The sequence below is a fragment of the Panthera tigris genome, chromosome E2, assembly GCF_018350195.1.
Source record: "Panthera tigris isolate Pti1 chromosome E2, P.tigris_Pti1_mat1.1, whole genome shotgun sequence".
Classification (NCBI taxonomy): domain Eukaryota; kingdom Metazoa; phylum Chordata; class Mammalia; order Carnivora; family Felidae; genus Panthera; species Panthera tigris.
The window spans coordinates 5,072,379-5,216,557 of NC_056674.1; the positions used below are offsets into that span (position 1 = coordinate 5,072,379).

General features: G+C 39.2%; 5 protein-coding genes and 1 long non-coding RNA gene across 7 annotated transcripts; all 6 read right to left on the reverse strand.

Annotated features, from left to right (window-relative positions):
• Positions 1–6,966: 6,966 nt before the first annotated feature.
• LOC122234086 lies at positions 6,967–13,697 on the reverse strand. The gene is made up of 2 exons (XR_006211811.1): positions 13,658–13,697; positions 6,967–7,076 (listed from the first exon to the last, which is right to left on the reverse strand). It is a non-coding gene; the product is annotated as an uncharacterized LOC122234086 (long non-coding RNA).
• Positions 13,698–13,764: 67 nt separating this feature from the next.
• On the reverse strand, positions 13,765–29,622 carry LOC107179389 (putative protein ZNF720). 2 transcript variants are annotated; one of them, XM_042969144.1, is made up of 7 exons: positions 29,580–29,620; positions 28,141–28,267; positions 21,373–21,500; positions 19,867–19,948; positions 18,596–18,752; positions 15,425–15,560; positions 13,765–13,804 (listed from the first exon to the last, which is right to left on the reverse strand). In XM_042969144.1, the coding sequence occupies exons 1-3, from the start codon at positions 29,592–29,594 to the stop codon at positions 21,394–21,396; spliced, it is 249 nt and encodes an 82-aa protein (XP_042825078.1). In that variant the 5' UTR covers positions 29,595–29,620; the 3' UTR covers positions 13,765–13,804; positions 15,425–15,560; positions 18,596–18,752; positions 19,867–19,948; positions 21,373–21,393. The 2 variants fall into 2 exon arrangements, with proteins under 2 accessions (XP_042825078.1, XP_042825080.1); XM_042969146.1 differs by lacking the exons at positions 18,596–18,752; positions 19,867–19,948 and having other exon boundaries at positions 29,580–29,622.
• A 2,192-nt stretch (positions 29,623–31,814) lies between these two features.
• LOC102951223 (zinc finger protein 429-like) lies at positions 31,815–38,361 on the reverse strand. The gene is made up of 3 exons (XM_042969143.1): positions 38,273–38,361; positions 37,686–37,778; positions 31,815–33,979 (listed from the first exon to the last, which is right to left on the reverse strand). Exons 1-3 carry the CDS (start codon positions 38,304–38,306, stop codon positions 32,460–32,462), a joined length of 1,647 nt encoding a protein of 548 aa, XP_042825077.1. The 5' UTR covers positions 38,307–38,361; the 3' UTR covers positions 31,815–32,459.
• A 9,747-nt stretch (positions 38,362–48,108) lies between these two features.
• Positions 48,109–95,766, reverse strand: LOC122234242 (zinc finger protein 253-like). Its single transcript, XM_042970006.1, is given in 4 exon segments — positions 48,109–48,245; positions 51,012–51,149; positions 92,876–92,888; positions 95,263–95,766. Coding segments are annotated over 4 exon segments (792 nt in total).
• A 4,651-nt stretch (positions 95,767–100,417) lies between these two features.
• Positions 100,418–101,211, reverse strand: LOC122234243 (putative protein ZNF720). Its single transcript, XM_042970007.1, has 2 exons — positions 101,010–101,211; positions 100,418–100,527 (listed from the first exon to the last, which is right to left on the reverse strand). The coding sequence occupies exons 1-2, from the start codon at positions 101,209–101,211 to the stop codon at positions 100,418–100,420; spliced, it is 312 nt and encodes a 103-aa protein (XP_042825941.1).
• Positions 101,212–115,644: 14,433 nt separating this feature from the next.
• LOC122234244 (zinc finger protein 420-like) lies at positions 115,645–117,954 on the reverse strand. The gene is given in 2 exon segments (XM_042970015.1): positions 115,645–117,714; positions 117,883–117,954. Coding segments are annotated over 2 exon segments (2,142 nt in total).
• Positions 117,955–144,179: the final 26,225 nt, after the last annotated feature.

A 144,179-nucleotide genomic window follows, 5' to 3' on the forward strand; every position in this document is an offset into this window, starting at 1 on the left:
CATTGTCCTCCTGTCCTCCCGTTCTCCAAGCAGAGCTGTTAGCTTATAACCTTCCAGATGTCAAGTCCCACTTGCTGTCAGAACACACTCCCTCCAGCCCCTCCACTTTTGCAAGCCAGACTCGGGGGCTCTGCTTGGCCGGTGGACTGCCCCTCTGCCCCGGCTCCCTCCCGCCAGTCCGTGTAGCGCGCACCGCCTTGCTGCCCTTCCCACCCTCTTTTGTTGGCCTCTCTGCGCTTGGCTCTGGAGACTCTGTTCTGCTAGTGTTCTGGCGGTTTTCTGGGTTATTTAGGCACGTGTAGGTGGAATCTAAGTGATCAGCAGGGCGCGGGGTGAGCCCAGCGTCCTCCTACGCCGCCATCTTCCCAGGATCCGTGAAAAAAATCTTTTAAATCAACTATAATATTATAGTCTTAAGGAATTAAAGCTGGGTTAGGAAGAACTAACTGCAATGGCCCCATTGAAATCAAGTGAACATTAACATCCCTGAACTCATGGAGGAGCCTCTATTTACCTGACTTGTTTGGAATGCAAAAATAGTGTTCCAGGAGCAGGTTGAAGGTTCAACATGTCCAAGATTAAGTTGTTCTTTTCTTAATATTTGAATTCGCTTTAATTTTTACCCTTTTAAAGATCATTGCTCCACCCAGACCGGTTCTCCAGCTTTCCAGGACAGTTTGAGGTGGGGGTGGGGGGTGATTTTGCCAACAATGGCCATTAGGGTAAATTTGTATGGACAGGTTTAATTGGGTAAGTAAGTCCGGACCCCATAATGATAGTGGGAGGTCAAGGACAAATGGGGCAATGGTAGTCTGGTATCCCTCCGTGTCAGTACAGACAGGAAATTTATTTCCTAACGGAAATCCTTTTCCCCTTATCCCATTAATTATCTGTGTTGTAGAGACAAGGGGGATTTCAGATGGCCAATCATGTGTCTTAATAACTGTAACATTGGCCCAGTATCAATTAGACCATTAATTGTTTGGTTTGCAATTTTTATTTGTAAAGTAGGTCTTACATGTTGTATGAGCATGGCCCAGAATACTTCATCTTTAGGATTAGTACACTAAAACCTTTAGGGCCACGCTTAGCATTGGCAGTTGCCAGCACCCAAGAAGGTAATGTAAGAAATTATGCTATAGGGATATTTGCAGGAATCTCTGTGTAAACAGAGAAAATAAGCATGATATGAATTTCTGCAGTAAAGTCAGAATCGGTAACTCCAGGTAAAAAAAATACAACCTTTAAAATGGTGCTAGGCCTCCCTAATAGAAGTCCTGTGTAACTGGAAAGCAGGAGGCTGAAAATACCTGTAGGTCCCTTCTTGACTTCCCCCACAATGTTAAGGGTTAAATTAGATGTAAGGGCCAAATCAAGTCCTGCATTGTCAGAGGTGGCAGCCAGGAGATATGAGATTGTCTAGGTTTTGATCAAAGGGGTTGTTTGTTTACTTGAGGATCCATTCCTTGGCATTCACATTCCAAATTTGGGATGCCTGATTTCCATTTGTCTTGGGGCATGGGCACCCCCTTCAAGTTTCCCTGAATTAGGGTTACCTTGGGAATCTATTCTTGATCTGCATTGATTGTCCCAAGGATATCCTGTTTTACATTTCAGGCATTTTTTAATAGAGCATTTTAGGTCTTGTTTTCCATATTTAAAATATTTTGGGGGTTTTAATGCTGAGGCTAATAACACTGCTTTATAGGATTCAGTCCCCACATTTTGACAGGCTTTAATCATTTCAGCAATATTAAGGTTTTGTCCCCTTAAGGAAGCAAGGATCTTCTGGCCATCTTGCTTAGCATTTTCCTATGCCAATTGAAGGGTTAGGACATTTTGAGCATCCACATTATCAACCTGTCTTAAGATAGCTGTTTGTAATCTTTGATTAAAGGACATATAGGGTTCATTTGCACCTTGCTGGATGGTGGCAAAAGAAACCCATGGGTGTCTGAGTGTCAGGGATACAGGATCAAGCTTTAGATGCTGCATCTGAGATCTGGGGAAAAGTTCTGTGGTCCATGTTTATTTGAGGCTATATAGGCATATAGGGACCCTCCCCCAAAAGCATGTCCATTTCAATAGGAATTCCATTCTTTAAATTCCCCTTAGCTGGGGGCACCTGGGTGGCTCAGTCAGTTAAATGTCCCACTTCAGTTCAGGTCATGATCTCTCAGTCTCTGAGTTTGAGCCCTGCATGAGACTCTCTGCTGACAACACAGAGCCTGGAGCCTACTTTGGATTCTGTGTCTCCCTCTCTACCTATGCCCTTCCCCTGATCATGCTTTGTCTCTCTCTGTCTCAAAATAAGCATTAAAAAATATTTTTTAATAAATAAATTCTCAATAGCTGTAATTTATAGGCATCTTTAAATTCTTGCAACCAGAGGGAATATTGAGGAGTACTGAGAATGATTTTAAGTAAAGTTTTCCAATCCCAAGGGGTCATCTCATATCCTCCCCCTTCTTCCTCTATAATTCCCCTGGTAAAGGTGCAGTAGAGTCCATTTTCATGTATGCTTTTATGGAGCTCCTTACACACCTGGAAAGGAAGGTGATCGTGCCAAAGTGCCTGACCTTGAGCCCATAGACTAGGGAAGGCCATAGCAAAATCTTCCTATACTTGTCCTTCCTTTAACATGCGTTCTACTAGAGAAGGTGAAGGGCTTGAGGGCATTAATGCAGGATCCACTGGCAGGACAGAGGAAGACATAGAGGAAAAGGAGCGTCCTGCATATTATTGGAGTTGGGGTTAGACATATTTGTCAATGTGCCTCAGGCTACAGGTTTTGGGGTCTTAGCCCTAACGGGAGATGGAGGCATTGAATTAGGAGGCAGAGGGACTAAGTCTTGGCAACTATTTGTATCCTATTTTTCTTGTAAAGCATGAATAGCAATATGGCATAAGGTGTGTAAACTAGAGATCATTATTGGGCCAAGAGCTTTTCCTTTTTCTTTCTTTCTTTCTTTCTTTCTTTCTTTCTTTCTTTCTTTCTTTCTTTCTAAGTAGTACCCTATGCACTCTCAATCAGCCACTTCAAGGGATCCCTTAGTGGAGTATCATGGGCATTGATGATAAATTATAAAAAAAACAATTGGGTTAAATCTTTGGGACTTTGCATCCTGATGAGTGCAAAAGCATATGGATTGCTCCTTGTGTATATTTTGCTGTTTAGATAGTGAAACTTCCATGACAAGTAAACATAAAAGTAAAAGAGACAAGAAGTTGAGGGGTTCTGCATGCCTGATTGGAAAAGGAAAGACAAGGTATATTTTGCTCATTGTGTCATGGGCACCGAGTGCCGGTAGACCCTACTTAAATGAGGTTTATGGGCACCAAGTGTCAGTAGATCCTACCTGAATGAGGGTTAGGGGCAGTGACTGCCAGTAGTTCCTACCTGAATGAGTGGATGTCCTTTTCCCTTTTTGGGGCTTGAGAGATGAACTGCATAGCTGGGAGCTACTTGATTCTGCTGGTCCCTGTTTGGACACCACTTGTAGCCATGTACTGAAGAAAAAGTTCTCAGATACTTAGACTGGGTGGATGTGCAGGGATGTCTTTGCCAGCAAAATAGCAACAGCAGCAGCCAACTGCACATACTCTCTGTTTCATGTTCACCAGGTATAAACATCCAAGAATGTTAAAGCATGGAAGGAAAACACAAAGAGCCTCAAGACATAGACCAAACACACATCTGGCGTTTACAGAGAAGCATGCAGGAAAGATGTGCAGTTTCAAGAACTGGTAGGTAGTTACAGTGGGTCAGTCTCCTAACTGGCCCCTGGGAGATAATGGGGCTCTGTTCTCATGGTGCTATCACGTCTGACAGCCTTGAGACCAGAACATCACTGATGCTTCAGCAATTACCCCATTCACTTTCCCAGGGCTTACAATATACTTTCCAGAAATTACTTGATGCATTATGTGATCTTTTTTGGGGAATGTCTCACGTACACTTGAGAAGAATGTGTATTCTGCTTTTGGGTGAAAAGTTCTAAATATATGTGTTAAGTCCATCAAATCCAATGTGTCATTCTAAGCTGTTGTTTCCTTATAGTTTTCCTGCCTAGATGATCTGCCCATTGTTGTAACTGGAGGATTAAAGTCCACTACAATCACAGTATTATCATCTATACAGTTATTTATGTTTATGATTGATTTATATATTTTGGTATTTCCACATTAGGGTGTAACACATAGCTCCTCTTCATGGATAGACTCCTTGATGATGATATAATGTCCTTCTTTATCTCTTGTTACATTCTTTGTTTTTTTTTTTTTTTCATTTTTTTAACTTTTATTTATTTTTGAGACAGGGAGAGACAGAGCATGAACAGGGGAGGGTCAGAGAGAGAGGGAGACACAGAATGTGAAACAGGCTCCAGGCTCTGAGCTGTCAGCACAGAGCCCGACGCGGGGCTTGAACTCACAGACTGCGAGATCATGACCTGAGCAGAAGCCGGATGCCCAACTGAGCCACCCAGGTGCCCACATTCTTTGTTTTAAAATCTAATTTGGGGGCACCTGGGTAGCTCAGTCAGTTGAGTGTCCAACTTTAGCTCAGGTCATGATCTCACGGTTTATGACTTCAAGCCCCACGTTTGGCTCTGTGCTGACAGCTCAGAATCTGGAGCCTTCTTCAGATTCTGTGTCTCCCTCTCTCTCTGCCCCTCCCTTGTTTGTGCTTTGTCTCTTGTTCTCTCTCAAAAATAAATATTAAAAAAAATTGTAATCTAGTTTGTCTGATTAGTTATGGCTACTCCAGATTTCTTTTGATGTTCATTAGTAGGATAGATGGTTCTCCATCCCCTCACTTTGAATCTGCAGCTGTCCTTAGGTCTAAAATGAGTCTTTTATAGGCAGCATACAGATGGATTTATTTTTTCTTTTTAATCCATTCTGATACCCTGTGTCTTTTGATTGGAATATTTAGTCCATTTACATTGAGTGATTATTGAAAGATATGGATTTAGTGTTATGTTATCTAAGGTTTCATGTTTGTGATGATATCTCTGGTCCTTTATATTCTTGGCTGCTTTCCACTCAGTCACGCTTTAGATCTCCTGCACAGCTGGTTTAGTGGTCATGAATTTCTGTTTAGTTTTTGTCTGGAAAAGACTTAATCTCCCTTATTCAAATAACACCTTGCTGGATAAAGGATTCTTGGCTGCATATTTTTCCTATTTAGCACATTGAGTATTTCCTGCCACTTCCTTCTGACCTGCCAAGTTTCAGTGGACATGTCTGATACTCCCTCAGGTGTCTACCCTTGTAGGTTAAGGCCTGTTTGTCCCTAGCTGCTTTCAGTATTCTCTTTGCATTTTGCCAGTTTCACTATGATATGTTGTGGTGTTGACCTGTTTTTGTTGATTTTGAAGGGAGTTCTCTGTGCCTCTTGGACTTGGATGCCTGTTTGCTTCCCCAGATTAGGGAAATTCTCAGCAGTTATTTTTTCAGGTAATCTCCTGCCTTTCTCTGACTCTACTTCTTCTGAAACTTCTATGATATGGATATTGTTTCATTTCATGGATTGAAAATGTCGTTTCATGGCCTTACCACATTTTTCACATATATAGTATTCTATTTGAGTATGGATCCTGTGGTGTTGAATGAGACTTGAACATAAATTAAAGGGCTTGCCAAATTCTTTATATTTGTAACACCATCTCCAATATGCATTTTCTGATAAGTAATCAGGGTTTACATTGCCTAAAGACTTAACACAGTTTTTATGTGTATCATTATTCTCCAAAATGAATTTTCTAATCTGGAGTAGGGTTGAGCTGTTCTTACAAATACTGTCAATCTTAAAATTTGTAAGGTTCGCTCCAATATGAATTCTAGGATAATGAGTAAAGATGGAACTGTGATTAAAGGACTTCTCAAGTTCTTCACTTTGCTAAGAATTCTCTTCACTACAAATTTTGTGATAGTTGAGTAAGGCTTGAGTGGTAGGTCAAGGTTTTGGAACATCCTTTACATGTATTTGGTTTCACCTCAGTATGACTTCTGTGATGTCAAGTAAGAGTTCAGTGCCTCTTCAAGACCTTGTCACATTCTTTACCTTTGTAAGGTTTCTCTTGAGTATCAATCCTTTGATTTCTAATAAGGTTTAAATTATGGTAAAAGCCTTGCCATATTCTTTACTTTTATAAGGTTTGGGTTTATTTATTTATTTATTTACTAATTATTTAAAAATTTTAAATTTATTTTAAGGTTTGGGTTTTAAAGGATTTACTACATTATTTACATTTGTAGGGTTTCTCCATAGTAAGAATTCTGTGATGTTGAGTAAGGTGTGAGTGGCTCTTAAAGGTCTTGCCACATTCTTTACATGGGAAAAGTATGAATTCTATGACAGTGAGTAAGGTGTGAGTGGCTCTTAAAGGCCTTGCCATATTCTTTACATTTGTAAGGTTTCTCTTCAATATGAATTCTTTGATGTGAAATATGGTTTGAGTGATTGCTAAAAACCTTACCACATTCAGGGCACCTGGGTAGCTCAGTCAGTTGAGCATCCAACTTCAGCTCAGGTCATGATCTCACTGTCCACCAGTTCGAGCCCCATATCGGGCTCTGTTCTGACAGCTCAGAGCCTGGAGCCTGTTTCAGATTCTGTGTCTCCCTCTCTCTCTGCTCCTCCCTCACTCATGCTCTGTCTCTCTCTCTCTCTCTCTCTCTCTCTCTCTGCAAAAATAAATAAACTTAAAAAAAAAACAAAACTTACCACACTGTACACATTTATAAGGTTTCTCTCCCATATGAATTCTGTGATGTCGATTAAAGTTTGAGTGGTGGACAAAGGCCTTGCCACATTCTTTACATTTATAAGGTTTCTCTTTAGTATGAATTCTTTTATGTTGAATATGGTTTGAGTGACTGTTAAAAGCCTTGCCACATTCTTTAGTTTGGTAAGTTTTTCCCCCAGTATGGATTCTCCTATGTTCGTTTAGTGATAAGCCATAAAGTTTTACCACATTCTTTGAATTTGTAAGGTTTCTCTCCAGTATTCATTCACTGATGATAAGACAGTCTTGAGGGCAGGAAGTTCAGGGTGCCATGTGAAGATACAGCTGAAAGATACCAAATAACAGAAAAGTAAAATCATTCTACTTCTTATTCTCAGAGGATGTGCTGACAACTTCTAATATACAACCTTAAAATCAGAATGTCAGCAAGGTGGCTGAGAAGCAATCATCAGGACATTATTCCTCCATAGACACATAATCTTGCACACAACTTAGTGACCACATAGCCTAATAGATAATGCTGTGGTATTGTTGTGGTATAGCACAAATCATTTTCTTATACCTCAAATACTCAGGAAAATACAACAGGAGCCCAAAACACCACAAGGAAGGAAATTTAAACAAAAAACGAAAATGAACAATATTGGATATAGCAAAACCAGGAAAATATCAACAATAGAGTTCATTTTCAGAACAAATGAACAAAATTGGCAAACCATTAACTAAATAATGAGAGACCAATTACAATCAGAAGTGAAGGCAGACACAGTATAACTGATATCATAGAAATAAATATAATTAGAAGAGGTAACAATAGAGAATTACATACCAAGAAACAGATAGTGAAAAATGGGTATAAATGTCAAAAACATAGAACGTACCTAGACTCTCTCATGAAGAAATATTTTTAAAAATCTCAACTGATCTTTAACTACTAGGTAGATTGAACAAGTAATTATGAGAAAGTACTTCAAATCTCTTCAAACATTTCCAAGAAGGAAAAAGAAGGGAGATTAAGAACACACTGTCTGTGACCCCAGCATTAGTAGGTTATCAAAGCAAAGGAAGACATCACAAGTAAAGAAGAGTACAAACTGCTACCTGTGGGAAATATTCATGGAAAGTCCACAATAGAACAAAGCAAATTAAATTTTAAAAATATTTTAAATCATTAGCAAGTAGGAAATCTTCTTGAAATTCAAGGGTGTTTCAATATATGGAAAACTATGAGTGTAAGCCTGTGCCTTAACAGAATGAAGATCAAAAATGGCATGATCGTATTAATCGATGCACAACAGGAAGTGAGCATATTGGACACAATTTCGTGATTAAAAACATTCAATAAAGCAGGAATAGAAGGAAACAACAGCAACTTAATAAAGGCCATGAATGTTGGAAAGCTGAAATCTCACATATTCAATAGTAAAACACTAGAAGCTTCTCCTGTATGATCAGAAACAAGGTAATGAAGTGACTTCACTACTTCCATTCAACATAGCACTGGATAGCCTATTCAGAACAATTAGGCAAGAAAAAAAATACATTAAAGGCATCAAAAACAGAAGAGAAAAAACAAAATGATTTCTGTTTACAGATGATTGATCTATAGAACTCCTACAGAATCCTTATTGTTATATTTTTTATGTTTTTGCTTTGTTTTGGTCATCACTTGTATTACTATTTCTGCTAATTTTATCTAGTAAACACTCCATTTTCAAATTTTTATTCTATCAATGCTTGAATCAAGTTGTTAATTTCAACATTTTTCTTTTGTTTCAATGTTTGAGAGAGTAAGAGGTGGAGAGAAAGAGCAGAGGAGGGGCAGAGAGAAAGAGAGAGAGAGAGAGCGAGACCGAGAATCCCAGGAAGGCTCTACACTGGCAGCACAGAGCCTGACTTAGGGCTTGAACTCATGAACAATGAGATCATAACCTGAGCTGAAATCAATAGTCAGACACAAAACTGACTGAGCCACCCAGGAGCCCCTCACTTTTGTTTTTGTAACATTACATCACAACGAACTAGAGAAAATAAAAAACTATAGGTAAAATTTAGTAGAGGAAGGAAATAACAAGGAAAATAATAAATAAGTGACAAATAAAATAAACAAATAACATTGAAAGTGATGACCAGTTTTTAAAATAAGCATAATAGGCAATGAGTTAACTAAGAAAACAGGAAAGAAAACTAAAAATCCAAATGAAAAATGGAAGAAAAAATGACACAATACCCCCAACAGTATATCATGTGATAACAGATTACTATAAACTAATCAGATAACTTAGGGAAAAAATAGATAAAATGCTTACGTTACCAAGATTGAAATATGAATCTTAAACCCAAGAAACAGGAACTCTTCTTAGACCACAAGAATGAAAGTTGAATTTGGAATAAAAACCCTCCCAGCACAAAAAAGCCCAAGACCACATGCCTTCATTGGTCAATCCTAACACACGCACATACAAACACACACACACAAAGATAAATAATGATCTTCATCCAAATCTTACAAGTACTGGAATAGAGGGAAGATGTTCAAAATCATTCTATGAGGGCAACATTACCCTGATAGCAAAGCAGTATAAACACAAGAACAAAAATGTCCGGTTTGTCCATCATAATTATTGTTACTCTTTCTTCTGACCTCCATTTGCATGATAAATGTTTCTCTCACCTTTTCAATCTGTAAGTGTCTTCAGGTCTAAATTGAGTCTCTCCTCAGCAGCATATACATGGGTCTGGATTTTTTAAGTCCATTCAGACACCTATGTGTTTTGATGGAAATGTATAGTACTTTTTTCATTCAAAGTAATTATTGATAGATATGGGCTTATTGCCATTTTATTACTTGTGTCAATATTTCTGGAGATTTTTTTCTGATCCTCTCTAGTCTTTGTCACTTTTGGTGTTTTCATTGCACTCAAAAAGTCCCTTTAACAGTTATTGCAGAGCTGTTTCAGTGGGGATGAATTCCTTTAGATTTTGCTTATCTGGGAATCTCTTTATCTCTCCTTCCATTCTGAATGATAGCCTTGTTAGAGTTCGCAGCTGCATATTTTTCCCATTTAGCCCATTGAAAATATTATGCCATTCCTTTCTTGCTTCCCAAGTTTCTATTGAGAAATCTCTAGCTAGCCATATGGTTCTTGTCTTCCCTTGCAAGTAAAGACTGCTTTTCTTTTGCTTTTAAGATTTTTTTCTATGTCACCATATTTTGCAAATTTAATTCAAATATGTCTCCGTGGCAGCCTGCTTTTTGCTTACTCTGTGCCTCCTGTATGTGGATGTCTGTTTACTTCCCCAGAATAAGGATGTTTTCTATTATTTCTTAAATTTCTGTTCCTTTTCTTACTCTGGAGCTCCTATAATAAGAATGTCATTAATTTTGATGGAGTCATTGAGTTCCTAAGTCTATTTTCATGGTACAAAATTTTTCTATTTTGTCTTCTAGGTCACTAATTTATTCCTCTGCTTCCTCCAGCCTGTTCATTGCATCAAGTCAATTTCTAATCTTGTTTATTGCATTTTTCTCCTCACTGCAGACCACTGATCTGCAGATGCTCTCCTTGCCTGCTGTGGACAGTGTTTTGTGCCTGGCCTGAATGTGGTTAGTGTTCACTAAGTGTGCTGAGGTCTCTTTGTGAAATCAGACCTGACACCAACTCCACCAGCACTGAGGCCCTGCAGAACTGTCTGGTCAGGAGACATGGTATGGTCAGGGGCTTATGCAAGTCTCCTGGAGAGGGGCTGACCTTGCTGGGCCTGAGGCAAGCTTCACTGAGAAGGACACTGCAACCACAGCACAGGGTGGTAGGACTTGGTGTAAGCAACTTAGAGAACCAGTCTCCCCATTGAGCTACTTCACTCAGGTAGCTCTGTGTTCATGATGAAGGGTGGGGGAAAAATGGTGCCACTCAGCTCCTTTGTTCTCAGACATCTCAGTGAATGCTGCCATTGAGGGAAGTGCTCATAGAACAGTGAATAATCTCACCCCTGTGTGTCCCCCAGTGATCTTCAGATCACTGTTTCTAACCTATCTGCCCCCCCCCCCCCCCCCCACACACACACAGATTGTATGCCTGCCTTCTCTCCAGGAGCAGTGCAGTGCCCTCCTATCTACAGCTCACCTTTAAAACTCTAGGCATTAAGCCATGCTGGTTCAAAGAACTCACAAAGTTCAACTCCTCTTGTTTCCCAAGCCACTGGCTTTGGGGGAAATAGCCTCCTTGTGCTTCTCTTTCTCTGCAACCTCAGTTCCCTGCCCTCCATAGCAGTACAATCTGTTTCTCTCTAAGCCATGTCTCTGAACTGCCTACAGTCTTTGACGTGCTACTTCTCTCTCATTAGTTGGGTAGTTCCTCTGTCAATCTTCAGGTTTCTTTTTGGGATATTAATGATGATTTGACAGTCACCTAGTTGTGTTTTGGGATGTGATAAGCCTAGGGTCCTCCCATATCACCTCCATCATCCTCTTTTCTGAAGAATCCTTGCTTTAAAAAACCTGTTAAAACTCACACAAATTTTACAAAGTTGGAAATACAAACCCAAGACTTAAAAATTAACTGTTTCTATGCAACAAACAACAATCCCAAAATAAAGATAGATTTACAATAGCATTACAAAGAATAAAGTGTATATGGTTTATCACCTTGATAGAGGTCACAGCTACTGTGATGAAAACTATAAAATATTGTGCAGGATTGAAAGAAAAATAAGTGGAACCATATCCATGTTCCTGCATAGGAACACTTAACACTACTGAGCTATTGGAGTGCCTGCTGGTTTACTTGGTTAAGTGTCTGACTTTGCCTCAGGTCATGATCTCATGGTTTGCGGGTTCAAGTTCTGTTCAGGTTCTTTGTTGAGACTCTGTGTTGACACGTCAGAGCCTGGATCCTGCTTCAGACTGTGTGTCTCTCCCCCCACCTACCCCCCAAAAAAATCACTACTGAGCTGTCAATACTACTCAATGTTATATATTTAATGCAATCTCTATCAAAATCCCAATGACATCTTAGGCAGAAAGATCAATACCCATCCTAACATTCATATTGATTAACGGGATATCACATAATGAGAATATTCATGAAAAAAAAAAAAGAGTACATTGGTAGCACCACACTTCCTGATTTAAAACATACTAGGAAGCCACAGTTATCAAATAATGTATTACAGACGTAAAGACAGGCATAGAACAATGGAAAGTGTTCTTTCCATTGAAAGCTACACATGTATGTCTCTAATGCTAATGTGTATGGCAATGAACTAAAACTCTTGTTAAAATTCATATTTTGATTGGGATTTCTGGGTGAGGTCTGAGTTTTTCACATTTCTCATTAGCTTCAATGGATGTCAACATCTTCAGTTCAGAAGCCATACTTTTGGGGAGCCTGTGTGACTCAGTTAAGTGTCCCTCTCTTGATCTCAGCTCAGGTCATGATCTCATGGTCATGAGATTAAGTCCCAAATCAGGTTCTGGGCTGAGCATGAAGCCTGCTTGAATTCTCTTTCTCCCTCTCTGTCTACCCTCAGCCACTTGCAAACTAAATAAACATTAAAAAGGATCAATACTTTTAAAAAATGGGTGATAAAATGGAGGACTGCCTGGTGGCTCAGTTGGTTAAGGGTCCAACTTCAGCTCAGGTCATGATCCTAGGGTTTGTGGTTTTGAGCCACATATCAGGCTCTGTGCTGACAGCTCAGAGTCTGGAGCCTGCTTCAGATTCTGTGTCTCTTTCTCTCCCCCCCCTTCCCTGCTCATGCTCTCTCTCTCTCTCTCTCACAAATGAATAAACATTAAAAAATTACAACTTCTAACATGAAGAACAGAAACAACAATTCTTACTGAACATTTACTACACACTACAGACCATTCTAACAGTTTTTCATAAATTCACCCATGAGTCTACACTAACCTATGAGAACAGAATTGTTCTTCATCTTTTAATAAAATCTTGGCAAAACTTGAGAAATAGTAGAGCTTAAGTTTTACCCCAGCAAGTCTGACTTTGAATTCATCTAAGAGGAACACACAGACTACTATACAAAGGCAACCCTAAAAGAAGGTTCACAGCAGGCTTCAAACTGACATGGTAATGCAAACACATTTACACCACACAACTGATCAACTAAAAGAAGTGAATATACAATATAAAATATGAAAATTACGTATTGAATAAAAAAGAATAGAGGTAATAGAGTAAAAATTTTTTCATTGGCATGGAAACTAAGAAATGTTTTCAGGGGCATAAAATTTAGAAATCTATTTGTAAAAGAAAGTTATAGTGTCTTGCAAACACACCACAGAGACAAGCACATACCCTATTTAACCAAAATAGCTATTTTTTGTGAGTCTCCTATAACACTTAAAGTTTTTGTCTCATATCTTTTGTACTGAATTATATTTTACAATTTGAAGGCAGTGGAACATATATGGTGCATGTTTTCTTTCTCTGAAACAACAGAGCAGTGATAATGAAGATTGTGTCTGTGATAGGAGTGTGAAATAAAATGGAAACTTGTAGGACTGAGCCCTGACTGAAATACAATCTCCACTTCAAACACCACTATCTTCAACAAAAACAGGAGAGAGCCCTCATTTTCCAAGGCAGACTCAAAACAAAGTGAAAACATGGAAGGGAGTTTCTAGAATGAATATCCTCTTGTAGTAAATCCTCCTAAGGTACTTAATATTAAATGAGAAAAAAACTATTAACCTTATGGTAGAGGGATGTGGCAGAGAGAAAATGAAGTTATTGAACCTACTATAATGGATCACGTTGGTGTCAAGTGCCTAATGATTTTCAAAGGGTATAATAACTGCATTGAAATAAATGTCCAGATTAAGTATGTAAATCATAATCTAAATATAAACGTAGGGGCATCTGGGTGAATCAGTCACTTACGTGTCCAACTCTTGATTTCTGCTCAGGTCTGGATCTCACGGTTCATGTGTTTGAGCCCTGCATCAGGCTCTGCACTGACAGCATGGAACCTGCTTGGGATTCTCTCTCTTCCTCTTTCTGGCCCTCTCCCACTTATCTTCTCTCTTTCTCAAAATAAAATGTAAAATAAAATAATAAAATAAGATAAAATAAATGGATAGCATCTGTTTTATTCAATTACCGAGCCCAATATAGCACCCATATCTTTTAACTATAATAATGTATTTGAGCTTTGTCTTTCATGAGTGATCAGAGACTTTCAGAAGCTCCTCTTTGAATTCTTATCAGCTCAATCACAAAAGCTTGGGCCAGAGATCCTGACATGAGAGATTACCTGATGTACAATGCTTGGAAAACTATGATCTCCTTTTGGTGTCCTTTCCTAATTTAATGATATTCTCCAGCGTTCCTGAAACATTGTGGGATTTCTCCACTGCAAAACAGATGGACTGGGAGTTTTAATAGAAGCCCTAGTCCTCATGCTGATTGATATCCTGTCCCTTTTTTTTTCTCTCAAAGATGATGTTCCTCTTTCTCATAGTGCCTATAGCACAGTATCTTTCTATAAAAACATTATTGATCTAGTAAGTAGAAGAGGAACAGGCAAAACTCATTTAATGCTTCATTCCACTGATTTAACAAGCACAGGTGACCCTGTGTACCCACCTGTATACCCAGGTGTACCCACCTCCCATGCTGTTGAAATCCATGTATAACTTTGACTCCCTAACAATTCATTTTAATAGTCTATTGTTGACAAGAAACCTTATCAAAGAGTCAATTAATATATAATTTATTTTATAGGTGTTAAATATGGTATTCCTGCAATAAAATAAGCTCAACAAAAGAAGATGCTAAGGGGGCGCCTGGGTGGCGCAGTCGGTTAAGCGTCCGACTTCAGCCAGGTCACGATCTCGCGGTCCGTGAGTTCGAGCCCCGCGTCAGGCTCTGGGCTGATGGCTCGGAGCCTGGAACCTGTTTCCGATTCTGTGTCTCCCTCTCTCTCTGACCCTCCCCCGTTCATGCTCTGTCTCTCTCTGTCCCAAAATAAATAAAAAACGTTGAAAAAAAAAAAAAAAAAAAGAAGATGCTAAGAACATCAGAAGGAAGATAAAATATAATACTATACTATAAATACATCTGACTGTAAGTGGACACACAGTTCAAGGCCGTGAGATTCAAGAGTCAAGTGTGTTTTGTGTTACTATGTTTACCTGCAGCCTTGATGAACGTGGGGCCAGCTAAGGTTGGTGTAGGACAATAGTTCATCTATTACAGATCACTGATCACACAGTAAAATCCATTCACTGTTATTTATTAAAATAATAAGTTCAAAAACTCACTAAACAAACCACTGCAAGATCACTGTAGGATCCTTGGTCAAAATACCCATCACCAGCATTCAAGAACCATTCTTATTCCTGATATAATGATCTGTGACTTGTACTTCCCATGTTTTTCACACTGAGGCTAATTATTGAGTAAATGTGGATTTACAATATCTTGTGCTCTTATGGGAAAGTTAGCTGTACTTTCCTCAAGTATCTATGAAAATTTCTTTATGTCAACCCTGTAACAAACGTTCTTCTATGAATGGCTATTATGAAAATACATCCAGATTTTAATGAATTGCTAGTGTCTTCTCAAACAGCAAGTGGCAAAACTATTTAAAATTAGACCGTATCTCTGTCTTACTTTAATGCAAAGAATGATGCCCTGAACACTTACTTCATGCCGACTTACATCACTTTTGTACATCAACAACAAACAGCATCTTCAGGTAGACTTTCTTCATACATTGTACATGACAGCCTCTTGAATCTTCCATCAAAAAGTAGGTATGAATGCCACATCGTATAAGAGCCTATGTGTGAGACAGCAACAATCAAATCACTTTGCATGCACACAAATAAAGCCATAGCATGAGATGATTTAAGAGTAAAATTATTAATATGCCTATTGCAAATACTCTTATAGTAAAAAAAAAAAACAAAAAAATGAGAGACACACTGATAATAACTATCCCTCTCCAGACATCCATCCCCTCCTTAATACTTTCATGCATATTAACAAACACAGTTGCCAGGGCCCCTGGGTGGCTCAGTCATTTAAGGGTCTGACTCTCGGTTTCAGCTCAGGTCATGATCTCAGGTTGTGAAATTGAGCTATGCTTCAGGCTCTGTGCTGACAGTGCAGAGAAGGCTTAGGATTCTCTGCCCATCCCTTCCTCTCAAAATAAACAAACATTAAAAAGATACAGCTGACCATTGAATAACATGGGTTTGAACACTGTGGGTCCACTTATTCACACATATATATATATGTGAATATATATGTATGTGTGTGTGTGTGTATATATATATGTATGTATATATATATATATATATATATATATATATATATATAAAACACAGTACCGAAAACAAGTTTCCTCTTTGGTTTGATTTTCTTAGTATTTTCTATTCTCAACCTTATTTTATTATAAAAATATCATATATAATACAGATAGCATACAAAGAATGTGATAATTGACTTAATATTCTAGGTAAGTCTTCTAGTCAACAATATACTATTTCCATATAAAAGTAGGTATGGTTTTAAGTTTTGCAGACTCAGACATTACACACAGATTTTTAATTGTGAAGGGGTTAGTGCCCCTAACAATTGCATTGTCCAAGGCTAACGTATAATTGATCTGAGTGTTTTAAGTTTTCATTCTTCTATGTAATAAATACTCTGATTTTGAATCATGTCTGAAAACTAGTATTTACTTATGCTTTCTGCTGTGAATTCAGATTTTATATAGATACAGCTTTCTACTACATAGTTTGCTGATTGTTTACATCTTTCTGTTTTTATCCTTTATAAAGACTATTTTAGGGGGTGCCTGAGGTGCTCAGTTAGTTGAGTGTCTGACTCTTGATTTTGGCTTGGTCACGATCCTATGGCCATGGGATTGAACCCCACATGGACCTCTGCATTGAGCATGGAGTCTGCTTAGGATTTTCTCTTTTTCTCCCTCTGCCCCTCTCCCTCTCTCTACAAGAAAAGGCAAGACTGTATTTTGTACTCAAGTGTATTTTAAAAACAAAGGTCTGCCATCATTTTTTTTTTTTTTTTACATTTCTAGGGCTTCTATCCAGTATGCTTTCCATAAAGACTTTGCCAATATTCTTCACTTTTGTAAGGTACCACCCCAGGATTTGCTATCTTCTGTTGAATAGTTTTGATTATGAGTTAAATGATATGCCACATTCATTACATTTCTTTATATTTTATTTTGTAAATGTTTATTTTTGAGAGTGAGAGCAAGAGCAGGAGATGGACAGACAGAGGTGGGTAGGAGGGAGACAGAAGATCTGAAGTAGGCTCTGCACTGACAACACAAAGCCTGATGTGGGACTTGAGCTCACAAATTGTGAGACTGTCACCTGAGCTTATGTGAGAAGTTCAACCAAGTGAGCCACCCAGGTGCACACAGTCCTTACATTTTAAGGTTTTCTCCAGTACTCTCTGATGTTCACAAACTTTATAATTCTGCTTAAAGGCTTTGTCACATTTTATTTTACATTTGTAGCCTTCTCCCAGCTATTTATAAATTTATGTTTGTTAAGTTTTGTGTGGTAGTTAGCATCTTTGCCACATTTTATTTGTAAGAGCATTCTTCCCATTATAAAATCTCTGCTGTTGAGCAAATTTTGAAGACAAGTTAAAAGTTTTGCCACAGTTACTACATTTCTAGGTTTTCTTTCCAACAAGGATACAATGATGTATACTAATATTTGAACTTTCATAAAAGACTTTCCCATCCTTATTATTTAAGACTGATTCTCTGGTGTTGGGATTAACATTTTTTCTCAGATTTGTTGAATTGGTAAACTCTGTTTCCATTATAAAATCTTTGGTAATTATGGAAGATCGACTACTCACTGAAGATTTTCCTAACAACACATGAAAACTTGTTTCAAATTGTTCAATAGTATCACATAATACTCATGTTTAAAATAAATATCTAACCATGTTTGTCAAAATTAAAAGACTTTGGAACAAAAAGTGATGATGTGTTGGTGGAAGGAATCAAGAACCCTTCAAAAAAGACTTGTTAAATCCATCCCATTCAGAATTATCTTCATTGTTAAATATCTAACCTTCAGAAATGTTTCAGTGAATGATTAAACCAGTGTTCTATATGAAGTGGTTTGAATGATTACTTTTAGCATGGACTAGGTGACTTTCCAGAACTTCCAAATGTCCTTTCAGAGAATATAGATGTTTCAAAAATGGATTTGGATCCTTTCATTCAAAGACAGTGTTGTGAAAATATAACTGACTTAATGTTGCCCCCCCCCCCCGCCAAGTTTTTATATTATTGATCTCTCCTGATAGTAAGGATTTCATTGTGGTGATTTGGCCACTTTTGTTATAACCATCATAACATCCTTTCTACCCTTACCACTGTCTAAGTGTAAATACTCAGAGCCACAGCCTCCAGATCTACCCAAATTAGGTGTAAGGAATGAATCTTGTTTTGCCAATCATTGCCAACAAGCATAGGGTGTTATGGAGAGACACAACTACAAAATATAAAAGAAGTTTTCCCACTCACTAAACTCACACAAACATACATTAAAATGCTAATGTAAAAAATTAGTTCCCATCACAGGACATCAGCAGAATGGAGAAATAGGAAATACCAGCACTTTGTTCTTCCATGAAATCAAAGTGGACCAAATTACCTTTGGAATGCCCCAGAAGCTGGTTAGGAGAACACAGCATACCCAGAAAAGTAAAAATGGAGAAGAGCCACATCAAAGAGACAATGAACATTGGTGAAACTTGCCCACAACTGCTGTTCACCCTCTCTGGCACTCCGTGGAAAGACCGTGAGAAAACTCTTACCTCCTCTAAGGAGAGAAACCATAAGTGACCTGAATAATGATCTGGCTTGTTTGCAGCTGTGTGAAGAACTTGTTTATCATGCAGGACATACAAAGCTGAAGGAATGAGAGGACCCACTGGATGCACCATGGTAGCTGCTCAGATAAAATGTGACTATCTGTTCAAACAACAGAAGGTACAGAGGTGAACGCAATCAGAAAAAAGAAGGTGTCATACATTCTCAAGTAACTACATTTTCTCAAACTTGGAAATTTAAAAAACTCAGACATTACAAATGGCCAAAATGTGTGACAGATGCCAGAATTACTATTATTTGTGTTTTCCTCTACAAAGCAACTTCATAAGCCCATGCCCAGAGGATTTTTTTTAACTCCCAAATCGAGAGATCACAAAGTATACAAAGAAAATGTAAAATGCATTGCAATCAGAGTAATAAAGTGCATCTTCAAAACTGACCCTAAATTAATAAGGAACTATTAATTGTCTGACAAAGATGTCAAAAAAATAATCATAAATGAGGCACCTGGCTGGTTAAGTCAGTGCAGGGTGTGATTCTTGATCTCAGGGTTCTGAGTTATATCCCCACATTGCATGTAGAGATGAGTTAAAAATAAAATCTTAAACAAAAAAAAAAAATGTATCCTAAAGATGCTCATGTAGGAAGAAGAAGAAAGAGGTAGGTAATGAAATAATATCAGAAAACTATGCATGACCAAAATGAAAATCCAAAGAGACAAAACAACAACCCAAAATTAGGAGCTGAGGAATACAATTACTGAATTTAAAAATACACTAACGGGACAGCAACAGACTTAATCAAGCAGAAGAAAGAACCAGACAACCTTAAGACCCCTTGTTTTAAATTAACTACTAAGAGAACCAAAGAAAAATGTGGAAAAGAACAGAGTCTAGGGACTCATGGGTCACCAACAAGTCTCATTCCCCATACGGAGAGGAGAGGAGAAAGAAATCATATGAAGAACTAAAGGCTTGTGGTTCCCATGTACGTGGAAAGAAGAGACCAACAAGCTCAGTAAATTCAAAGGATATGTGTCAAGATATGAACACAGTGACACACTTTAATTAACCTATCAAAAGTCATGATGATAAATGATGAATTGTTAAACACCATGACAAAAGCAGCTCATCTTCTACAAGAGAGCTCTTTTAAGATTATGAGTGGGATTCTCAGTAGACCTGATAGGAGGAAGTACATGGGACAATGTATTCAAGTACTGAAAGATCAAAAATATCCACCAAGAATACTCTACCTGGCAAAAGTAATTTTTCATGGATGTAGAAATGAAGTCTTTTCCAAGTGAAACCATGCCCAGGTTTACCAGTAGACCTCTCCTATAGAAATGTTCAAGGAAGTCCTTTTAGTTGAAATCAAAGGATTCTAAACGGTAAATGAAACCATATGACAACATATGCTCTCTGCTAAATGTAAAGAGTTACACAATTACAGATATCTTTAGTGTTGTAATTGGGTAGCACATGTCACTTTCATTTCTGCTAGCATTTTTTTTAATAAAAGCATAAAGATCATTAATCTAGGTAATAAAGTATACAACATAAAGAATAGAATTAGTCATATTTGTCAAGTGGGTACACGGGTGGAGATGATAAGTAGAAGAATTTTGCATGTAATGGACGCTATCAGTTCACACTGGTTTGTTAGTTTAAGATGTTTTAAGTAGTCTCTTGGGTAACCACAATGAAAATATATACAGAGGACACAAAAGCTAATGAGAATGGTATCAAAGCATGCCATGGGTATAATACCAGAATTAAGGATAAAATATAATATCTAAACTTGATACAGTGATATAAAATGTTTAAATATTACTCTCAATTCACAAAAAGGGTTTCTCTCATGCAGAGAAAACATAAATTCACCAATAACTAGATGCAACTCATCTAGACATGATATGATGTAAACTGAACACTAACCAGGAAAGAAATGAAAAACATGTGTCTCAAATTATGCATGGGTGGTATTTATTCAGGCAAATGCATAATTTTATGGGTGAAGGGCATAAAGTTGATTTACATTTGAGTTAAACTCATCCTGTCTTAAAATGTAGTGAGATGAAAATTGTCAGCCTGTAACAAAATTCACAGGCAGAAATTTAATTACAACTAATGTTGTGAAAGTTCCCACCAAAAGGAACCACATTGTTATGGGATTATAAAATCAGAATAACAATTAACCCCAAAATACTACATAAGATGAATTTTTAAAAGGAAACCTTCTATATTACTGTAATTTTAAACTGCGTAACCATGAAAAGCAAGCATTTTGATTTCTTGGCATGCTTCCATTGACAATAAAAGTAAAGAATATTCAGTAAAATCAACTATAAAATGCTCTAATTAAAAATTTTATGAATAGGGGGCCCTGGGTGGCTCGGTCTGTTAAGCGTCCGACTCTGACTTTGGCTCAGGTCATGATCTCACTGTCCGTGAGTTCAAGCCCCGCGTCGGGCTCTGTGCTGACGGCTCAGAGCCTGGAGCCTGTTTTGGATTCTGTGTCTCCCTCTTTCTCTGCCCCTCCCGTGTTCATGCTCTGTCTCTCTCTGTCTCAAAAATAAATAAACATTAAAAAAATTAAAAAAAATTGTATGAATAAACACTGAAAATACATTAAAAATGTATTATGTTACAAATTTGTATTATATTATGTGTTATGTCAGTATTATGTTACTAATTTCCATTCAAGGAGAACTCAAGTGACATTTTAACTTCCATCTTCCTACTTTACATTTGGATCTCACCTCTGTCATCTGCTTCATTCATTACCACCTACCCAGATGAGTGGCTACTCTCTCTTTTTGCTTCACATTCCAAGACTCCTTCTTTTGTTCCAAAATGATGACCAGGTCTAGTTTTGACACAATATGACCTGTTTATTAGAAAAAAAGGAACATTTGAGACAAATGAATGGCTCAGTCGGTTTAGCATCTGACCCTTGATCTAAGCTTGGGTCATGGTCTCCTGGTCTCAGGATCTCAGGATCTCATCAAGACCAAGTTGGGCTCTTTGCTGACAGTGAGGAGCATGTTTGGGATTCTCTTTCTCTCTGCTCCTTTCCTGCTTGTGCTCTCTCTCAAAAGAAATAAATATTTTTGTTTTTAATAAAGGAATATGAGTATTGATGGAGATTCTAACTTTCAATCCATTATTGTGTTCAGGAGAAAATAAAGAACATTGTATAATTCTAGACAGTGATTTCCCAAATGCTGTTGCCCAACAACCCCTTTAGAACATGCAGGAGGGATTTCTGATGTTCAGATCTTGACCTCCACTTCCTAGTACTACCACTACATCAAGGAGTAGAAACTGGTATTTAAAATGTGAGAAATACCACTTGATTCCACTCAGTGTTTAGATTGCCACTAAGTGCAGCGCCTGGGTGGTTTGGTGGGTTATGCATCTGACACATGGTTTCTGTTCAAGTCATGATCTCATGGTTCCTGTGTTTGAGCCCAGCATGGGGCTCTATGCTTACAGCATGGAGCCTGCCTAGGATTCCCTCTACCCCTCTCTCTGCTCTACCTCTGCTCTTTCTCAAAATAAACTTAAAACATTTTTTTTTTAGAATTGCCATTAATCCAAACAGAGCCTCTGAGTCTGGCTGGCAAAAGCGGAGGGGCCGGACGGACTGTGTTCCAACAGCAAGTGCGACTTAGCGTCTGGGAGGTCATAAGTTAACAACTCTGCTCAGAAAGCGGGAAGGCTGGAGGACAAAGGGAGGGAGAGTTGCTGAGCCCCCGGACGACAGAGCTCAGCTTGGCGGGGAACAAAGGCGCTCACCAGCGCCATCTCCCCTGCCCATCCCCCAGCCAAAATCCCAAAGGGAACCAGTTCCTGCCAAGGAACTTGCTTGCTCTGTGCAAACACCCAACTCTGTGCTTCTGCGGAGCCAAACCTCCAGCAGTGGAGCCAAACCTCCGGCAGTGGATCTGTCTCCCTCCCCCTGCCACAGGGCCCCTCCTGAAGTGGATCACCTAAGGAGAAGTGAGCTAAGCCTGCCCCTCCTGCCCCTGTGCACCTTGCCTACCCACCCCAGTTAATATGCCAGATCCCCAGCACCACAAGCCTGGCAGTGTGCAAGTAGCCCAGAGGGCCACGCCACCCCACAGTGAATCCCGCCCCTAGGAGAGGGGAAGAGAAGGCACACACCAGTCTGACTGTGGCCCCAGAGGTGGGCTGGGGGCAGACATCAGGTCTGACTGCGGCCCCGCCCACCAACTCCAGTTATACACCACAGCACAGGGGAAGTGCCCTGCAGGTCCTCACCACTCCAGGGACTATCCAAAATGACCAAACGGAAGAATTCCCCTCAGAAGAATCTCCAGGAAATAACAACAGCTAATGAACTGATCAAAAAGGATTTAAATAATATAACAGAAAGTGAATTTAGAATAATAGTCATTAAATTAATCGCTGGGCTTGAAAACAGTATAGAGGACAGCAGAGAATCTCTTGCTACAGAGATCAAGGGACTAAGGAACAGTCATGAGGAGCTGAAAAGCGCTTTAAACGAAATGCAAAACAAAATGGAAACGACGACGGCTCAGATTGAAGAGGCAGAGGAGAGAATAGGTGAACTAGAAGATAAAGTTATGGAAAAAGAGGAAGCTGAGAGAAAGAGAGATAAAAAAATCCAGGAGTATGAGGGGAAAATTAGAGAACTAAGTGATACACTAAAAAGAAATAATATACGCATAATTGGTATCCCAGAGGAGGAAGAGAGAGGGAAAGGTGCTGAAGGGGTACTTGAAGAAATAATAGCTGAGAACTTCCCTGAACTGGGGAAGGAAAAAGGCATTGAAATCCAAGAGGCACAGAGAACTCCCTTCAGACGTAACTTGAATCGATCTTCTGCACGACATATCATAGTGAAACTGGCAAAATACAAGGATAAAGAGAAAATTCTGAAAGCAGCAAGGGATAAACGTGCCCTCACATATAAAGGGAGACCTATAAGACTCGTGACTGATCTCTCTTTTGAAATTTGGCAGGCCAGAAAGGACTGGCACGATATCTTCAGTGTGCTAAACAGAAAAAATATGCAGCCGAGAATCCTTTATCCAGCAAGTCTGTCATTTAGAATAAAAGCAGAGATAAAGGTCTTCCCAAACAAACAAAAACTGAAGGAATTTGTCACCACTAAACCAGCCCTACAAGAGAGATCCTAAGGGGGATCCTGTGAGACAAAGTACCAGAGACATCACTACAAGCATAAAACATACAGACATCACAATGACTCTAAACCCGTATGTTTCTATAATAACACTGAATGTAAATGGATTAAATGCGCCAACCAAAAGACATAGGGTATCAGAATGGATAAAAAAACAAGACCCATCTATTTGCTGTCTACAAGAGACTCATTTTAGATCGGAGGACACCTTCAGATTGAGAGTGGGGATGGAGAACTATTTATCATGCTACTGGAAGCCACAAGAAAGCTGGAGTAGCCATACTTATATCAGACAAACTAGACTTTAAATTAAAGGCTGTAACAAGAGATGAAGAAGGGCATTACATAATAATCGCAGGGTCTATCCATCAGGAAGAGCTAACAATTATAAATGTCTATGCGCCAAATACCGGAGCCCCCAGATCTATAAAACAATTACTCATAAACATAAGCAACCTTATTGATAAGAATGTGGTAATTGCAGGGGACTTTAACACCCCACTTACAGAAATGGATAGATCATCTAGACACACGGTCAATAAAGAAACAAGGGCCCTGAATGATACATTGGATCAGATGGACTTGACAGATAATTTAGAACTCTGCATCCCAAAGCAACAGAATATACTTTCTTCTCGAGTGCACATGGAACATTCTCCAAGATAGATCATATACTGGGTCACAAAACAGCCCTTCATAAGTTTACAAGAATTGAAATTATACCATGCATACTTTCAGACCACAATTGTATGAAGCTTGAAATCAACCACAGGAAAAAGTCTGGAAAACCTCCAAAAGCATGGAGGTTAAAGAACACCCTACTAATGAATGAGTGGGTCAACCAGAAAATTAGAGAAGAAATTAAAAAATATATGGAAACAAACGAAAATGGAAATACAACAATCCAAACGCTTTGGGACGCAGCAAGGCAGTCCTGAGAGGAAAATACATTGCAATCCAGGCCTATCTCAAGAAACAAGAAAAATCCCAAATACAAAATCTAACAGCACACCTAAAGGAAATAGAAGCAGAACAGCAAAGGCAGCCTAAACCCAGCAGAAGAAGAGAAATAATAAAGATCAGAGCAGATATAAACAATATAGAATCTAAAAAAACTGTAGAGCAGATCAACGAAACCAAGAGTTGGTTTTTTGAAAAAATAAACAAAATTGACAAACCTCTAGCCAGGCTTCTCAAAAAGAAAAGGGAGATGACCCAAATAGATAAAATCATGAATGAAAATGGAATTATTACAACCAATCCCTCAGAGATACAAACAATTATCAGGGAATACTATGAAAAATTATATGCCAACCAATTGGACAACCTGGAAGAAATGGACAAATTCCTAAACACCCATACTCTTCCAGAACTCAATCAGGAGGAAACAGAAAGCTTGAACAGACCCATAACCAGCGAAGAAATTGAATTGGTTATCAAAAATCTCCCAACAAATAAGAGTCCAGGACCAGATGGCTTCCCAGGGGAGTTCTACCAGATGTTTAAAGCAGAGATAATACCTATCCTTCTCAAGCTATTCCAAAATTAGAAAGGGAAGGAAAACTTCCAGACTCATTCTATGAAGCCAGTATTACTTTGATTCCTAAACCAGAGAGAGACCCAGTAAAAAAAGAGAACTACAGGCCAATATCCCTGATGAATATGGATGCAAAAATTCTCAATAAGATACTAGCAAATCGAATTCAACAGCATATAAAAAGAATTATTCACCATGATCAAGTGGGATTCATTCCTGGGATGCAGGGCTGGGTCAACATTCGCAAATCAATCAACGTGATACATCACATTAACAAAAAAAAAAAGAGAAGAACCATATGATCCTGTCAATCGATGCAGAAAAGGCCTTTGACAAAATCCAGCACCTTTTCTTAATAAAAACCCTCGAGAAAGTCGGGATAGAAGGAACATACTTAAAGATCATAAAAGCCATTTATGAAAAGCCCACAGCTAACATCATCCTCAATGGGGAAAAACTGAGAGCTTTTTCCCTGAGATCAGGAACACGACAGGGATGTCCACTCTCACTGCTGTTGTTTAACATAGTGCTGGAAGTTCTAGCATCAGCAATCAGACAACAAAAGGAAATCAAAGGCATCAAAATTGGCAAAGATGAAGCCAAGCTTTCGCTTTTTGCAGATGACATGATATTATACATGAAAAATCCGATAGATTCCACCAAAAGTCTGCTAGAACTGATACATGAATTCAGCAAAGTTGCAGGATACAAAATCAATGTACAGAAATCAGTTGCATTCTTATACACTAACAATGAAGCAACAGAAAGACAAATCAAGAAACTGATCCCGTTCACAATTGCACCAAGAAGCATAAAATACCTAGGAATAAATCTAACCAAAGATGTGAAAGATCTGTATGCTGAAAACTATAGAAAGCTTATGAAGGTAATTGAAGAAGATATAAAGAAATGGAAAGACATTCTGTGCTCATGGATTGGAAGAATAAATATTGTCAAAATGTCAATACTACCCAAAGCTATCTACACATTCAATGCAATCCCAATCAAAATTGCACCAGCATTCTTCTCGAAACTAGAACAAGCAATCCTAAAATTCATATGGAACCACAAAAGGCCCCGAATAGCCAAAGTAATTTTGAAGAAGACCGAAGCAGGAAGCATCACAGTCCCAGACTTTAGCCTCTACTACAAAGCTGTCATCAAGACAGCATGGTATTGGCACAAAAACAGACACATAGACCAATGGAATAGAATGGAAACCCCAGAACTAGACCCACAAACGTATGGCCAACTCATCTTTGACAAAGCAGGAAAGAACATCCCATGGAAAAAAGACAGTCTCTTTAACAAATGGTGCTGGGAGAACTGGACAGCAACATGCAGAAGGTTGAAACTAGACCACTTTCTCACACCATTCACAAAAATAAACTCACAATGGATAAAGAACCTGAATGTGAGACAGGAAACCATCAAAACCCTAGAGGAGAAAGCAGGAAAAGACCTCTCTGACCTCAGCCGTAGCAATCTCTTACTCGACACATCCCCAAAGGCAAGGGAATTAAAAGCAAAAGTGAATTACTGGGACCTTATGAAGATAAAAAGCTTCTGCACAGCAAAGGAAACAACCAACAAAACTAAAAGGCACCCAATGGAATGGGAAAAGATATTTGCAAATGACATATCAGACAAAGGGCTAGTATCCAAAATCTATAAAGAGCTCACCAAACTCCACACCCGAAAAACAAATAACCCAGTGAAGAAATGGGCAGAAAACATGAATAGACTCTTCTTTAAAGAAGACATCCGGATGGCCAACAGGCACATGAAAAGATGTTCAACGTCGCTCCTTATCAGGGAAATACAAATCAAAACCACACTCAGATATCACCTCACGCCAGTCAGAGTGGCCAAAATGAACAAATCAGGAGACTATAGATGCTGGCGAGGATGTGGAGAAACGGGAACCCTCTTGCACTGTTGGTGGGAATGCAAATTGGTGCAGCCGCTCTGGAAAGCAGTGTGGAGGTTCCTCAGAAAATTGAAAATAGACCTACCCTATGACCCAGCAATAGCACTGCTAGGAATTTACCCAAGGGATACAGGAGTACTGATGCATAGGGGCACTTGTGCCCCAATGTTTATAGCAGCACTCTCAACAATAGCCAAATTATAGAAAGAGCCTAAATGTCCATCAACTGATGAATGGATAAAGAAATTGTGGCTTATATACACAATGGAGTACTACGTGGCAATGAGAAAGAATGAAATATGGCCTTTTGTAGCAACGTGGATGGAACTGGAGAGGGTGATGCTAAGTGAAATAAGCCATACAGAGAAAGACAGATACCATATGGTTTCACTCTTATGTGGATCCTGAGAAACTTAACAGAAACCCATGGGGGAGGGGAAGGAAAAAAAAAAAAAAAGAGGTTAGAGTGGGAGAGAGCCAAAGCATAAGAGACTGTTAAAAACTGAGAACAAACTGAGGGTTGATGGGGGTGGGAGGGAGGGGAGGATGGGTGATGGGTATTGAGGGTATCCCTTTTGGTATGAGCACTGGGTATTGTATGGAAACCAATTTGACAATAAATTTCATATAAAAAAAAAAGAATTGCCATTAATCTACAGAAATGATGATGTTACCCTAAGGAAGGGGAAGCTAAAGCTGAAAAGGAAACATGAAGATTTTTCTCTACATCTACAAACCCCTACTTTTTTCTCTGACTGCAGGCATCTGAATCCCACTCATGCAAAGAGGAAGCTTCCAAGAGACAGTCTTCAAAAGAAGGAACAAAACTCCAAGTGTTGTTTGGGAAGTCTGGAAGGAGTTATCCTCACCCAAGAAGAGGAGGTGTCCATAGTTCTTTAACATCACATCCCTGTACAATTCCCGCTGACTATGGTTCAGGCATCCCTGTTCCTCCTGAGAGAATTCTATGGCCACATCCCTGAGTGTCAGCAACCCCTGCAATAAATACCATAGTTACCTAGTGGCCATAGGCTGAGGTCATAATGGTACCTAAGATGCAAGAGGGAGTTAATGTCACTAGCTAGAACCCCAGACCTGACCTTCACTGCTTGCCTGCTTATACCCACTGACCTTAAACCCACACTTTACCTAACCTCTTTTTTCTATCTTATCTTTTACTTAAGACAAAACACTCCATGCCATTGTGTCCTGTGGTGGAAACAAAAAGTATCCCACAAAAGGACATGACTACCCTGAGGAAGAGCTTGGATTGGCCCAATTTGAGCTTAATCCCTGACGTACTTCTAAGCAGCTGAACAAGAGAGTAAACCATGGAGTGAGGACAGTTACCTTTATCTCATATTAAAAAAATAATAAATGTTTATTTCCTTGAGAGAGAGAACACAAGTCGGGGTGGGGCAGGGAGACAGAGAAACAATTCCAACCAGGCTCCATCCTCAACGTGGAGCTGGACTTGGGGCTTGAACTCAGGAGTGAGATACTGACCTGAGCATAAATCAAAAGTCAGATGCTCAGCTGCCTCAGCCACCCAGACGACCCCTTTTACCTCATTATAATACTAAAATCTCCACCCAAGGAGGAGCACAAATCCATTTACTATGTAATGTACAAAGTATGTATAGAACTGTTTTTTTAAGGCTCATGTGCAACCTTATCCTGACCTCTATATAGATGACCTCTCCTTTTTAAATATCCACCCTAACCCGAAATAAAAGGAAACCATTCCCACTTCCTCTGAGTCTCTGCTTTGGATGTTATTCCCTGTGATCTTATTTTTTTTTAATGCCTATTTTTGACAAAGAGAGACACAGAGTGTGAGTGGGGGAGGAGCAGAGAGAGAGGAGACAGAATCCAAAGTAGGCTCCACGCTCTGAGCTGTCAGCACAGAGCCCTACCCCTAGGGCTCGAACCCACAAGGCATGAGATCATGATCTGAGCTGAAGTCAGACGCTTAACCAACTGAGCCACCCAGGCCCCTATCTTCTTATTTCTTGTAAATCAATTTTCCTTGGTCTGACATTCCTCCCCCCCACCCCCCCGCTCCATGTAGTTTATGATTCACCAAGGAGTGAACTCATATTACTTCAGTTATATTAGGATAACTGTTTCTGGCTTAGGTGAATTTCCCGCTTTCTGCAGTAAGAGAATTGGTAACACAGTATTAGGCTCTAGTATATTCTCTAAATTTGAGGTGAGTTGAGCTACCCATGTGCCCTGCAATTTCTACAGGCATGAAATTTCCCAAGGAACAGACAACAGAGCCTCTGGCCTTGGATGCAAGGCTTACCTGAGAACTGGCCATATTTCTTCTTTCACCTTTCACCTTATCCTCTAGATTTCTTTCTCAGAAGATCTTTGTGGAGAAATCACAGCTGAATTAGAAGAAAATGCCTATAAAGCCACCAACACAACCTCTTCACCTGTAAACTGATCACTTGCAGGCAGGACTTTAAAATGCAGGGGCACCTGGGTGGCTCAGTTGGTTAGGCTTCCAACTTCGGCTCAGGTCATGATCTCGCGGTTTGTGGGTTCGAGTCCCACGTCGGGCTCTGTGCTGACAGCTCAGAGCCTGGAGCCTGCTTCGGATTCTGTGCCTCCCTCACCCTTTGCTCCTACCCTGCTTATGCGCTCTCTCTTTCAATAATAAATGAACATTAAAAAAATTTTTTTTCAATGCAGAAAAGGCCCAACTTCCTAGTCCTTTGTGTCAGGAGCTATTCAGAAACCAGGAGCTCCCACCTGGAAACCAATCTCTGAATTTCCCTTCCCTGCTTTCAGGGGGCCTCCCCCCGCCCCCACAGAAGCCCACAAATTCTGCTGGATCATAGCAACAGTGTGCTACATGGACCTGACCCTCCCCAACTCCTGTGGAGGAGACCCTTGTTACCTCTCCTTGAGCCAAAGCCTGCACCCAACTCTCATAAATTAATGGGAAGATTTCCTGCTTAACTCTGGGTCTCACTGAGAATTATGGTAGGAAAAGATAGGATTCTGTATGCAGAGAGGGAAAGATTAAGACCTGAAGACCTTGGGTGAGGAAAAACACATTTTAGAACACTGTGATTGCATTGTCCAACATGCCCTCCTGAACTGCCAGTGATCAAGGTCTGGACAATCACTGGAATCATCGTCATCCAATGGCATCTGGTCCTCAGTAGGATACAGGAATTCAAATTAAATCATGAAGGTGGTCTTCATGACTTAATCTTTTAATCTTCAGGAACCCACCACGTTTGCCAATTTCTTAATTCTGTGACATTTATCAGATGATGCCACCAAAGAGCTGCCTGTGACTTTGAAGTTAGAAAAGGGAGCCACTTTGGGTTCCCTCCCTCCACTGCAAAGAGCTCTTCACATCTTTTTCCTTTCCATACTTTCCCCACCTTTAATAAAATGAGATAGGTTATCACTGGTGGTGGGATAACATTTCAGTCTGTACACAGCCATGTCAACATGTCAAAAACCATTATGTCTTCTTAAAATGTGTTAAGTTCACACACAGACCAAGTCATGCATTTCCAATCCACCCAATTGTCATTGTTCAAAATGCAGACTATACGCCTTCCAAAATTATTTGTTGATAGTATGATGCGAGAATACAGATTTCCATAATTTTCAGGCCTGATATCATTCTTTAAAAATGCGTATGTACAATTTTACCCCATTTGGGGGAAGAGTTGGCTATCCTCTTTCTGATATCTGTGAGGATTTCTTCATTAAAACCACAACAACTGGCATTTTCTCCTTCTAACTATTGCTATGATGAATACACACCAATATGTTTTACTGCACTGCGACCTTTTTCCCTAAAGACCAGTTGGCAAATTATTTTATTGGTAACATTCAAGAATATTTTGTTTTAATACAGGGAGAAGAATGATGTTCAGAACACTTATCATGGTAACTTACATCAATGTTACAACCACAAACAGCATCTGAATTAGATTTTCTTAAATATTGTGTGTAATGTTGTCCTTTGTCTTCCATGGAAAATTACGCATGAGTCCCACCTAAGAAGAACATGTAGGGGCGCCTGGGTGGCTCAGTCGTTAAGCGTCCGACTTCAGCTCAGGTCACGATCTCACAGAGCGTGAGTTCGAGCCCTGCGTCGGGCTCTGGGCTGATGGGTCAGAGTCTGGAGCCTGCTTCCGGTTCTGTGTCTCCCTCTCTTTCTGCCCCTCCCCCGTTCATGCTCTGTCTCTCTCGGTCTCAAAAATAAACGTTAAAAAAAAATAAAAAAAAAAAACATCATATCTTTGCTTCAACAACGAGCCACGTAAGTTTCCAAGGAATGAATAAATTTCAGAAGGAAACTGAGAGTAGAAATGCATTGATACTTGGTAGTCATAAATGTCAGGATAGATTTGAGGGGGGAAAACTCATTTTTTATTTTTTTTACAAATGTTTATTTTTGAGCGCTAGTGGGGAGGGGCAGGGAGAGAAGGAGACAATCTGAAGCAGGCTCCAAGTTATAAGCTGCCAGCACAGAACCTGATGAGGGGATTGAACTCACAAACTGGGAGATCATGACCTGAGCCAAATTCGGATGCTTAACCGACTGAGCCACCCAGGTGCCCCCAAAAAACTGAGAATGAAATTAGCTATATTTATGCAACAATTCATCCAAATAACCTTTTGAAGCATAATAGCACATACATTTTGAACAGGTTTAACTTTGTATTATTCCTTATAATGAATATTTTGATGTAATATATTAATAGTAACAACTGCTTTCTCTGTAAATTCTGGGATATTGACATTTGATGTTCAATTAAATGCTTTTATAAATATTTATAGCTTTCAAGTTACTTTTATGTACTCTCTGGTGTATCCTAATGTGTACATTTAATATGAAGACTTTCCTCATTATGTTTGTAGGGTTTACATCTAGTATGCACATTGAAATACTAAGGAACGAATTCCAGTTAAAGGCACTGCAACTTTCTCTATATTTTATGGTTTCTATTCTGTAAGAAAATAATGATATTGATCAAGTTGTGAGTTCCAGCTACATGCTTGACACATTCTTTCCCTTTGTATGTTTCTCCTGAGTCTAAACTCTGTGATGCTGAGTAAGGGTTGAGCAGTCCTAAAAATTTTACCACATTCTATACATTTTAAGTTTCTTTTCCAATATGAATTCTTTGATGTATAATGAAGCTTAACCTCAAATAAAGGCCTTGCCACATTCTTTACATGGGTAATGTTTCTCTTCAGTGTGAATTCTGCGGTGTGCCATAAGGTTTGAGGTCTGGGTAAAGGCCTTGCCACATTTTTCACATTGGTAAGGTTTCTCTCCTGTATGAATTCTCTGATGTACAAAAAGGGTTGGTTTCTGGGTAAAGGCCTTGCCACATTCTCTACATTGGTAAGGTTTCTCTCCAGTGTGGATTCTGTGATGTCTGATAATGCTTGTCTGGTGGGTAAAGACCTTGCCACATTCTTTACATTGGTAAGGTTTCTCTCCAGTGTGAATTCTGTGATGTACAGTAAGGCTTGAGTACCTTTTAAAGGCCTTGCCACATTCTTTACATTGGTAAGGTTTCTCCTCAGCATGAAGTTTCCGGTGTCCAATAAGGCCTGACTGCCAGTTAAAGGTCTTGCCACATTCTTGACATTTGTAAATTTTCTCTCCAGTATGGATTATCCTATGTTTATTTAGTGATGAGCTGTACTTATAAGTTTTACCACATTCTTCACATTTGTAAGGTCTCTCTCCAGTATGCTTTTGCTGATGTTGAATTAGTGTTGAGTGCCAGTTGAAGGCTTTGCCACATTCCTTACAAATGTAACCTTTCTGTCCAGCATGGATTGTCTTATTGATATTAAGTCTTGATGACTCACTAAACACGTTCCCAGGTTCATTGCATGTGTACGGGTTTTTTCCCACAGGACTCCTCGGATGATCACCAACATTGGAGGACTGGTTAAGAATTTTCCCACACTCAGTATATTCAGAAGGATTCTCTCCCAAATGTATTCTCTTCTGTCTAATAAGGTTTGAGCTTTGATAAAAGACTTCCCTACATGTAGTACAGTCACAACGGTTCCCTGGCAAAGGAGTCCGTAGATATTTATTAACATTTGAATCCTGGTTCAGTATTTTCTCAGATTCACTGCAATGAGCAATTCTGTTTTCATTGAAAATGCTGTGGTTTTGTTGTAAGGTCGACTGCTCAGGGAAGGACCCCTCAAATGGATACCACTTACCATTTTTGTCTTCCTTTTTCAATCTCTGACTTTCAGAAATATTTGACTGAAAGGGTAATGCAATCCTATTGTCAAAATGGTGCAAAGAAGTATTTTCAGCATGGGCTAGGTCACTTTCCAGATTCTCCAAATTTTTGTTCTGCAAATATGTGTGTTTGACCACTTGATTTGAGCCTTTGATTATAGAAACACACTGCCTTGCAGAATTAACAGTGTTAGAGAGGGGGGGTTTCCAAAATGTTTTATATCCTTCACTGTTTTGGGCAGTGAGATTCTTATAATGGGCAGTTGTCTCTATTTGCATATGTGTTTCATGAGATCTTTGATGCCCTTGTCTCTCCCCAACACAGTTCCACTCTATCACCAAGTGTCCATTCTCAAGGGCACTATTTTTATATTTATCCACTGACACCCTTTCGAAAATAGTTCCTATGCACATCTTTGGAAAGAGGCTCTGGGTATCGTGTGAAGATACAGCTGGAAGGTAACAAATGAAAGTAAAATCATTCTACTTTCTACTATCAGATGAATACAGTTAAAATTTCTTACACACAAGACTAAAATTGGACAACTTCGACTTTTGGAAAAATAAATCATTAGTTTTTCTACTTTTCAAGATGTATCTGAATTTAACCCAAGGATTCTTTTTATAAAGTGATTGTTGGACTATTTTACAACTTTGGTGGTGTTTGTTTATTTAGAAATGAAAGGTTTTGGGGCATCTCAGTGGCTCAGAGGGTTGAGTATCAAAGTCTTCACTTCAGCTCACGACGTCACCTTGTGGTTTGTGAGTTCCAGCCCCGCATCCTACTCTGCACTGAGAGCACTGAGCTAGCTTGGAATTCTCTCCCTCTCTCTTACCCTCCTCCACTCTCTCTCTGTCTCTCTCAAAATAAACTTAAAAAAAAAACTAAAAAAAAATAAAGAAAGAAATGAAAAGTTTTTCTTTCCTTAATATTAAAGAATGGATTATACCCTTAAATTCTGTGTAATAGGAGGGATCTATTAACATAATACATTTAGTCATCCATAAAAGTTTTCGTTAGAGCTTCCCATGGTTGATTTTATGAATATTCTTTATAATTTTATGCCCATGAAGACATGCCAATAATTCAAAATGTTCCTTTTTTCATGGGTACACTGTCACAGTTTACAATTACAGCTACAGGGTGCTTGGGTGGCTCAGTTGGTTAAGCGTCAACTTCAGCTCAGGTCATGATATCAGGGTTCCTGAGTTGGAGGGCTCTGTGCTTTGTGACTCAAGCTCTCTGACAGCTCAGAGCCTGGAGGCTGCCCCAGATTCTGTGTGTGTGTGTGTCTCTCTCTGTAATTGTCCCCCGCTTGTGCTATGTCACTGTCTGTCTCAAAAATAAACATTAAAAAAAATTAAAATTATATACATTGCACACACACACACACACACACACACACAGAGGAGCACCTGGGTGGCTCATTCGGTTAAGAGTCTGTCTATTTTGACTCAGGTTATGATCTCACTCTTCTGGAGTTGGAGCCCTGCTTCAGGGTCTGTGCTAACAGTGCAACGCTGCTTGGGATTCTCTCTCTCTCTCCCTCCCCTGTTTATGCTCTCTATCTGACAAAGTAAATAAACTTTAAAGTAAAATTATTGTAGGTTTCCTTTAATTCATTTTTTATATAGAATTTTTGGGGTTATATTTTGTCTTATTCTGGTTTTGCAATTCCATACTGATGTGCTTCATTTTGTATGGGACTTTCCACAGCATTATTTAGGTGTGATTTTGTTTTTACCTGTGTATGTTGTTATAGTGACAATTTTCAACTCATTACGTTTTTGGATGATGTGAATGTAACTCAAATATGAATCCGTTTTATGCCCTGTGCCAAAAAAATCATCCATGTATTTGTAGAAATATTACCTATGCATACTTTGTGACTCATCTTGTGTATTTTTCTCCTTGGTTAGTGGTCAGTGAATGTTGTATCAGGTCTATGTGAATTGTCATAATAATGGAATTAATTTCATCATCTATTTATTGGTGAATATATTGTCTGTATTTTCATTGTGGTTACCTTAAAGATTCCTTAAAACATCTTAAAGGTATAATGAACCATCATAGTGCTGCTAGCACAGAGCTCAACACAGGATTTGAACTCACAAACTATGAGACCATGACTTGACCTGAAATCAAGAGAGGGACACTTAACCAACTAAGCCACCCAGATGCCCCTATGTAGCTATAATTTTAAACTGTGACTGTGTGCCCATGAAAAAAGGAACATTTTGAATTATTGGCATGTCTTCATGGACACTAAAACTGTCAAGTATATTCATTAAAATCAACCATGGAAACCTGTGATGAAAACTTTTATGAATTAAGCACTTAAAAGACATAGATCCCTCTTATTACAATGAATTTAAGTGCATAATCCATTCTTTAAAATCAGGCAAACAAAACCTTTCATTTCTTTTTTTTAAGTTTTTTTTAAGTGTATTTTGAGAGGGGGAGTGCAGAGAGAGAGGGAGAGAATTCCAAGCAGAGTCCACAGTCAGTGAAGTGCAGGACATGGGGCTCAAACTCACAAACATTGAGATCACGACCTGAGCTGAAATGAAAAGTCAGATGCTCAACCCTCTGAGCCACCAAGATGCCCCAAAACCTTTAATTTCTAAATAAACAAACACCACCAAAGTTATAAAATATGGCAACAATTGCTTTAAAAAAATCTTTGGAAAGAGGTTAGAGTGGGAGAGAGCCAAAGCATAGGAGACTGTTAAAAACTAAGAACAAACTGAGGGTTGATGGGGGGTGGGAGGGAGGGGAGGGTGGGTGATGGGTATTGAGGAGGGCACCTTTTGGGATGAGCACTGGGTGTTGTATGGAAACCAATTTGACAATAAATTTCATATATTGAAAAAAAAATAAAAAATAAAAAATAAAAATAAATAAAATAAATAAAATAAAATAAAATAAAATAAAATAAATAAATAAATCTTTGGGATTAAATTCAGATACATTCAGAGGAAAGTAGAAAAACTATTTCATTTCTCTTGAAGTGAAATTACAATTAAAACTCCTTTTTTTTTTTACATGGGAAGTTTACTAATTACCTACTTTACTTTTTATAAAGCACATGCCCATGTCACATCAGAGCGTTCGATCTAATCATAAAGGAATCTCACTCAGAAAGTGAAAACACATATGACAAAGTCACAAGAACTTCATATTATAAGGACAAAAGTATAAAATAATTCAACTATTAGGACATAAGGTAACATTTGAGACTTTCTTATAGGCTGCAAATTTTAAATTCTAAATGTTCTAGCTTCCCCATGCCTTTAGTTTATATAGGAATTCTAGGAAATAACAGGTGTTTTAAATTATTTTACCATTGAATAATGAAATTCATAGAGTGGAAATTTCTTATTTTTGTTAATACAAAGAAAATGAATTAAAAATTTTTTTTTTAAGTTTGTATTTATTTTGAGAGAGAGACAAAGAGCAAATGGGGAGGGGGAGGGGGAGCGAGAGAAAAGCAGACAGAATCCCAAGCTGACTCTGTGTTGTCAGCAAAAAGCTCTCTGTACTGCTGGAACTCACGAACTGTGAGATCATGGCTTCAGCCAACGTCAGACGCTTAACCAGCAAATCCACTCATGTGCCCCGAGAAATGAACTTTTGAAGTGAAATAAAGGATTAGATTTTCTCATTTGAGAGAGGCGCTTTGCTATCTGATGAAATTACTGGGTTTCATATTTGTGCAACTAAGATTAAAGCTTCCATAATACTGGAAAGCATAAACCAGATAACATGTAATCTCTGTCTCCAGTGTTCCTGGGATTTCTGCACCAAACCCCAATATGCCCACCACTACCCTGACACACTTCTCACATGAGGCAAAACAGAACTCAGTAATGGATTGGCATAAAGTTCCTCAGAAATAGAGATTTCCCCAAGACCCTCAAAGCAATGAAGAGCCAATCACATTATGGAGACCCTCACAGTGGAACTGAAGGAGAATCTTAAGAGAAAGCAAGATCATGATGTGTTGGAAAGCAGATATCTGCTGAGAGGGAGAGACATAAAGCTAGGCTTCTCAAACTTATTTCCATTTGAGGAGAGCTGCTCAAACCACATTTAAGGTCCATCTTCCTCCTTTACATTTGGATTTCACCTCTGTCATCTGTTTCATTCCCACCTACCTGGGTGTGAGGCTACTGTGTGATTTCTCTTCACATCCCAGAGCTCCTTTTGTTCCAAAAAGATGACCAGGTCTGGCTTTGACAAAACAAGACCTGTTTATCAGACAAAAGGAATATGAGTGTGGCTGGAGATTCTACCTTTCAACCCAGTATTGGACTCAGTAGACAAGAGAGGACATTGTAGAATTCTAAAAAATTATTTCCCAGATGATGTTGCCCAACAACCCCTTTAGAACACATGGGAGGGTTTCCAGTGTTCAGATCTTGACCTCTACTTCCAAATAATACCACTACAATAATGAGTTGAAATTGGTATTTAAGACGTGGGAATTCCCATTTTATGCCACTCAATGTTTAGAATTGACATAAATCTATAGAAATGACGATGTTACTCTACAGAAGGGAAAACTAACCTGAAAGGAAACATCATGAAGATATTTCTCTACATCTAGAAACCCCTACTTCTTTCCCTGACTGCAGGCATCTGAATCCCACTCATGCAAAGAGGAAGTTCCAAGAGACAGTCTTCAAAGGAAGGAACAAAATTCTGAGTGTGGTTTGGGAAGTCTGGAAGGAGTTATCCTCACCCAAGAAGAGAAGGTGTCCATAGTTCTCTAACATCACATCCCTGTACAGTTCCTGCTGACTGTGGCTCAGGCAGCCCCACTCCTCCTGAGAGAATTCTATGGCCACATCCCTGAATGTCAGCAACCCCTGCAATAAATACCATAGTTACTGAGTGGCCATAGGCAGAGGTCATAATGGTACCTAAGATACAAGAGGGAGTTAATGTCACTAGCTAGAATCCCAGACCTGACCTTCACTGCTTACCTGCTTGTACCCACTGACCTCAGTCCCACATTTTACTTAACCCTTTTTTCTACCTTATCTTTTACTTCAGGCAAAACACCCAATGGGCATAGTGTCCTGTGGTGGAAACAAAGTATCCAATAAAAGCTAGTGAGTACTCTGAGGAAGAGCTTGGATTAACTCAATTTGAGCTTAACCCCTGACTCACACCTATGAAAATGAACAATTGAGTAAACCATGGAGTGAGGTCAGTTACCTTTATATCATTATGCTAAAAAAATTAAATTTTTATTTCCTTTAGAGAGAGAACACAAGTGAGGGTGCAGCAGGGAGGGAGGGAGAGAGACAAAGACAGAGACAAAGAGACAGAGAGGCAGAGACAGAGAGAGAGAAAATTCCAACCAGGCTATATGCTCAGTGTGAAGCTTGACTTGGGGCATGATCTCAGGACTATGAGATCATGACCTGAGCCTCAATCAAGAGTCAGATGCTCAACTGACTGAGCCACTCAGGAGTTCCCTTTTAACTCAATATAATACCCAAATCTCCACCCAAGAAGGATCACAAATATTTTACTATGTAACATACAGAGTATGTACAGAACTGTTTTCTTAAGGTTCATGTGCAACCTTATCACAAGCTGGACATAAGATGATGACATACCCTTTCTGAATATCCACCCTAACCCTAAATAAAAGTAAACAATTTCTCCTGCCTCTGAGTCTCTGCTTTAGAAGTTATTCCCTGTGACCTCTTATTTCCTGTAAATCAATTTTTCTTTGTCTGACATCCCCACCTGGTGTAGTGGTTTTGTTGTTCACCAAGGACTAAACTCCTGTTAGTTCAGTTATATTAGGAGCACTGGTTCTGGCTTAGGTGAGTTTTCTGCTTTCTGCAGTAAGAGAATTTGCAACACATTATCATGCTCTAATATATTCCCCAACATTGAGATAAGAACATTTATAAATATTGTGTTTATTCAAGTGAATTTGTAAAATGAAGGCATCAACACAGCCATACACATTTTTGAATCCTTTATTTACATCATACAGTACATGTGTCTATTTCCTAAATGGAAAGTTTTGGTGAGTTACAAATGTACTTAGCATATTCTAATGTGAATTAGAGTTTACCACAGTGCACTGGGGATCCTATTAAAATGCAGATTCTGTTCAGTTCTGGGATTGGGTGGGTGTCTGCATTTCTAACAAGGCATTAGTCTATGGGCCAAGGGATACATATTTCAATAACAAAGAAGTAGAACTCAAAGACAAGCACTCTTGGAGGACTTGGAACTGAATGGGTTTTATAGCAATTACAAGTTCTTCTAGGATAGCAAGAAAGTTGACAAGCCTTTCCAATCATTTCCTGGTTAGTAGATAACATCTAACAGGTTCTCATAAACTCATGGAAAATAAATAATAATGATCTAAGAGAACAAACACATTATTCTTCCATTTTTACGGAATATTTTGTCAAATATCCAGTACATGGTACAGATCAGGTTTTAACCCAGGTTAACTGACCTAAAGTTGATCTAAAATGACACATAGGTCAATAAACAGAGGGGACCCTAAAGCAATGTTTATAGCAGGTGTCAAGCCTGAGAAGAAGGTATCCACACAAAATTGATCTTTATACATTCCATGCACACATCCATTCTGAAAGTAGTTATATACACATTAAAAGTGATAGAATAGAAAATTATCAGGATGACTAAGAAATATATTTAATGAGGGGTTCGCCAGATGACTCAGTCTGTTAGGTGTCCAACTCTTGATTTTGGCTCAGGTCATGATCTCATGTTTCCTGAGTTTGAGCCCCATCTCAGGCTCTGTGCTGAGAGTGTGGAGCCTGCTTGGGATTTTCTCTCTTTCCTCTCACTCTGCCCCTCCCTCTCTCTCTCTCAAGAAAAAAAAGAAAGAAAGAAAGAAAGAAAGAAAGAAAGAAAGAAAGAAAGAGAGAAAGAGAGAAAGAGAGAAAGAGAGAAAGAGAGAAAGAGAGAAAGAGAGAAAGAGAAAGAAAAACATTTTCAATGCCATGAAACTCATAAATCTAGTTATAGATGATCATGCTTAGGTCTTTCACTCGACTATCAACACAAACACATAGAATTATATAAATAACACAGTATTTGTGAGTCTAGTATGATTAGGGATGCAAGAAGAAAAATGTTCACCTTCAGCACAAAGACTGCATGTTTTTTATTTTTTTAAATGTTTATTTATTTTTGAGAGAGAGAGACAGAACATGAGCAGGGGAGGGGCAGAAAGAGAGAGGGAGACACAGAATCCAGAGCAGGCTCCAGGGTCTGAGCTGTCAGCACAGAGCCCAATGCAGGGCTTGAACTCATGAACCATGAGATCATGACCTGAGCTGAAGTCGGATACCTAACTGACTGAACCACCCAGGCACCCCTAGATAGTTTTGATAAACATCAAATAAAGGCTGGTTCCTCCATTCTGTTTTTCAAGTGTTTATTTATATTGTGAGAGATGCATGGGCTATCAGGGTGTGAAAGGTGGAGGGGCAGAGAGGGAGAGAATCCCAAGCAGGCTCCAGTCTGTGTCTGAGCCACCCAGGGGCCCATGGATGATACATTTTAAAGGGTCTCCTGACTGCCCTTATATCTCACTAATAGTTAATGAGCTGAATCATAAGCACCAAAGAAATCTTGCAGAAGTAGTTTTACAAGTAGAAAGCTAAAGTAACATTTGTAATTGAACTCTCAGTACACCTACCCTTCCCCTTGAACATACATATAAGCTCCAAGCAGCCAAAGTACGGTTCGTTCTGCCCACGGGTCCTGTCCCTGTGCTATTTCAGTAAATTCCCTGTCTTGTACCATACAGTAACTCAAGAATAGCATCTTGACCATAGTACTCAATGATCCCATAACATACTAGTTCTTGGAAAGCTTTTTAAAAATTATTTTTGAAAATTCTTACTTTATTTTTTATTGAGAGAGAAAGACAGAGGGCACAAGTGACTGAAGGTGTGGGGAGGGAGAGAAGGGGAGGGAGGGAGAGGGGGAGGGAGGGAGAGGAGGAGGGAGGGAGGGAGCAGGGCACAAGTTCACCTGAAGTGGGGCATGCGCTCAACTGAAGTAGGTCTTGAGGTCACACCAAATGGGACTCAAATCAACAAACCGTGAGATCCTGACCTTAGCCAAAGTCATATGCTTGAGGGAGTGAGCCACCTAGGTGCCCTGAATTCTTTTTTTCTTTCCTTTAGACATTTACTTATTTTGAGGAAGAATGAGCAGAGAGAGATAATTCCCAAGCATGTTCCAAGCCAAAAGCATACAGCCTGACATGGTCCTCTATCTCATGAACCATGAGATCATGATCTGTACCGACATCAAGAGTTAAGGCTTAACTGAGCAAGCCACCCAGGGGTCCCTCATTGAAAGCTTTTGTTTCAATCATTATTTGTGCTCTATTGTATTTCAGGATTTTAAGACACTCAAACATGCTAATTGTGTGATTTGTCTTTTTCTGAATATCCAAAAAGTAAATACAGGAATATGTCTGTGTCATGACTATGGAGTGAAATAAAAACCTATGGGATGAAGGAGCTCCTGGGTGGCTTAGTCGGTTGAGCGTCTGACTTCCTCTCAGGTCATGATCTCATGGTTTGTGAGTTCAAGCCTCACATCGGGCTCTGTGCTGACAGCTCAGAGCCTGAAGCCTGATTCAGATTCTGTGTCTCCTTCTCTGCTTCTCCCCTGCTCACGCTGTCTCTCTCTCAAATAATAAATAAACATTAAAAAAAAAAAACCTATGGGATGAAGGTCTGTTTGATTTAGAACCTCTACTCCCAGAAGTCAATAGCTCTACTACATAAAGGTGAGGGGCTTCGTTGCCCAATGGAAACTGATGTGACATGGGCCAAGAGCAAATGCTCAAAGTATCTTGAGGACTTTTTGCTGAAAGAGACTTTTTATTAAAGCACAGGGATAGGATCCAGGGGAAGAATTGCAATGTGATTGGGAGGAACCACTGATTATATACTTCTAAGGGGGAGGGGGGAGGGAGCTGTGGGGGAAGCCGAGCTATCCCAGTCTGATGGCAAGGCCCAGGCTGTGGACAGATTGGTGACTGCAAGGCGGCCCACCGACAGTGAAGCTTCTTGTACTCCAGGTTTTAGGTAATTTGGCCTTACTAAAAGTACCTGGGGGTATTGTCTGTTGGGGAACTGCCCTCGACAGGCCCCCTGGAAAAAGAACCATTAGGAAATAAAATAAGGTTCTGCAAGAAATTGTGCAGCCCTATATTTAGCCCTTGCCATCCCCTATGGAGACTCCTCTATGTACAGGAAGGATAGCCTCATACATTTGCCAGCAAAGGAGGCCAATAAAGGAGAGACATATGAATTTGAAAGCCTCACTCTGGCAACTAAGGACTGTATCTACAGGCACAAGTCACTCTAACCCTAGTCCCACTTGGCCCCCAGGAGGCATTCCAGATGATGATAATGATTGAACCTAGTAGGTTAAGGTAACAGGATGGTTCATTAGTTCCTAGGTTCATTGTCTCTCTGAGAATCTATGAGGCATGGGTTTCTAAGGCTTTTTTGGCCCCTTCCCCGCACCTCGGATGGAGGCAAACACATTGTTCTTCTGGCTTCAAGTGGTTCAGGAAAAACAACTAGGAGGTCATGTCCCTGTAACTGTTCCACTTGAGGTGTTGAGAGATAGATGACCTTTCATGAAAACAGCAAAGCAAATGCTTTATAGATTATAGATAAACATAGACGCATAATGGAATAATGTAAGAAATTAAACAACAATCAAAGGGTATGAGGGAACATTATGAGAAAATCGCCATGCTATTTCTTAAAGGTTGATCACACATAGGAACATTTTCAAAATTAGGTAATGTTAGAAAAACATAGATGACGTATGCTACAAGGAAATCACTAGCAAATATAATGCCACGTTTGCTACAATAAATCGGTCAGTTCAACACACTGCTGTTGTCCGTGTCCATTTTTATTTTTTGTTTTTATTTTAGTTTTTTATTTTAGTTTTGTTTTATCTTCACTTTCTCCCCAACGCCATTCATCCTTCAGGAACCCTGGTTGCTGGAGCTGGACTCCAGCAGTTGGGGGTGGGAGGGGGAAGGGGTGGAAATAATAGATGTTTCTAAAGGATTTTTATATGTTAAGGACTTACAGGATACTGGAAGTCTGGCTATTGTCAAGCTAAGGTTGCTTTTGCCTCTATAAAAGCATTAACATTAAAGCAGTTGTGAATTCCTTGAGGAATATCTTCCTCTGCCAGCCTCAAGTATTTGTCAATGGGTTGCAAGTTGTAAGAAAACTTATTTTTAACTGCATTTCTTTTGCCTTTGTTTTCCTCATCAGAAACTACAAAGAAGTGGTTCCTGGGTGGCTCAGGCAGCTAAGGGTCTGACTAGATTTCAGCTCAGGTCAAGGTCTCATGGTTTCATGAGTTCCAGCCTTGAGTCTGGGTCTGCACTGACTCTGTAAAGTCTGCTTGTGATTTGCACACTCTCTTTGCAACTCCCCTGCTCCCGCTCTTTCTCAAAATAAACAAACTTTAAAAAAAAAATACAAGGAAAGAGAAACTAGGAGAAAGAAGGTTCCAATTTAAATGTGATGGTGTCTGGAAATCGCTCAGGGAATCTGCTTAAAATCATTACAACAGATAAGAAGGAAAATATGAACGTTACGGGTGGGGGGGGGGGGTAATCTGGCAGAAAGCCGAAAGCCAAGTAAAAACAAAAGGTAACATCAACTGTAAGGAAACAAATTGATATCAGTGCCTATAGCTCTGGACATGGGATCACTGGTATGTTCTTGAGACCCACAAACAGTAAATCAGAATATAAACAACTTTGAGGATACAGTGGATTTATACAGACTTCAATCACATATACTTTCCATTTCCTGTAATATCTAGTATATCTTAAATAGAGTATGTTTTCCACATATTAAAAAGCAAGAATTTCTTTTTATAGAATGTTCCAAGTTATTCTGTGCCTCATATCCATCTTGTGTATTTGTGAGTTTTCATAATCCTACTCTACCCAGAGCAGAGAAAGCATTCAGATTAGACCTAAATGGGAACTGTTTTCCTTGAGTGCTATCCCAGAACCAGCAAAAGGACACTTGGATTCAACACCTTCCCCTCTGGATCTGTCACAAAGGTACTATTTTCAATACTTGCAGGAATTTAATTCTAAGTGACAACTGTTGTTGCCCTACTGGAAGCCATGTCGGAGAGAAGGGAGTGAAGTCTATGGGATATGGGGGAGGAGTGTTCTAAAGACATAACCTAGATTATCATTTCTGAAAGGTTAAGTATTAGGTGAAAACATAAAGCAGAACCATCAGAACTAGAAAGAAAGAAAGAAAGAAAGAAAGAAAGAAAGAAAGAAAGAAAGAAAGAAAGAAAGAAAGAAATCATTGGCTTTTTTTTTTTTAAATTTTCTTTCAGAGAGAGAGTGTATGTGCATGCAAACAGAGGAGAGAAACAGAGAGAGAATGGAATCTTAAGCAGGCTCCATGCTCAGCACTAACCCCGATGCAGGGATGGATGGCAGGATCCTGGGATCAGGACCTGAGCTGAAATGAAGAGTCTGATGCTCTCTGAACTGAGCCACAAAGGTGCTTTGCAATTTCTACATGCATGGAATTTCCTGAGAAAAAGACAACTGGGCCTCTAGCCTGGGAAGCAAGGCTTACCTGAGAACAGGCCATTTCTTCTTTCACCTCCTCCATTAAATTTCTTTCTCAGAAGATCTTTGTGGAGAAATCGCGGCTGAATGAGATGTCTTTAAAGCCACGAACACAGCCTCTGCACCTATAAACTGCTCACCTGCAGGCAGCACTTTGAAATGCAAAAAAAAGGCCCAACTTCCAGTCCTTTGTGTCCTGAGCTATTCAGAAACTATGAGCTTCTACTTGGGGACAAATTTCTGAGTTTCCCTTACCTTCTTTCGGGGGGCCTCCCCTCCCACAGATGCCCACAAATTCTGCTTGAGCATAGGAACAGTGTGCTACATGGACCTGACCCTCCCCAACTCCTATGGAGGAGACCCTGTTACCTCCCCTTGAGCAAAAGCCTGCACTCAACTCTCATAAATTAATGGGAAGACTTCCTGCTTAACTCTGGGCCTAAGAATTATGATAGGAAAAGATAGGATTCTGGAAGCAGAAAGGGAAAGATTAGGACACGAGGTCCCTGGGTGGGGAAAAACACATTTTAGAACAAGGCTGGGAGTGTCCAAACACAGCAAACCCCTTCAGGCATAAGGTTTCTTTTAACACTGTAACAAACACTACCTACTCACCCCCAGGTTTCCCTCAAGAGTTTGACTAAAAGACCTAACTAAAAATAAGTAATAGACCCAAGACTTAGAACCCCCAAGAAACACTATGGCCATAAACCACCCCTCATACAATGGAAACACACCAATAAAATGTCCCCTCTCTCTAAACAGAGATTTTCTACCACACTTACTTTCTTATATTCTAATAAATTTTTTCCTGTTGCTCATTTTGTGTCCACCTCTTCATTCTTTGAAGCGAGAAGACCAGGAATCCCGGGTAGTGAGGGAAAAAATCCTGCAACAGAATTCCCTGGAGCACTTCAATAGCACAACACTGTGGTTTCCACCCACTTAGTTGAGGGAATCTGGGGGGGGAGGGCAGCAGCAATGATCCTTCTTGAAACTCCACACGTGATCCTATTGGGAAGCATTTGGGGAAGTGACCACGCAAAAAACGGTCACCAAGTCTGTGGTTGTTATCCAGATTTAAATCCTTTCCCTCTCCACTGATCAGTTTCTGGAGATTTATACATTCTCCCTCTTTCTGCTTCACAGAGGAAGAGACCCTTCTAAATGGCACTTTCCGGCTTTCCCTTATACATGCAAATGTCTCTTACAAAAGGAAACTATACTTTTATAAGTTTCCTTTGTAAGTACAAAGTCGAACGAAAATCAAAATGGCAGCATTAAACCATCAGCGAGGCTTGTTATTAAACGTATAACTTCTTTTTCCCTTTTGGAAACCCCCCCCCCCCTTATGTCTTCTTAGCCTTAAAAAAAAATGTTTTTTAATGTTTATTTATTTGTGTGTGTGAGAGAGAGAAAGAGAGAGAGAGAGAGAGAGAGAGAGAGCGCGCTGGGAAAGAGCAGAGAGGGAGATATGGCTCCAAAACTGACAGCAGAGAGACTGATGTAGGGCTCGAACTCACTGTGAGATCATGACCTAAACCAAAGTAGGATACTTAACTGAGCCACCCAGGCGCCCCTCTTAGCCTTTTTTTTTTTTTTTTTTTTTTTTTTTTTTAATGAGAAATCGAGGACCACACTGAAAACATGATGAACAAGGCTGGTAGGGCATACACAATTCCTGTCAAAACCGGATGGATCCTTTATTTCCCTACACCCCACTGGCCCCTTCCTGGAGGTGGGCTTGCAGTTCTGAAGGCCCTAACCTGCCTCAGCCTCCTCAGCCCCCCAAAGCAAGAAAGCTACTCTTTCTCTTTGTCTTTATCTCTTTATCTCTTATTTTGACTCTGAAGCACCAAGGTCAGTTTTCAATGGAATGAATGTGTAAGAGAGGAACATATTTTTTCTTAATTTGTTTTCTACTCTTTGGCTAGTTTAATAATTCAACTGACAAGACAGTTGCACAAGAGAAAAAGTATTCTTAATTATAGGAACATCAATTATTTGAGGCTCAAAGACAGGGGATTGATGTTTATGTGCCATTGTGACTTAAGGAGAAGGGGGTAGGGATTCAGAATTTCAAAAAGGGTCAAGTACATTCACAAGAAAAAGGAAAGAGTAAATTTTGCCAAACAAATATTTGCCATGCCAGGCCAGTAGCTCTTTATAAAAAGTTCCTCTCTGGTATTAGCTCTTTTCTCAAAAGAGGTCCCTCATCTAATTTATATTTGGTATAGCAGGCTCAGAAATGGAAGACATCTCCCTTTGCTGCAGCAGAATAATCCTAGAGAAAATTCTGTTTTCACACTGGGTTCCTTCCAGCTTGTCTCTTGGCTCAGGAGGGAGACCCTGAGGAGAAAGCAAACCTGAGGGGAACAGGAACTACTCCCTCAAGCCACAAGGACTGCCCTGAACCAGAAAGACCCCACCCCTGATCGAATCCTAGACAATTACATATTTAATCTGCACTGTCTACCTGCAGGTACCCACTCACTTTTGCCCCCGTTTCCCTTATATAAACCTGTGTCTCCAGCACATTGGAGACAATCTGTGAGACATTAGTCAGCCATCTTCCCAGTGTTGACCTCTCTGAAATAACTTCCTTTCTTAACTCACCACTTCTCATCTCTCTGCCTTTGGATTTTATGTATGTCAAGTGGCTGAACTTGATCTGTTTGGGACCCCAGAGACAGGCGCTCTTGCACCCCTTCCTGCACACCAGGTAGCAGAAGAGAGATGAGTGGTGGCAAAACCAGAATAGGATTTTTGTCAGCAAGGCCAATACTGAGAAGGCAGTGGACTAATGTCTCAAACACGGTCTCCAAACTGCTGAACATTCTTCCAGGTTCATACAAAGAAAATGTAGGACAAAGGGTGGTGGTACATGCAGATGGTGAAGGTCGGGCCGATCACTGCATTGTTGTCAGGGATGTGGGGTCTTGCTCTTTCAGGGCAATCCCTATTGCTGGGGGGAGAGGGGGGGAGTTTCCTTTCCCATCCTGGGATGCTTTGCCTGCTGGGGCTTCTACAGGAGCTAAAAGATGAGCTGGAAAGGAGTGAATCAGGAAATATAGATGAAGGTCAAAGTGGAGACAGTTGAAGGCACTGCTGGGTCCTCTTTTCCATTTCACAACGTCTATGTATATTTATTTTTTAAAACTTGAGTGACCATTAGATGTTCAGAAATGGAAAACAGGGGGCTCAGTGGGTTGGCTCTTGAAGTTACCATGGCATAAATTTGGAGAGTCCACATACACATGGACATTCCAAAGTCAGGCAGGCAAAATGAGGTATAGCTCTCATCCTGAACTAAGGAGAAGGGAGTAGGAGTCTGGGATTTCAAAATAAAGAAATGCATTGACAGGCTGAATAGGAGAGGAGCAGGTGTTTGGTGAAGAGGTTCAGGACAGTCACTCCCATCCCCACCCAGAATGTCCCACTTTGGCATGTGGATTATTCTGAGCTGAAAGTACTTGAAAGCCCCCATGGTCTCAGGGGAAAGGTTTGTTCTTCCCTTCACCATACAGAAGAATCTAAATTGAAGGTCCTTTCCAGAATAAAGGTTATTAATGAATCAATTTTCTCTGAGCGACTCATCTCTATGGTAGGGCAAATGTCTCATCACTAAACTTCTACTCTTCCTATCACCCTGTGAAGTACATTCCTTTCCTTGAAATCCCAGGCACCTACCCCCTTCTCCTCAGTTCAGAATACCTGTATACCTCATTTTGCCTGCCTTAAAATGTCCATGTCTAGGTGGATTCCTTGTACACATGCCATTACACTTGATTTTCTCCTGTTAATCTGTCTTCAGTCAATTAGACCCTTGAAGGGGACATAAATTCTTGCCATGTGACATAGGTAATTAGATGTTTGCTCTGCCATACACATGGATCACTCAGATAAAATTTATCCTGGGTAATAATCCTTGTTTTGGAAAGGGCACACAATTTGGAATCCTGCATGTAGTTAAGGAAGGTACCAAAGTTTCTCTGGAGCCCACAGGGTCTTGACTGCCTCCAGCTCCAAATAATCCTAATATGCCAAAGTGGTACATTCTGGTGGGGCCTGTCCCAACCCCTTTCAAAGCATATTATGTAATGAGAAATTATGAGATTAAGGCACCAAAACATACAGCATTTCCTTCAATGTATCTGACTTGGGGTTTCAGCAAAATATTAGCGCCTACCATTGAGACATGGGAGGAGCAGTGAGCCAAACCTCTGACCTCCTTTAATCTGTTCAGTGAGGGGAGAGCCCAGGGTAGGGCCAGACCTGAAAAAGCTTAACAACAGAGGGTTCTGGATGAGCTGTAGAGGCAGAGGGCTCTAGGCTACTAATCTCCCTGCCTGTGGGATATTGTCAGTTTTGTCTCTCTAAATTTGTCTAACAAAAACTTTGTACAATTCTACTCTACTTAAGTCAATCCCCTATTTTATGACATGAAATGATAAGTGATTTAACAAACACTTAGAGGTTTCTGGGACAATACTATAGTTGGCCCTTGAAACACAGGTTTGAAGTGCATGGCTCTTTCTGCATACAGTTTTTGTTTGCATAAACACAGAATACTGTAAATGTATTTCCTTATGATTTCATTAATATTTCTCTACCTTACTTTTATTGCAAGACTGTGTGTGTGTGTGTGTGTGTGTGTGTGTGTGTGTGTGTGTATAAAATACAAAATGTGTAATTGACTATGTTATCTGTAAGGTTTCCAGTCAACAGTTGTCGGTTAAGAATTATGTTTTTGAAGTGTCATAAGTGATACAGGGATTTTTCACCTGTATAGCGGTGTTGGTGCCTCTAACCACTACATCGTTTAAGGGTCAACTACATTTTATTCTTTACAAGGTAAACAAATACAAGTATTACTACTACTAACAACTAGTTTCTTTGTGGATGGCCTTCAGGGGCCACCTTTGTACTCACAAAACCACAGAGAAATGAAGTCATAACCCCCCATAAATCATCCCTTCCTTGCAGTTACCCCAAAACCTTAAATTCAACCATTTAAACATTTGCTCTGTGAGACTGGAAGTCTCTCAATTATAGAGGTCATGGCACTTCATCTGTTTTTCTAATAACCATATTAAATATAAACCATCACTTTCTCTATCAGTTTGCATCTCCAAACCTCCTCAGAGTTTGTCACGGTACCTATAAACACATTTTAATCCTGACAAAAACATCAAATTCCATATTACAGATTAAAAAAACAAAAAACAAAATAAAACAAAACAAACAAAAAACCCCACCAAACCAGGGTTTCTCAAACCTGAATTGTATAAAACTTGGGAAAGAATGAAAAACTGATACAGAGCAAAGGATATTGCAGGGAGATAATGACTATAAATTGCTATTTTGGATAACATCCTTGTGGAGGAAAAAAAAAATAATTGACATTAGTGAAATAATAATTCTGTAATTCTATAATATTAAGGTGCCTTGTTAGTTGTATGTTTTGTCAAAAGTACCAGAGCAATGTCCGACGTCAAGAACAGGGAACAGGATGAGGAGTATATGAGAACTGTGTTCTCTCTGCCACACTTCTGCAATATTAATTTCTTACATAAAAAAAATTCACATTAAAATTATAACTTTATAGGGTCCCCTGGACTGCCCAGTCTATTAAGCCCCCGACTCTCTTTTTCAGCTCACTTCATGATTTCACAGTTCAAGAAACAGAGCCCACCCTGGGCTTAAAGGCTTTGTCATAGTCTCTGCACTTGCTGGGTTTCAACCCAAGGATATACACTCTGATGTGAAGGAAAGTCTGAGCAATGGTTAAAGGCTTCAGCAAATTCTTTACGTTTCCAAGGTTTCTTCCCAGTATGAATTATCTGATACCCATGAAGGCATCAACTCCAGGTATAGACTTTGCCACATTCTTTACATTTGTAAGGTTTTTCTCCAGTATAAACTCTATGATGTGAAAAAAATGTAAGTACTGGTGAAGGGCTTTGCCACATTCTTTACATATGTAAGGTTTTTTCTCAGGTTGGAAACTTTTTTTTTAATGTTTATTTATTTTTGAAGGAGTGAGAGACAGAGTGTGCGTGGGGGAGGGGCAGAGAGAGACACAGAATCTGAAGCAGGCCCCAGGCTCTGAGCTGTCAGCACAGAGCCCAAAGTGGGGCTCCAGCTCACAGACTGCGAGATCATGACCTGAGCAGAAGACGGACTCTCAACTGACTGAGCCACCCAGGTGCCCCTCAGGTTGAAAACTCTTGAGCAAGTTGTGAAGGCTGCTTAAAAACTTTGCCACATTTACTACATTTCTAAGTGTTCTCTCCAGTCAGGAAACAATGACATTTAATAAAGTTTGAGCTTTGACGGAAGACTTCCCCAGATTTATTTATTTTATACTCATTCTCTAGAAACCGAATGCTCTGTTTATTAGGATTTGATGCACAGTTAACCTTTTTCCCAGATTCATTTCATTAAGTTGTCTCCATGGTAAACACCTTGGTAGTTATTGAAGACAGAGTCCTCACTAAAGATCTTCCCTAATTCACAACATGTGAAAAGTTGTTCCAAACTCAGTATTATGTGATCTTATTGAACAGCAATGCTTGGATAAAGACCTTCTCATAATTATCAAAATTAGAGACTTTGGAACAAAGAGGTATTATTTATTGGTGAAACAATAAAAAACCCTCAAAAAGAATACCTCAAACTGATCATATTTAGAAATTTTATCTTCACTTTTAATTTTCGAGAAATCAGAAATGTCGGAACAATTGATCCAATCCTATATTTGAAATGGTTGCAATGGTTACTTTTGGCATGCACTTGGTGACTTTCTAGATTTTTCAAATTTCCTGTCAGAGCATATACATGTTTAGAAAATGGACTTGGGTCTTTGTATTCATAAAGACATTGTTCCACAAAGATAGCTGTCTTAAAGTGGAATTCCCCCAAATGTTTTATATCTTCAAACTTTTTTTAATGTGTGTGTGTGTTTGTTTGTTTGTGTATGTATGTATGTATGTATGTATGTATGTATGTATGTATGTATTTAGGAAGCTAAGGCATAAAGAGAGGAAGAGAGAGAATCCAAGGAGGCTCCACACTTTCAGTGCACAGCTTAACACAGGGTTCGAATCATAAACCATGAGATCATGACCTGAGTCAAAACCAAGAGCGATACTTAACTGACTGATCCCACCAGGTGCCCCTCATCAATCTCTTTAGGCAGTAAGGATTTCATTGTGGGTAAATGCCCAGTTTGGTTCTATCCATCATGATACTCCTTCTGCTCTTCCTTCTCCCCTTCACCTTCCCAATCTTTCATTAACTGTGAATTCTCAAAAGTCACATATCTTCCCAATAGCACCTCATGGAAAGAATCTCCTTTGCCTGTCTTTGTCAACAAGCCCAAGGCATAACTGAAAGATACCAAATAAATGATCCCACAACTGCACTTGCATCAATATACGGTAAGGTGCTAATGCAAAAACTTAATACACATCACCAGACAGCAGACTTGAGAAATAGGAGGCACAGAGACTTTGCTCCCCCAAGGAGAAACAGACTGACCAAATTGCCTTTTCAAGTGCCCCAGAATCCAGTTGGGAGAACAAAGCACTTCCAGGCAAGGACAAACTGAAAAAGACTCACATCAAAGAGGAAAGAAAAGTTAGTGACACTTTCCCCCAATAGCTCTTCTAGTACTCTACCTAGTACTCCATGGCAAGATTATGAGAAAATGCTCAACTCTGTGCAAGAAATAAGACATGAGTGACCTGTGTAAAGATCTGGCTCTTTTGTAGCTACCTGAGGGGACTGGATCCTGTCATACAGGACACTGAGGGCTCAAGGAATGGAAGCATATTATGAAAGCATTATGCTGGCTGCTCAGAAAAAAAGCTGAGTATTTCTTCAAACACCAGAGACTGCAGAACTTAAACCAAACAACAGGAGAGAGAGGTGAATCATGTGCTCTAAATAAGACCCAACACACACTTTCTTAACTGGGTAATTACAAAAGCTCATACTTTATACATCCTCAGAATATGTTTCATAGGACCCAGGATTTACTAGCACAGCTTTTATTTGTGTTCTCCTTTACAAGGCAAGTTCATAAAGCCTGGGACCAGAGGCTGGGTTTTAAATTCCCAATTCTCAGTGAAAGATCATAAGGCATAGCAAGAAACAGAAAAATGTGTTCCAATTGAAGGAATGAAGTAAAGCTCCAAAACTTACCATAAATTTATACATAACTATTCATTACCTGACAAAGAACTCAAATTAATCATCATAACCATGCATATGGAGAATGAAGAGAGAACAAATGGGGAACTAAATGATATCAGAAAAACTATGTATGGCCAAAATAAAATTCAAACTAACAGAAAGTATGCAAAACAATGAAACAAAATTAGGAGCTAAAGAGTCCAGTAAATACATTTTAAAGACCAGTAAAAAGGGGGTGCACGACTGGTTCAGTTGGTACAGCATGCAACGTTTGATCTCAGGGTTCTGGGTTTGAGCCCCATGTTGGGTATAGAGATTACTTTAAAAAATTATATGTTAAAAAAAAAATAGTAGGGGCACCTGGGTGGCTCAGTCGGTTAAGCGGCTCACCTCTGCTCAGGTCATGATCTCCTGGTCCGTGAGTTTGAGTCCCACATCGGGCCCTGTGCTGACAGCTCAGAGCCTGGAGCCTGTTTCAGATTGTGTGTCTCCCTCTCTCTCTGCCTCTCCCCCGTTCATGCTCTGTGTCTCTCTGTCTCAAAAATAAATAAACATTATTTTTTTAAAATAGTAAAGGGTTAACAAAAGTCTTAATCAGAAAAAAAAAAAAATCAGAGAACTTAAAGGTCACTTGTTTTAAATTGTCCACTGAAGGACCAAAGCAAAAACAAACACACAAAAATTAACAAAGGACAGAGTCCAATGAACTTTTGGAACACTAACAAGTGAACCAATATACATATTAAGACGACCCCATATGAGAGGAGAGTGAAATGGAACAGAGAGCTTACATGAAAAACTAATGGCTCATAATTCCCATATTTGTGGAAAGAAAAAAGCCAGAAGCTCAGTGAATTTTTATGCAGGATAAATGCCAAGTCTTAAATTTATATCTTAAATTATAGTGACACACTATAATTAACTTATCATAAATCAGAGGTGAACAGAAAACTTTGAAACACTATGAGGAAAGCAACTGATCTTGTCCAACAGATCCAGTGTAAGATACTAGCAGTTTCCCCACATACCTTGTAGGAAGCAGTGCATAGGGTAATATATTCAAGTACTGAAATATCAAAAAATATCAACCAAGGGGTGCCTTGGTGGCTCAGTCAGGTAAGTGTCCAGCTACAGCTCAGGCCATTATATCAAGGTTCCCAAGATTGAGCTCCATTGTCAGACTCTGTGCTGACAGCTCAGAGCCTGGAGCCTGCTTCAGATTCTGTGTCCCCCTCTCTGTCTGCCCCTCCCCCACTCATGCTCTGTGTCTCTCTCTCTCTCTCTCAAAAATAAATAAACGTTAAAAAAAAAAAAAGAAAGAAATGGAGAAAGGAAGACTTTCTCAGGAAAAACCACTAGAAGTTTAGCAGTAAACTGGCTCTATAAGAAACATTAAAGGGAGAGTCTTGTTAAAATACGATTCTAAAAGTAACTGAAGTGTAATGAACATATAAAACTCTGCTCAATATATTTAAACCAATATAGAAACCTGGAGTTCGTAATGAGGAACCAAAAATAAGTTTTATTTCTGTGACAGAGTATTTTAAACAAATAATAAAAGCATAAAAATCACAAACCCATGTCATAGAGTATACAACATAAAAAGCAGAATTTAGGATATTGGTAAGACAAAGTAGGTGCAGTGGTGAACATGATATGTCTGAGAGATTTTAAGTCCTTCTCATGGTAACCACAAAGAAAATTCCTATAGAATACAGAAAGCAGATGAGAATGTCATGAAAGCATATTATTACAAACATCAAAGAAACAAAATGGGATACAGGAAGAGAAGAAAAGTGTCATAAAATAGCCACAACAAGTACAGAAAACTATTTAAAAAATGGCAATAATAGTGGTTCCCTTTCAGTAATACTTTGATTGTAAATACATGAAAGTGTCCCAATGAAAAGATATAGATTGGCTGACAGTAACAACAAACTCCTACAATCTCTTGTCTATAAGAGATTCACCATAGATCTAAGATCACACACAGGATTCAAGTAAAAGTATGTAAAAAGACATTGCGTGCTAATGGGAGCCAAAAGACAGCATTGGTGTGTCTATACCAATACCAAATGACTAATGCCAAACAAATACACATTAAAGGTTAAAAATTTTCATGACAGAGGCTCCTGTGTGGCACAGTTGGGTAAGTGTCCATCTCTTGGTTTCTGTTCAGGTCATGATCTCATGGTTCGTGGGTTTGAGCCCTGCCTAGGGTTCCACACTAACAGTGTAGAACCTGCTCAGGATTCTGTCTCTCTTCTGCTCTCTGCCCCTCCCCCGTTCTCTTCCTCTCTCCTTTTCTCTCAAAATAAATAAACTTAAAAAAATATTTTAAAAAGTATTTAAAAAAATTTTTAAATGTCATGACAGAAAAAGGACATAATATAAAGACTTGAAATTACAGGACACTACAACAATTATAATTATGTGGGAACCTAACATCAAGATCCCATACAGGTGAAGTACAAATGACAGAATTGAAGCAAGAAATAAACAGCATCATAAGAGTAGCAGAGGTCAACACTCCAGTTTAACTGGATAGAAGGACCACATTCAACTTCAGTAAGAAGCACCCTGAAGCAACATTACAGACCAATTTCATATAACAAACATAAACAGATTGCTCCACCAAGGAAGAATATATTACACAATAATCTCCATTGAACATTGATCATCCTGTATAGATGATAGTATACAAAACCAGTGTTAAGAAATTTGGAAAGATTAAAATCATACAAGCATGTTTTTTGGCCACCATGGAATGAAACTAAGTTTTAAGAACAGATGGAAAATTGGAAATTCTACAAACATTTAGAAACTGAACAATATGCTCTTAAACAATCAATGAGTCAAAAGATATTGAAGAAAAGGACCAGAAAATGCCTTGAGCCAAGTGAAATGACACACAATATACTCAAACATATGGAATTGAAAGAAAGTAATTCTAAGGAAATAGTGGAGTGAATAGGCAACCTGTGAAATGGAAGGAAAGTTTTTACAGAGCATTTAGAGCATAAGGAGTTAATATCCAGAATATAGAAAGAACTTGTGCACCAACAACCAAAAAGCAAATAACACGATTTAAATTTGGAGGGAGGATAGAATGAGCACCATCCAGTGATGATATACAAGTGGCCAACCATATGAAAGAGACTCAAAACCACTATTCCTTAGAGAAATACAAATCTGACCACAGTGGGTTATCACATTACACCACTTCACATCCCACTATTAAACAAATAAAAACAACACATGTTGGAAAAGATGTGGAGAAATTGGAACCTTTATGCACTGCTAGAGGAAATGGAAATGATGCAACCACAATGGAAAACAAGATGAGAGTTTGAGAAAAAAAATTTCAATGGTATTATCATAAAATCCAGCATCCCACTTGTGGGAATATAACCAGAAGAATTCAAAGTTGGGTCTCCAAGAGAGGTCTTATTCAGAAAAGCCAGTAACAGGAGAAAGCAACAGAAATGTCCATGGGTGCATGAATAAAGAAAATGTAGCATATACACACAATGAAATAATATTCAGCTTTGAAAGAAAGAACACATCTCGTCACATTATACAACATGGCTAAAATGTGATGACATTACACTAAGTGAAATAAATGAGTCAAAGAGACAGATACACTGATTTCACTTACTTAATGTAATGTAGTGAATCTCATGAAGAAAGAAAGGAAGGAAAGGACAGAAGGAGAAAGGAAGAAGATGCACTTGGGGCTTAGAATACATACAAATGTGGAAGTGGCTGTTTAACAGGTACTGAGTTTCAGTTTTGCAAGATGAGAAAATTCCAGAGACTGGTTTTGCAACAACATAAATATACTTAACACTACATTTTAAAATGGCCAAAATGGTAAATTTCATGGCATATGTTTCAACCACAATTAAGAGTAAACCATAAAACTTAAAGTTGATACAAAATTATGAGTTTAAAAAAATTACCTTCAATGGGGCACCTGGTTGGCTCAATTAAGTGTCCGACTTTAGCTCAGGTCATGATCTCTCAGTTTGTGAGTTTAAGCCACTCATCACGCTCTGTGCTGACAGCTCAGAGCCTAGAACCTTCTTCAGATTCTGTGTCTCCCTCTCGCTCTCTGATCCTCCCCCACTCATACTCTTGTCTCTGTGTCTCTCTCAAGAATAAATCAACATTAAAACAAAATTAAAATATTACCTTCAAGAGGTATTTCTCTCACAAAGGGCATACACATTCATCCATAAATAGATTATGACCTTAATTTTGTTGTAACAACTCACCAAGATAGGAAAAAACCACTGACCACTAACCAAGAAAAGAAACAAGGTAAGTCATGACCAAAGAATGTATGGGTAATATTTATACAGACAAATACAGAAGTAATTTTATTAGGAATCTGCCATATGTCAATTGCCATTTGAATTAAACCCTAAACTGTCTTCAAACATATTCAGTTGAAAATTGTTATCCACAAACATAAAACATAGATAAGAAACAAAAACAAAATTAAATTAATGTTGTGGAATCTATCATACAGAAGGAAGCATGGTTACAGAATTGTCAGACAAGAATAAGAGAAATTTTAACCATCAAAATCCTGAATATCATAGATATTTATTGATAAAAAGGATCCCACTACAACAAAAACAAAAACAAAAACAAAAAAAACCCTTCCACTTCCAAATATTATTGATACAATAACAAGGAGTGGAGATGAGAATTTAAGAAGTAGTCAATACCATTTAATGTCACTATTTAGAGTTGTCACTCATCATCAGTAAAGGATGATGGTACCTTAAGAACGGGGACACTAAATATCAAGATGAAACATCGGGAGGACTTTTATCTCAACATCTACAAATTCCCACTTCTTTCCCCTGCAGCAGGGATCTGAATTCCAGTCATGCAACAAGTAATCTTCCAACAGACGTTCCTCCAAGGAAGGAACAAAACCCCAGGTTTTGGCCAGCATAGAGCAGTTTGAGCTCCAGTATAGTTTCATGTAGAAGATAGACTATGAAGTGTCAGACACTTCCCTGTACCTCAGTATAATGTTAAAATCTCCACCCATAGAGGGGCACAGCCTTCATTAATATAACATAGGACACACGTTTAGGCTTGTTTCCTAAGTACACATGGGCTTGAGCCTGCCTTATTCCTACCTTTACATAGGATGACAAAACTCCCCTTTAAGATATTCATCCTAACCCTAAATAAAAAGAAGCCACTCACCCCTGCTCTTCAATATACAACTTTGAAAGTTATTCCCCTCATCTCCTTATTTGTTGAAAATAAAGTTTCCTTTGAGCGACAATTCCACCTAGTGTAGTCTCAACGTGTAACTCACGATGGAGGAAATTCGCGTTAGTTCAGATACAGGAAGTCAGCCCCACCCAAGAAGAGGAGGTTTCCATATTTTTGTAAGCTCATATCCCTGTACAATTCCCACTGAGGGAAGCTCAGGCATTCCCACTCCCCCTGAGGGAATTCTATGGCCACATCCCTAAATATCAGCAACCCCTGCAATAAATGCTACAATTGCCAACTGGCCACTGGCAGTGTTCATTACGATACCTAAGATGAAAGGAAAGAGCTGGGACAAGTGGTCCTGTCTTAAGTGAGTTTCTTGCCTTACTCAGTAAGATAATTTTTAACACAGCTATATACTTTCATATATTCTCTACCTTTGAGATAAGAAGATGGCATAATATTCACAGAACCACTATAAACACTCTATTTCTCCAAGATCAACTGTGAACTGAAGGCATCAACAGAGGCACATGCATATTTGAGGACTTGCATTTACATCATATAGTATAAGTTGTATACATTTCTTAGATGGAAAGTTTTAGTGGGTCAGAAATGTTATCGAATTCTAATGAATTTCACAACAGTGATTTGGAGATGGTATTAAAATGCAGGCTCTGATTCAGGAGTTGGGATGGGAACTGAGTCTGCATCTCTAACAAGGTATTAATTAGTCTATGTGGGAAGGTATTCACTTTTGAATAACAAAGGAGCAGAAGAACCAGGAAAGAATTATCAGAGTACATGAAATGAATGGGTTCTATAGCAATTATAGATTCTACAGGTTAAAGCAAGAAAGGCAACACCAATACATTCTAAGCATTAATAATTACTAGATTCTAAAAGTTTTCATAGATGAACACACACACACACACACACACACACACACACACACACACAAATAATCTAGGGGATGAAACATTTTTTCCCTTTACAGAATATTTTTTCATACTTCCAGTAAATGTAAAAAACTAGATGTTCTTAAATTAACCATTTTATTTATTTATTTATTTATTTATTTATTTATTTATTTATTTATTTGAGTCAGAGAAAGTGGAAATGAAGAGAAGGGCATAAAGAAAAGCTGAGAATCTTTTTTTTTAAATTTTTTTTAAACATTTATTTATTTTTGAGACAGAGAGAGACAGAGCATGAGCAGGGGAGGGTCAGAGAGAGAGGGAGACACAGAATCTGAAACAGGCTGCAGGCTCTGAGCTGTCAGCACAGAGCCCGACGCGGGGCTCGAACTCACAGACCGTGAGATCCTGACCTGAGCTGAAGTCGGCCGCTTAACCGACTGAGCCACCCAGGTGCCCCAGAAAAGCTGAGAATCTTAAGCGGACTCCACACTCAGTACAGAACCCCACGCGGAATTCCATCCTACATCCCTGGGATGACCTGAGCCAAAATCAAGAGTCAGACACTCAACCTACGGAACCACCCACGTATCCCATGAAAGTGAATTTTAACCTGGGTTCCCTGACCTAGAATTTATCTAACAAAAAACATTAATCAATAGACACCAATGTAAAATTACATTCATAGCAGGTTTCAAAACTGAGAATGGTGATAAAAACAAGAAGATATCCACACAAAACTGATCTACCTTTTACATTTTATGCACATATGTAAACTTTCATTTTATCTTCAAAAATTTTGAGGAAAAATATACACCCATGTGTGGCTTGAGCTTACAACCCTGAGATCAAAAGTTTCATGCTCTACTGACTGAGCCAGCCAGGCACCCCTGCACATATCTAAACTTTTCAAAAGGGCAATATACACATTGAAAGTGAGAGCAAAATGTTGTCTTGGTGACTTAAATTAAGAAACATTCTCCCAAAACAATACCTCAATGGCATAAAACTTATAATTCTATTTGTGGATGATTATGTTTCTGTCACTTAATCACACTATGGACACACATGCAGAGTGATATAAAGAAAATAGCTAATATTCCTGAGTCTTGTATTTCTCTGTAATTTTTCATTTCAATCAGCATTTGTGCTATATTGTATCTTAAGATTTTGACACTCTACCCTGTTAACTATGTGATCCTTGTTTTTTTTTTTTCCTGAAAATACAAAGAAGAAAAGAATGTCTGTCACATGAGTAAGAAATACAATGAAAACTTACAATTTGGAACCTCCCTGACACAGAACCGCCTCTCCCAGAAGTCAGTATCTCTAGTACACAAGAGAGAGAGAGAGAGAGAGAGAGAGAGAGAGGAAGCCTTCACTTTCCAGTGGAAACTGCAAGCAAAGAGAAACTCAGAAGAAAGGAGTCTCCAGTTTGAATGCGATGGCTTCTGCACATGTCTTAGTAAATCCATCCAATCCATAGGAGTGACTAAGAAACATATTCACGTTATATAAGAGGAATGTGGCAGAGAGCACCAAGCCAAGTAAAAGAAGTTAACATTTGCTTCAATGAAGCCAATTGTTATCAGTGCCTGAGGCACACGGAAGGACGCATTATCACACCCCTGTTCTTGTTGCTACCCAAAAGTAAATCAGAATAGGAATCTAATTGAGAAAAAACAGTGGGTTTATAAAACTCACAAGCCACAAATAGGGCCAATTCCCCCTTAATGTTGAGCGTGTTGTAAATACAGCATCTTTTTTTTCTTTTTCCCCTTGCATCCTGGAGAGCAAAGCTGTTTCATTTCCAGAACTTTCGAAGTTATTTTGGGCCACATGTCCATCTTGTTTATTTGTGCATTTGCCTAATCCTAGTCCACAAAGAGCTGATAAAGCATCCTAATGTGACTTAAATATGTTCTGTTCTCCTTGACTGATACACCAAAACACAAGCCCATCTACTCTAGGAGTCTCAGATTCAATGCCCTCCCCCACAGACCTCTCCCAAAAGGAACATTTTTAAAAGTTGCAGGACAGTAATTCAAAATGACAGTTTTCATGTCCTATTGGAAGCCAGTTTGGAAAGAATGGCGAGAAGGCTCTAGAATAAAGCAAAGAAATGCTCAAAAGAGATAACATTCAATATCATGTTTTAAAAGTAGGTGAAAAGACTCATAAGACAGTAATATCAGAACTAGAGAAACAAATTTTTGCAATTTTTGAATGCATAGAACTTCAGGAGGAAAAAATGACACATAGCCTCTAACCTGGGAGGCAAGGCTTACCGGAGAACCAGCCATTTCATCCTCTTCCTCCTGTGCCCTAGCTTTCTTTCTCAGGAGATACTTGTGGGGAAGTCACGGCCAGCTGGAACGTGAGCATTTGCTTTTAAGGTAAAGTCTCTTCACCTGTTAACTACTCATCTACAGTCAGGACATTGAAATACTAAAAAGGCCCAACTTCCTACTCTTTTCTGTGTCAGGAGCTATTCAAAAACTATGAGCTCCTACAAGATCAATTCTCCCAGTTTCTCTTTCCTGTCTTCATACAGCCTCCTCTCCAACCGACATCCACACAATCTACTACAGCATAGGAAATCTGTGCTGTGTGGACCTGACCCCTCCAGACTCATGTAGAGGAGACAGTGTTATGTCCCTGTCCCTGTGTTAAGGAGCAAAGCCAGCACTCAACTCTAATAAGTTTCTGAGGGGCCCTCATGTTTTACCATAGCCTCACTTAGAATCACCTGGAGCACTTAATTAAAAGAACCCTGAGGCTCCTATGGAGACCTATTGGCAGAATCTGTGGGCAAGGTTACCAGTGATGATTATATTTAAAACACCATGTTATTCTAATGGAAAGACTGAGCTCAGAATCAAGTAACTAAGGCTCCTTGAGCTTTAGTGTGCATAGAAATTATGTATTCCAGAAATCCACTAGGAAATTATAATGTTGCAAGTTTGGGGTGGGAGCCAAGAAGTAGCATCCTAGAAGTTCCATGCTAGTCGTAGTGTCGCACCACATAGACCCAGAATCAGTAGCACTAAGTGACAGAAAAAAGACCCAGCACACCTGAGCCCAGGCACTCACCATCTTGTCTCCACACAAGCACTCTTGGTTCCCAGTCCTGAAACATCACATTCCTTGCTGGTCGATTGAAAGTTACCAAATGGTAAAGAAGGCAATAATGTCACTCAAACCTGAGTTCAGTTACTCCATGCTAAAAAGACAGTACTCGAGAGACAAGTGTTGGTGATGTTAACCTTAAAAGTAGACACTGACAGTCATTTTATCAGCAAAATATGGGATTATTCAGGAATAAATCAGAATTGTGATCCTGTACAAAAAAGCTACAGCAAACCCTACTTATGCCTGGGGAACAAAGAAGAGACAAAATTTAAAAAAAGAAAAGAAAAGAAAAAGAAAGGATAAACAGAGTATGTTGTGAAGGTTGTAATGAACTAAAAGTCCTTTGGAGTAACCTGGTAGTTTGACGTGTGGTGGCTTCATTGTTGGTTCTATTGCCCAGGATGATGAGGAGAGAGTCTCTTTCTGACTGGAGAAGCAGAGTAGTATCTGGGCACAAGGTTTAGCCCATTTCAGGTCAAATCCATTTTTTATTTCTGGGTATACAATTAACCACGAGTGGGAGGCCTTAAGACCTCCCCTTGCCAAAACCACCCAAATCGATTTTGGTGAGGTTTCCCATTACTAAGTTTCACATTCCCCTTTTTGATCAAGATATTTCCTTGAAAGGATCACTTATCAACAGTCAGGTTCTTTATGTTTCATGGTTTTGTTCCTCAGGGCCAGGAAGGACCTTTCCTGGTTGTCATGTCTCAGGTCACAGGGAAAGTACTCGGCAGCTGGAAACCACTGAAGCCACACATGAGTGATAGGGAGGGTTAGAAGGGAAAAACTCTCCAGTGCTCCCATCTGAAGTTTGTATCTTCTCAAGGCTGAGTATTTAACCAGCATCAACTAATGCAACACATCTTTCTTGTAAAAGATTGATTAACAGCAATTACAGATCAAAAACAAATGACAATTTGCAACTGTATGTTGGATATAAACCAGGATCTTGGGTCTGAAAGTAGCCATCTGAAAATATTTATTAGCACTTATCTGGACTTAGGGAAGAAGCATTTCTTTCTATGAAGGCAAGAATAGTATGGCTCCTGAAAATAACCTTTTAAACTTCTTATGAGGCAAAATAGTGTAATATTATGTGAAGCACTGAATTGAACAATTTAGCATATTTGGGAACATATAATACATGTATAAAGATGAAGCACCAGTTAATGAAAATTTGCAGGATTGCACATGGAACATTCTCCAGAGTAGACCACATACTGGGACACAAATCAGTCCTCAACAAGTACAAAAAGATTGAGATCACACATGCATATTTTCAGACCACAATGCTATGAAACTCGAAATCAACCACAAGAAAAAATTTGGAAAGGTAACAAATACTTGGAGACTGAAGAACATCCTACTAAAGAATGAATGGGCTAACCAAGAGGTTAAAAGGAAATTTAAAAACTTCATGGAAGCCGATGAAAATGATAACACCACAACCCAAAACCTCTGGGATGCAGCAAAGGTGGTCATAAGAGGAAAGTATATAGCAATCCAGGCTTTCCTAAAGAAGGAAGAAAGATCTCAGATACACAACCTAACCTTAAGCTTTAAAGAGCTGGGAAAAGACCATCAAATAAAACCCCAAACCAGCAGAAGACAGGAAATAATAAAGATTAGAGCAGAAATTAATGCTATTGAAACAAAAAAAAAAAAAACAAAAAAAAAACAAAAACAAAAACAAAAAAAACCAGAACAGATCAATGAAACCAGAAGCTGGTTCTTTGAAAGAATTAACAAAACTGATAAACCACTAGGCCAGTTTGGCCACAAAGAAAAAGGAAAGGGCCCAAATAAATAAAATCAAGAATGAAAGAGGAGAGATCGCAACCAACACAGCAAAAATAAAAACAATAATAAGAGAATATTATGAACAATTATTTGCCAATGAAATGCGCAATATGGAAGAAATGGACGAATTCCCAGAAACATACACTACCAAAACTGAAACAGGAAGAAATAGAAATTTTGAACAGACCCATAGCCAGTAAAGAAATCAAATTAGTAGTAAAAAATCTGCCAAAAAAACAAGAGTCCAGGGTCCGATGGCTTTCCAGGGGGAATTCTACCAAACATTTAAGAAAGAGTTAACACCCATTCTCTCGAAGCTGTTCCAAAAAAATAGAAATGGAAGGAAAACTTCCAGACTCTTTCTATGAAGCCAGCATTACCTTGATTCCAAAACCAGAGACCGCACTAAAAATGAGAACTACAGACCAATTTCCCTGATGAACATGAATGCAGAAATCCTCAACACAACAAGATATTAGCCACGTAGATCCAACAATACATTAAAAAAAATTACTCACCACGACTAAGTGAGATTTATACCTGGGAGGCAGGGCTGGTTCAATATCCACAAAACAATCAATGTGATTCATCACATCAATAAAAGAAAGGACAAGAACAATATGATCCTCCCAATAACTGCAGAAAAAGCATTTGACAAAATACAGCATCCTTTCTTGATAAAAAACCCTCAAGAAAGTAGGGATAGAAAGATCATACCTCAAGATCATAAAAGCTATATGAAAGACCCAATTCTAATATCATCCTCAATGGAGAAAAACTGAGAGCTTTCTCCTTAAAATCAAGAACAACACAGGGATGTCCACTCTTGCCACTGTTACTCAACATAGTATTGGAAGTCTTAGCCTCTGCAATCAGACAACACAAAAAAATAAAAGGCATCCAAATTGGCCAGGAGGAGGTCAAACTTTCACTCTTCGCTAATGACATGATACTCTATATGGAAAATCCTAAAGATTCCACAAAAAAACTGCCAAAACTGATTCATGAATTCAGCAAAGTTGCAGGATATAAAATCAATGCACAGAAATTGGTTGCATTCCTATACACCAACGGTAAAGCAACAGAAACATAAATCAAGGAATTGATCCCATTTACAATTGCACCAAAACTTATAAAATACCTAGGAATAAATTTAACCAAAGAGGTAAAAAAAATCTATACACTTAAATCTATAGAAAGCTTATGGAGGGGCGCCTGGGTGGCGCAGTCGGTTAAGCGTCCGACTTCAGCCAGGTCACGATCTCGCGGTCTGTGAGTTCGAGCCCCGCGTCGGGCTCTGGGCTGATGGCTCAGAGCCTGGAGCCTGTTTCCGATTCTGTGTCTCCCTCTCTCTGCCCCTCCCCCATTCATGGTCTGTCTCTCTCTGTCCCAAAAATAAATAAAAAAACGTTGAAAAAAAAAATTTTAAAAAAAGAAAGCTTATGGAAAAAATTGAAGACGACACACAAAAAAAATGGGAAAATAGTCCATGCACCTGGATTGGAAGAACAAATATTGTTAAAATGTCGATACTACCCAAAGCAATCTACATATTCAATGTAATCCCTATCAAAATAACACCAGAATCCTTCTCAGAGCTAGAACAAATAATCCTAAAATTTGTATGGAACCAGAAAAGATGCTGAATAGCCAAAGCAATCTAGAAAAAGAAAACCAAAGCAGGAGGCATCACAATCCCAGACTTCAAGCTATACTACAAAGCTGTAATCAAGACAGTATGGTACTGGCACAAGAACAGACATTCAGATCAATGGAACAGAATAAAGAACCCAGAAATGGACCCACAAACGTATGATCAACTAATCTTTGACAAAGCAGGAAAGAACATCCAATGGAATAAAGACAGTCTCTTCAGCAAGTGGTGCTGGGAAAACTGGACAGTGACATGCAGAAGAATGAACCTGGACCACTTTCTTACACCATACACAAAAATAAACTCAAAATGGATGAAAGACCTAAATGTAAGACAGGAAGCCATCAAAATCCTTGAGGAGAAAACAGGCAAAAATCTTTGATCTTGACCGCAGCAACTTCTTATTCAACACGTCTTTGGAAGCAAGGGAAACAAAAGCAAAAATGAACTACTGGGACCTCATCAAAACAAAAAGCAGAGAAGATTTTTGCAAACGACATATCAAATAAAGGGTTAGTATCCAAAATCTATAAAGAACTTATCAAACTCCACACCCAAAAAAACAAATAATCCAGTGAAGAAATGGGCAAAAGACATGAATAGACACTTCTCCATAGAAGACATCCAGATGGCCAACCAACATCATGATGCTCAACATCACTCATCATCAGAGAAATACAAATCAAAACCACAATGAGATACCAGCTCACACCTGTGAGAATGGCTAACATGAACAACTCGGGCAACAAGAGATGTTGGCAAGGATGTGGAGAGACAGGATCTCTTTTGCATTGTTGGTGGGAATGCAAGCTGGTGCAGCCATTCTGGAAAACAGTATGGAGATTCCTCAAAAAACTAAAATAGAACTACCCTAAGACCCAGAAATTGCACTACTAGATAGTTATCCAAGGGATACAGGTGTGCTTTTTTGAAGGGATACATGCACCCTAATGTTTATAGCAGCACTACCAACAGTAGCCAAAGTATGGAAAGAGCCCAAATGTCCATCGATGGATGAATGGATAAAGAAGATGTGGTATATGTATACAACAGAGTATTACTCAGCAATCAAAAATAATGAAATCTTGCCATTTGCAACTACATGGATGGAACTAAAGGATATTGTGCTAAGTGAAATTAGAGAAAGACAAATATGACTTCACTCATATGAGGACTTTAAGACACAGAACAGATGAAAGTAAGGGAAGGGAAGCAAAAATAATATAAAAACAGGGAGGGGGACAAAACAGAAGTACCTCATAAACAGGAGAACAAAGGGTGACTGGAGGGGTTGTGGGAGGAGAGATGGGCTAAATGGGTAAGGGGCGTTAAGAAATCTACTCCTGAAATCATTGTTGCACTATATGCTAACTGATTTGGATGTAAATTAAAAAAAGAAAATTAAAAAAAAAGAAAATTAAAAAAGGAAAGAAAGAAAGAAATAAAGAAAAAGAAAGGAAGAAAGAGGAAGAAAGAAAGAAAGAAAGAAAGAAAGAAAGAAAGAAAGGAAGAAAGAAAGAAAGAGTTTGTTGGTTATTGGGTAAAATAGAAATGTTGGGCATTATGCCAATTGGAACTCAGCTTGAGGTATAGCTTTGCTTTGATACTTAACATTTTAGCCTCAGAGTCTGCATCAAGAAAAAAAAAAACATTGTGCTGAATTGCTGTTAACTTATAGATATTATTTATATAGTACCTGACACAAAAAAAATTATTGAATAAGAATTATTATAATAATAACATTGGTATTGACAGAGAAAAAATTTTGCAGGATTGGTAAACGTTCAAAGACATTTTAACATGGAATTGTTATCTCAAAATAACTGTGTTGAATCACATGTGTTGTCCATAATACTCTGAAAAGTTTTACATTTACAAACCATGCATTGGGATAAAAATCTATAGTTAGTTAATAGTTTCAGTAAAAGAAAACAGTTTGATTTCTATGACATCTAATCATTCAATAATGCATACTAAATCATCATGAGGCTTTTTCTTAAAAGGTCATAATCCAAAGAGGGTTCCCACTTTTGCAAGAGATTGGGAAGTGCAGATCAAAGCCATTTTCTTTCCACACAAGGGACAGAAGAGGCAACTGGGAGAAAAGATATACAGGCCCTGTCCATACATCTTGGGAAAGCTGTCTTCCCAGATGTTGTCTGTTTCAATTCCAGGAAATCCACCCCTTCAGATCACCAGATGGTGTGCAGGCCTAGTTAGGCTTTGGTGTTTTCTTTAGACTTGTCACGTCAAGTCCATTCCCTGGGGTTTGGGAGCACAAGGTTATTCAACAAGACCCCATGATTATTTCTTCAATAGCTTTAACCCGAGGGCAGTGGCAGGAATGGCTCTGGGCCAGGGGGTCCCAAGAAGCCACAGAGTCCAGTTGATGGCTATAATACCCTATGGGGCAATGTCGGCCCCCATGTTTTTGGTTGAGCACTCCAAGGACATTCCCTTCCCTATCATATACAATGAGGATAAAGGGGAGTTGACAATTAGGAAGTTCAAGGGTAGAAGCATTTTTTTTACTTTACTTTGAAGTCTCAAAGGCTATGTCATCCTCTCCTTTCCAAATAATAGGGTTAGGTTTGTCTATTTTAGTAAAGCATATACAGGCTGAGACCTAAAAGAGAAGTTTGGAATTCAATTTTGGCAATAACCAGCAGAGTCTAAGAAATCCTCACCATGGGTGCTAGGCTTAGGTTTGGAGACATTAAGGATGGTTTGATGTCTACATGGATCCAAATCTAGTCCTTGCTCTGAAAGCAGGTACCCTAAATATCCAACCTGAGCATGAACAAATTGCAATTTTTTTTGAGACTTTGTCTCTTTAAGGGCAATTATTTATTTATTTATTTATTTATTTATTTATTTATTTATTTATTTATTTGAGAGAGGGAGCTTGAGTGAAGGAAGGGCAGAGATAAAGGGGGACAGAGGATCTGAAGCAGGCTCTGTGCTGACAGAACAAAGCCCGATATGGGGCTCAAACTCACAAACCGTGAGATCATGACCTGAGCCAAAGTCAGATGCTCAAAGTCAGATGCCAGGTGCCCCAATGGCAAAAGTTTTAACACATAGCTGATGTCTTCATCTGAAGAAGCTTGAGAAGGGAGCAGAGAAGAATATCATCTACACATTGTAACAAAGGAGAACCTACAGAAAACTTTATGTCATTCAAATCAGTCTTTAAGTTTTGTGACAAATAGGACGGACACTCTGTGTAACCCTGAAGATTACTGACCAGGTGTATTGCCATTCCTTCCAGGTAAAACCAAAATGATGCTGGCTTTCCTCGTCAACCGGAATACTTAGAAATGCATTGCATAGGTTAATTTCACCGAAACCTTTGGTTTCAGTGGGAATGGATTTCGCTAGAGAATGAGGGTTGGGAACTCTCTGTTATCTATTGCTCAGACTTTCTGGACAAACCACCCTCCTCAGACATCAGGTTTTCTCACAGCTAAAATACAGGCATTACAGGGAAAGCGTTAGAGCATAAGGAGGCACTTAGCCTTGTAATCCTCTACTATAAGCAAGTGCGCTGAAGAGTTTCTTTGTTTAGAAACCTTTTTTTTTTAGGATAGTGATTAAGTCTAGACACAGATTTGGGGGGATCTGTTTGAATCTGGATGGTAGGTGCACTGTGGATTGTGCCAATAACAGGTGAACATTTTCCTCATTAAGAGGATGGTAGCTGATCCAATAGGAATAAATGATCAGTACCACTACCCTCAGCTAAAGTGCCACGAGAGACAAAGCATAGAAAATATGTTGAGGGGTCATTATTTCACCTTGTTTCCACTTGTGGTTCCTACTGTAAAACTCTGATTACAGAGTATGGCACTTTATTTGGCTTGGTATTTGAATAACACAGATGTGTTCCTGTTTACATGTAGATATTGATTTACTTCCTCTGTTCTGGACATTAATTCCACAGCGGTTGTTATGAGTCCTTTGAAGAACGTTAGGCACCTGACCCCAGTGTGCACCATTATAGGTCCACGTCCTTCATCTCCTCTGTACTCTCTTCCACATCCTTCCACTATAACGTTAACATACTTTCTCATTTATCATTAAGTACCTTAGGAGTATTTACTGAAAGATGTGCATCAATCATCTCATTGAATGTGGTAAGTCCCTCCTCTGGTTCATGTTGTTCATAGTCTGCTTTGAAAAATAAAGGCTCTGTCCTGTGTTTGCCAGAGATACTGGTATTTGAAGTGGAGATTGTAAGTCAGGGCTCAGTCCTGCAGGTTGCCATTTTAATCTGCATACTCTTCCTTATCACCTCTCTGTTGCTGCAGATAGAGAAAACGTGCATATATATGTTCCACTCCCTTAAAATTGTAAAATATAACTCAGCTCAAAAGTTAAGTGAGACAAAAAAAAAATTGAGTGGTAGAGGAGACCACAAACAATAGCTATTTTGGTTACATCACTGAGTGTGTTTGTGTCTGTGGTATGCTACAAGACACAAAAAACCTTTATCTACCAGCAGATATAGAAATTTTATGCCACTGAACACATTTCTTATTTTCAATGATAAAAAAAAGTTACTGTCTCATTTTTATTCTTTTCTAATTTAATGTGTAACTTTTGTGTTTTGTGTTCACCTTCACTTACACGCTTCAGTTGATCAGTTCTGTGGTTTGATCATGTTCTATTAACATTGTCACTTTAAAACGTGCTCTGGGCCTTCTTTTAGGATTATACTCTGTGTGTTCCTCTTAGATGAATTCAAAGTCTGACAATATGGAAAAAAAAAACACACTAAACTATTACTGAAGTTTTGCCAAGATATTTTTGAAAGAGAGAACAGTTCTATGGTTCTCATAGGTTACTGGGCATTTATGGATGAATTTGAAAATAGTTAGAATGGTATATAGTAGTTAGTAAATGTTCAAGAATTATTTCTTTTCTTGGTGTTAGAGGTTGTAATTTCCACAATATTCTTTAAATTCATAGTCATCCATGATTTTTGCCATTTCATTTTTTTTTATTTTTGGAATTTAAAAGTGTGGCTTTTTAAAGAACACCCTACTAAAGAATGAGTGGGTCAACCAGGCAATTAGAGAAGAAATTTTAAAAATATATGGAAACAAACAAAAATGAAAATACAACAATCCAAACGCTTTGGGACGCAGCGAAGGCAGTCCTGAGAGGAAAATACATTGCAATCCAGGCCTATCTCAAGAAACAAGAAAAATCCCAAATACAAAATCTAACAGCACACCTAAAGGAAATAGAAGCAGAACAGCAAAGGCAGCCTAAACCCAGCAGAAGAAGAGAAATAATAAAGATCAGAGCAGATATAAACAATATAGAATCTAAAAAAACTGTAGAGCAGATCAACGAAACCAAGAGTTGGTTTTTTGAAAAAATAAACAAAATTGGCAAACCTCTAGCCAGGCTTCTCAAAAAGAAAAGGGAGATGACCCAAATAGATAAAATCATGAATGAAAATGGAATTATTATAACCAATCCCTCACAGATACAAACAATTATCAGGGAATACTATGAAAAATTATATGCCTACAAATTGGACAACCTAGAAGAAATGGACAAATTCCTAAACACCCATACTCTTCCAAAACTCAATCAGGAGGAAACAGAAAGCTTGAACAGACCCATAACCAGCGAAGAAATTGAATCGGTTATCAAAAATCTCCCAACAAATAAGAGTCCAGGACCAGATGGCTTCCCAGGGGAGTTCTACCAGACGTTTAAAGAAGAGATAATACCGATTTTTCTCAAGCTATTCCAAGAAATAGAAAGGGAAGGAAAACTTCCAGACTCATTCTATGAAGCCAGTATTACTTTGATTCCTAAACCAGACAGAGACCCAGTGAAAAAAGAGAATTACAGGCCAATATCCTTGATGAATATGGATGCAAAAATTCTCAATAAAATACTAGCAAATCAAATTCAACAGCATATAAAAAGAATTATTCACCATGATCAAGTGGGATTCATTCCTGGGATTCAGGGCTGGTTCAACATTCGCAAATCAATCAACGTGATACATCACATTAATAAAAGAAAAGATAAGAACCATATGATCCTGTTAATCGATGCAGAAAAGGCCTTTGACAAAATTCAGTACCCTTTCTTAATAAAAACCCTCGAGAAAGTCGGGATAGAAGGAACATACTTAAAGATCATAAAAGCCATTTATGAAAAGCCCACAGCTAACATCATCTTCAATGGGGAAAAACTGAGAGCTTTATCCCTGAGATCAGGAACACGACAGGGATGCCCACTCTCACTGCTGTTGTTTAACATAGTGTTGGAAGTTCTAGCATCAGCAATCAGACGACAAAAGGAAATCAAAGGCATCAAAATTGACAAACATGAAGTCAAGCTTTCGCTTTTTGCAGATGACATGATATTATACATGGAAAATCCGACAGACTCCACCAAAAGTCTGCTAGAACTGATACATGAATTCAGCAAAGTTGCAGGATACAAAATCAATGTACAGAAATCAGTTGCATTCTTATACACTAACAATGAAGCAACAGAAAGACAAATCAAGAAACTGATCCCATTCACAATTGCACCAAGAAGCATAAAATACCTAGGAATAAATCTAACCAAAGATGTACAAGATCTGTATGCTGAAAACTATAGAAAGCTTATGAAGGTAATTGAAGAAGATATAAAGAAACAGAAAGACATTCCCTGCTCATGGATTGGAAGAATAAATATTGTCAAAATGTCAATACTACCCAAAGCTATCTACACATTCAATGCAATCCCAATCAAAATTGCACCAGCATTCTTCTCGAAACTAGAACAAGCAATCCTAAAATTCATATGGAACCACAAAAGGCCCCGAATAGCCAAAGTAATTTTGAAGAAGAAGACCAAAGCAGGAGGCATCACAATCCCAGACTTTAGCCTCTACTACAAAGCTGTCATCATCAAGACAGCATGGTATTGGCACAAAAACAGACACATAGACCAATGGAATAGAATAGAAACCCCAGAACTAGACCCACAAACATATGGCCAACTCATCTTTGACAAAGCAGGAAAGAACATCCCATGGAAAAAAGACAGTCTCTTTAACAAATGGTGCTGGGAGAACTGGACAGCAACATGCAGAAGGTTGAAACTAGACCACTCTCTCACACCATTCACAAAAATAAACTCAAAATGGATAAAGGACCTGAATGTGAGACAGGAAACCATCAAAACCCTATAGGAGAAAGCAGGAAAAGACCTCTCTGACCTCAGCCACAGCAATCTCTTACTCGACACATCCCAAAGGCCAGGGAATTAAAAGCAAAAATGAACTACTGGGACCTTATGAAGATAAAAATCTTCTGCACAGCAAAGGAAACAACCAACAAAACTAAAAGGCACCCAACGGAATGGGAAAATATATTTGCAAATGACATATTGGACAAAGGGCTAGTATCCAAAATCTATAAAGAGCTCACCAAACTCCACACCTGAAAAACAAATAACCCAGTGAAGAAATGGGCAGAAAACATGAATAGACTCTTCTCTAAAGAAGACATCCGGATGGCCAACAGGCACATGAAAAGATGCTCAATGTTGCTCCTCATCAGGGAAATACAAATCAAAACCACACTCAGATATCACCTCACGCCAGTCAGAGTGGCCAAAATGAACAAATCAGGAGACTATAGATGCTGGCTAGGATGTGGAGAAACGGGAATCCTCTTGCACTGTTGGTGGGAATGCAAACTGGTGCAGCCACTCTGGAAAACAGGGTGGAGGTTCCTCAGAAAATTAAAAATAGACCTACCCTATGACCCAGCAATAGCACTGCTAGGAATTTACCCAAGGGATACAGGAGTACTGATGCATAGCGGCACTTGTGCCCCAATGTTTATAGCAGCACTCTCAACAATAGCCAAATTATGGAAAGAGCCTAAATGTCCATCAACTGATGAATGGATAAAGAAATTGTGGTTTATATACACAATGGAGTACTACGTGGCAATGAGAAGGAACAAAATATGGCCCTTTGTAGCAATGTGGATGGAACTGGAGAGTGTTATGCTAAGTGAAATAAGCCATACAGAGAAAGACAGATACCATATGGTTTCACTCTTATGTGGATCCTGAGAAACTTAACAGAAACCCATGGGGGAGGGGAAGAAAAAAAAAAGAGGTTAGAGTGGGAGAGAGCCAAAGCATAAGAGACTCTTAAAAACTGAGAACAAACTGAGGGTTGGTGAGGGGTGGGAGGGAGGGGAGGGTGGGTGATGGGTATTGAGGGTATCCCTTTTGGTATGAGCACTGGGTGTTGTATGGAAACCAGTTTGACAATAAATTTCATATATTGAAAAAAAAAAAAGAAATGTGGCTCTTAAACCAAAGAATGGTATCTAATACAAGCTTTGGAGAAATGTAGAAACTCAGACCGTTCTGCTTATCAAAATTAGAATATGAATTTTAACAAAATCTTCAGTTCTTTGTCATAACTGGAGAAATACACATCCAGCTCAACATCTCTTTTCCATAATCCTATGCCTGTCTTTATGTCTGTAGTACATTATCTTGTTATATGGCTTCGTAATATGCTTTAAATCAGGACGTGTGGTACCACCAATATACTCTTCATTTCCAAGATTACTCTAGTTATGTGTTATCCTGTGACATCCATATGAATGTTAGAATGATCTTTCTACCGAGCACAGCATTGGGAATTTGATAGAGATGTATTGCTTTCAATGTTATGTTATTGTTTATTCTGATCTCTATATTATTTATTTCTGATTTTTCTTTGTTATTTTCCTCCTCTACTAAATTTCTGCTATGATTCTTCACTTCCTAGTGACTTGTGGTATAATTTTAACTTTCTTTTTCTTAACTCAAGGTTTTAGAGCATAAAAAAACCTGGAAAATGGAAAGTCCAGTAGGGACAAATAGCAAAAATAAACAATACAAGTGATGACCAAAAATTAAAACAACATAAAAATAAAAATAATGATTCTTTATGGTTTTCTATAAACTACATCATCTGTGAACAGAGATAGTTTTACATTTTCTATTGGATTCCTTTTATGTATTTTTTCTTGCATAACAGTTCTGAGTAGAATATCCAGTACTATTTTGAATGGAAGTGATGAAGTCCTTTCATTACTTTATTTCTGATCATACAGGAGAAGCTTTCAGTCTTTTGCTATTGAATTTGTTTAATTTCAGCTTTTCCTACATATATGGCCTTTACTAGGTTGAGGTAGTTTCCTTTTCTTCCTATTATTCAATATATATATATATATATATATATATATATATATATATATATATAATTGTTTTCAGTTCATTTATAGAGAGGGAGAAGAAATACAAGGGGCAGAGAGAGGGAGAGAGAGAGAGAAAACCCCAAGCAGGCTCTGATGCAGGGCTCAAAATCACAAACCACAAGATCGTGACCTGAGCTGACATAGAGTCAGAAGCTTAAGAAACTGAGGCACCCAGGTGCCCCTATTGAGTGTTTTTAATCATGAAACGGTGTCCAATATGCTCAATTCTTGTTCTGCACTTATTAATACAATAATGTCATGTTCGTTTTTCATTCTGTTCATGTGCCATCTTAAATTTATAGATTTCTGTATGTTGAAACACCCTTGAATTCCAGGAAAAATTCCCACTTGATTATGTTGTAAAATAATAAAATGTACTTTTAATTGTTTGCTTTATATTGCTGTGAACTTTGTATACTATTCATCACAGGTAGTAGTCTGTACTCACCTTTGCTTTTAATGTCTTCCTTTGGCTTTGCCAACCGGGTAATGCTGATGTCCCGGAGAACGTTTGATAATTTCTCTTCTCTTCACTCCTTGGAAATGTCTGAGGAGTTGTGAAATACTTTCTCATTAAATGTTTTTTGAATTATTCAGTGAATTCATCTAGCATAGGACTTTCTGTGTTGGGAGTTCATTTATTACTTTTTCACTACAATTACTACAATTTTATTACTACAATTACTTAGTAGTTGTAGATCATTTGAAATTTTTTTTCTCTAATTTCTCCATGATTGAGTCAGGTAGGTTATACCTTTTTTGAAATTTATATACTCCTTTTGATAACTATTTGTAGGCATAAAATTATCCATCGTCACCTCTTATAATTATTTTTCTTTCTAGGGTATTAGTGATACTGTGTCTGCCTTCACTTCTTCACTTCGGCTTTCAGTTGCTCTTCTTTCATTCTTACTTGATTTAAACATAAGTTTTGTTGATCTTTTCTGAAAACCAACTCTTCCTATTGTTGATATTCTCCTGTTTCTGCTGTATCCTACTTTGTTGATTTCTATTTTATGTTACTATTCTTTCCTTCTGCTAATTTTGGGCTCACATGGTACTTTTCCTGATTTTGTGAGGTATAGGAAAGTCATGTGTGCTAGAGCACGTCAACATTATAAAACTGTCTATTGGGCCATGAGGTCAGCACATTGTGTGCAAGTTTATGTGTCCATGGAGGAATGATGTCCTCTTGATTATTTCTCAGCCATATTGCTGAAGTTCTCTGATTTCAGTTTTGTGTATAAGAAATTTTAATATTTATCTGACAGTAAAAAAGTGGAATGAGTTTGCTTTTCTCTTCTTATCTTTCAGTTCTATCTTCAAATGGCATCCAGAGCCTCCTTCCAAAGATGTGCATAGAAACTTCTTTCCAAAGAATGTCAGTGGGTAGATATAAACATAGTACCCCTGAGAACTTACACTTAATGATAGACCGGAACAATGTTGAGATAGAATGGGGGAATCAAAGATATCATAAATCACATATCCAAACAGAGACGACCACCCATAATAAGAATCTCACCGCCCATAATGGTGAAGGATATAAAACATTTTGGAACCCCCCCCCCCTTTTAAGTCCGTAACTTCTGCAAAACAGTGTATTTTTATTAGGAAAGGCTCAAATCAAATGGTCAACATACACATTTGCAGAACAAAAATTTGGAAAATCTGGAAAGTGACCTAGTCCATGCTGAAAATAATTACTTGTAACATTTGGACAATAGGATTGCGTTGACCTTTGAAATATTTCTGAAAATCAGAGATTTAAAAATGAAGAAAATAGTGGTAAGTGGGGTCCCCATCCATTTGAGGGGTCCTTCACTGAGCAGTTGACCTTCCAAGATAACCACAGCATTTTCAATGAAAACACAATGGCTCAATGCAGTGAATCTGAAAAAAAAAAAAAAAAATTAACCAGGGTTCAAATGTTAATAAACATCTGAGGACTCATTTTCCAGAGAACCATTATGAATGTAATAAACATAGGGAAGTCTTTTATCAAAGCTCCAACCTTGCTATACAGAAGAGTATACATATGGGAGAGAATCCTAATAAATATAAATGGATGTGGGACAATTCTTAACCCATCCTCCAATGTTGGTGATTATCAGAGGATTCATGTGGGAAAAAACCCATTCACATGTAATGAACCTGAGAACATGTTTAGTCAGACATCAAGACTAAATATAAATACAACACTGGTACTGGAGAGAAAAGGTACATTTGTCAGAAAAGTGTCAAATCCTTTAAGTGTCACTCAAGACTAATTCAACATCAGTGAATGCATACCAGAGGAAAACCTTACAAATGTGAAGAAAGGGGTAAATCTTTAAGTATGGCTCATCACGATATGGACACAGGCGAATTCATCCTGGAGAGAAAAAATACAAATGTAAAAAATGTGGGATGGCATTTACCCAGCACTCAACTCTTACTCAACATCACAGAATTCATACTGGAGAGAAACCTTACCAATGGAAAGAATGTGACAAGGTGTTTAATCACTGTTCAATTTTTACTCAGTATCACAGAATCCATACTGGAGCAAACATTACATATTTAAGGAATGTAAGAAACCTTTTTGGACTGCTCACCCCTTACTTCACATCTGAAAATTTATACTGGAGAATGATCATTGAATTCTAAAGAGTGTGGCAAGGCCTTTAAGCAATGCTAAACCCTGATTTCTGATCAGAGATGGTTTAATCAGGAGGATTCTGCAAATATAAAGAATTTGGCAAGCCCTTTATTCAGACGTCAAGCTTCATTCTACTCTGTCACTCTTCTCTTCATTCACCCTATCACAAAATTCATACTGGACAAAAGACTTACAAAAGAAAGAATAAGGTAAAACTTTTAGAAGTAATCAACCTTACTCAGCACAGCACAGAGTTATACTGATGAGAAACATTACAAACGTAAAGAATGTAGCAAGCCTGTAGCTGGAACTCACAACTTGCTCAATATCATAGCTGTGTTACAGGAGAGAAGTTGTCATGCTTTTAAGTGGAATTGGATCCTTAATAAATATCCCAAAGTGCACAAGAGATGTAAACCCTACAAACATAATGAATGAGGAAAGTCCTTTATGTTAAATGAACACTTTAGCAAACACCAGAGAGAGCATACAAAAAAAAAAAAGTAGCTTGAAAGCTATAAATATTTATAAAAGTATTTAATTGAACATCAGATGTCAATAAATGTCACAGATTTCACAGTAGAAAGCAGTGTCATTCACTCTATTCAGACATTACATCAAATACTCATTATAAGGAATAATACCAAGCTAAATACTTACAAAATGTATATGTGATCATGTTTCAGAAGATTAAGTGAATCAATTTTTGCATGGATATAATTAATTTCAATATGTGTTTTTCTTTTTCTCTCATCGACACTATCTGACACTTGTGGCTAGCAAATATTGATGCATTTCTACTCTGTTTACTTTTTTTTTTAATTTTTTTAACGTTTGTTTATTTTTGAGACAGAGAGAGACAGAGCATGAATGGGGGAGGGGCAGAGAGAGAGGGAGACACAGAATCGGAAGCAGGCTCCAGGCTCTGAGCCATCAACCCAGAGCCCGACATGGGGCTGGAACTCACGGACCGCGAGATCATGACCTGAGCCTAAGTCGGCCGCTTAACCGACTGAGCCACCCAGGCGCCCTCTCAGTTTACTTTCAAAATTCATTCATTTCTAGTGGGTTTGGAAAATCATGTGGCTGATTGTTGCTGCATTAAAGATATGACATGTCTTTCTTCTCTAGGTGGGACTCATGCGTAATTTTCCGTGGAAGATGAAGGAAAACACTACACACAGTATATAAAGAAAATCTAAATGCAGATGCTGTTTGTGGTTATAACATTGATGTGAGTTATCATGAAATAGGTGTTCCAAACATCATTCTTCTCCCTGTATTAAAACTAAAAATCTTCTTGAATATTATATATAAAATAATTTGCCAACTGGTCTTTAGGGAAAAAGGTCGCAGTGCAGTAAAACATACTGGTGTGTATTCATCATAGCAGTAGTTAGAAGGAGAAAATGCCAGTTGGTGTGGTTGAAATGAAGAAATCCTCACAGATATCAGAAAGAAGATAGCCAACTCTTCCCCCAAATGGGGTAAAATTGTATATACACGTTAAAAAATTTTTTTTAATGTTTATTTTTGAGAGAGAGAGAAAGACAAAGTGCAAGTGGGGGAGGGGCAGAGAGAGAGGGAGCCACAGAATCAGAAGCAGGCTTCAGGCTCAGAGCTGTCAGCAAAAAGCCCAATGAGGGGCTCAAACTCATGAACCAGGAGATCATGACCTGAGCTGAAGTCAGACACTCAACCGACTGAGCCACCCAGGCGCCCCTGTACACATTGTTAAAGAATGATGTCAGGCCTGAAACTTATGGAAATCTGTATTCTCATATCATGCTATCAACAGACAAATAAATCATTTTGGAAGGCTTGTATTCTGTATTTTGAACAATAATAGAGTGATTTGAAATGCATAACTTAATCTATGTGTGAACGTAATACATTTTAATTAATAAACCATGATGGTTCTTAATGTGTTAACATGGATGTGTACAGAATGAAGTGTTATCCCACCACCAGTGATAACCTACCTCATTTTATTTTGGGTTGTAGGAAAGGGATGGAAAGGAAGAAAATGTGAAGAACTGTTTGGAATGTAGGGAGGGGACCCGAGGTGGCTCCCTTTCCTAGCTCCATCACAGGCAGCTCTTGGTGGCATCAGATAATGAATAAATGTCATGGAGATAAGGAATTGGCAAATGTTTGGGGTTTCTAAGGATTAGGGAAGTCCCATTTCTTCTTCATGATTTAATTGAATTCCTGTGTGTTACTGAGGACAAGATGTCACTGGATGATTACAGTGATTGCCCAGGCCTTGATCAGTGGCAGTTATGGAGGAGGGCATATTGGATGATGCAATCATTGTGGGCACAGCTTCAAAATGTCATATGTTATGGTAGATATTGGAGATGAAGAAGCCTTCTGGACACAGTAATAGGCAGAATCAGCAAGGCATGTGCTGTGGTTCCATTAAGCATTGGTATCCCAGGAACATAACCCCACCATTGGTTGGATCCATCGGAGATGAGTGGCGTTTCAGGGAATGAGGCACTGCTGTGAGGGACCTTCCTTCCTTCAGTCAGGGCCAGAAGACCTCTTCACATTTTCTTTAATAGGTCTCATCTTTCATCTTTCTGAGGACATTGCCATCAGCATGTTTTACTTATATTTCCATCCCACAACACAGGCAAAGAGGTCTGTGATGCCTATGTAGCTGGAATCAAAAATGAGGAAAACTAGAACTGGAGATCTGGAGAGAACTAGGAATTAAAACAAGTAGAAGTTATTTTTCTAGCTCTAGGGAGTCAGTTCTATAACCTGGGACAAGTGTGTCTTGCTCCACATGCAGAATTCATGCCAATTCTTCATCCTGTTTTCTAGGTCTTCCCGGGGGGCTACAATATCACTCCTATTGGAATGTTTCTCCTATTGATGGCGTATCTATTCCACCACCAGCACTGTCACATGTGCATGGTCACTCCATAGAAAAGATCTAAAGGACACCCCCCAGTGATTACTGGGGGCATTTACCTTTATTAGGGGCCATGGTGGAGTGCTTTAGAGTCCCTGGGCTGAGTCCAGATTGGGCCATTCAAACTAAAACAGGTTTAGGTAAGTTCTGTGGGAGTCTTCTGTAAGGGACGCATGAGGGGGAACGTCATGGGAACCAGGGGAGAAGGTTGATTACAAGGGTGGATTGGGTATGTCATTTCAGAAGTTATATTAACTGGGGCACTGGGTAGCTCAGTCGGTTAAGCATACGATTTCAGCTCAGGTGATGGTCTCACAGGAAGTTTGAGCCCCACCCACACAGGGCTCTGTGCTGACAGCTGAGAGCCTGGAGCCTGCTTCGAATTCTGTGTCTCCCTCTCTCTCTCTCTGCCGCTCCCCTGCTCATGCTCTCTTGCTCTCTCAAAAATAAACATTAAAAGATATTTAAAAAATAATAATTTATATTAACTTGTGACTCTGCATGGTGCTGTCTAGGGAATGCACTAGTGAGAAGGGCTGGTGTCAGTTCAAGGTCCTTTCAAAACTACTGGCTACAAAAAATAGATGCCACATATCACCATCATGGAGTCCTTGAGCTAAAGGGTCAATAATACCCCTATACAATCTGTAATATATCCATTGTAATATCCCACTATTCCCAAGGATGATACAATAAATAAACTGGGGGAAAAATAATCACAGATTATTTGAACTTTAAGGTATACACTAAGTATATTGTTCTACTCCATTAGAAAAGAGGTGATGGATACCATCCTTTTCCTACAACCTTTAATAAAATGAGATAGGTCGCACTGGTAGTGGGATAACACATTCTTCTGTATACATCTGTGTTAACACTTTAAAAAACATTTTTTTAATTAAAACATATTAAGTTCACACGTAGACTAAGTTATCCATTTGAAATCCACTCTATTATCATTGTTCAAAATACAGAAAAAAAGGTCAAAAAGTATTTGTTGATATAATGATGTGGGAATGGTGATTTCCATAATTTTAAGGCCTGAGGTCATTCTTTAAAAACATGAATACACAGGGGTGCCTGGGTGGCTCAGTCGGTTGAGCGTCCGACTTCGGCTCAGGTAATGATCTCTCGGTCCGTGAGTTTGAGCCCCGTGTCGGGCTCTGTGCTGACAGCTCAGAGCCTGGAGCCTGTTTCAGATTCTGTGTCTCCCTCTCTCTCTGCCCCTCTCCCTTTCATGCTCTGTCTCTCTCAAGACTAAATTTTAAAAAATATTACAAAAAAAGTCAAACAATATGTTGGAAAAACTTCAGTAATAGTATAGTGTGATTTTCCCCCTAGAGTGTCTGACTTTGAATTCGTCTAAGAGGAACACACAGACGACTATCCACAGGCAACCCTAAAAGAAGCTTCAGAGGAGGTTTCAAAGTGATAATCATAATAGAACATGATTAAACCACAGAGCTGATCAACTAAAAGATGTAATTGAGGATAAAACACAAAACACAAATATTAGAAATTAAGTTTAGAAGTATAAATATGATAAGGTAATCTTTTTGTTATCATTGAAAATAAATGTTTTCAGTGGCATAAAATTTCTGTATCTACTTGTGGATGAAGTTTTTGTCTTATCAGCACACCACATAGACACACACAATGATATAAATAAATAGCTCTTGTTTGGGAGTCTCCTCTATCACTGAAAGTTTCTGTATCATTCACCTTTTTTTTTTTTAATGTTTATTTATTTTTGAGAGAAAGAGACACAGAGTGCCAGCTGGGGAGGGGCAGAGAGAGAGGGAGACACAGAATCTGAAGCAGGTTCCAGGCTCTGAGCTTTCAGCACAAGGCCCAACACGGGACTCAAACTCACGAACCGTGAGATCATTACCTGAGCTGACGTTGGCTGCTTAACCGACTGAGCCACCCAGGCACCCATTCGTTCATCTTTTGTACTGAGTTATACTTTACAATTGTAAGGCAGTGGAACATGTATAGTGTATGTTTTCTTTCTCTGCAGCAACAGAGAGGTGATAAGAAAAAGCGTGTCTGTGACAGGAGTGCAGAATAAAATGGAAACTTGTAGGACCAAGGCCTGAATGACTTACAATCTCCACTTCAAACACCAGTATCTCCAGCGAACACAGGACAGAGCCTTTATTTTCCAAAGCAGACTACAAATAACATGAACCAAGAAGGGACTTAGTACATTAAATGAGCTAATAGATGCACATCTTTCAATACATCCTCCCAAGGTACTTTTTGATGAATGAGAAAATATATTACCATTTAGTGGAAGGGTGTGACAGAAAGCAGAGGAGATAAAGCACACTGGGGTCAGGTGCCTAATGTTCTCCAAAGGACACATAATAATTGCTGTGAAATACATGTCCAGAGCAGAGAAAGTAAATCATAATCTACATGTAAACATGAAAATATCTGTGTTATTCAAATAAAGTGCCCGTGCCCTGTAAGCTCTATTAGTGCATTCCGTCTTTGTCTTTTGCATGTGATCAGAAGCTTCATGGGCTCCTCTTTGCATTTTCATCAGCCCAATCACAAAGACTTGGTACAGAGTCCCTGCCATGGGAGGTTAACTCATGTACAAGAACTGGGGAACTCTGATCTCCAGGTTTTCCCAGAAGAATCCACGTCAACAGAAAGCTTTCATGAGACATGTGGCCATTATTACATACACTTTAATGGTGATGGGAGCACACTGCAGGAAAAACAATTTAAGAAGTTCTCACAGAAATTACTGCTGTTCCATGTATCCTCTGGGCTGCTCAACCTGTGAGGGCTCCAGACTCTGTTCTCCTATTCACTTCTCTACCCTGCTGGGCACACTCTCCTCCCTCCCATACTCTCTCCTGTCTCCAGCAAGTTTATTCCACTGTGTTACAGAGAAATTTATTTTCCTCAATCTATATCCTACTATAAATACCTAGGATGACCTTGATTTGGAGAGTAGGTTAGCTTTCTTTACAGGCAACTTCTTAAGACAGTAGTTGAACCTATACATGTATACGCATATTGTATCTATTTTGTAGTCTTTCTTTTCTATTAAAGTATACTTGACATACAATGCTATATTAATTCGGGTGTACAATATAGTGATCAACAACTCTGTAGGTTCTACCATGCTCACCACAAGTGTGGCTACCATCTGTCACCATACAGGTCTATCATATCATTGAGTGTATTGCCTATGCTGTATCTTTTATCCCTGGACTTATTAATTCCATTTCTGGATGCCTATACTTCCCATTCCCCTTTACCTATTTTGCCTATCCTCCCACCTCATTTATTTCTGGTAAACAGGAGGTTGTTCACTGAATTTATGGGCCTGTTTGTTTTTTATGTTGTTTCTTGCCATTTGGGGCAACGTGGATAGATGCAGAAGGAAATTATGCTGTGTGAAATCAGTCAAAGAAAGACAAATACCATATGATTTCATTTACATGTAAAATCTGAACAACAAAACAAATGAATGAGCAAAAGCAGAAACACACCTAGAAATACCTATTTTGTTTTGAATACAATCTCAAGTACTATGAAAATTCCAAGATTACACGTTTTATAATGTAACAAGTTAACCTGTAACAATTTTCCAATCCTGTCAGAAGACAGGAGACTCCCAGATCAAAGTCCAAGGATCTTATGGCTCATGACACAGAAAACACCATAAACATCTTGATCACACTAATTTCACTTGCCAGTTCCATACCCATAATTCATACAGAAAGATGCTGCACATACAGTGGGTTTACATCACATCTATGAGACTCCGAGCATAGGAAACCTGATATCTTAAAGGAACATCCAGGATATCTTCCCAAACCTTTGCCATTGGTGGAGACATTATCCAATAAACACATCTGTTCTTTAACCAGGAGCAAGATAGTATCACAATATTCCAAAGGTTTTTATACACAAATATTAATGGAAACACGATTAGAATAAAAACTTTCTATGTCTCTATCCATAACACATGGAGAAACTGAAACACAGAGAGTCTTCTCACAACAATATCCATCACTCAGTTCGGCCCCAGCCTGATGCCTGCCTAATTTTTCCATGTGTAAACCACCTCTTCAAATAGTCATTACTCTGACACAGGATGTGGGATTAAATCTGTTCAATTTAGGTCATGAAACATTTTATAAGGCTATGATCATCAGGGTATAGTAGAGTAGCATCAGATGACCTGTAACATCCACTGCTGCAATTTCTCTATGGGTCTTGCATTCAACCAGGTAAAGAAATCCCAATATCCATGAGGGTATACTTTAAATTTCTATAGTGAGCTTTCTAAGGTAGATGGGTACAGAAACATTTCTGCAAAGGCAGACAATTTACATGTGTCTGATGAGAGGATTTTGTACACTTTTCCCAGACAATGCAGGTCCCCCATATGGTGGAATTGTGGCTCATTACAACAAAAAGTCTGAAAATTTGGAAACGAATGACAGTTGGGCAGAGAATTAGGGAAGAGGTGGTCACAAGCCATCAAGGGGAATATTAAAAAGAGCAACATAGGCATAAAAGATGGAGGTGATTATGTCAAGTGAAACAGAGGTGGTCACAAGGAGAAAAATATTATGGGTGGCTCTGAACTAAGGGGAAAATATGAAGGAAACACTGCTCCTATGAATTAACTTGGTCTACTGCTTGTACCTGTACTGGATGCGAACTGAAGGAACTTGATCATGAGCTCATGACATGATTTCAAGTGATAACACCAATGCCGTATATAACAAATGTATGATTTTGCTGTGATATCCACAACAGTACCCAAAATACGTTTCTCTTCATGACGTTTTGGCTTCTCATTGGGCAGGGACATACAGAAGAAAATTAAAATCTCAATGTACTCGGAAGGTTTTATTTTAACATTCTTCCAACCACTGTCCATTAGGACTAATGTGAGTGGACTGGAAGATACCCAAGACATACACTGCAACACAACAGACACACCCTACCACTCTGTAAACATACCAAAGAAGTGTACATCAAAACTCATGGCAAAAATCTTTTCACCAATAGCTGTCACTGTTGGCAAGACTCCTTTAGAGACCCATGACCTATGACTTGACTATACTCATGTGTCTGGCAATGAAATCCGTAGAATTGAAACTACACCCAGTGAAGTAAGATAATGGTAAACAGCTATCAGTTTGCCAAGACTCCAGGCTACATTCTGTAACATGAAGATTATTGCTATTGCCAAGCCCCTGGAGGCCACTCTGCTATGGGAATAAAGGAATCATCATTCATCTGAACAAATAAGGCCATCGAAGTTCTTTGACATCAAAACAGACACTGAGTGTGTGGTTCTGGGAGAGTGTTAAACATCACTAGAAGCAAGAAAAGATGGAGAGAAATCACAGAAGGCTGCTCCATGATTATGATGTTATTAATTCATGTGAAGAAATGACTTGTGCAAGCAACTGAAAATAAATCACAATACAGTATTTTCAGAATATGTTTCACTTTCTAGTAAACTTATTGGGGAAAAAAAAAGAAAAGGAATAGAAAATCTCAGTCACTATACAAACCACACAACACATTGATTTTTAATAGATTTCAGATCGAAATTGTAAGGATAATTAATGATATTTTTAGAAAAACAGTGGATTCTATCTTTGTTGTCTAAGTATAAGAGAAGACCTCTCAAAATGATAAAAGAGGGTCATCTAGGTGGCTCCAATGGTTGAGCGACTGACTCTTGATTTTGGCTCAGGTCATGATGTCACAGTTCATGAGAATGAGACCGGTGTGGGGATCTGTTCTGACAGCATGGAGCCTGTAAGGGATTCTCTCTCTCTCTGTCTGCCCACTCCCCACTATGCTCTCTCTCTCTCTTCAAATAATCTTAAAAATATATAATAATTCATAATCAAAATGTAAGACACACTAGCCACAATGGGGAAAATGACTAATTGGATTACATTAAAATAAAGTAGGTCTCTACATTAAAAGCTGAAGAGATAGAGGTAGAGTGAGAGGAGACAAAGGTCTCATTCTCAGCATATATATAGAACTACAAAGCCTGACGGAAAGGGTATCACAGCAGAACAAATGGGCACAGTAACTAACTAGATACTTTGAAAAAGAGATTACCTAAAAATTAAGGCCCAACTCCATAGTAACAGGAAGTAACAAGAAAAAAGATGCTCAACATCACTCATCATCAGGAAATGCAAATGAAAACTATGTTGAGATATCATGTTACACCTGTCAAAATAAAAAACATTAGAGAAACAACATGTGTTGGTGATGATGTGGAGAAAGGGGGGGCTCTCATACACTGTTGGTAGGAATGTAAACTGGTGCAGCCACTCTGGAAAACAGTATAGATGTTCCTCAAAAAATTAAAAATAGAAGTAATTACCCAATGATCCAACAATTGCACTACTAGGTATTTACCCAAAGGATACAGAAGTACAGTTTTGAATGGATACATGCACCCCCAATGATTATGATACATTATCAACAATAGCCAAACTATGGAAAGAACCAAATGTCCACTGGCAGCTGAATGGATAAAGAAGATGTGGTATGGTGTGTGTGTGTGTGTGTGTGTGTGTGTGTGTGTGTGTGTATTACTTAGCCATCAAAAAGATGAAATATTGCCATTTGCAATGACATGCATGGAGCTGGAGTCTACTATGCTAAGTGAAATAAGTCAGTCAGAGAAAGACAAATACCATATGATTCCACTCACATGTGGAATTTAAGAAACATAACAGATGAACATAGGAGATGTGGGAAAAAGAAAGAGGGAGACAAACTGTAAGCGACTCGTAATGATAGAAAAAAAAACTGAGGGATGATTGAAGGAGGTGGTTGGGACATGGGCTAGATGGGTGATAGGTATTAAGGAGGGCAACTGTTGTAATAAGCAGTGGAGTTGTATGTTAAGTGCTGAATCACTGAATTCTACTCCTGAAAACAACATTGCAGTGTATGTTAACAAATTAGAATTTAATTAAAAATTAAGGGAGTGTGCCTAAGTGGCTAGGTCTATTAAGCATCCGACTTTGGCTCAAGTTAGGATCTCCAGGTTTTTGAGTATGAGCCCCACAATGGGCTCCTCACTGAAACTGCTGTCTGCTTATGATTCTCTCTCTCTAGTTCTGTCTGCCTCTCTCTTTCTCTCCTTCTCAAAATAAGTAAAGGTAAAAAAAACTTTACAAAAACTAAAGGAAATAATAAAGAAAAAAAGGTACACTTTATTATAGGCAGCAAGTTCTGAGTTTTAAATGTTCTACCTCCCCATGGCATTAATTTATATAGGAATTCTACGATACAAACAGACACATTAAATTATTTCAACATGGAGGAATGGAATACATAGAGGAGGAATTTCTACTTTTAGTTAATACAAGATAAATGAACTTTTGAAGTGAGGTAATAGGTTAGATTTTCTCATTTCAGGGAGGTGCTTTGTTATCTGATGAAATTACTGAGTCGTAATTTTGTGCGATTAAGATTAAAGCCTCCATAACATTGGAAAGCAGAAACCAGAAAACACGATATCTGTCTCCAGTGTTCCTGGCATTTCTGCACCAAATCTCAATATGCCCACCACTACTTTGACATAGTTTCCAAGGACACAAAACAGAACTTAGAAAGGGCTTAACATAGAATTCCTCAGAAATATGGAGATTCCTTCTGAGGCCCTCAAAACATGGAAAAGCTCTCAGATTATGGAGGCTGACCCACTCCAACGGGAGTCACCTGGCCCTAACTGTAGATGTGATGGACCGTCATTGGAGCTGAAGGAGAAGCTGAAGGACAGATGTCCCTCTGTGAGAAGGAGAAAAAGAAAATGAGGCTTCTCAAACTAACTTCCATTTCAAAGAGACTACTTGAATCACATTTTAAGGTCTATCTTCCCCTTTAATAGTTGGACCTCACCTCTGTCATCTACTTCATTCATGCCCACCTACCTGGGTCTGTGGCCTCTATCTCCTTTCCCTTTACATCCCGAGGCTCCTTCTTTTACTGCAAAAAGATGACCAGGGCTGGCTTTGACACAACAAGACTTGTTTATTAGAAAAAAGGAACATGAGTGTGGTTGGAAACTCCAACTTCTGATATACTATTGTGCTTAGTAGGGAAAAGATGACACTGTAGAATTCTATAAAATTATTTCCCAAATTATGATGCCCAATAGACCCTTTAGAACACGCAGAAGGGATTTCTGATGTTTAGATCTTGATCTCTACTTCCAAAGTATCATCACAATAATGAGTAGAAATTGGAATTTAAGACAGGGGAAATAACATTTTATGCCATTCAATATTTAGAATGGCCATTAATCTACAGAAATAAGATGTTACCTTAAGGAAGGCAAAGCTAAAGCAGAAAAGGAAACATCATGAAGGTATTCGTCTACATCTAACAAACCCCTACTTATTCCCCACAGTGCATGGATGTGAATCCCAGTCATGCAATGAGGAAAGCTTCCAAGAGACAGTCTTCAAAGGAAAGAACAAAACCCTGAGTGTGGTTTGGGACGTCTGGAAGGAGTTACACTCACCCAAGAAGAGGAGGTGTCCTTAGGTGTCCTTAGTTCTCTAACATCACATCCCTGTACAGTTCCTGCTGACTGTGGTTTAGGAATCTCCACTCCTTCTGAGAGAATTCTGTGGCCACATCCCTGAATGTCAGCAGTCCCTGCAATAAAAAACACAGTTACCGGGGCGCCTGGGGGGCGCAGTCAGTTAAGCGTCCGACTTCAGCTCAGGTCACGATCTCGTGGTCCGTGAGTTCGAGCCCCGCGTCGGGCTCTGGGCTGATGGCTCAGAGCCTGGAGCCTGCTTCTGATTCTGTGTCTCCCTCTCTCTCTGCCCCTCCCCCGTTCATGCTCTGTCTCTCTCTGTCTCAAAAATAAATAAACGTTAAAAAAAAAAAACACCACAGTTACCAAGTGGCCAGCAGTAGAGTTCATATTGGTACCTAAGATGAAAGAGGGAGGTAATGTCACCAGCTAGACCTCAAGATGTGATCTTCATACTAATCTCTTATGCCCAATGACATTTGTCCCACATTTTAGTTATCATCTTCTTCCCATCTTATCTTTTACTTCAGGCAAAAGACCCCATGGGCATAGCCTCCTGTGGTAGAAATGGAAACTACATTAAAAAATGTAGTGACTGCCCTGAGGAAAAGCTTGGGCCCATTGGTTTCAGCCTAACCCTTGACTCAAACCTATGGGAATAGACCAAGTTATAACCCAGGGAATGACAGACAGTTACACACACCACATTATAATACTAAACTCTCCACCCAAGGAGGAGAACAAACCTCATTTACATAAGATGCAAAGTATTTAAGTAACTGTTGTCTTAAGGTGCTTTTGCAACCTTGTACCCAACTCTTCATAAATGACAGAACACCTCTTTCTAAATATCCACCCTAACCCCAAGAAAAGGGAACCATCACCCCCTTTCTCTGTGCAATTCTGGTTTGGAAGTTATCCCCTCTGATCTCCTTAATGATTAAAAATCAAGTTTCCTTTCTGTGACGACCCCAGGTGGTATAGTTTCTATCTATGACTATTATATTTCAGGGTTTTAAGACATTCAAACATGTTTCTTTTCCTGAAAATACAAAAAAGTAAACAGAAAGGTTTTTCTCTCTCTGACCTGAGTGTGGAGGAAAATACAAACCTACAGAATGGAGATCTAATTTAGAACCTCCACTCCCAGAAGTCAATATCTCTACTACTCCAAGGTGAGAGGCATCATTGTCCAATAGAAACTGATGTGATGTAGGCTGGGAGCAAAGTGTCAAGAAAGCATTCTTGAGACATTTATGGTGCAAAAAAGATGTATTTATCAAAGCATGGGGACAGGACTTGTGAACAGAAGACCAGAATTGTCCACATGAGAAGCCATCCATTATATATTTTAACATTGGGGAGGGGGGCTGGCAGAGATAAAGTTAGTGAACGGATTTTCATATGTTAAACAAGATACAGGATCCTGAAGGTCTGGCTGTTATCAAGCTAAAGTTGCTTTTTACTTGTAGCAAATATTAACATTAGGGCAGTTGTGAATTCCTTGAGGAATGTCATACTCTGGCTGTCTCAAATATTTTTCACTGGGATGCAATTGAAGAAAATTTACTTTTCTCTAAATATCTTTGGCCCTTGTTCTCAACGGAAACTACAAGCAAAAGAAACTGAGAAGTTCTGTGTAAACATGATAGTTTGTCACATTAGTAATCCACCTAAGATCCTTAGGAATGACAAGAGGGATAATATGAATTTTATAGTGGAGGAATCTAGCAGACAGCATCAAGCCAAGTAAAAGAAGGTAACAACAGCTGCAAGAAAATGAATTGATATCAGTGCCTAAGACACACCGAAGGACACATTATCACTGGTGTGTTCTTATGGCCGCCAAACATCAAATCAGAAGATACATCAAATTATGAGAATACAGTGGATTTATACACCCTTCAAACACATATAGTTTCCATGTCCTGTAATATCTAATATATTTTAGTTTTTTTATTTTAATGTTTATTTTTGAGAGAGAGAGAGACAGAGACAGAGACAGAGACAGAGACAGAGCACAAACGAGGGAGGGGCAGAGAAGGAGGGAGACATAGAATCTGAAGCAGGCTCCAAGATCTGAGCTGTCAGCACACAGCCCAATGCAAGGCTCGAACTCACAAACCATGAGACCATGACCTGAGCTGCAGTTGGAAGCTTAACCAACTGAGCCACCCAGGTGCCCATTGAGAATGTATTTTAAACAGACAATCGTTTTAAAATTTGAAAGAGCAGGATACTGCATCCCCCACTCCCACCTTTTTTTTTTTTTTGAGAATTTTCTGAGTTAATCTGGCTCTCATACCCATTGTATTTGTGTATTTTCTTAATCTTGTCAACACAGAGCTAATAAAGCATACAGACAGTACCTAATTAAGAACTTATTTCCGTAGCCATCAAAATCCTTGAGGAGAAAGCAGGCAAAAACCTCTTTGATCTTGGCCACAGCAACTTCTTACTCAACACGTCTCCAGAGACAAGGGAAACAAATGCAAAAATGAACTACTGGGACCTCATCAAAACAAAAAGTAGAGAAGATATTTACAAACGACATATCAGATGAAGGGTTAGTATCCAAAATCTATAAAGAACTTACAAACTCAACACCCAAAAAACAAATAATCCAGTGATGAAATGGGCAAAAGACATGAATAGACACTTCTCCAAAGAAGACATCTAGATGCCAACTGACACATGAAAAAAAATGCTCAAAATCAGTCATCATCAGGGAAATACAAATCAAAACGACCATGACTTAGTACCTTATATCTGTCAGAATGGCTGGTATAACATCGTTAACAACAGATGCTGACGAGGATGCAGAGAAAGAGGATCTCTTTTGCATCGCTGGTGGGAATGCAAACTGGTGCAGCCACTCTGGAAAACAGTATGGCAGTTCCTCAAAAAATTAAAAATAGAACTACCCTATGACCCAGCAATTGCACTACTAGGCATTTATCCAAGCGATACAGGTGTGTTGTTTCGAAGGGACACATGCACCCCCATGTTTATAGCAGCACTGTCAACAATAGCCAAAGTATAGAAAGAGCCAAAACGTCCCTCGATGGATGAACGGATAAAGAAGATGTGGTATATATACACAATGGGGTATTACTAGGCAATCAAAAAGAATGAAATCTTGCCATTTGCAACTACGTGGATGGAACTGGAGGGTATTGTGCAAAGTGAGATTAGTCAGTCAGAGAAAGACAAATATCAAAGACTTCACTCATATGACGACTTTAAGACACAGATGAACCCAAGGGAAAGGAGGCAAAAATAATATAAAAACAGGGAGGGAGACAAAACATAAAAGACTTATAAATATGAAGAACAAACAGAGGGTTCCTGAAGGGGGTGTGGGAGGAGGGATGGGCTAAATGGGAAAGGGACACTAAGGAATCTACTCCTGAAATCATTATTGCACTACTAATCATTAGTATGCTAACTAATTTGGATGTGAATTTAAAAAAATAAAAAATAAAACAAGCTAAAATTAAAAAAAAAAAAAAAAAAAGAACTTATTTCCTTGACTGAAATCCCAGGAACAGACCCCATCAGCAATAGGAATCCTTGATTCCACAACTTCCCATGTGGATCTGTGACAAAGGCAATGTTTCCAATAAGTGCAAGACTTTAAGTCAAAGTGACAAATGTTGATGGCCTATTGGCAAACAGGTGGGAGACAAGAGAGAGAAAACTCTGGGCCTTTAGAGAAGTGCTCTAAGTGTCATTGAGTATTGCGTATCATTTATAAGAAAACTTTTAAAAATTAGGTGAAAATATGAGACAGAAACATCAGAAGGAATCAACATTTGCAATTTCTAAATGCATGGAATTTCAGGAGAAAAAAATGACAGGGACTTTTACCTGGGACACCAGCCTTACTGTAATAGGTCAACTTATAAGATATCAGAAAGTTTATTGTATATAAGTTTGGCTTAAACTCACCTTTCATGAATAATTGAGATAAAAGGCTTATGTAGTTCCCTATTAGGGTTATCAGAAATTACCAACCACCCTATCTCGCTTCTGTGACCTCGCCTGCTTGCTAAATAGATAACTTAGGATGCAAAACGCTCCCCCACACCTTCTACCAAGATCTGGCCTAGGCAAGACCAACATATAAAAAGTCACCTACTCACTGCCCCAAGGTATCTCAGGTGGCTAACTATGATTGGTCATTTTAAACCCTCTTAGGACAAAGACCTTTAAACTGATAGGTTCCCACCAAAACTAATGTCTGTGTGTCACAATATAATTGGCTACCATGAAATGTTGTAAATTGTAATTGGTTAACCAAATAATGATGTATTCTGACTTGCTAAAATCCATATAAGCTCACTGCTACCTTTGTTCGGGGCCATTCTCTGCATTTTTCTCCTTAAGATCAGGAGATCAGGTTTGGCCTGGCCGTGAATAAAATCTTGCCTCACTTCTATTCAGCGTCTGGGGGTTTTTTCGACAGCACCCTCTTTCATTACCTGAGAACTGGCCATTTCTTCTTTCACCTTAACTCCTAGATTCCTTTCTCAGAAGGTATTTGTGGAGAAATCACAGCTGCATCAGGAGAAAATGCCTTCAAAGCCACCAGCTGACTCTCCTCACCTGTAAAGTGCTCACCTGCAGACGGGACATTGAAATGCAGAAAACGCCCAACTTCCTAGTCCTTTGTGTCCTGAGCTTTTCAGAAACTGTAAGTCCCTACTTGGAGAACAATGCCTGAGTTTTCCTTCTCTACTTTCAGGGGGCTCCCTTCCACAGAAGTTCACAAATTCAACTAAAGTATAGGAATAGTGTGCTGCATGGACCTGAAGCTCCCAGACTCAAGTAGAGGAGACCCTGCCTGTTACCACTCCTTGGGCCAACGCCTGCACTCAACTCTCACAAATTAATGGGAAGTCTTCCTGCTTAACCCTGGCCTCACTTAGAATCACCCGGAGGACTTAATTAAAACAACAGTGTTGTTTCCACCCAACAAGTTGAGGGAATCTGAGGAGGATGGCAGCAGCAATGATCCTTCTTAGAACTCCACACGTGATAGATCCTATGGGGGAGCATTTGGGGAAGTGACCAAGCAAAGCACAGTAACCGTGGCTATGGTTGTTGTCCAGATTTACATCCATGCCTTCTCCACTGATCAGTTTCTGGAGATTTGCACATTCTCCCTCTTTCCTTTACACAGAAAGAAACACCCTTAAATGGAGTTTTTCCTCATGCTTGCAATGTGTCTTACATAAGAAACTTATACTGGGTTTCTAGCTTTTTTTGGTCTGTTTTTTCCTCAAAATAACAATGTTGGGGGCACCTGGGTGGCTCAGTCGGTTAAGCATCTGCCGCCTTTGGCTTAAGTCATGATCTCAGGGTTCACGGGTTCAAGCCCCACATCAGGCTCTGTGCTGATAGCCCAGAACATGGAGACTGCTTCATATTCCGTGTCTCCCTCTCTCTCTCTCTGCCCCTCACCCACTGGTGCTGTCTCTCTCTCATAAATAAATATTTTTTTAAAAAAATTTAAATAACAAGACATATTTTTGGCTGACAAACTGCACCCCTTCAGTATGAATTCTGTGATAATGAGTAAAGGTTGAAGAGTGATTAAAGACCTTACTACATTCTTTACATTGTTAAGGTTTCTGTAAAGTAGAAATTTTGTGATGTCAGGTAAGATGTCAAGGGTCCATTAAAGACCCGGTCACCTTCTTTACATTTGTAACGTTTCAATCCAGTATGAATTCTGTGATGTTTAATCAGGTGTGATTGTTGGCTAAAGGCCTTGTCACATTGTTTACATTGGTAAGGTTTCTCTCCAGTATGGATTCTGTGATATCAAGTAAGGTTTGAGTGCTGGGTAAAGGCCTTGCCACATTCCTTACATTTGTAAGGTTTCTCTCCAGTATGAATTCTGTGATGTTCAGTAAGAGGTGAGTGTTGGGTAAGGGCCATACCACATATTTTATGTATGTAAGGATTCTCTCCTGTATGGATTTTCCCATGTCCATTGAGTGATGAGCCATACTTAAAAGTTTTACCACATTCTTCACATTTGTAAGGTCTCTCTCCAGTATGCATTTGCTGATGTTGAATTAGTGTTGAGTGCCAGTTGAAGGCTTTGCCACATTCCTTACAAATGTAACCTTTCTGTCCATCAAGGATTATTGTGTTTATATTTAGTGTTGATGACTGACTAAACATGTTTCCATGTTCATTGCATGTGTATGGTTTTTTTCCCACATGGCTCCTCGGATGATCACCAACATTGGAGGACCGGTTAAGAATTTCCCCACACTCAGTATATTCAGAAGGATTCTCTCCCAAATGTATTCTCTTCTGTCTAATAAGGTTTGAGCTTTGATAAAAGACTTCCCTACATTTAGTACAGTCACATAGGTTCTCTGGCAAATGAGTCCTTAGAAACTTATTAACGTTTGAATTCCTGGTTAAATATTTTCCCAGATTCACTACAATGAGCAATTCTGTTTTCATTGAAAATGCTGTGGTTTTGTTGTAAGGTCGACTGCTCAAGGAAGGACCCCTCAAATGTATACCACTTACCATTTTTGTCTTCCTTTTTCAGTCTCTGGTTTCGGGAATATTTGACTGAAAGGTTAATGCAATCCTATTGTCAAAATAGTACAAATAAGAATTTTCAGCATGGACTAGGTCACTTTCCAGATTTTCCAAATTTTTGTTCTGCAAATATGTCTGACCATTTGAATTGAGCCTTTGATTATAGAAACACACTGCCTTGCAGAAGTAGTGGACTTAGAAAGGGGGGGGTTTCCAAAATGTTTTATATCCTTCACTGTTTGGGGCAGTGAGATTCATATAGTGGGCAGTTGTCTCTGTTTGCATATGTGCTCCATGAGATCTTTGATGCCATTGTCTCTCTCCAAAACTGTTCCAGTCTATCATTAAGCGTCCATTCTCAAGGGCACTATGTTTTTCTCTACCCACTGACACTCTTTGGAAAGAAGTTTCTCTGCACATCTTTGGAAGGGGGCTCTGGGTATCATTTGAAGATACAGCTGAAAGGTAATGAATAAAAGTAAAATCATTCCACTTTCTGCCGTCAGATGAATACAATTAATATTTCTTATACACAAAACTGAAATCAGAGAACTCCACTTCAGGAAAAAAGAATCATTAGTTTTTCTACTTCACTCGAATTGTATCTGAATTTAAATCCAAATATTTTTTTTTATAAACTTATTGTTGGCATATTTTACAACTTTGATGATGTTTGTTTATTTAGAAATGAAAGGTTTTAGGGTGTTTGGGTGGCTCAGAGGGTTGAGCATCTGACTCTTGGTTTCAGCTGAGGTCATCATTTCATCCTTTGTGAGTTCCAGCCCCACATCCCGCTCTGCACTGACAGTGTGGGCCCTGCTTGGAATTCTCTCATCTCTCGTTGTCCCTCCTCCATTCTCTCCCTGTCGCTCAAAATACACGGAAGAATAAAAACCATAAATTAAATGAAATGAAAGTCTTTGCTTGTTTGATTTTTTTAAAAATTGTGTGTAATAATGTCTTCTAAGTGCTATATTCATAACGGTTTTCATTTAGAGCATTCCATGGTTGATATTAATGAATATACTTTACAATTTTACTGTCCATGAAGACATGCCAATAATTCAAAATGTTCCTTTTCATGGGTACACAGTCACAGTTTAGTATTATATCTACAGAGGCATCTACGTGGCTCAGTAGGTTCAGCGTCTGATTTCAACTCAGGCCATGAATTCATCATCCGTGAGTTGGAGCCCTGTGTTGGGCTCTGTGCTGACAGCTCAGAGCCTGGAGCCTGCTTCAGATTCTGTGTCTCCCTCTCTCTCTGCCCCTCCCATACTCACACTCTGTCTCTCCCTCTCAAAACTAAATAAAAAAAAGATTAAAATTTTATAAAAAGCAAACAGTTTATAATTATAGCCACAAAAGGGCTCATGGGTGGTGGATTAGTTGGTTAAGAGTCTGACAGTTGATTTCAGCTCAGGTCATGATCTCACATTTCAGGAATTTGAGTCCTGCATGGGGCTCTGCGGTGACAGCGCACAGCATGCTTAGGATTCCCTCTCTCTCTCTCTCTCTCTCTGTCTCTCTCTCTCTCCTTCTCTCTGTTCCTCCCCTCCTTGTGCTCCCTCTCTCAAAACAAAAAAATAAAGTTATACTAGGTTTCCTTTAAATAATTCACCTTATGTAGAATTTTTTGGGTTATATTTTGTCTTATTTTGGTTTTGCAATTCCATAATAATGTGTTTCCTTTTGTATAGGACTTTACACAGCATTCTTTTTCAACTTCAGCTTGAAGTGTGGTTTTGTTTTTACCTGTGTATTTTGTTACAGGGTGACAATTTTCGACTCATTACATTTTCAGACAATGTCAGTGTAACTCAAAAATGAATCAGCTGTGTGCCCTTTGCCAATAAAATGATCTAAGCATTCATGTGTAGAAATATTACCCATGATACTTTGTGAATCCTCCTGTGCTTTTCTTTCCTGGGTTAGTCATCAGTGAATGTTGTCTCACAACTACGTGAGTTGTCATAATAATAGAATTAATTTCATTATCTATTTATTGGTGGATGTATTTTGTACATATTTTCATTGCAGTTTCTTTAGAGATTACTTAAAACATCTTAAAGGTGTAACAAAACATTATATTCAGCACAGAACTTAACAGAGGGGTTGAACTCACAAACTGTGAGACCATGAAATCAAGAGACAAAATCAATAGCCATACTCTTGACCAACTGAGCACCCTGACATCCTATGTACCCCTAATATTAAACTGTGACTGTGTACCCATGAAAAAAGGAACATTATCAATTATTGGTATGTCTTCATGGATGGTAAAATTGTAAACTATATTCATTAAAATCAACCATGAAACCTCTAAGGAAAACTTGTACAAATTAAGCAGCTAAAAGACATTAAATAGTGTATTATGTTACTATATGCCTCCAATGACACATAATTTAAGGGTATAATCCATTCTTTAGAATCAAGCATACAAAAATCTTTCCTTTCTTTTAAGTTTTTTCAAGTGTATTGAAAGAGAGAAAGAGAGAAAGGGAGAGAGAGACAGAGACAGAGACAAAGAGAGAAAGTAGGAGGGGCAGAGAGAGAGGGAGAGAATCCCAAGCAGGCTCCATGCTGTCAGGACACAGCTTGATACAGGGATAGAACTCACAAAGCATGAGATCATGACCTGAAGTGAAATGAAGGGTCAAATGCTCAACCCCCTGAGCCACCTAGGTGCCTCAAAACCTTTCATTTCTTCCGTGATCAGACGAGATCGGGCGCGTTCAGGGTGGTATGGCCGTAGACTAAAACCTTTTATTTCTAAATAAACAAACACCATCAATGTTGTAAACAGGCCAATAAGCACTTTACAAAAAAAAAAAAATCTTTGAGATCAAATTCAGATACATTCTGAGGGAAGTAGAAACACTAATGATTCAGTTTTCCTGATGTAAAATTACATTTATAATTAAAACATTTTCCTCTAAATATAGGAATTTTACTGATAATCTACCTCATTTCTTATAAAGTACATACCCATGTCATATCAGAACTTTTGATCTAGGGATACCTGAGTGGCTCAGTCGGTTGGGCATAAGACTTCAGCTCAGGTCATGATTGTGGGTTTAAGCCCCATGTCAGGCACTGTGCTGACAGCTCAGAGCCTGGAGGATGCTTCAGATTCTCCCTCTTTCTGCCCTCTACCGCTCATGATCACTTCCTCTCTTTCTCAAATATAAAGTTATTTTTTTTAATTTTGATCTAATAAATCATAAAGTAATCTCATATATTAACTAGTAAGAAAGTGAAAACATATATGACAAAGTCACAGGAACTTCATATTATACAAGGCAAAATTATACAATGATTAAACTATTAAGAAATAATCTAACAATTGAGACTTTATTATAGGCTTTGAGTTTTAAATTCTAAATGTTCTATCTCCCCTATGGCATTAATTTGTGTAGGAATTCTAGGAAAATAATAGGTGCTTTAAATTATTTCACCATTGAGGAACAAAACATATAGAGCGGAAATCTCTTAGTTTAGTTAATACAAAAAAAAAATGAACTACTCTTACTTTTTTTACGTTTATTTTTATTTATTTTGAGAGAGATAAACACCAAGTAGAGGAGAGGCAAAGAGAGAGAGGGAGATGGAATTCCAAGCTTGCTCTGTGCTGTCATCACAGAGGCCTGTGCGGGCCTCAAACTCACTAACTGTGAGATCACGACTTCAGCTGAAATCATATGCTTAACCAACTGATCCAACCATGCGCCCTCAAAACTGAACTTTTGAAATGAAATAAAGGGTTACGTGTTCTCATTTTAGGGAGGTGCTTTATTATCTGATGAAACTAGTGCGTCTCAATTTTGTACGATTAAGATTAATGCCTCCATAAATTTGGAAAGCATAAACCAGATAACATGTGGTATCTGCCCCAGTGTTCCTGGGATTTCTGTGCCAACCACCAATATGCCCACCACCACCCTGACACACGTCTCACACAAGGCAAATACTCAAAAATGAATTAACATAGACTTCCTCAGAAATGCAGAGATTTCCCCAAACACTCAAAACAATGGAGAATGAGTCAGATTATGGAGGACCTCACTGTGGACGTGAAGGACCTACAGTGGAACTGAAGGAGAATCCTTAGAGAATGTAAGAGCATGATGTGTTGGAAAGCAGAAGTCCACTGTGAGAGGAAGATACATAAAACTAGGTTTTTTCAAACTAATTTCCACTCAAGGAGGGCTGCTCAAACCACATTTTCATGTCTATGTTCCTCCTGGACAATGGCACCTCACCTCTGTCATTGGATTCATTCCCACCTACCTGGGTGTGTAGCTACTGTCTCCTCTCTCTTGATATCCCAGAGCTCCCTCTTTTGTTCCAAAAAGATGACCAGATCTGGCTTTGACACAACAAGACCTGTTTGTTAGAAAAAAGGAATAGGAGTATTGTTGGAGATTTTACTTTTCAGCTGGACTCAGTGGAGAAGAGAGGACATTGTACAATTCTGGAAAATGATTTCCCAAATGCTGTTGCCCAATAGCCCCTTTAGAACACCCAGGATGGTTTCCAAGGTTTACATCTTGATCTCCACTTCCAAGTATTACCACTACCATAACGAGTAGAAATTGGTATTGAAGATGGAAATACCATTTTATGGCACTCAATGTTTAGAATTGCCATTAATCTAAGAAATGATGAGGTTAGTCTAAGGAAGGGAAAACTAACTTGAAAGAAACCATCATGAAGGTATTTTTTTACATCTAAAAACTCCTACTTCTTTCCCTTATATAGAGATCTGAATCCCAGTCATACAAAGGGGAAGCTTCCAAGAGACAGTCTTCAAAGAAAGGAACAAAACCTGAGTGTGGTTTGGGAAATCTGGAGGGAGTTATCCTCACCCAAGAAGAGGAGGTGTCCATAGGTCTCTAACATCACATCCCAGTATAGTTCCTGCTGACTGTGGTTCAGGCATCCCCACTCCTCCTGAGAGAATTCTACGGCCACATCCCTGAAGGTCAGCAGTCCCTGCAATAAATACCAGTTACCAAGCGGACACAGAAGGAGGTCATCAGGATCCCTAAGATGCAAGGGGGAGTTCATGGCACCAGCTGGAAACCACCTTCAGTGCTTACCTGCAGGTGCTCACTGACCTTAGTCCCTCAGTTTACTTAACCTCTTCTTTCCACCTTACCTTTTACTTCAGGCAAAACACCCCATGGGCATACTGTCATGTGGTGGAAACAGAAAGCATCCAACAAAAGGTAATGACTGCCCTGAGGAAGAGTTTGGATTGGCTCAGTTTGAGATTAACTCCTGACTCACACCTAAGCACATGGATAATAGAGTAAACCACGGCAGTGAGTACAGTTACCTTCACCTCATGTATACATATACGTATATACGTATACATATACGTATATACGTATATGTATACATATATGTACATATATGTATATGTACCAACAAAGGTAATGACTGCCTTGAGGAAGAGCTTCCATTGTCTCAATTTGACCTTAACCCCCGACTCACATGTATGCATATGAACATTAGAGTAAGCATGAAGTGAGAACAGTTACCTTTATCTCATTATATATATATTTTAAGTTTATTTCCTGAGAGAGAGAGCACAAGTATGGGTGGGGCAGAGAGAAGAAATCCCATCAGGCTCCATGCTCAGCATGGAGCTTGACTTGGGGCTTGATCTTAAGACTATGAGATCATGACTAGAGCCTAAATCAAAAGTCAGAAGCTCAAGGGACTGGGACACCCAGGAGCTCCCTTTTACCTCATTATAATGCTAAAATCTCCACCCAAGGAGGAGCACAAACCTCATTTACTATGTAACACACTGAATGTATAGAGCTGTTTTCTTAAGGCTCATGTACAACCTTATCCCCAGGCTCATTTTCTAAATATCCACCCTAAACCTAAATAAAAGGAAACCATTCTGGGGCGCCTAGGTGGCTTGGTTGGTTAAGCATGTGACTCTTGTTTTCAGCTCAGGTCATGATCTCACGGTTTTTGAGTTTGAGTCCCACATTAGGCTCTGTGTTGACAGAGCAGACAGTGCAAAGCCTGCCTGAGATTCTCTCTCTCCAACTCTCTCTGGCCCTCCCCTGCTCTCTCTGTCTCTCAGTATAAATAAACTTATTTTTTTTTTAAAGGAAATGATTCCCCGTTCCTCTGTGAGTCCCTGCTTTTGGCATTATTCCCTGTGATCTCCTTATTTCCTGTAAATCAATTTTCCTTTGTCTGACATACCCACTTGGTATAGTTCTTTTGTGATTCACCAAGGACTGTATTCCTGTTTGTTCAGTTGTATTAGGAGAACTGGTTCCTGCTTAGATGAGTTTCTTGCTTTCTGCAGTAAGATAATTTGTAACACAGTATTATGCTCTAATATATTCTTGAATTTGAGGTATGAACCGTTATAAATATTGTGTTTATTCAAGAGAATTTGTAAAATAAAGGCATCAACACAGGCATACACATTTTGGAATCCTGTATTTCCATCATACAGTACATGTGGTGTCTATTTCGTAATGGGAAGTATCAGTGAGTTACAAATATACTTAGTATATCCTAATCTGAATAGAACTCACAACAGTGCCTTGGAGATCTTGTTAAAATGCAGATTCTGTTCAGGAGTTCTGAGATGGGGTAGGTTTTTGCATTTCTAACAAGACATTAGTCTATGGGACAAGGGATACAAATACTTCAATAATGAAGAAGTAGAACTCAAATTTGAAAACTCTTTGAGGACTCGAAGCTGAACAGGTTTTATACCAATTACAAGTTCTTCTAGAATAGCAAGAAAGGCAACAAGGCTTTCCAAGCATTTCCTGGTCAGTAGAGAGCATCTAACAGTTTCTCATAAATTCATGGAAAATAAATAATACTAATCTAAGAGAGGAAACACATTATCCTTTTTAGTGAATATTCTGTCAAGCATCCAGCACTTGGTATGGATCAGATTTTAACCCAGGTTAACTGACCTAGAGTTGATCTAAAAGGACACACAGATCAATATACACAAAGGACCCTAAATCAATGTTCACAGCAGGTGTTAAAACCTGAGATGACTGATGGAAAGAAGAAGGTATGCACACAAAATTGATCCACGTTTATACATTCCATGCACACATCCATACGTTTTGAAAGGAGTTATATAACATTAAACTTGATAGACTAGAAAATTATCAGGATGACTAAAAACCAATTTCAATGAGCAGTGACCGGGTGGCTTAGTCAGTTAAGTGTCCAACTCTTGATTTCAGCTCAGGTCATGATCTCAAGGTTCGTGAGTTCATGCCCCACCTCAGGCTCTATGCTGACAGTGTGGAGCCTGCTTGGGATTGTCTCTCTCCCCTCTTTCTCTGCCCCCCCTTGTCTCTCCCAAAATAAATTAAAAAAACAACCAACCAAAAAACATTTTGATGGCATGAAACTCCTCAATCTAGTTGTAGGTGATAATGCTTAGGTCTTTGACTCACACTACACTACGAACACAAACAGAATGATATGAATATAACAGTTTTTTTTTTTTTCTGACTCTACTATGATGAAGGATACAAACAGAAACATGTTCACCTTCACCACAGAAGTCTGACCTAGGGACTGCATAGTTTGGATAAGCATCAAATAAAGACTCGGTAGTGCATTCAATTTTTCTTTTTCCATGTTTATTTATATTGTGAGAGAGAGCATGGTGTAAAAGGGGGAGGGGCAGATAGAGGAAGAGAATCAAAGCAGACTCCAGGCTGTGACTTAGCCACACAGGTGCCTCTGGATGCTGCATTTTTAAGTGTCTCCTGAATGTTGGTATGTCTCACCAATAGTTATTATTGAACTAAATGATAGCCACCAGAGAAATCTTGCAGTAGTTTTGCAAGTATCAATTTAAAGAAAAATTTGCGATTGAACACCCTTTGCAACTACCCTCCCCCATGAACATATAAGCTTCATGCAGCCAAAGTACATTTCTTTCTGCCCACGGGTCCTGTGCCTGTACTATTTTGGTAAATTCCCTGTCTTGTACCATACAGTACCTCAAGAACAGTATCTTGACCATAGTGCTCAGTGATCCCGTAACATAGTATTTCATGGAAACCTTTTTTTTTTTTTTTAGATTCTTAATTTATTTATTCTTTACTGAGAGACAGAAGGCATAAGTAAGGAAGGGTGGAAAGAGAGACGGAGAGAGACAGAGAATCCAAGGAGGCGTGGAGATGGAGAGGGAGAGGGAGAGGGAGAGGGAGAGGGAGAGGGAGAGGGAGAGGGAGAAGGGAAGAGAGAGAGAGTTAGTTAGTTGTGGGACACGAACTCATGCACTGTGAGATTGGTGACCTGAGTTGAGTCAGATACTTAACCAACTGAGCCACCAGGCACCTCGAAAGCCATTTTTTAATTTAATGTTTATTCATTTTGATAAAGAAAGAGTGAATTCAAGGGAGGGACAGAGACAGAGAGAGAATCCCAGGAGAGCTCCCACTGTCAGCATGTAGCCTAACATGGGGCTCTACCTCACGAACACTGAGATCATGATCTGCACCAAAATCAAGAGTGTAGACTTCATCGACTGAGCCACCCAGACACCCCTCATTGAAAGCTTTTGTTTCAATCATCAATTGTGCTCTATGGTATTTCAGGATGTTAAGACACTCAAACATATTAATTATGTCATTCTTCTCTTTCTGAAAACACAAACAAGTAAATAGAAAAGTAGGTCTGTGTCATGACTATGAAGTGAAATAAAAACCTACAGGATAAAGGTCTGATTGATTTAGAAACTTTGCTCCCATAAGTCATTACATCTACTACACAAGGTGAGGGCCTTCATTGCCCAGTGGAAACTGATGTGAGGTGGGCCAGGAGTAAATAAATGCTCAAGAAACTATTCTTGAGACCTTTTTGGTGAACGAGGCTGATCTTATTAAAGCACAGGGACGGGGCATGTGGGAAGAATGAGCTGCAGTGTGATTGTGAGGAGACATTCATTATATACTTTAAGTTGGGGGGGCGGTTGGAATAAAGATTCTGAAGGGATTTCATAGGTTAAAGAGGACTCACAGGATCCTGGAAGTCTGGCTATTGTCAAGGGAAGCTTGCTTTTCCCCTCTAGAAAAGCATTAACATTAAAACAGTTGTAAATTCCTTGAGGAATATCTTCCTCTTCCAATCTTAAGTATTTCTCAGTGGGTTGTAAGTTGTAAGACAATTTAATTTTACCTACATTTCTTTTGCCTTTGTTTTCCTCATCAGAAACTGCAAGGTAGGGGTGCCTGGGTACTTAGTCAGTTAAGCCTTTGACTCTTCAGCTCAGGTCAAGTTCTCATGGTTTTGTGAGTTTGAGCCCTGAGTCATGCTCTGCACAGACCCTGTGGAGCCTGCTTGGGATTCATGCTTTCTCTGCAACTCCACTGCTCCTGCTCTGTGTCTCTCAAAATACATAAACTTAAAAAAAGAAAGAAACTACAGAGAAAGAGAAACCAGGAGAAAGAAGGTACCAGTTTAAATGCGACGGTGTCTGGAAATCGCTTGGGAACTCTACCTAAAATCATTACAACTGATAAGAAGGAAAATATGAACTTTACTGGGGGGAAATCTGGCAGAGAGCCAAGGCCAAGGAATACAAGGTAACATCAGCTGCAAGTACACCATTCATATCAGTGCCTAAGGCACACCTCAGGACACACGATCACCAGTGTATTCTTGTGACCCCCAAACAGTAAATCAGAATATAAACAACTTTAAGAATACAGTGCATTTATACAGCCTTCAGTCACATATAGCTTCCATGTCCTGTAATGTCTAGACTATTTTAAAGTATATTTTCCACATCCTAATGAGCAGGAATATTCCAGGTTATTCTGTGCCTCATATCCCTCTGGTGTATCTGTGCATTTTCATAAACCTTCTCTACCCAGAGCAGAGAAACCATCCAGATCAGACCTAAATGGGAAGTGTTTTCCTTAAGTGCTATCCCAGAGCAAGCAAAAGGACACTTGGATTCAACATTTTCGCCTCTGGATCTGTCACAAAGGGAATATTTTCAATACTTGCAGGAATTTAATTCAAAGTGAAAACTGTTGATGCCCTACTGGAAGCCAGGTTGAAGAGAAGGGAGCAAAGTCTCTGGGATATAGGGGAGGAGTGTTCTAAAGACATAACCTAGAATATCATTTCTGAGAAGGTTAAAACTTAGGTGAAAACATAAAGCAGAACCATCAGAACTAAAAAAAAAAAAAATCATTGCCTTTTTTTCTTTTTTTTAATTTCTCTTAGAGAGAGAGGATGCATATAAATGGAGGACAGGGAAACAGGGACAGAGAGGAAATCTTAAGTAGGCTCCAAACTCAGAAGGAAGCCTGATGCAAGGCTGAGATCATGACCTGAGCCCAAATCAAGAGTCTGATGCTCTCAAATGGCTGAAACACCCAGGTTCCCTGCAATTTCTACATGCATGGAATTCAGGAGAAAAAGATCACAGGTCCTCCGGCCTGGGACACAAGGCTTACTTGAGAACTGGCCATTTCTTCTTTCACCTCCTCTTCAAGATTTCTTTCTCAGAAGACCTTTGTGGAGAAATTCCAGCTGAAGTAGGAGAAAATGTCTGTAAACACACCAACACAGCCTCTCCACCTGTAACCTGATCTCCTGCAGGCAGGGCTTTGAAATGCAAAAACGGCCCAAATTCCCAGTCCTTTGTGTCAAGAGCTATTCAGAAACTGTCATCTCCCACTTGGGCACCAATCTCTGAGTTTCCCTCCCCTGTTTTCAGGGTGCCTCCCCTCCCACAGAGCCCACAAATTCTGCTACAGCATAGGAACAGTGTGCTACATGGACCTGACCCTCCCCAACTCCTGTACAGGAGACCCTGTTACCTCCCTTTGAGGAAAAGCCTAAACTCAACTCATAAATTAATGGGAAACCTTCCTGCTTACTCAGGCCTAACTTACAATTTTGATAGGGAAAGATAGGATTCAGTAAGCAGAAAGGGAAGGATTAGGACCTGAGATCCCTGGGTGGGGAAAACACTTTTTGGAACAATGCTGGGAGTGTCTGACCGCAGCAAACCCCCTCAGGTGTAAGGTTCCTCTTAAGGATGTAACAGTTACCACCGACTTCCCCTCAGGTTCCCATCAGTAATTTGAGAAATAATTTTGTATATCTTTTGTAATATGCTGTCTTCTCTGGTAAACATAATGCTTGAGTTGAAATCCTAGATTCCCCAGCAAGACTCATGTTTTTTGCTTTGTTTGTTTTTTTTTTGTTGTTGTTGTTGTTGTTGTTGTTTTTTGTAAATAGGTCTTGCTGTCTCTGGATCTGGTCAAGATTTTTGGAAAAGGAAAGAGCCCTGGCATGTGAAGAGAAAGGAGACAGTACCCACACACACAGGTAAGTGGGAATGAATGCACCAGATGACAGAGGTACGGGCCAAAGATCAAAGGAGAAAACTTGACCTTAAACTGTGGTTTCGAAAGCTCTGCTTCAGTGGACTGATTTTGGAAACCTAGGTTTACTTCTGTGGTGTGTTTATTTCTCTGGTGAACAGAGGTGGTCACAGAGGGACCTATCCTGTCTCCCTCTTGTCATGTTCCTACATCCTCTAAAGAATTCCCTTCTGTGCCAATGTCTTCCATGGCATTCACAGTGAAACCCAAATGCCTCTCCATGGCCAGTGAGGGTCTGTGTGATCTGGAGGCTATTCCATTGCTTTTGGGTGGCAGGTGAAAATCTCTACACATAGGCAGTTTCTAAGTGGAGGCCCCAATGTGATTTATTCCTCTCCCACTTTTGGGTACCCTTGTCTGTTGCAGACATGCACAAATACTGGTACATCAGGAATGTGTGGGTAAATTGAATCTCCCATGTCAAATAGTATATAGAGCAGCTTTCCCCATAGAGGTTTCCCTATTGACCAGACCCTGTCCCCCATCCTCAGAAATCTACCTGGGAGCGTGGTGCTTGGGTGGCTCAGTCAGTCAAGCGTCCAACTTCGGCTCAGGTCATGACCTCATGGTTTGTGGGTTCGAGCCTTGCTTTGGACTCTCTGCTGACAGCTGAGCCTGGAGCCTGCTTCGGATTCTGTCTCCCTCTCTCTCTCTGCCCCTCCCTGGCTCACTTGCTTGCACTATCTCTCTTAAATAAACATTAAAAAAAAGAAATGTACCTGGGAGCCTCAGTGTTCACATTGGCCTCACAATGGAATACGTTGGGCCACTTCATTAATACCTAATTGATGCTAGGCCCCATCAAGAACTAAGTGCCAAAATCTTTGGGGTGTGGGACGCTGGAGATGGTAGTGCAAAAAACTACACAGGGTATCCCAACGGGAAGGCAAAGCTGAGAACTTTTCTAAACGTTACTTGTCAAAATTTCATGTATATACCAATCACTTCAGGTTACCATTAAAAAAGATTCCAGGGCCCCACACTCAGATATCATGACTTCCTAGGACTAGACGAAGGTCATTAGTTTGTACTTTTAACAGTCATTGAGGCTGGTAACCCAAGACTACATTTCCAGTAGCACTAAGCTAGAGAAAGCAGAAGAGCACACCCAAGCCCCTTACACCCAACCATCTTATCTCAACATAAACACTGCTGTTGCCAGTGTGAAGATTAACAGCTTCTGGAAAGATGGCCTTTTCTGCTCATCCCCTGCAAGTTGGAAAGGGACTAGATAAGGCAGGGGTGTCTGAACAAGGCTGTTTGGGGTACATAATAGGTACTCATTCTTGAATGTCTACTGAGCATCTTTTCCATGGTCTAGGTATAGGAGGATGCAGTCTGTCCAAGATACTGTGCAGGGAATCAGACATATATTACGTGGGTTAATCTTTCTAAAACCTTGGGAATTGGGTACTGCACATTCCTTTGTTCCAGGTGGGTTTTGGATGCTCGGTGAGCCTTCCTGGGTTTAGAGATGGCTTCTCTTCTTTTGCATCATCAGTAATCTTGAAACAATGTTGGATTTAATGGCACAAATATAGAGAAAAGATTGGGAAACAGAAAAGAAGGGTGGATTAGAGGGATATTTAATAGGCCAGTAATTTTCCTTACCTATTTGGTTAGTTTTATTAAAGAATTCTTTTAATGTTTATTTATTTTTGAGAGAGAAAGAGACAGAGACAGAGAGAGAGAGAGAGAGACTGAGAGTGGGGGAGGAGGGGCAGGGGCAGTGAGAGGAGACACAAAATCTGCAGCAGGCTCCAGGTTCTGTCAGCACAGAGCCCAAAGTGGGTCTCCAACCCACCAAATGTGAAATCAAGACCTAAGCAGAAGTCAGCGGCTTAACCATGTGAGCTGAGCCTCCCAGGCGTCCCCAGGTGCCCAGTGTTTGGTTAATTCTAAATGTGGACTTTCAAAGGATGTCCCAGGAATGTAAGATGGGATGCTTTGGGTTACCTTGGAAGCACTGTTTTAACCAGATAGGTGAAAAGGATTCACCAAGTTGTAAGTGCTTGACTCTCCTCTATCTGAGTCTGAGCCTCAAGAAATTTTGAGCACCAACTTGGGCCACCCAGTAGGTGGAGCTGCCGGAAACTCTGTCCTCTGAGCTGTTCTTTGAAAGGAGGATCAGGGACTGACTGTAGAGGCATGGAGGGCAATATCAGGGCCCAACAGGTCATCTTTGACAGAATCTGAAGGGAAAGTTCTCTGTTGGGCTTTGCAAGCTGCATTTAGGCAGAGGGTCTCTTCCCAGTGCAAATTCAGGGGTAGCTGAGCTCTGTGCCCAGTGTTAGGCCCGAAGTATGGATCAGGAATGGGGCTGGGGGTGGTGTGTCAGAAGGGCCACTGGAGGTGGGATTGATGGGTCTGGTTGAGCCAAGATGCAAGGCTGGTGCTGGGGAGCCCTGGGCAGGTGAAAGGAGAAGCCGGTGACTACAGGTTTAGTCCCAAGAGGGGAGGTCTGTGCTACAAGTCCCCTGTGCGCATGTGCCGCACTTGGTGGCAACCTGTCTGCGCAGGCGCGGTGGGGAGCCATTACCAAGAGTGAAGTCTGGGCAAGTGCGGGCAGAGTTTTATTGAGGTCTAAGGTGCACGTGCAAGAGTGAGCAGCGAGGGGCAGGGAAAGAGGTCACACTGACTCTTTGGCCCACGATGCAAGTGGGCAAAATGGAAGGTGATACTGTGTGGTGGTAAATGATGAACTGATGTACATTCACATTTTCAAGGGTTAATTTGACCGTTTAATTGATCTATTCAGATGACTGAGCATGTCCACTTGTAGGAGGTAGTGATAAGGGTTTTACAGAGTAGGTGGAAGCAAAGGAAGGAGAGTGTTTTATTGCATACACCTTAAGCATTTCCTTGATTTTTGGAAAGCCTAGGTGACTGTAATTGCTTGTTCTTAAGTTAATTTTTGTCCTCTCCAGTACAGTGACTGCGAATTACGTCAAGGTTTCCCTACAGAGGCTTTGGTGGCATTAGAACCACCGCAGGCTATGGCTTCCCTATTTCATTTAACTGTGGAAACATGGTTGGTAGGATATTATGTGGTGTTTGTTTTAAATCCATTAGCAAGGGACATTTAGAAATAGTCCATTCAGTATAAGAGTGCAGTCATGATGATGCAACAATCTCCATAACCACCCAGTTAAGTCACATGTTTTCACCTCAAAGATCACATTTCATGATGTGTGTGATAGGAAGAGACAGACACATTCAACTATGTAAGCGTATAAACAAGAAACTGTTGGAACAAGGACGTTTTGTTTATAATTACCGTGGTATATGATGCGTTTTGGTTTTTGTGAAATCAATTTTTACTGGTGTGAAAATACCACCCTCATGTAGCATTAAGAAAAGCAATTTGAGAATAAGTTTGATGTGACAATATTTATAGAAACATTGAACCAAGCACAAGATACTTTAGTGCCTGTGTGTTGCTCAATTTCAAGGGCAATTTCACATACACTCTGAATTTGCCTAAGAGGGAATATCCACCTCTACTTGAAAAATAGTTATCTCCGAAGGTCTAGCTATTTTTGATTGACAGGAATTAATGTTACTTTTTATTTAAATATTTTATAAGCATATACTTTATAATTTTCATATTATAATACATGATATGCCTAAGGTAGTTGTTTTCTATCACTACCATAACCAGTCATCATGATTTTATGAGCGAATGTTAACACAATTGTGTTGTTGTTAAGTGTGAATTTCAGTGGACATGGCTTTGCTTTCTGTTCAGGGTCTTGTGAGGTTAAAAATCAAGGTTTCATGAGGAAAATATCTTCTGGGTCACCACATTCATTCCCTTATCTTTATGTATGCACAACCACTAGTCTGCTTATTTACGTTTTTTTTCCTACTTTTATTCAGAGAGAAGTTGTACACCTTAGTCTAACATAATGTGTCACTTAAGGATTTGATACATGTATATATCGCAAAGTATTTACAATAAACCTAGTTAACATCCATCACCTCACAGTTAGAAATTTCTTGGGTGTGATAAGAAACCCAAGAAAGCTACTCCGTTTAGCATCTTTCAAATAGGCAATACAGTATTGTGAATTAAAGCTAGCATATACCTTATATACATACCACATTATTTACTTTTCTGACAGGGGCCACAAATGGTTTTCAAGTCTTGGCTTTTAGGAATGTTGTGCTTTTTTTGAGTTTTCACACACTTGAGATTTTTACTTTGTTTTGTACTTCTAATTGGCTTTTGGTTTTATGGCATTGTGTTTGAAAGAGATACTTCCTGATTTTTTCTTTTAAGTTTGTTCCTTTGGAGATAAAGAGCACCAGAGTAAGCATATGAGGAGGGGAGGGATGGAAGGAGGGAGTGAGAGAGAATCCCAAGCAGGCTCCACCCTGTGATTGTGGAGTCTGATGGGGGGCTTAAACCCAAGAACTGTGAGATTGTGACCTGACCAAAGTCAAGAGTTGGACACTTTTGAGCCACCCAGGCACCCTGCTTCATAGGATTTCAATCTTAAATTTATTATGATTTTGTGACCCAACATGTAACATATATTAGACAATGTTCCATATGTACATGAGAAGAATGTGTTTCCTGCAACTGTTGGATGGAATGTTGTAATACACCTACTTAATGGCATTGAAGTCTGATATTAATTGATTTTCTGTCTGGATACTCTACTTATTATGGGAACGTGCACAATTGAAGTCCCCTGCTAATATATCTTGTCTTTTTCTCTATTCTTGTCTGTTAATAGTTGCTTTATATTTAGGTGCTTTTGTGTGGGATGGACAAATATTTACCGAAGTTCTATCTTTGTGTTGAATTGATTCTTTTATTTTCTATTAGTTCTTTTAAAAAAAATTATGTTTATTTATTTTTGAGAGCAAGAGAGACAGAGCTTGAATGGGGGAGGGGTTGAGAGAGAGGGAGACACAGAATCTGCAGCAGGCTTCAGGCTGTGATCTGTCAGCACAGAACCCAATGTAGGGCTTGAACTCAGACCGCGAGATCATGACCTGAGCCCAAGTCAGCAGCTTACCTCACTAAGCCACCAGGCACCCCTCTATTTATTCTTTTTTTAGGGAAAGCTGGTTATATTTCTTTAAAAAAACTATAAAAGATATATATATATATTTAACAAACAAGATTTTAAAAATAAATAATGTACCAAAAGTTGGCCACATCAACACAATAATCGGATGCACAAAAAGATTATTAAGTAGCTCAAGGAGTAAAAAGCAATAAACACAATTAAATGTCTTGTCAATGCAGACACTACATGGATATACAAATCTATTGCTTTAAGGTAACACGGACAAAATCTAAATGCATGCATTAGCTACCTTTCTCCAACATGAAAGGATTCATGTTTTCTATTTGGTGAATACATATATGATGTATAAAACCTTTAGTAACAGGTACGGAGGTCTACAAAGTGTGAGCCAAGTAGAATGTAAGGTTTTCATCTATCATTTCAGAAAGAACCCAACATGAAATAAATCCACCAGCACAAGTATTGCAAAGGTGATCCATAAAAAGTGATGATTGGCAATTTCATACAAAGAAAAGTCCTCAGAATTGAATATTAGGAATTTTACAGAGAGGTATTCTGGTAACCTGCCTGAAAGGACCAATAACTTATTTGGGGGCTTAAAACATGAGATAACAATGTAAAGTAAATGACATGTGAGATGAAAAAAATGCAGTGTTCTTACAGCAAGAGGTTAGCAAATGGAATACTGTGGGAAAGATTTATTAGCCTCTACAAGTTGGTTTTCAGAAACCATTGGTCACTTGTTACAGTACAGTACCCACATTTTCATTGCAACAGTTGTTATTCCACACTCATCAAAACCTGGAAGCAATAGGTGTTTCTCAAAGTGTCATTCAGAGTTCTTTTTTTCCCCCCAACCCTCAAATCACAGGAATATGTCTTTGAATATCAACTAGCCATTTAGGAGACTCCTAAGATACAGATGTTCATAAACATTACACAAGCTACAATTCAGATACCTGCACAAACACCACCAACATTAATGGAAAAATGTGTTGGTTTTTAAAGTGTTAAACACTATATGAGTTACACGAACACTCTTGGTGTCCTTCCCAAAAAATGGGTGAACACCTTATTGTCATTCTGCCAAACACCACATAACTAAAAACGCTGCATGAGGTGACCCCTCTATTTTGTAAGGACATGCACTGTGACTTCTTACAGTCTTGGGCTTAAAGTCTGTTTTGTCTGATGTAAGCATGGCTACTCCACATTCTTTTGTTTTCCACTGGCATTGAAGATCTTTTCCACACCTGCGCTTTCAGCCTGAGTGTGTTCCTACAGCTGAAGTGAGTCTCTTGAAGGCAGTACATATCCTTTGTTTGTGTACTTCTTTCCCTTCAGCCAATGTATCTTTTGGTTGGAGAATTTAGTCCCTTTATATTTAAAGTAAGTATTGACACAGGTATGGATGGAGTTACTCTTGTCATTGTTTCCCATGTTTTTAGCTCTTGTAGAATTACTTGCCCCTTTCTTATCCGTTTGGTCTTCTTCTTTGTGATTTGTTGATTTTCTAAAGTGGTGTATTTTGATTCCTTTCGATTTGGGTTTTGTGTGTCTACTACAGGTTTTGCTTTGTGGTTACCAAGAGGCTTTAAGGAGACATCTTTTTAAAATCTATTTTGTTAACACCTTAATCTTGCATACCAGAACACTTTGAGACCTGAGGTAATTCTTAAACAATGTCAGTGTACAATCCTATGCCATGTCAGGGAAGAGTTAGTTACTCTCTTTCTGATATCTGTGAAGGTTTCTTCCTTTCAACCACATCAACTGGTATTCTCTACTTTTAACTATATCTGTTAAGAAATTGTCTCAGTATGTGCCTGGACTGCACAAAACCAATAAGTAAAACATTTTATTTGTAACATTCAGAAACATTTTTAGTTTTAATAAATGTTCAAGAATGATGTTCTGAAAACCCATTTCATAATAACTTACATCAGTGTTAGAAACATAAACGACACCTCCATTTAAGTTTGTTCATAGATTCTACATCATATTGTCCTTCATCTTCCATGGAAGATCAGGTATGCAGGAGTCCCACCTACGAGAGAAGGGCATCTGATATCTTTGATGCAGGAAGAATCAGCCACATACTTTCAACACCCACTGGGAATCAGTGAATTGTCTGAAGTGATTTGAGGGCACAAATAATTATTACTTGCTAGTCAACATCTTAAAGAGGGCCAAGGTAAAACAAAACCATATTGAAATTACTTATTCCTATGCAAAACACCACCCCCTTCTCTATTTTCAGGCATACCCGCATATTCGTTATCGAAGTGTTCAACTTTGTTTTATCCCATATGGTTAAGTATTTTTATGGAGATAATGTCTGAATAGAGTGGCCAATGTACTTCTTTCTACTGTGAATTCTGTGACGTTGTCGTTCAGGTAATTAGATGACTATATATATATCTTTCAGGTTACTTTCCTCTCGGTATGGTTTTGTTTTCTGAAGTGTATATTTAAAAAGGTCTTTCCTTCTTCATACATTATCCCCAAGTAGGCATTTGGGGATACTGAGTCATGATTGAATTCCAGTTAAAGGTATGGCCACTCCCTTTACATTTTATAGTTTTGCTCTTGTATCATAACTGTGATATTGAGGCAGTTGTGAGATCCAGCTAGAGGTTTGCCACATTCATTACATTTGTAATGTCTCTGTGTAACAGGAACTATGGTAATGAGTAAGGCTTGAGCAGTCTGAAACGTTTTTTACCACATTCTTTGTAAGTTTTCTCTGCAGTATGAGTTCTGTGATGTTGGATGAGACTTGAGTACTGATTAAAAGGCTTGCCAAATTCTTTGTATTGGTAAGATCATCTCCAGTATATGTTCTCTGATGAAGAATCAGGGTTTACTTGTAAAGCATTGCTTTACTATCTTAACAATTTCCAATGGGTATCAATGGGTATCATTACTCTTCAGTATGAATTATCTGATGTGGAATAAGAGTTGAGGAATCCTTAGAAATTCTGTCACAGTCTTAACATTTGGAAGATTTGCTCTAGTATGAATACTATGTTAATAAGTCAAGGATGAACAGTGAAGAAAGGTTTTCCCACATCCTTTACATTGGTAAGGTTTCTCTCTGTTATGGATTCTGTGATGTTCATTAAGATGTGCCTGGTGGGAGAAGGTCTTCCCACAGTCTTGACATTGGTAACCTTTCTCTCCAAGATGGATTCTGTGATGTACATTAAGATGTGCCTCGTGGGGGAAAAGGCCTTTCCACATTCATTACATTGGTAAAGTCAGTCTTCAGCATGAATTCTGTGATGTTTGGTAAGGCTTGACTGTCGCGGATATGCCTTGCCACATTCTTTGCATTGGTAAGGTTTCACTCCAGTATGAATTCTGTGATGTTCTGTAAGGGCTGAGGGCCGGATGAAGGCCTTGCCACATTCTTTGCATTGGTAAGGTTTCTCTCCACTGTGAATTCTGTGATGTGCCTTCAGGGCCGATTGCCAGTTAAAGGCTTTGCCACATTCCTTACATTGGTAAGGTTTCACTCCAGTATGAATTCTGTGATGTACTGTAAGGGCTGAGGGCCGGATGAAAGCCTTGCCACATTCACTGCATTGGTAAGGTTTCTCTCCACTGTGAATTCTGTGATGTGCCTTCAGGGCCGATTGCCAGTTAAAGGCTTTGCCACAATCTTGACATTGGTAAGGTTTCACTCCAGTATGAATTCTATGATGTTTGCTAAGGTTTGAATATCGCGTATAGACCTTGCCACATTCTTTGCATTGGTAAGTGTTCACTCCAGTATGAATTCTGTGATGTTCTGTAAGGGCTGAGAGCCAGCTAAAGGCGATGCCACATTCTTTACATTGGTAAGGTTTCTCTCCACTATGAATTCTGTGATGTGCCTTAAGGGCTGATTGCCAGTTAAAGGTTTTGCCACATTCTTTACATTGGTAAGGTTTCTGCCCAGTATGAATTACTTTATGTTGTTTAAGGTATGATTTCTGGTTAAAGGTCTTGCCACATTCATTACATTTGTAAGGTTTCTCTCCAGTATGGACTCTGTGATGTACATCAAGATGTGATGGGCAGTAAAAGGCCTTGCCACATTCATTACATTGGTAAGGTTTTACTCCACTATGAATTCTGTGATGTATCTTAAGGACTGATGACCAGGTAAAGGCCTTGCCACATTCTTTACATTGGTAAGGTTTCACTCCAGTATGAATTACTTTATGTCGTTTAAAGTTTGATTTCTGGTTAAAGGCCTTGCCACATTCTTTACATTGGTAAGGTTTCTCTCCACTGTGAATTCTCTGATGTAACATAATGGCTGAGTGCCAGTAAAAGGCTTTACCACATTCTTTACATTGGTAATGTTTCCCTCCAGTATGACTTCTGTGATGTACTTTAAGGGCTGAGAGCCAGCTAAAGGCCTTGCCACATTCTTTACATTGGTAAGGTTTCTCTCCACTATTAACTCTGTCATGTGTCTTGAGGACTGAGTGCCAGATAAGAGATTTAGCACATTCTTGACATTTGTAAGGTTTGAGTCCAGTATGAATTCTGCGATGTTTCAAGTTTGAGAAGGACCCAAAAGCCTTGCCACATTCTTTACATTGGTAATGTTTCACTCCAGTATGAATTCTGTGATGTTTGGTAAGGCTTGACTGTCGCGTATAGGCCTTGCCAGATTCTTGGCATTGGTAAGGTTTCACTCCAGTATGAATTCTGCGATGTTGTGTCAAGTTTGAGAAGTTTACAAAGGCCTTGCCACATTTTTTACATTGGTAAGTTTTCTCTCCCGTATGGATTCTGTGATGTCTCCTAAGGGCTATGCGCCAGTTAAAGGCCTTGCCACATTCTTTGCATTGGTAAGGTTTCTCCTCAGCATGAACCGTGTGATGTTCAGAAATTTGTGAATGATGCCGAAAGGTCTTACCATATTGTTGACGTTTGTAAGGTTTCTCTACAGTATGAATTCTTTGATGTCCTGAAAGGGAGGAGAGCCAGATAAAGGACTTGCCACCTTCTTTTTCTTGGTAAGTTTTCTCTCCAGTATGAATTCTTTGATGTCCTGTAAGGGTGGAGAACTGGTTAAAGACATGGCCACACTCCTTACATTGGTAAGGTTTCTATACAGTATGAGTTAATTTATGTTGAATAAGGGTTGAGACAATTTAAAGGTCTTGCCACATTCTTCACATTTGTAGGTTTCTGTCCAGCATGCAGTTGCTGGTGGTCAAAGGCTTTGCCACATACGTTACCTATATAACTTTCCTCTGCTGTACCAGTTGTCTTACCTGTACTGAATCTTGATGAATGACTAAACATGCTCCCAGGTTGATTATATCTGCAACGGTTTCTTCCCACATGAATCCTCTGATGATCACCAACATTAGGAAACTGGTTAAGAATTTTCCCACATTCAATATATTTATAATGATTCTCTCCCTTAGGGATACTCCTCTGCATAATAAGGTTGGCACTTTGATAAAAGACTTCCCCATATGTATTACATTCATCATCATTCTCTGGGAAGGAGTCCCCAGATACCTTTGGTCTTCACTCTCCCCAACCTTGTTCCAGTCTGTGAGTTAAGTGTACATTCTCAAGGGAACTGTGTTTATATCTACTCATGACCCTTTTTGGAACGAAGCGTCAACGCATGACTTTAGCAGGAATGTCTTGGTACCATGTGAAAATATACCTGACTGAGATCAAATAACAGAAAAGTAAAATCATTCCAGGGTACTACTCTCAGATGAAGGACTGACAACTTCTAATATAGAAGCTTAAAATCAATCAGAATATCAGGAAGACAGCTAAGAAGAAATCATCAGGACTTGCTTCTTTCATGAACACATAAACTTGCACACAAGGAACTGACAACATAGCTTAGTAGAGAATTCTGTAGCATCTCTTGGTGTAGTACAAATCACGTTCTTGTATCTCAGAAAATGAAGAAAATCACCCTATGTGCCATGTGCTCAAAATTAGCAGAAGAAAGGCAATTGAAACATAAAACAGAAATGAAAACTATAGAATAAAGCAAAAATTGGAAAAATCAACAATAGAAACAGTTGTTCAGAAAACCCCCTAAAATCAACAGATGTATGTCTAATGAAGCCAGAATGATAGAGAAGGCTAACTAAAGTCAAGTGAAGAAGTGAAGGCAGACACAGTATAACTGATCCCATAGAAATAAAAATAAATCCAGCCCACGATAATTATATGGCAAGAAGTAGATACCAAAGAATGCTTATGAATTTCCAAAAAGATAAAACCTACCAGGACTCCATCATGAAGAATTCTGTCTGTCTGTCTACCTACCGAACTAGCTACCTACCTACCTATCAATCTAGGGTCTTTAACACACCATAGAGATATTGGGTACCTGAGGAAAGAAAGGTGCATTTTGGCACACTGTTCAAGTTCATTTGGAGAGTAGAGCAAGAGCCCAGGCATGTACCACAATGGAATTTTGATATCCTCCCTTACACCCTTGAGAATTGTACAGTACTCTTGTGGTCACAAAGCAGCTCCTGCCCAAGATTTTGGGGGAACGATCATTCTCCTCTTTTCCACATCACCAAGAAATCATTGTTACAACAACTGTGCCTCTGATTTTGAAGAACTAGACATAGATAGATTTCCTCGTATTTGGAGTGTCAGGAGCGGAAGTTGGCACAGCTCCACAGGGTAAGAGGGCTTGATTATTTACAATGGGTGGTCTGCCTTGCACATTTGGTCCTTGCAGGCCTGTCATGGCAGAATCATTGGTTGCCAGGACCAGAGGCAATACTGGGGCTCAAGCCTCCATCGTCTGGGGAGGGGCTCATTTGAGATGAGGTTGACTGTGGGCAAACAGCATCTCATTTCCATGTAAGAGCTAGCCAGTGGATCCTGGTCACCTCATGGTGGTTTTCTATGGCTTTGGGCACATTTTGAATGTAACGGCATTGGGCAGGATTTTTTGAACACCTGCCAACAATTGCAATATAATGAGAACTGTGGTCTAAGGGGAGAATACTAGTTGTTGCTTTATTGGAATAAGCTATTTTCTTAGGTGACACTAATATTTACACTGACTTTCAAGTTTTTAATAGATCCTAAGGATGAGAATCTTAAAATGATAGAAAAGTCTCCCTCCTATCATTTAAAGGATTATAAAATTATTATCTGTATAATTATCCATGTATCCACCTATTAATACTCTACCAAAATACAAACCTTTCTTTCCTTAGATACTCTCCAAAAGTTTTTTTTTTAAATGCAATTATAAATGCAGATTATTTTCCTCCTTCCTTATAGTTGGACATTATTCCACTTCATTGGTTTTCTACCAAAGGATTTTGGGTTGTTCCCAATCTTTGGCTTTTACATAGGGGTGGTGAATACTTGAAAGTCACTGTTGTGCAAGTTTGCAAGTACTGTGTAGGTAAATTTGAGGGAAAACTGTTAGCCAAGAGATGAAAAAGTATACATAATTTTGCTAGATATTACCAAATTGCCTTCCACAGCTACGTAGATAATTTCACCCCCAATAGCAAGCACGCCTGTTTCTCCCCAAGGTCACCCAGAATGATTGGCACTATTTTGCTGATCTTTTAAGGCACATAGTCTGAGTTCAGTATTTCTGGCTTGAGTCTGCTTCATAGGCCAGCAGTTGTGGCTCTCTCAAATTTCCCTCAGCTAGTGCACCCTTCCCACAATCACTTGGCAATGAATGTGTGTGCAAATGTAAACTGGAGAATCGGGAACCCAAATTCTGCAATGTGAATGAAACACACAAAAAGGTCTTTGCCTTTAAGGAGCGCCTGGGTGACTCAGTAGGTTAGCATCAGACTCTTGATTTTGGCTCCTTTCATGATCTCATGGTTTGTGACATCCAGTCCGTTCTCGGGCTCTGTGCTGTCCACACAGGGCCCGCCTGGGATTCTCTCTTTCCAAAAACAAATAAATATTAAAAACAACAACAGGGGTGCCTGAGCCCCTCAGTCGTTTGAGCAATTGAATTTGGCTCAGTTCACAAACTTGTGGTTAGCCAGTTCAAGCCCCACATTCAGCTCTGCAAGAGGAGAAGGAAATACCAAGGAAAAATCAGAAATTCATAAAATAGTTGGGACACCTGGGTAGGTCGGTCTGTTAAGCGTCTGACTCCTGATTTCAGCTCAGGTCATGATCCCAGAGTTGTGGGATCAAGTCCCGGGTAGGGCTTCACTCCCAGTGAGTAGACTAAGATTCTGTCTCTCTTACTTTGGCCCTTGCCTCACTTGCATGTGCTCTCTCTCTCGCTCAAAATAAATGAAAAAATAAAACTAAAAACTTAAAAATTAGAAATAAGAGAGAATAAACAATAACATGGAAAATAATGCCCAGGTTTTTCAAAATAAACAAAATTGGAAATTCTTTAACTACATTAACTAAGAAAAAACGAGAGACAACTCAAACACCAAATGGAGAAATGGAACAGAAACCTCACAACAGATAACCACAGAAATACATAATGTGATAACAAATCACTATCAACAATTATATACTAACAAGTTAGGCAAAATTGTAAAAAAATGTAATTTTAAACAACGCACAAGTTACCAAGTTTGAGAAAAGAATCTTGAACTCAAGAAATAGGAAATCTTCTTAGACCCTCACAAAAAAATAAGTTGAATTTGGAATAAAAAACCTCCCAGCATAGGAAAGCCCACAACCTCTTGTCTTCATTGGCCAATTCTGACAAACATTAAAAACAAAACAAAATTTAGGACAATCTTCATGAAAATCTTAAAAGTAGAATAGAGGGAACCCACTGAAAATAACCCTAGGAGGCCAGCATTACCCTAGTACCAAAGCAGGATAATTGCCACACAAGAACAAAATACGTGGTTTGTCCATCCTAAGTATTGCTACTCTGGCTTTCTTTTGACCTTCATCTGCGTGAGAAAGGTTTCTCTACCACCTGCACTTTCTATCTGTAAGTGTCTTCAGGTCTATATGGAGTCTCTTGTAGGCAGCATATAGATGGGCCTGGGGTTTATTTTTTTGTTGTTTTTGTTTGGTTGGTTTATTCCATTCAGAGACTCTATGCGTTTTGATTGGAATGTATAGTACATTTTCATTGCAGGTGTTTATTGATAGATATATATTTATTGCCATTTTATTACTCGTTTTGTCATTGTTTCTAGAAACTTTCTTGATCCTTTTTCTGTCACTTTTGGTGTCTTCTTTGCACTTAAAGATTCCCCTTTGACATTTCCTGCAGGGCCAATTCAGTGGTGAGGAATTCCTTGAGATTTTGCTTGTCTGGGAAACTCGGTCTCTCCTTCCCTTCTGAATGACAGCCTTGCTGGGTAGAGAATTCCCTGCTGCCTATTTTTCCCAGTCAGCACGTGGAATAGATCATGCCACTCCCTTCTGGCTTGCCAAGTTTCTGTTGAAGAATCACCAGGTAACCTTATGGTTCTACCTGATAAGTGAAAGATATCTTCCTGCTTTGAAGAGTTTTTCTTTATCACCATATTTTGTAAATTTAATTCGAATATATCTTGGTGTGGGCCTGCTTTTCTTGATTTTGACGGGAGTTCTCTGTGCCTTCTGGATCTTATTCTTTATTAAAAAATTTTTTTTAAGTTTTTCTTTATTTTTGAGACAGAGAGAGACAGAACATGAGCAAGGGAGGGGAGAGAGAGAGAGGGAGACACAGAATCTGAAGCAGGCTCCAGGCTCTGAACTGTCAGCAGAGAGCCCGATGTGGGGATCAAACTCATGCACTATGAGATCATGACGTAGCCAAATTCAGAGGCTTAACTGACTGAGTTACCCAGTTCTATTTTTAATTTTTTGTGTGTGAAGTAACCCTTACACCCAACATAGGGTTTTGACTTCCAGCCAAGCATTCAAGAGTTAGGTACTCTACTGCCTAAGCCAGCCAGGCATCCCTCCATTTACATTGTCTTTTCTGTAGGTACACATCAACATTTCATGGTGTGCTTACCACAGATAAAACAGGTACTGAGAAATGAATTATTATCTTTCAATTGAACCAATGTGAAATGTGACTATCACACGCTACCCAACGTTATCTTATCAGTTTCTACAACTGATAAAAATCCTCTTTCCCCTCAAGTCAGGATGGGTGACAAAGACCATGGGCTGTAAAACAACACAGGGACATCTAACCCCAAAACCGCGTGGGCTCTGTGAAGCAGACATCCTCGCTACTGGTGACCGGTGATCTGGTACCCAACTAATCTGTGTCTTGCACACAGGCCAGAGCACAGGACTAGCCTCGTCGTGGGGCTGCATGGAAGTCAGGGAGGTCCCTGCTGGCAGGGAGTCAAGATACCTGGGATGTCATCAATCTTAGGGATCAGAGAGGTGTTGGGGTTGTATACCTGGGATGCCAGTGCTTTGTGGAAACACCACACCCACCTTGCTGGTTCTGACTATTAGTGTTCAGAAGCCTGCTTCATCTTCAACTTCCTTTCTGTCACATGACACCTTAAAGCAGTGGCCACACTGTTTAAATCCTCGTATTTCCCCTTTCCAGCTACTGCCACATATCTGGGCCTGGGAAAGGATGGTTACCTATGGCATCCAAAGCAACTGGTCCTGAGGACGGCCAAGGAATTCATGAACACATGAGGAAAGGATCTGACTTCCCTCAACCTAAGAACCTACCACATTTCCCATGTCCCCATGTCTGTCACATTTGTTCATTACAAGTATGTTCCTAAGACTTTACAGTGACCAAAGGAGGATTCCTACCAGATCTTTCCCTGCATTTCAAGAATTCTCCATATGTGCTTTTAGTAGGACCTATCGTTCTGGTCAAGGATAGCATCCTCATATTCTACCTGTCCTCACAACTCTCTCTATGCCAAGTGAATGAGAAAATCCTGTGGCCCATTGATGTTTTCCTTTTCCTCCAGGGAAGTGATGACCGCATTGTATTTAAATCTCAGGTATGGCCTCCATACCGGTTAACAACCATTTCCCTTTGAATTAAAAGTTCCAAATCACACCTAAGAACCTACCAGAGTCTGTGCGGCTTATGTGGGAGTGGGAGAGCGGTAAAAATGGGATATCCACAACACAGCATAGAAGGACAGCTGTGATGCCTGCATCGCTGTAATGGAGATGAGAAAATGAAAAAACTGGAGACGATTCAGAAAGAAAACAAGCAAAATGTATCCTTCTCCATCCAGAGTCAGCAACACATCTTGGACGGTGTCCTCTCCCCACGTGAAGAATTCATGGCAATGCTTCAGCCTAGATGTTTTTCAGTATTCTTTGGGCTGCAGAATTATTCCTAATACAAGATTGTTTTCTCCCTATATGTAGAACATCTAGTAAGCACCAAGCAATGTCACATGCTTGGTCTCATCAAGTCAATGTTAAAACAACCCTTGACACATGAATCTGCAAGTTTTCACTCTGAAGTTTTCACTCTCCAAGTGGACAACTTGGAGGATACCACTTCCAAGAAGGAAAAAGAACAGTAACTAAAGAAATCTTACTTCGTGTTCTTCTCCAATTGAGAGAAGTGAAATGTATTAATAAAACTATACGGAATTTAGTATGTTCACTGTTGAACTACTCCCATAATCAAACTAATTTTGGAACACCATGTCATTTCATGCAAACCATCCTTAACATCCCTGGGTATACCTGATAAGCAGCAGTTCCTAAACATTTGAATGAGGAAGAGTATATGCTACATAACTAATAGGCAGGTAGACAAGACAGGATTTGCATGGGGAGATTCTCAAGCCATGATGCAGGAGATTTAGGAGAAATGAATCGAATACGATCTATAGAAAATTATTCCCATTTTCAATCTGTAACATTTTTTTTTACTACATAAAGCATCAATTTTGAAATTACCTCATTGGATCTAATAGTCCCTTTCCTTCTGAAGATATAGGTACACACACTTAAATATACACACCCCTATACTTGCACTTCTTTCGAGTTAGTTCTTTTATTCCAAACTACATCTTTAGCAGGACACCTGGGTGGCTTAGTTGGCTAAGTATCCAACTTCAACTCAGGTTATGACCTTGCAATTTATAAGTTCAAGACTTATGTTGGTCTGTTCGCTGACAGCTCTGAACCTGGACCCTGCTTTGGATTCTATGTCTCTGTCTCTTGCTGGCTCTTTCCTGCTCATGCTCTGTTTCTCTCTCTCTCTCTCTCTCTCTCTCTCTCTCTCTCTCTCAAAACTAAATGAACATCAAAAAAGATTAAAAACAAAAGAACAAAAAACTAAAACGTATCTTTAGCTTAATATAACATACTGTATTCTGTGCGTATCCAAGCCATAAATATTTGTGTTCTGTATACTCCTAAAAACAACATAAGCAGAGAAAAAGAGTGTAAAATGTTAAAAACAATAAATGATAATTCTGTACATATGGCTTATAATTATAGTTGTAATAACTTTGTTCCCTTAGGAGTTAAACAGAAACTGCGGACATTGGATTGTGAGCCATGGTTGAATAAAAGAAAACAAAGAATGTGAAACAATAAAGTTTGCTACTCACAGATCCCACAGGATGTACCCAATATGCCTTGAGGTCAGGGCTGAGTGAAGACAGAGACAGTGGCAGGAACTGGGGCAGATGCCTTTTGTAGGGTCTACAGTTGGAGTGCTTTGCACTTCCTGAGCTAAGTCTAGAATGTACAAGTCAAACCCACATGAAAAGAGCATGGTGAACTCTGCAGGGCTCTTCTCTAAGGGATGCTGAAGGTAGACACACTGGGAGTGGGTGCTCTTTCACAAAGGTTATTGGGGAAGCCCAAACAGGGACTACTTTGAGACTTTGAGGGCATTATCTACTCTATTGGCTGCTGGGTCTAGCTAGAGTCCCTTCAATCCCCCTGTAGCCAGTCTGGTTATACAAAATGGATCCCATGGCCACAGTATCAAGAAATTGAGTAGCTATGCTCTAGGGGCAGCTGGGTGGCTCAATCGGTTGAGTGTCCCAACTTCAGCTCAGGTCATGATCTCACAGTTGGTGGGTTTGAGCCCCGCATCAGGCTCGGTGCTGACAGCTCAGGGCCTGGAACCTGCTTCAGATTCTGTGTCTCCCTCTCTCTCTGCCCCATTCCCCACTCATGCTTGGTCTCTCAGGAATGAAAAAATGTTGAAAAAAATAAAAAGAAGAAATTGACTAGCTATGCTCTCAAGAATACTTCCGTGTCATCTATATTAACAGCACCTTAATGTTCCAGCAGTCACAGTAAGGAAGTTAGAATACATAAACTTGCGGAGAATAGTTATTAGGGATATCATCCCACTGCTTTCCCAAGCATGAGTGACGCTTGAACAATGCAGGGGTTCAGTGTGGCCACCCCTCATGCCATTGAAAATCTGTGTATTACTTTGACTCCCCAACACTATATTTTAATAGTCTACTGGTGACAAGGAACTTGATCGAGATCGATTAATGTATATTTTATGTTATATGTATTATACATGGCATTCCTATAGGAAAGTAATTTCAAAAAAGGAAAATGTTAAGAAAATCAGACGAGAAAATAAATTTCTGTACAATGAACAAACCTGACTATAAATGTACCCACACAGACCAAACTCATGTTGTTCAATGGTCAAGTGCACTTTGTGTTACTGTTTACCTACAACCTTAATGAAGGTGGGGCAGGCTAAGGTTGGTGTAGGGAACAGTTCATTCATTAAGACAGTGTTAACACATTAAAATCTATTCAGTGTTCTTAATCAAAATGTATTAAGTTCAAACACATGCTAAACATACCGTTGCAAAACCACTGTACGATCCTTGGTCAAAACACCCATTTCAAGCATTCAAGAACTATTCTGTTCCTCTGATATAAGAATCTGTGAGTTGTGCTTTCCATGCTGTGCAAGCTGAGGCTCATCATTGAATAAATGTGGATTTACAATAATTTTACACCCTTTTATGCAAGAGTTAGCTATGCTTGCCTAAGATGTGTGAAAATCTCTATTTCAACTGCCTAATATTCTTGACTTCTATCGATTGCTATTATGAAGATGCATGCAAATTTTAATCAACAGCTAACATAATCTCCTTGGAAAAAAACTGGCATATCTATTTAAAATTCAGAATGTTCCTCTATCTTACTTGTATTTACTTATTTTTTAAAAATTTTTATTATTTTAAAAGTTTATTTATTTATTTTGAGAGAGACAGAGAGAGCACAAGCAGGGGAGGAGCAGAGAGAAGGAGAAACAGAATCCCAAGCAGGCTCTGTACCATCAGCATTGAACCCGACGTGGGGCTTCAACTCATAAACTGTGAGGTCATGACCTGAGCTGAGATCAAGAGTCAAACACTTGACAGACTGTGCCACCCAGGCATCCCTACACTATCTTACTTTTAATGCAAATAATGATGCCCTGAACGATCACTTCATGGTGACTTACGTCACTGTTATAGATCAGCCACAAGCACCATGTGAATGTAGACTTTCTTCATACATTGTACATGACAATGTCCATTATGTTCCATGGAAAAGTTGGTATGAGTGAATTCCCCATCATACTACAGCCCTGCACGTCTGAGAGACAGAAACAATCAAATCCTTTTGCATGCACACGAGCTAATAATATTTTCCACCCCCTCACCCCCAAAATTGCAATTATGGTCAAAAGAAAAAGGAGACGGTGACATTATTCCTCTCCAGACACACATCCATCTTCCCTTGATCCTTTCACGCAGATTAACAAACACAGTTGACCATGTTAGAACATGGGATTGAACAGTGTGCGTCCACTTATACACAAATTTACATATATTCTGTAAACCTGTTTTCTCTTCATTATGATTTCCATAATATTTTCTTTCCTCAAGCTTGCTTTATTATTACTGCATATAAAATAGGCCATGTATTAAAAATGGGTTATTGGCTGTTTTAGATGAGGCTTCTGGTCCACAATAGGCTATTTCCATGGGAAAGTACCTATGTTTTTAAATTTGGGGACTCGCAAGTTACAAGCAGATGTTCACTTGTGGAGGGGTTGGCACCCATAGCACCTCCATTGTCCAAGGATAAATAAGTGATCTGAATGATTTGACTTTGGATTTTCATCTATAATAAATACTGATTTAGAATCATGTCTCAAAAGTGGTATTGACTGCTTTCTGCTGAGAATTCTCTCAGTTTATTTAGATTTCACATTCCATTACACAGCTTGCCAACTGTTCACAGCTGTAATGTTTTTTATATTCAAGTAAGTTTGTTGTTTTTCAAATATACATTAAACACAAAGTTTTTCATTATTCATTACATTTCTGGGGTTTATATCCAGTGTAGTTTTCTGATGTTTTATGAGAGTTCAGTTGTGGGTAGAGTTTGCCAACATTCTTGACATCTGTAAGCTATCTCCTCAGGACGGTCTCATGTTGAAAGGTTTTGATGAGGATTAAATGCTTTGTCAAATTTTTTACATTGGTAATCTTTCTTTCAGTATGCACTCTGTGATGGTCACAAAGTTTGAAGTTCTGCCTAAAGCCTTTGCCACATTTTGTAAAACACCTTTCAGCCTTCTCCCCAGTATATATCACACCTCGTGTTGACAAGTTTTGTGGTACTGAAAGCCTTTGCCATATTGTTATATTTGTAAGCTTTCTTCCCATTATGAAATCTCTGCTGTTGAGCAAGTTTGAAGACTGGTTAAAAGTTTACCAGAGTTGCTGCATTGTTAAGTCTTCTCTCCAGTAAGGATGCAATGATGTGCCATTGGATTTGAGCTTTCATAAGACACTTTCCCACATTTATTACTTTTATACTGGATGTTTGGAAAAGGAGTTCTCTGAAATTGAGGATTTGACCCTTGCTTCACGTTTCTTGCCAGATTCTTGGCATTGGGAAGTTGTATCTCCATACTAAACCCCTTGGTAATTATGGAAGATAGAGTTCTCACTAAAGGCCTTCTGAAGTTCACCACACATAAAAACTAGATCCAAATTAGGGACTATGTGATAACATTGAACAGTGATGTTTGCATACAGACTGTCTGGTTATTACCAAATTTAGAGACATTGGAAAAGGAGGGATAAGGCAAGGTAGAAGAATAATGAACCCTCTGAAAAGCCCTCTCAAAACAATCACATTTAGACACTGAAAAAGGAAGATAAAAATTCTAACTTTTAGAAACATTTCAGTGAATAAGTGAATGAAGGATTAAACGAATTTTATATTTGAAATGATTTCAATGATTAGTTTTGGCATGGATTGGTTCATTTTCCAGAATTTCCAAAGTCCTTTCAGAGAATATTTAAGAATAAAAATGAATTTTGGAGGGGCAGCTGGGTAGCTCAGTTGGTCAGATATCTGACCTCACCCCAAGACACCATCATCTCATGGTTCAAGAGTCCAAGCCCTACATCAGACTCTCTGCTGATAACTCAGAGCCTTTAGCCTGCTACTGAATATGCATCTCTCTCTCTGCTTCTCCCCTGCATGGACTCTTTCTCTCAAAAATGAGTAAAGTATTTTTAAAGATTTACAATAATGTATTTTAGTTTTCCCCAAACAAAAACTGAGGGATTCACCACCACTAAACCAGCCATACAAGAGACCCTAAGGGGGATTCTGTGAGTGAAATGTTGCAAGGACCACAAAGGACCAGAGACATCACTACAAGCATGAAACCTAAAGACATCACAGTGACTCTAAACCCATATCTTTCTGTAATAACACTGAATGTAAATGGACTAAATGCTCCAACCAAAAGACATAGGGTATCAGAATGGATTAAAAAAACCAATAACATCTATTTGCTGTCTACAAGAGACTCATTTTAGATCGGAGGACACCTTCAGATTGACATGAGGGGATGGAGAACTGTCATGTTACTGGAAGTCAAAAGAAAGCTTGAGTAGCCATACTTATATCAGACAAACTAGACTTTAAATTAAAGGCTGTAACAAGAGATGAAGAAGGGCATTATATAATCATTATAGGGTCTATCCATCAGGAAGAGCTAACAATTATAAATGTCTATGAGCTGAATACAGGAGCCCCCACATATATAAAACAATTAATCACAAACATAAGCAGCCTTATGGATAAGAATATGGTAATTGCAGGGGACTCTGATACCTCACTTACAGCAATGGAGAGATCATCTAGACACACAATCAATAAAGAAACAAGGGCCCTGAGTGATACACTGGATCAGATGGACTTGACAGATATATTTAAAACTCTGCATCCCAAAGCAACAGAATATACTTTCTTCTCGAGTGCACACGGAACATTCTCCAAGATAGATCACCTACTGGGTCACAAAACAGCCCTTCAGAAGTATAAAAGAATTGAGATCATACCATACACACTTTTAGACCACAGTGCCATGAAACTTGAAATCAACCACAGGAAAAAGTCTGGAAAACCTCCAAAAGCATGGAGGTTAAAGAACACCCTACTAAAGAATGAATGGGTTACCCAGGCAATTAGAGGAGAAATTTAAAAATATACGGAGACAAATGAAAATGAAAATACAACAATCCAAACGCTTTGGGATGCAGCGAAGGCAGTCCTGAGAGGAAAATACATTGCAATCCAGGCCTACCTCAGGAAACAAGAAAAATCCCAAATCAAAACCTAAGAGCACACCTAATGGAAATAGAAGCAGAACCGCAAAGACACCCAAACCCAGCAGAAGACAAACAGTACAGATCAGAGCAAAAATAAACAATATAGAATCTAAAATAACTGTAGAGCAGATCAATGAAACGAAGAGTTGGTGTTTTGAAAAAATAAACAAAATTGATAAACCTTTAGCCAGGCTTCTCAAAAAGAAAAGGGACAGGACCCAAATGGATAAAATCATGAATGGAAATGGAATTATTACAACCAATCCCTCAGAAATACAAGCAATTATCAGGGAACACTATGAAAACTTATATGCCAACAAACTGGACAACCTGGAAGAAGTGGAAAAATTCCTGAGCACCCAAACACTTCCAAAACTCAAACAGGAAGAGATAGAAAACTTGAATAGACCCATAACCAGTGAAGAAACTGAATCAGTTATCAAAACTCTCCCAACAAATAAGAATCCAGGACCAGATGGCTTCCCTGGGGAATTCTACCAGACATTTGAAGTAGAGTTAACACCTATTCTTCTCAAGCTGTTCCAAAAAAGAGAAAGGGAAGAAAAACTTCCAGACTCATTCTATGAAGCCAGCATTACTTTGGTTCTCAAGCCAGACAAAGACCCAGCAAAAAAAAGAGAACTACAGGCCAATATCCCTGATGAATATGGATGCAACAATTCTCATTAATATACTAGCAAATCGAATTCAACAGCATATAAAAAGAATTCTTCACCATGGTCAAGTGGGATTCATTCCTGGGCTGCAGGGCTGGTTCAACGTTCGCAAAGCAATCAATGTGATATATCACATTAATAAAGATCCTGTCAATAAAATGATACTGTCAATTGATGCAGAAAAAGCATTTGAGAAAATTCAGCATCTTTTCTTAATAAAAACCCTCGAGGAAGTCGGGATAGTAAGAACATACTTAAATATCATAAAAGGCATTTGTGAAAAGCCCACAGTTAATATCACCCTCCATGGGGAAAAACTGAGAGCTTTCCCCCTGAGATCAGGAACACGACAGGGATATCCACTCTCACCGATATTAACATAGTGTTGGAAGTTCTAGCATCAACAATGAGACAACAAAAGGAAATCAAAAGCATCAAAATTGGCAAAGATGAAGCCAAGCTTTCAGTACTCAGCAAAGTCGCAGAGTACAAAATTAATGTACAGAAATCAGTTGCATTCTTATACACTAATAATAACGCAATAGAAAGACAAATAAAGAAACTGATCCCATTGACAATTGCACCAAGAAGCACAAAATACCTAGGAATAAACCGAACCAAAGATCTGTATGCTGAAAACTATAAAAGTTTATGAAGGAAATTGAAGAAGATACAAAGAAATGGAAAAACATTCCATGCTCATGGATTGGAAAAATAAATACTGTTAAAATGTCAATACTACGCAAAGCAATCTACACATTCAATGCAATCCTAATCAAAATTGCACCAGCATTCTTCTCGAAGCTAGAACAAGCAATCCTAAAATTTTTACAGAACCACAAAAGACCCCGAATAGCCAAAGTAATATTGAAGAAGATGACCAAAGCGGGAGGCATCACAATCCCCGACTTTAGCCTCTACTACAAAGCTGTAATCAAGACAGCATGGTATTGGCACAAAAACCGACACATAGGCCAATGGAATAGAATAGAGACTCCAGAATTGGACCCACAAAAGTATGTCCAACTAATCTTTGACAAAGCAGGAAAGAATATCCAAAGGAAAAAAGACAGTCTAACAAATGGTGCTGGGAGAACTGGACAGCAACATGCAGAAGAATGAAACCAGACCACTTTCTTACACCATCCACAAAAATAAACTCAAAATGGATAAAGGACCTGATTGTGAGACAAGAAATGATCAAAACACGAGGAGAAAGCAGGAAAAAACCTCTCTTACCTCAGCCGCAGCAATTTCTTACTTGACACATCCCCAAAGACGAGGGAATTAAAAGCAAAAGTGAACTATTGGGACTTAATCAAGATTAAAACTTGTGAACTGCAAAGGAAACAAGTCAACAAAACTAAAAGGAAACCGACCAAATGGGTAAAGATATTTGCAAATGACATATCAGACAAAGGGCTAGTATCCAAAATCTACAAAGAGCTCACCAAACTCCACACCTCAAAAACAAGTAATCCAGTGAAGAAATGGGCAGAAAACATGAATAGACACTTCTCTAAAGAAGACATCCAAATGGCCATCAGGCACATGAAAAGATGCTCAACGTCATTCCTCATCAGGGAAACACAAATCAAAACCACACTGAGATGTCATCTCATGCCAGTCAGAGTGGCTAAAATGAACAAATCAGGAGACTATAGATGCTGGGGAGAATGTGGAGAAACGAGAACCCTCTTGCACTGTTGGTGGGAATGCAAATTGGTGCAGCCACTCTGGAAAACAGTGTTGAGGTTCTTCAAAAAATTAAAAATAGATCTACCCTATGACCCAGCAATAGCACTGCTAAGAATTTACCCAAGGGATACAGGAGTACTGATGCATAGGGGCACTTGTACCCCAATGTTTATAGCAGCATTTTCAACAATAGCTAAATTATGCAAAGAGCCTAAATGTCCATCAACTGACAAATGGATAAAGAAATTGTGGTTTATATACATAATGGGATACTACTTGGCAATGAGAAAGAATGAAATATGGCCTTTTGTAGCAACGTGGATGGACTGAAGAGTGTTATGCTAAGTTAAGTCATACAGAGAAAGACAGATAACATATGTTTTCACTCTTATGTGGATCCTGAGAAACTTAATACAAGACCATGGGGAGGGGAAGGAAAAAGAAAAAGGGAGGGAGACAAACCAAAAGAGACTCTTAGAAACTGAGAATAAACTGAGGGTTTGTGGGGGCTGGGAGGGAGGGGAGAGTGGGTGATGAGCATTGAGGAGGGCACCTGTTGGAATGAGCACTGGTTGTTGTATGGAAACCAATCTGACAATAAATATCATATTTTAAAAAATGGGAAGCAACCAAAAATAAATAAATAAATATTTAAAAAAATAAAACTTTCCAAAAATGGATTTTGGTCCTGGGACTCAAATAGAACTGACTTAAGGTGGGGTTTTCCCCCAAGTATTTTATACGCTTGATCTCTTCTGGCAATATGGGTTCCATTAAGGGCAAATATCCCAGTTTGGCGATATCCATCGTAACCTCATTTCTGCCCTTCTCTACCCTCCATCTTCATCCAAGTCATCACTGAGTGTAAATACTAAGAGCCACAACTTGCATTTGTTCCTACATCACTCTTTAAAAAGAATATTCTTTACCTGACTTTGCCAACAAGCCTATGGTGTTATGAAAAGACACAAGTAAAAGATACACGATCAGTTCTCACACTTACTATCCTCACATGCATATATGTTAAATGCTAATATCCAAAATTAATACCCATCACAGGATATCAGCAGTGAAGAAATAGGGAGCATCAGGACGGTGGCTCCTCCATGGAGACACAAATGGACTAAATTACCTTGTGAGTGCTCCAGAAGGCAATTAGGAGAACCCAGCCCACACAGGCAAGTAGAAAAGAAGAGAAACATCAAAGAGACAAAGTTTGTGACACTGGCCCACAAAGCTACTCACCCTTCCTGACGCTCCATGCCAACACTGTGTGAAAACTGTTACCTCTCATCAGGAGATGAACACAGGAGTGACCTCTATGTTCAGTGATCTGGCTTTTTTGCAGGTGCCTGAGGGACTTGTTTCTGTCATGCAGAACATGGAAGCAGAGGGAATGAGGGCACCCGCTGGATGCACTATGATGGATGCTGAGACAACAGGAGAGCTTTTGTTTACACACTGGAGAGACTACAGAGCTGAGGACAACAGAGGAAGGTATGGGCTCTAAAGAAGTAACTATACTTTCGTAAACTGGGAAATTCCAAAAATTCAGACATTACCAATTACTTGTGTTCTCCTGTACAAACAAGTTCATAAGCCTAAGCCCAGAAGCTGTTTTCTTAAATTCACTAATCTCAACAAAAGGCCACAAGGCCATAAAGAAATAGAAGAACTTGTTTCACTCACAGGAATGAAAGAAATCTCCAAAACTGACCTTGAATTAATTAGGAAGTATTAATGTTATGACCAAGAATTCAAGAAGAAAACATCATAAAGATGCCCATGGAGGAAGAAGAGAAAACAGACAGGTAACTAAATGAGAGCAGAACAACTATGCATGACCAAAATGTAACCCCAAAGAGGCAAAGTATAAGAAACAATCACCCAGAATTTGGGAGCTCAAGTGGAGAATCTCTGAATTTAAAAATATACAAAGAGTCAGCAACAGACTTGCTCAAGCAGAAAAAAGAAGTGGGCAATCTAAAGACCCCTTGTTTTAAATGACCTAAGAGGACCAAAGAAAAATGTGGAAAGAACAAAGTCTAGGGACACACGGGACACCGACAAGTGGAACAATGTGTACAATAATGGGACCCAAAAGGAGAGCAGAGTGAAAGGGGGCAGAGAGTTTCCATGAAGAACTAAAGGCTTGTAGCTCTCTTGTATGTGGAAAGAAGAGACAAATTCACAAACACGGTAAATTCACAATAGGATAAGTATCTATGGCAGGAGACGGGTGAGGGACAGGTTGCTTGGTGATGGCTATTAAGGAAAGCAATTGTTATGATGAACACTGTATATAAGTGATGAGCCACTGAATTATACTGAAATCAATATTGCACTGTATGTTATCTAATTAGAATTTAAGTAAAAATAGAAGAAGAAAAAAGACAAGACATGAACACAGTGACACGTTGTAATTAACTGACCAAAAATGACCAGTGAAAAGAGAATTTTGAAAAGCTTGACAAAGGCAACTCATCTTGTACAAGAGAGCTCCTACAAGGTTGTTAGTGGGGTTCTCGGTAGATGTTATAGAAAGAAAAGCATTGAACGATATATTCAAATACTGAAAGATCAAAAAATATCCACCAAGAATACCCTACCTGGCACAGCTGTTTTCTATGCATGTAGAAATTAAGACTTTCCCAAGGCAAAACCCCTCTAAGTTTATCAGCAGATCTCTCCTACAAAAATGTTAAAGAATGTCCTTCTAGGGGCACCTGGGTGCCTCGGTTGGTCACGTATCCAACCTTGGTTCAAGTTATGTTCTCACGGTTGGTGAGTCCGTGCCCTGTGTTGTGATCTTGCTGAAGACTTAGTGCCTGGAGCCTGCTTCAGATTCTGTCTCTGTCTCTCTCTCAAAATATAAATAAACATTAAAATTGTTTTTTAAAAAGTCCTTGTTGAAATAAAAAGATTCTAAACAGTAACTGAAAAGACATAACATAAAGCTCTCTGAGAAGTATAAATATTTACACAATTATAGAAACCTATAGTGTTGTAACAAGGTAGGACAAGTCACATTTATTTCTGCTACAGACTTTTTCTTAAATAAAAGCATAAAAATCAAATCTAGGTAATAATAAATGCAATATAAAAAAGAATTTATGATGTCATCAATATAAAGTGGGTACAGGTGCAGAGATGGTAAGTAGAAGAGTTTTGTATAAAATTGACACTATCAGCTTAAAACAGTGTGTTAGAGGCATGAAGGTGGCTCATTCGGTTAAGTGTCCAACTCCTGATTTCAGCTTAGGACATGTTCTCCCAGTTTGGGAATTCAAATCCTGTGCTGAGGGTTGCTTCAGGGCTCATTTGGTTACGTGCTCAACTTCAGCTCAGGTCATGATCTTGGGGTTCATGAGTCTGAGCCCCGCATTGGGCTCTGTGCTGACAGCAAGAAGCCTGGAGATCCAGATTCTGTGTCTCCCTCCCTCTCTGCCCCTCCCCTGCATGGGCTTGGTCGGTCGGTCTCTCTTTCTCTCTCTTTCTCTGTCTCTCACTCAGGAATAAATAAACGTTAAAAAAAAAACAAAAAAAAAACAAGCCCTCTGTTGAGCTCTGCACTAGCAGCATGTATAAAGGTTTGTAATACCTTTAAGATGTTTTAAGTACTCTCTAAGGTAACCAGAATGAAAATACATACAGCCAATACATTCACCAATAAATACATGATGAAATTAATTCTATTAGCATGATAACTCACCTAAACAGGATACAACATTCATTTACCACTAATCAAGGAAAGAAATACACAAGATGAGTCAGAAGTATGCATAGGTAATACTGCTACAAATACATAGATGCTTTTGTTAGCAAAGGGCATAAGGCTGATCGTATCTGAGTTAGACTCACTCACATTGTCCAAAAATGTAATGAGTTGAAAATTGTCACCCTAAAACAAAATACACAGGTAAAAGCAAAATCCCACCTAAATAATGCCATGGAAAGTTCCATAAAAAGGAAGCACATTACTATGGAATTTCAAAACCAGACAAAATGTAAACCAAAAAATTCTACATAAAAATGAGCTATTTAAAACAGGCCCACTATATATACATATTTTTTTTTAACCTTATTTACTTTGAGAGAGAAAAAGGTAAAGCATAGAAGGAACAAAGAAAAAATCCCAAGCAGTCTCCACAGTGTCAGCATAGAGCCCGATGCAGAGCTCAGACTCTCGAACCATGAGATCATGACCTAAGCCCAGGCACCCCTAGCTTTAGCTCTAATTTTCAACTGTGACTGTGCACCCATGAAAAAGGAACATTTTGAATTACTGGCTTATCTTCATGGGCATTAAAATTGTAAAGAATGTTCCTTAAAATCAACCATGGAAACCTCTAATGAACTTTTGTGAATTAAGCACTTAAGACATTAAACAACGTGTTATGTTAATAGATCCCTCCTATCACACAGATTTAAGGGTATAATCCATTGTTTATTTTTTAATGTTTATGTATCAGAAAGAGAGAGAAAGGGCAAGCCAGGGAGACTCTCAGAGAGACGGAGGGGGACACAGAATCCAAAGTAGGCTCCAGGCTGTGAGCCCTCAGCACAGAGCCAGACACGGGGCTCAAAGTCACAAACCACAAGATCATTACATACACTGAAGTTGAAGGCTTAACCAACTGAGCTACCGAGGCTCCCCTATAATCCATTCTTTAGAATCAAACAAATAAAAACCTTTCATTTCTTTTTTGTAATTTTTTAATAAGTTTGAGAGAGAAAGCGAGTGGGGGTAGGGAGAGGGAGAGAGAGAAGGGAATTCCAAGCAGGCTCCACACTGGGTGCAGAAATGGTCTTAGGACTTAAACTCAAACCATGAAGTCATGACCTGAGCTGAAATCAAGACTCAGATGCTCAACCCTCTGAGTCACCCAAGTGCCCCAAAACCTTTCATTTCTAAATAAACAAGTTTCATCAAAATTGTAAAATAGGCCAACAATCACTTTATCAAAAAAATCTTTGGTATTAAATACATATACATTCTGAGAAAAGTAAAAAAAAAGAAAAAAAACAATACTTAATTTTTCCTGAAGTGAAATTACATTTATAATTAAAACTCTTTTTCTAAATATAGGAAGTTTACTAATTCTCTCCCTCACTTCTCATAAAGCACATGCCCATGTCATATCAGGACTATTGATATAATAAATCATAAAGGAATCTCATATACAACTACTCAAAATGAAAACATATGACAAAGTCACAGTAACTTCATATTATACAAGACAAAAATCATAAAAGGATTCAATTATTAAGAAATAAAGTAACAATTGAGATTTTATTATAGGCCATGAGTTTTAACTAATAATGGCATTAATTTATGTAGACTTATATGAATATAATGGGTGCTTTAAATTATTTCACCATTGAGGAATGCAACACATTGAGTGAAAATTTCTTATTTTACTTAATACAAAGCAAATGAACGTACACTTTATTTATTTTGATAGAGGGATAAAGAGCAAGTGTGTGAAGGGCAGAGAGAGGGAGAGAGAGAGAGGGAGGGAGAAACCAAGTATGATCTGGGCTGTCAGCCAAGAGTCCTAAGTGGGGCTTCAGCTCAGAAACCCTGAGATCATGACCTGAGCCAAATGCAATGGACACCTTTTTTTTTTTTTTTTTTTTTTTTTTAATATATGAAATTTACTGTCAAATTGGTTTCCATACAACACCCAGTGCTCATCCCAAAAGGTGCCCTCCTCAATACCCATCCCCCACCCTGCCCTCCCTCCCACCCCCCATCAACCCTCAGTTTGTTCTCAGTTTTTAACAGTCTCTTATGCTTTGGCTCTCTCCCACTCTAACCTCTTTTTTTTTTTTTTTTTCTTTCCTTCCCCTCCCCCATGGGTTTCTGTTATGTTTCTCAGGATCCACATAAGAGTGAAACCATATGGTATCTGTCTTTCTCTGTATGGCTTATTTCACTTAGCATCACACTCTCCAGTTCCATCCATGTTGCTACAAAAGGCCATATTTCATTTTTTCTCATAAATGCAATGGACTCTTAACCAACTGAGTCACCCAGGCATCCTGCACTTTCTTTTTTTTTTTAATATTTTATTTTTGAGAAACAGAGAACATGTGCCAGACGGACACAGAGGCAAAGGATCCCAAACGGGCTCTTCACTGACAGCAGAGAGCCTGATGCAAGGCTCAAAATCACAAACTAAGATCATGGCTTGAGTTCAACCCAGACGCTTAACCAACTGAGTCAACCAGGCAACCCAAGAAATGAACTTTTGAGGTGAAAAAAAAGGACGAGATTTTCTCATTTTAGGGAATTGCTTTATTACCTGATGAAATTACTGGGCCTCTATTTTGTATGATTAAAATGAAAGCCTCCTTAATCCTGGAAAGGATCAACCCGATAACTTGTAATGTCTCCCAGTAGCGTTCTTGGGATTTCTGCACCTAACCCCAAGATGCCCACCACTACCCTGACACACTACACACAAGAAGCAAAACCGAACTCAGAAATGGATTAACCTAGACTTCCTCAGAAATGCAGAGATTTCCCCAAGACCTCCAAGCAATGGAGAACCAATAAGGTTCTGGAAGACCTCACTATGGATGTGAAGGACCTTCAGTGAAACTGAAGAACAATCCTTTGAGAATGTAACAGCATGATGTGTTGGAAAGCAGATGCCCGATGTGAAAGGAGAGACCTAAAACTGGCCTTTCCAACCTAATTTCCATTCAAGGAGAGCTGCTCAACCACATTCTGAGGTCCAATTCCTCCTTCACGACTGGACCTCACCTCTGTCATCGACTTCATTCCCACCTACCTGGGTGTGTAACTACTGTCTCCTTTCTCTCCACGGCCCAGACATCCTTCTTGTGTTCCAAAAAGATGACCAGGTCTGGCTTTGACACAACAAGACCTGTTTATTAGAAAAAAAGAATGTGAGTGTGGTTGGAGATTCTAACTTCTGATCCACTATTGTGCTGAGTTAGAGCAGAGAGGACATAGTACAATCCTAGAAAATGAATTCCCAAATGCTGTGGCCCAACAACCCCTTTAGAACATGCAGGACAAATTTTCCATGTTCAGATCTTGACCTCCACTTCCGAGTACTACCATGACAATAATGAGTAGAAATCGGTATTTAAGACAAAAGAGATACCGTTTTATGCCACTTAGCCTTTAGAATTGTCATTAATGTACAGAAATGATGATGTTACCCTAAGGAAGGGAAGGTAAAGCTGAAAAGGAAACATCATGAAGATTTTTCTCTACATCCACAAACCCCTACTTCTTTCCCTGACTGCAGGGATCTGAATCCCAATCATGCAAAGAGGAAGATTCCAAGAGACAGTCTTCAAGGGAAGGAACAAATCCCTGAGTATGGTTTGGGAAATGTGGAAGGAGTCATCCTCACCCAAGAAAAGGAGGTGTCCGTAGTTCTCTAACATCACATCCCTGTACAGTTCCCACTGACTGTGGTTCAGGCACCGCAACTCTTCCTGAGAAAATTCTATGGCCACATCCCTGAATGTCAGCAATCCCTGCAATAAAAAACACAGTTATCAAGTGGCCACAGGCAGAGTTCATAATGCTAGGTCAAATGAAAGGGGCAGTTAATGTCACCAGCCAGACTCCAAGACCTGACTTTAATGCTTGTGCTTGTACCCACCGATCTTAGTTCCACACTTTACTTAACCTCTTTTTCTATCTTATCTTTTACTTCACAAAAAACTCCCCATGGGTATAGTCTCCTGTAGTGGAAACAGAAACCATCCAACAAAAGGTAATGACTGCCCTGAGGAAGAGCTTGGATGAGCTCACTTGGAGATTAACCCCTGACTCACACCTAAGCAAACGCATAATAGATTAAACTACGGAGTGAGTACAGTTCCCTTCATCTCAAATATTTTATTTTAAATCTTATATCTTTGAGGGAGATAGAGCATGCACAAGTGGGGGTGGGGCAGAGAGAGACAGAATTCCAACCATGGTCCATGCTTAAAGTGGAGCATGATCTCAGGACTTTCATCCTGACATGAGCCTAAATTAAGAGTAGGACGCTCAATGGACTCAGCCACCCAGGAGCTCCCTTTTACCTCATTATAATACTAAAATCTCACCCAAGGAGGAGCACAAACCTCATTTCCTATGAAATATGCAGAGTATGTACACAACTGTTCTCTTAAGGCTTATGTGCAACCTTATACTCCGCTTGACATAAGATGATGACCTCCCCTTTCTGAATATCCACGCTAACCCTAAATGAAAGGACACCATTCCCCCTTCCTCCGTGAGTATCTGATTTGGAAATTCCTCCCTGTGATTTCCTTGTTTTTTGTAAATCATTTTTGCTTTGCTCACATCCTCACGTGGTATAGTTGTTTTGTGATCCACCAACGACTGAACTTCTGTTAGTTCAGTTACATAGGAGAACTGGTTCTGGCTTAGGTGAGGTTCCTGCTTGATGAGGTAAGATTATTTGTCACCCAGTATTATGCTCTAGTATATTCTTTACCTTGGAGGTAAGAACCTTTATAAATACTGTGTTTATTCAAGAGAATTTGTAAAATGAAGGCATCAACTCAGGCATATACATTTTGAATATTGTATTTACATCATACAGTACACATGCCATCTATTTCTTAAATGGAAAGTTCTGGGGAGTGACAAATGTACTTAGCATATTCTAATATGAATTAGAATTTCACAACAGGACCTTGGGGATCTTGTTAAAATGCAGATACTGTTCAGGAGTTCTAGGATGGGGTAGATGTCTGCATTTCTAACGAGGCATTAGTCTATGGGCCAAGAGATACATATTTCAATAACGAAGAAGTAGAACTCAAAGACAAGAACTTTTGGGGAACTTGGAACTGAATGGGATTCATAGCAATTACAGGTTCTACTAGAATAGCAAGAAAGGCAATAAACCTTTCCAAGCATTTCCTGGTTAGTAGAGAGCATTCAGTTTTTCATAACTTATTGGAAAACAAATCATAATCTAAGACAACAGACACATTATTCTTCTATTTCCATGTGAATATTTTTTCAAGCATCCAGTACGTGGTAGGGATCAGGTTTTAACCCAGGTCATCTGACCTGGAGTTGACCTAAAATGACACCTAAAATATACAGAGGGGCCCCTAACCAAATGATCATAGCAGGTGTCAAACCTGAAGGATGATGGAAAGAAGGTATGCACACAAAATTGATCACCTTTATACATTCCATGCTCACATCCATAAATATTCAAAGAAGTTGTATAGATATTAAATGTAGAAAAGTATACTGGTGACTAGGAAACATTTTCAATGAAGGACACCTGGGTGGTTCAGGGGATAAGTGTCCACGTCTTGAATTTGCTCAGGTCATGATTTCACAGTTCACCAGTTCAAACCCCACCTCAGGCTCTGTGCTGACAGTCTGGAGCTGGCTAGGGATTCTCTCTCTCTGCCCCTGCCTCTCTCTTCCTCAAAATCAAACAAAACGTTTTCAGTGACATGAAACTCATAAAACTAATTGTAGATAATGGTGCTTAGGTCTTTTACTCACACTATCAACACAAACACACATTAAGATACAAATACAACAGTTATTTCTGACTCTAGTATGATGAGGGATACAATCAGAAAAATTTTCACCTTTAGCACAGAAAGCTAACATACAGTTGTATTATGTGGACATTCATCAAATAAAGGCTGGTTCCTACATTTTTCTTTAAGTTTATTTATATTGTGAAAGAGAGCGTGGATAAGCACGGTGTGAAAGGTGGAGAGGCAAAGAGAGGGAGAGAACCCCAAGCTGTGACTCCAGGCTCCAGGCTGTGACTGAGCCACCTAGGTATCCCTGGTTATTACACTTTTACAGGGTCTTATGACCACGGGTCCATGTCACCGCTGCTTAATATTGAACTGAATGGTAAGCACCAGATAAATCTTGCAGAAGTAGTTTTACACATAAAAATTTAAAGAAACATTTGTGATTGAACACTCTGTGCACCTACCCTCCCCTTGAGCATATAAGCTTCATGCAGCCAAAGTACAGTTCTTTCTGCCCACGGGTCCTGTCCCTGGGCTACTTCAATAAACTATCCGGCACCATACAATGTCTCAAGAAATGTCTTGATCGTAGTACTCCATGATGTGCTAATATAGTTTTTATTTGAAAGCTTTTTTAAATTTTATTTTTTAATTATTACTTATTATTGACAAAGAGAGAGAGCGAGACAGAGAGAGGCAGGGTGGAAGTGAGAGAGGGCAGAGACAGGGAGAGAGAGAATACCAGGAGGGGCAGAGAGAGAGGGAGAGAGAAAGAGAGAGGCATGGCTCCTGTTCACCTGATGCTGGGCTCCAGCTCAGGATTGGTGAGATCATGACCTGAGTGGAAGTCCCACGCTTAATGAACTGAGCCATGGACGTGCCCCTCATTGAAAGATTTTGTTTCATTCATCATTTGTGCTCAGTTTTATTTCAGGATTTTAAGACACTCAAACATGGTACTTATGTGATTCTTCTTTCTTTTTCTGAAACACACAGAAGTAAATAGAGTATGCCTGTGTCATGACTATGCAGCAAAATAAAAACATAAAGGATGAAGGTCTGACTCATTGAGAACCTCGACCCCCAGAGGTCATTAATCTACTACACAATGCTGAGGGTCTTCATTGTCTGGTGGGAACTAATGTGAGGTGGGCCAGGGGTCAATGTTCAAGGAAATAGTCTTGAGCCTTTTTGGTAAATGAGGCTGTTGTGTAAAAGCACAGGGACAGGATCTGTGGGAAGAATGAGCTGCAGGGTAATTGAGAGGAACTGTTGATTATATACTTTAAGTTGGGGGGGGAAGAAATATAAGTGTCTACAGGGATTTCATATGTTAAAGAAGACTTCCAGGATCCCAGAAGTCTGACTATGGTAAAGCTAAGCTTGCTTTTTGTCTCTAGAAAAGCATCAACATTAAGGCAGTTGTGAATTCCTTGAGGAGTATCTTCCTCTGCCAGTCTCGAGTATTTCTCCGGTGGTTGTAAGTTGTGAGAAATTTTAATTTTATCCACATTTGTTTTGCATTTGTCCTCCTCCTCAGAAACTACAAGGAAGGGGGGCCTGGATGGCTCAGTCAGGCTTCTGACTTTTGAATTAGACTGAGGTCAAAACCTCTTGATTTGTGAGTTTGAGCCCCCTGTCCCACTCAGTGCTGACCCTGTGTTGTCTACTTGGGACTTGGCTCTCTCTTGGCCACTCCCCTGCTCTCACTCTCTCTCAAAATAAACTTAAAAACTTAAATGAGAAAAAAGCTACAAGGAAAAAAAATACAAGAAAAGAGAAACTAGGAGAAAGATGTTTCCAGTTTAAATGTGATGGTGTCTGGAAATTGTTCAGGGAACCAGCCTAAAATCATCACAACTGATAAGGAAAATATGAACATTACAGGGGAGGAATCTGGCAGAGAGCACAAACCCAAGTAATAAAAGGTAACATCAGCTGTAAGGAAACAAATTGGTATCAGTGCCTAAGGCACACCTCAGGACACCGGATCGCTGGTGTGCTCTTGTGACCCCAAACAGTAAATCACAATATAAAGAAGTTAAGGACACAGTGGATTTATACAGACTTTATCGCATATACTTGCAATGTCCTAGAATA

Coding starts and splice junctions, on each gene's coding strand:
- LOC122234243 (XM_042970007.1), bottom strand. CDS start 101,211: ATGAACTCCCCCTTGCATCTTAGGGATCCTGATGACCTCCTTCTGTGT. Junction 100,528..101,009: donor TGGACACCTCCTCTTCTTGG/GTGAGGATAACT, acceptor TCTAACAAACAG/GTCTTGTTGTGTCAAAGCCA.
- LOC102951223 (XM_042969143.1), bottom strand. CDS start 38,306: ATGTTAGAGAACTATGGACACCTTCTCTTCTTGG. Junction 37,779..38,272: donor TGGACACCTTCTCTTCTTGG/GTGAGGATAACT, acceptor TCTGATAAACAG/GTCTTGTTTTGTCAAAGCCA. Junction 33,980..37,685: donor CACAGTAGCCTCACACCCAG/GTAGGTGGGAAT, acceptor GTTACCTTCCAG/CTGTATCTTCACACGATACC.
- LOC107179389 (XM_042969146.1), bottom strand. Junction 21,501..28,140: donor TGGACACCTCCTCTTCTTGG/GTGAGGATAACT, acceptor TCTAATAAACAG/GTCATATTGTGTCAAAACTA.